This window comes from Pseudopipra pipra, chromosome 7 (assembly GCF_036250125.1).
Source record: "Pseudopipra pipra isolate bDixPip1 chromosome 7, bDixPip1.hap1, whole genome shotgun sequence".
In the NCBI taxonomy this organism is placed as follows: domain Eukaryota; kingdom Metazoa; phylum Chordata; class Aves; order Passeriformes; family Pipridae; genus Pseudopipra; species Pseudopipra pipra.
Window position 1 is genome coordinate 33354503 of NC_087555.1, and position 123124 is coordinate 33477626.

Below are 123124 nucleotides of genomic sequence, written 5' to 3' on the forward strand. Positions count from 1 at the left end.
CAGGCTGTTACCTAAAGGTATCTTTATTACCTGAAAGCATCTTTGCTGGAAATGTCCAGTGAGTTTGGCTCTACAGAAAATGGTGCAGTTATGCAACTACCTTGTCTTAAACATTCTTTTTCTCAGTAAAAGATTTATAACTTCTAAGAATTTTTCTGAGCAGGATAACTTTACAGCTTATTTTAACTAGATGTAGTTGAAATTTCAGCCACGTCCTTCCTGGAGATGTGCTTTATGAGCTTACAACTGCCTTCCAGCATTCAAGGGGTGAGGAGAGACAGCGAAAAAAATCACCACGAGAAAGAACTGTATTTATTTAAAGTAACAGTAAAGAAAGCCAGGTAAGCAGTCCAAAGGAACCAGCAATCTTGTTAAGGAAAATGTGACGGTAGCATTTCCCAGAAACTACCTTTGATGACATAATTGGTAATATCTAGTGTTCCTTATCATAAATAAAATTTTAATACAAGCTGGTTTAAGTAAAAACAGAATTCAACTGCCATCAGTTCTAAATGCCAGAGTCCTGTAAGTCAGGCTCAGTGCAGTAAGGTTCCATGCAGAAATTTAGCTTTAAACCACAGGGTCATAAAAACATGACCATAATCAAGTACCTTGGATGCTCTCTGACTATCAGTGTTACAAACGATTCCTTGGTTTTAATTCCATATTTTCTCCTCTCTACCAGCAGCATTGATGGGCGACAGAGATTCCTGTTAAATCAGCACATGAGGAAAACTATATAACTGTATTGGATTTAGTGTTACATTATACCTGAAGGGATTTTGCATTTTACATTTTCACAAAAAACTTGGTGATGTCACAGCCGTACTTTGTAGCCAAAGACCTTCTCTTCAGTTGGCTTCTTTCCTTGGCCTGCTTGGCAGTTCTCTGCAAAAGAGAGACACGGGTCTGTTCAGTGAGTGTTGAGACTTGGCAACTCTGCCCAGGGACAGCATTAGCCCACAGTTGAACTCCAGTCTGATTTTGCAGTACACAGCATAATAAAATGCAGATATTTATTAAGGTGGCATTTTCCCAAATCCTGAGAAAACTGTCATAATAGTTTAATGCTGCATTTCCACCTTTGCTGTGTGGGAGGGGGAGGCTGAGGGCACAGGGGTTCTGCACGGCTGAGGAGAAGCCTGACTTCAGGCTCCTGCTGCTTTTCCAGGGGAGAGGGCCAGGATTCCTGGCCCCAGACACTGACCTCCCTGTGGCAGGCTGTGCACAGAGTCTGCAGGTTGTCCAGGGAGCACTGTCCTCCTCCGCTGTACACGGGCTGGATGTGATCCACCTGCCAGAACTGCCCCTCCGTGGGGCTCCGGATCATCTCGTTCAGCTGCAGCAAACACAGGACAGGGCACGGGATGTGTGAGACACTCCTCCTGAGCTACATGTGCACGCTACCATCAGAACAAGGACATTCAGGGGAGCAGCTATTTATAGTTCTCATCAGGATAAACAAAGGCAGCCTTAGCATTTTTTAGCTACTCCCACCGGCCAAGCAAAGAAGTGTAAGCAGTTGGCATGTTTTCGCCCAGCCTGAACTGTACAACCAGCCCTGGTATTTACATTCACCCCTACAGAGTCAGAGCTTTGATGCCTGTGCCTTTTAGAGATGAAAAATCTGTTAAAAGACAGTGGGATAGAAAAATCAAGAAGTCAAAGGCATTTAGTTTGATTGTTTTAAAGGACTTGTTTTCTTGTTCTGTTGTTGATGCTGTGTTAACTTTCTATCTTAAATCCGTAAGAACATCTTTGGGTTTCTCTCAACTGTCTGTAGCCAGATCAGCTGTAACTGCACACAATTACCTGCCCCAGTGGGAGGTGGGACATCCAGGAGTTCTCCAGCAGTTCCTTGCGCCGACTCCTGGGGGCGTCTCTGACGCTGAGATAAAGCTCCTGCGCGTTTTGGTGACAGAACTGGCAAACCCCGTGTTCTACTTCAAACACTTTGGTCCTGAGGTAGCTCTGGCTGGAGCGGATGGAGAAATCCTCCTGGCAGGCGTGGGAGCAGAACCGCGTGTCCCAGGCGTGGCTGCCGGGCGGGAGCTGTGCCGTGGGCTGCTGACAGCTCAGGCACAGCGGGGTCCCCTGGCTGTCCAGGGCTTGCAAATACCCTTTGGGCAGGGGGGAGCCTTCACCCTGCTCGCCATGAAGGGCTGAGGGACCTCCTCCAGTGTCTGAAAGCAACCTGTTGGCAGAGAACAAAGCCCAGCTGTTGATAAAGGAGGGATTCAGCCCCACGGTTCAGTGGGGTTTTATGCACTGTGACTCTCCATCACATATCTTCTGTGCTCTGAAATTTTAGCTGAAATAATACCTTGCTCAGACTGACACCTGCACACTGCAAACCCTCCACTTGGTTTACATCTCCACTTAGACAACATTTGACAATATAACAAGGCAGATTTTTCTTCTGCATATCTCACTACATTTACACATGTACTCTGGTATTATGCTGTATTCATAAAGAAAGGGTGGGTTTTATCAGGCACATACACATATAAAGGTAAAATGTTCCAGCCCCCTCTTTAATAGAAGTAAAAAAAGTCAAAGGAAACATCCTGGTTTCTCTTTGCAATCTCCATGGCTGCCTATTGATTTCCTGCTCCAAACAAGGCAGGATACACACTGCTTGTTAAATAAAATTTTTTAAAAGGGTAATTTCTGTCTAGAATTTTTATACTAGTTTCTCTTCTTCTAAATTTTGAGGCCAAATAGAAGAAAATTTGGTGTGCCCAATTTGCTGTTGACCTCACAAGGAGGCTGAGCTAACATTTTTTTTTTCTTTAGCTGAATCATTGTTCTGTTTTCATCAGCCTCAGTTAATTAGCAGCTATGTCTGCAGACATCAGATATTATCTAAATTGTTATAAAAACAAAGCACAGCTTATTAGCACTACAGCAAGTTTCTCATGTAACTACTGCACTTCAGCAAGGCAGACACTCAGCAAATAATTTTACTGTGGAAAAAGAGCTTAATCACCTTATTGCATTAATAAACTTACTTTGTGGATTGTTCAACAGGAGCATTTTCTTTCTTGGGACAAACCCCACTTTCCCTGGAGATGAGGCGGACGCTGCCCCCGGTGCTGGCGGCTTTGGAGAGTGAGGCTGCTGCCACATCCTCCCTGGTCACATACCTGGGAATGACAAACACTGTCACAAAGGGAGCCATCTCCCTCAAAGAGTGTTCACTCTTGGCTGCTGCAAGATTGGTACAGCATATTCTCTCGAAACATTCCTCATTTTCTGGAGGAAAAAATGAATAAAGTTTGGGAGAGCGTACTTCACCGTACTTCTGAATTAAATATCTTTTCCTAAACCCAAATTCTAACCAGGAAACAGCTAACTTGTTTTGTCTGTAACAATTAAAAATGACAGCAATTTGATATTGTCCTTTAAAAATGACAGGCACTTTGTTCCAGTTAGGTGAAGTCTCAGTGACACTCTGGATAATCCCGGAATCTTTACAAGCTCTGGAGGACTCTTTGCTCTGTTAGCTATGTTTGAACTCACTCCTTCATTTCCAAGTGAAACCACACAAAACACAACTGCTCTTAAGTAAAACCTTTTAAATCACTTCACTCTCATCATTATTCCAGAAACCACTACGCAGACAACTCCTCCTGAGTCCCTCTCTGTACTACACATGTGCCAGGCCCTACACCCACCTCAGAAGGCTGCTGTAGGTCCTGGTAGGTTTTCTAACACCCTTCACAGATTTTTCCTACATTTTATGGAAGGAGACAATCAAGAGGTGAAGAAACACTTGGACAATTTAATGAACTTCCTGCAGCATTTAGTTAGCAGAATTAAAACTAAACCCCACATACCTTTTTGTGCTGCTGCCAACAGACTGCTTTTTAGACAACTCCTCTGCAGCATGAATAGGACTGTAAAATATCTGACCACTTTTTCTGACAATCTTCTGCTTCATTGCTGTCAGCTGAGTCCATTCTTTCACAAACCTCAGGATCTGGCAGAGAACATGATTGTCAGCAGCATGACAGGCATTACACAGACATAATTCCACTGAAGAGTGCTGGGATTAATGTGTTCAGCAGTGGCTGAAAACAGCTGGCATAGTCAGAGAAGGTCCCTGCAAGTCATTCTTCATACAAACTGCAACCCTCTCCCTCACCTGCTGAAACAGTCAAAGGGCAACAGTTTGAGCAGTTTGAGCAATTTAACCTGCCCTTCATCTTTCACAGAAATCTCAAATTGACACGACCACGATCCTGAGGAAAAACTGATGAACTGCTTAACAAAGTATTTCAGAATGACTGGAGCATGATATTGGTCCCCTTTCCTTGTTCTGCATTTAGAATTTGAAAGTATAATAAAATAAAGGGGCTCAGAGGAACTTCATTTCTGGTACTGAATCAAATAGTTTTCTTGCAGGCTGGGAAACCACAAAAAGCCCCCAAACCTCGGAAACTGTAAACTGGCAGGACTGGAATGACTGATTAATGGATTTCCTCAATAATCACAGAACAGTGAGGGACTGAGTGGAAAACTGCCCTACATAGGAATTTAGAATTTCTAACGTGGCTGTTTGCTGTAGAGTGCATGTACAGGAAAAATGAATTAATCCCATTCTCATTTCTACAATACAAAATAAATGGGAGTAACAATATGACAAGTGAACAAGTGGTTTGGTAGGTTTTTTCCCTTTCCATTTTTCCACTCTGTTCCCCACTGAGGTGCAACTGCCTACCACAGTCAGGGTCAGGCTGTTTGTGAACACAACTATGGGAAGAATAAATACATTGGGCAGTATGGACTTAGTTGTGACTCCAGCTACACCCAGGAACAAACTTCCATATTTCAAGATGACAACGATTTTCTTTTTCTCCTTGGAGTATTTTTCCATGGCAAATGTAAAAGTGCACAGAAGACTCTCAGTTCCTCAGAGCTGGAGCAGCAACAACGAAGTCAATGGAACAGCAGGACACCATGGAAACAGAAACAGGAAAGTATTTCCTTGATTCTTTTTAGGAACATTTACTCATATGGATTTTCTAATCTAGAGCAGAAGGCTGAGGGACAGGAAGATCCATAAGTGCCACCCACTGCCCCTGGAATTCTTACCCCATGTTTTTAGTCTAACAAATGGCTTTGAAATCCCTTGGCAACATTTGTGTATCCCACTCATTTGCTGCCTCACAGAACAGCTGGTTTAATCAGCCACGTGTCCCTTTGACAAATTTAAGTTCCAACCTTGTTGGAGAACCTGTTTGTTCCTACACAACAGAATCTGATTTTCCAAACAGGAAACTAAGTGAAGCAGATAATATTTCACATCCAGTTTCAATCTGGATTTCCTTCCTTGAGTACTGGGGTTTGCAGTGTTCTCCTCAAACCCCATCATCAATGAGATCTTTAGTCTGGATTTACCTGAATGTGTCAGTGGAGCTGGGCCTGACACTGCTTTGGGAATTGTTATAGACCAAAGGAAGGTGAGAGTGGAGCCTGCTCAGAACTGCATCCCTGGGACAATCTAGAACATTCTTGTTCCTAGTGTACTCCAATCAGAACCTTTATAAAGCTGTTTTGTCGAGTTTTGAATGTTGGTTACTAATCCTGTAAAGGAGAAATTAGATTCCCTGGTTGATTCCCAATATGACATGTGAACAGGAGGCAGGATAATTTGCCAGAGTACCAGACTGCATAATTAATATTCACATCAGCATCCCTAAGATCTGCTTGCTGGGATGAAACTGTGCCTTGATCCCAAGGCCTGGAAGTGTTCTGCATTTATTTTTTAAGAAGTCAGTCAAATTCCTCTGTATTAAATATGATATTGCTGTGCCAGTGGAACTTGTTCTTACCAGTGCACGATTTTTTTTATGCTGGAAAGTCTCTGGTAAATCTTCCCAGTTATCCAGCTGAATGTCCAATGGAATGAAGTTATGATTCAGGGGCTCCCCATCCTAGACAAGCAAACAGTTTTGTTTACAGATGCAATGTAGCACAATCTAGGAGAAAAATAATCTGTTTCAAGTGAATTATCCTCCCTTCCTACTAAATTTAGTGCCTCAAGGTCAAAACAAACAATAAGGCACAGAGGAATGATAACAGCACAAATGCAAGAAATATGATGCACATCAACATACCTAAAAGTAAAAGGGCTGAAAAATTTAATTTTTAATATATCTGACTTTTTTCTTTGCAAACAGTTCAGACACACGACTTGCCTTACACTAAGAAACTGAAATTACAATCCTCTTGACTGAATTTACAAGGGAAATGAATGATTGTAGACTGAAAATGTCACTTCATTACAATTTAAAATCAGGATTTTCAGGCATTGTTTATTATATTTAACTTTTTTTCTTTTTAATGTCTGAAAAAGTTCTCCACTTAATTTTTAAAGCAATAAGTTGTATCAGCCTAATAAAAACGTGTTTTCTCAGAGCCTTGCCCTCAGTTATCTGGGCTGCTTTGCAGTTGCACCTGAACACACTGACTCACTCTGTAATTTGAAGAAATCTTCCCAGTGAACTTTAGTATCACAAAATAGAAGGAATTGGAAAGTCCTGAGTCTCCCTTGAATAATGACCTGGAAAATTCCCGACTGCTGGTTTCTGTGTTCCCATCACCACTGCAAATTAATGAGAATGTGCTTTATTCAGGGAGTTACTGACTTACAGCACCAATGCTGAGCTTTCTGAAAATGTGGTGACAGTATTTTATTTACTTGGTCTGTCAGGGTTCACTGTAATTTTTATTTTAACTCTTGAATGGTATTCTATTAAAATTATTTTGTGATAAGACACTAATAATAAAACAGGAAACCTAAACAACTATCAGTGGCATTTCTAACAATGATCTAATGTATTAGCCCAATTCTGTAAGACAAGTGTTAGAAGTTATGTATCTGGGAAATTATTACTTAATTAATAATAATAATTACTTAATTCCATTCAGAAAAAGAACTGAAATGATAAACTACCTCATTTTTGTACACTTCAGCTAATGCAAAAATATTGATCTTTTTACATCAAATGTAACAAATAAAAGTATACAGGCACATTTCAGTGGACAGCATTTCACTTTGTAATTTTAAAATGACAATAAACATGCATATTGCAGGTTTACCTTTGTATACAGGTGGATTCTGTCAGTATTCCTACTTGCACAAAACAAAAGGCCATCATATATTTGGAATGTGTCTGATTTATCTTCATTCCCTGTAAAGAGAAAAAATGTTGACATTAAAAAGTTTTTTCTTCATTTCATTCATTTTACTCAGACACTAAAACTAATATTACACATGTACCTAATTCCAGAACAACAGAAGATGCACAGCTCAAGCAGCAAGGAATTAAGGTATTTGTGCATTTTGTTTTTCTGTTTCTCCTGGATTACCTATTATCTGTTCTGCCTGTGCTGTCCAGAGCACAAGGAAATGCCCTCAGTTCCAATAAAACTACACAGGTTCAGGGTTGATAGTTTGGCACAGTTCTTAAGCAGCCAGAGCTGTGTTGCTCCAGGATGTGTATGGAAAGGCTGGGTTCATCCACCATCAAAATCCAATAAATGTCCCAGGCTACACCAAGACAGTCCTGTGGCAGTGTCTGTCCTTCTGTCTGTGTTTCAGAGGTGTAAGTTTTATTTAAAAGCTGTCTTTGATGCCACAGGCATTTAATTCAGTTTCACAGCAGGACACAACCAGTCTTTCACAGGAGCCCCACTTTACCTTCTCCACACTTTTTTTCACTTTCTCCATTCTCCACTTCCCCCAAACCTTCTCTCCCATCCTCAGCACTGCACTCTGCTCTCTCCTCACTTCTCCTGGGGCTCTCTGACACATCTTCCTCAGTTTGGCTCGTGGGAGCTTCACGGATTCTCTCAACTAAAGATGAAGAAACCAGAAAAGTGAGGATTTATGTTGCCTGTACAGGTACCTCATCAACACCCCTCTGGAGACAGGATCATGTCACTGAAATACAAAGAAATGGCATTTTATTCTCTAATATTACTGTGGTGCAACCACAAAAACTGGAGATAACTTTAGTACTAAGGAAGTAAACACATGGAACAAAGCTTTTCATTTCTCAATCTCACACCCCCAACTTAATGTCAAAATACATATAATAAATAATCCAAACAGCAATTCTATATTATATACAGCCATTGTATACCACAAACACACAAAGCAGTTTTCCAGGCATTGATTTATACCTGGGAAATTCAGAAGCTGTCCTTACTTGAACAAGTACAAAGATTTAAATGTAACAAATAAATAAGTAAAAAGAACCTTACTCCGTCATTTACAACTGAAATGACAAATATGGGCATGGACTTATAAAAATGTTCCATCAATTTTCCAGATAGCTTCAAAAAAAATTTAGTACAAGTAATCTACTGTCACCTGTTGGAGAATGAAAAGCCATATTTTGCAGATAATGTCTCTCATGACAAATATACAGTAATAAAGTTAATAAAACACTGATACCATGTTGCTAAGTTTTGAAAGGTAAAGAAAAAGTTTGCCTCTTAATTGTATTCAGAATACTCAAAAACCTCGAGGAAAAGGAGAGCTCCATTTTCTGCAAAGAAAACTGAGCTTATACTCTTCCTCATGGAATTTATATCCTGTTAACATTTATGTGAATTTTCCACTTGTTTCAAATTGGACTCATAAAAGATCCCTGGGAAAGGCAAGATTAGGAAGGATCACTGGGCAGGTATCTGTTCATGTAAAGGCACAATTTTTCATATTTTGCCTGGACTTCTAAACAGCCACATGCTCAAAAGGTCTGTATTTTCCCAGATGAATCACATCTGGAATGAGAAGTGCCTGGTTTTCTGTGCCCCCATCACTCACCACTGCTGCTCTGAGGGCACCCGCACATCTCACAGTAAGGCAGCAGGTCGTGGTTGGTGTAAGTGCAAACCCTGCAGTGCCAAACCTGGTTTACAGCTGTGCTTTTGCTGGAAGTATTTAAGCCACAAGGAGAGAGTTCACTGTTTTTTTCTGAAAACAAGGAGGGCTTTTCTCCAGTCAGAGATGTTTTCTTTTTACCACTGCAGCTGCCTGGGGTAGATCCACTTGTGCTTCTGGCTCTTTTGGCTTCATGTTCACAGGTGCTTTCAGGGCAAACTGGATCCCCAGCATCTACTGGTGTGGAATCCAGGTTTTCATCCTCTTCTTTTGTGACTTCAGAAGATTCTGTATCATTCTTTAACAATTCACTGCCAGAAAATCTTTTGCGTTTCTTCTCCATGGAGGATTTTGGGGAAAAGAAGGAACGAATGTCGTGCTGCTTTTCCTTCTCAAACTAGGAAAGAAATAGAATCATGTAGGTTTGGAAAAGACCTCTTAACCCCACTTGTGACTGCACCAGATGGTGTTAAAATTATTAGTTTTGTCCATTAATATTACCCTCTAATACAAATAGCTGTTTTTGCTTTGAGGACAGAAACAAAAGATCAAACTGTGAGCAGAAAAAGCAATTCAACGTTTCTCTCCTGTTCTGTGAAAAGTATTTTCATAATTCTCAGGAAAATTCTGAAATAGCATTACCACAGGACTGGTATATTATATATACTGTGTATATATATATATGCCTTTTGGAAGGTGCCCATTACAAGGCAAGGCACTGTTTTAAATAACAGTCAATTAAATTCAGAACAGGTAATAAAGATGTAATTTAAACAGAAATTATTTGGTGGGTCTGTCATCTAAACATAACACAAGGACCCCTCAGAAGCCTGTAGCTGACATTTATTCCCAGCAGAGCACTTTTCCCAACTTCACAAAAGTTCTTAAATGGAATTTACATTACTTTCTCCTACTTATTTAGTGTTTCTCTCTTAGTAAGTCTGAAGTGCACAGAAAGCTCAAGCAAACAAGAGTTAGAAATTTTAAAAATGAAATGAAACAGAAGAACATAATTTCCAAGTCTTACATGTGTAAATAAAAGTTCATTTTTGGGATCTTCTAGACTTTCATTTGGGGTCCAAGTCTCAGCAAAACTCAAAAAATCCCATTTCTCCTTATCCCCTTCTTCAGCCTGCATCTTCTCTTTCCTGCCATTCAAGGTGCTGCCTGTGACTTTGGCCTGCAGAAAGACAACTGCAGAAAGTTTCCAAGGAATTCATGTGTTGGGGAAAATTTATTGACCTATAACCACTCAATTTGCTTCCCTTGCAAACCTAATTCAGCATTTGCAATGGGATAAACTGCTGTAATTAAAAATAAGTGATTAAACCTATTCTTTCAGCATCCATTTCTGCAAGAGTAATGCCAAATCCTGTATTTGGCATACTATGAGTAGTATGTTGTACACAAAATGTCAGTGTTTATTAACTTCAAAGAGAATATATGGTTGTGTACATCTCTAACAGTCTTATTATTGTTCTGCTTGGCACATGGAGACAAACAAAGGCAGAATTAATTGAAAGCAGCAGTTCAGTGACAGAACTTGCAAGGTAAATTGCTGTTGAATTACTGAGACCCATCTGTGCCATGTTTAAAGAGACTCATAATGCACCAGATTGACAGATTTTTTCAGAGGTACCTCCAAGAAGTAGAACACAGAATTTCATACCCCAACTGAATGTCAAGTACAGTTTGCAGTACCTGGATTCTTTAAGCAGTGGTTATTTTTCTGAAGAAGAGGTATATACTGGCAAACAAATGGGTACCAGTGGAGAACAAACCAGCAGAACCACTGCAATACAGGGGCAGCCAAAGGCAGGACCCACAACCAGGAGCTGACATTTGCATCAGAATAAACCCTGTGTAATCACAGACCCAAATGATTCTGAGACCTGGTGCTTAAAAGGCAGTTCCTTCCACAGTGACACTTGGGGCAGTGTCAGAGCACAAGAGCTCACAGAACACAGAGCACTGACACACCTCAGTTACCAAGACAAGAAACTAATGAGTGGTACCAAAGGTCACAAAAGGTCACAGAAGCAAAACAGTCAAATTATTTTTCTTAGTCCTGTGAACTGTCCAAGATCTTCCCAGTAAGGAAAAAAAAGCAGACTGGAACTATCCTAGCTTTAAGCTGACAGAGGGAAGGGTTAGATGGGATATTAGGAAGAAATTCTTCCCTGTGAGGGTGGAGAGGCTCTGGCACAGGTTACTCAGAGAAGCTGTGGCTGCCCCATCCCTGGAAGTGTCCAAGGCCAGGCTGGATGGAGCTCTGAGCAACATGGTCTAAAGAAAGGTGTCCCTGCCCATGGCAGGGGGTGGAACAGGAGGAGCTTTAAGGTCCCTTCCAACCCAAATCATTCTATAGTTCTAAGGTTCCTAACAACCACTGGGTAATACCAGTGGAAAATGGCAACAGAGGATAAGATCAGTGTAATCTTGGCACAACACTCATTCAGTTAAAAGAAAAACCATAACAAATTCCAGCTGTTATGAGTGAGCAGAACACTGTAAAATTGCAAACTGAACAACCAGACCAACAAAAGGCTGGAAGATAAAACCACCATCTCCTGTAGATGTGAACCATCCCATTCACCTTGGCAAAGTGCTCCCTGAACCACAGGGAGTTCCTGATCCCTTGGCTCCACCCCACACCCACCTTGCGGTTCAGCATTGCCCACATGAGGGTGTCCATGGTTCCCTTGGCAATGAGGAAGTGGATGTTCACAGAGCTGCTCTGCCCAATCCTGTGTGCTCTGTCCTCTGCTTGTTTTATGTGGCCTGGATCCCAGTACAGTTCAGCAAACACCACGTGAGTGGCAGCAGTGAAGGTTAAACCCTAGGCAAAATAGGTAGATGCATCTTAGAAAAAAGGTTCCACACACAAACAACTGAAGGAAAAGAAAGCTAAAGGTTGTACAGGACATTTTTATATGGAAGGAAGAGGGGCCACCTCGATAGCAGATGAGCTTGTTATACTGATTTCTACCTTGGGCCTCAGATAGGGATAAGTAAGATAAAAAAAATACTTCAAAGACTGCATATTGTTTTTCATTATAGAAGTAACACTTATTTCTTATTAATCTGGCATTTTTAGTGAAATAGAGTTTTTCCTGATTATTCAAGAATGAGATGCTGCTGCTTATCATCATTTTTCCCAAGTAATTTCAATAGCAGCTTAAAACAGTGAATGTGATTAGTGCAAAGAAATGAATACCTGAGTCTGCAAAAGACAAATTGCACGAAGATAAATTGCCTTCATTAAATCACTTCAGACACCAATGACTTCAGCACCTATAACCCTCAAGTACATTATTCACCATATTTTCTTTTTTGTCCTACCTGCCCAGCTGCCTGAATACTCAAAATAGCAACCCTGGTTTCAGGATCCTTCTGGAACTGATTGACAAGGTGAATCCTCTCTGCAGAGGGGACACTCCCATCTATCCGAATGTAGCGAACCTGTAACATCAGAGCAGACACAAAATGACACTGTCAGGGTCTGGTTTGGACCCAACCCCCCTCTGTCCCCCCAGAAAAACATGAGAACAACTGTTCTATTCCTGGGATACATCTACACTCATTTGCCCTTGGAGTTACAATTAAGCCTCCATCTAGAGAAGTGTAGGCTTAGTGTTCCCTTGTTACAAAAGCAGAAGACAGAACAAATGAGAGATCTTAACATGGAATATTCCACAGAAGAAACTGGAATTGCCCTGACACGCTTTATTAAAGTTCCAAGCATTTAAAAAATAATAACAATATAAAACAGCAAAGTTAGCCACCATTGCTAGCAATAGCTGAGAGTCCATGATCAGAGAAATGTGACAGTTGTCTGCCAACAGTTTTACTGCTTTGAATGAAACACTCAGGTGAGATGACAATGTGCTGTTAAAACCCCAAAAAAGTAGACAGAGGCACTTTGGTAGAAGAGGTTGGAAAACAACTGCCTACAGCATTGATTTAATAATAATAAAGTATCATACCAGAGTGTGTTTACATTAAACCACATGATCCCTTTTAACCAAGTGGCACTGAACTGTATATGTGTAAAATCCTAAACTCCTGTAGTCATGTGCAGTTCTCGAGTTCAAACACAGCTCACATGTATTTGTACATCTGAAGTTAAATCTGTGAGCACAGTTGTTCACTCCTTACCTTGTTTTCTATGACAGCCTCTGTGCAGGCCTGCAGCATGCTCAGGTGGTGGGCAAAGACAAGGAACTTCAGCTTGTCATTCTCAAGCATCATTTTGATGTAATCCTTCACTGCTCCTGCCTGGAGTAAGAGAGTATATTTCATTTGAACATTATTATGTTCAAATAGACAGTTTATTTTAAGGTCTTTTGATCCCTTGTAATAGAAAAAAGTAAATTTCCATACCTTTTGTTATCCATGTTAAGATTTTATCAAACTCTAATGTTGCTAAGTATAAAGTAATTCAGATTTAAAAAAATGCCATCACTTGGTGCCTTTGAGAAACCCAACTCATTCCTTCAGAGAGGAAAAAATTATCCTGGAAATATCACATAATTACATGGCATGTCTTCTGACTAAGATGTAGATAAACCCCTTTTTAATTATATTTATCTGATGTTTAAATCCATATTTGGAAAAAACCAAACATATTTCAAAGGGACAAGGTAATGTTTAATCAGAACTTCTGCATCTGCACCCACATAAAACCATACATCAAAACTGAAAGAATAATTCTGATACTTTCATGATACCATAATCATAAAACATTGCTCTATTTAAGCATTCATAGACTTCTATTGTGTCAAATGCAATTTTCAATATCTTTTACAAAAACTATTAAAGTAGTGCTGACAGTAAATAACGAAACTTATCAGTGATCAGTTAATGCAATACCCACTGCAGCAGCCTTCAGATTTCCCTTTTTCCATTAGAATGGGGTTCTGCCTGTTCCATAACCATGCAGGGCAAACCAAAGTGTTTCTTTTATTAAGAAAAGCCTTCCACGCTCACCTTGGCAATGGCTGTTTCTTTGTACATCCGTGTGATTAGATTCATGACCTGAGAGAAGTGGCTTTCAGTGGCATCTGGATTCAGGTTTCTCATTAACTTCTCCCACTCTGCAAAAGTGGCATTCAAATTCTAGTAGGCAGAAGAAACCAGTGGTTACACACACAGTACAAAGCACATTCTACCTCAACATGTACATTCCAAGTATGAAATGTTTGGGAACTGAGTGCTTTTGAGAACTCTGTCAAATTTGGCTAAAAGTAACTGTAGGATTCAAAATCTATGGGAAGACAGAAAAAAGGATTGTACTAAAATGAGGACAAATTTTATCTCTGATGCAAAAAAAATTGCTTTGTAACGTTCTTTGTGTAATATTTTAAAGGGAATAACAGACACATCATGCTTTATAGTCACTCAGTCTTTGTAACTGCACATAATAACACACATGCACACATATAAATGCAGATGGATACACAGATATTCCTTCCTAACAAATGTGTTTGTAGCAAAAGTGTGGCAAAAATGTAGCAAAAATGTACCTTTGCTGCGGCCTGAGGGAGGTCAAAGGGAATCCGCTGCCTGACTTTGGGAGGCAGCTGAGTTAGAACATCATTCTTCAGTCTTCTGATCATTATTGCACTTAAAAGTTGATGTAGTTCTTCTAAATTTGAAGCCCCTCTACAGTCCCATTGAGCTCTTTTCCCAAAAAACCTGGAAATGAAAAAAATCAACACTAGACCTTCCATATTCAGTGGAAAACTTCAGTATGTAATTAATTTTAAGACAGGCTATTAGATATGAAAGCATGGTGGGTAACAACCCCTGGAGCTCCTGTTTGTGCCAGAGAGGTGATTGTTTTCTCTCTGATTCCTTCCAGTGCTGAAGTCAGAGCTGCTTCAACTTCCCAACAGACCCCACTGCCAGCAGGAATTACCATCCATCAGCTGCACACAATCCTCTGCCTAATCCCACTGCACTGCCGTGTCCACAGGAAGCAGAAGTTTCAGGTATGATTTTGGAACTCTTGCTTCATAAGAAGAATGTACTACCGTGAGAATATTCTTTATTACATTATAGGCAGGAAAGTCATCACAAAAACTGAAAGTATCACCATTAATATCCCTTTGTTTCTCTCCCTGAGAATTCCTTCTTAGTTACTGTCAGAGGATTTAAAGCTTAAGGTACTGTCTTTACATGTAATACTATTTAACAAGCATGGTTACAAGAGGAAGTAGGTTTAATGTTAAAAAGCTAAAGGTTGAAAAGAGAAAGACTTTATTAACTCAGTTTTCCTTATTCTTTCTTTGCTGTTTTTAAGGAAGGGTTGCAGCAGGAACAGCAGCTTTGCACTGTCAACATTGCCAAGAGGTAATGAAATAATGAAAATGAGAGATTTTGGTGCCTTTGGAGAAGAGCCCAGCTAGCATTTTCCAGAGCCAGGGGAGTATGTTGCAAGCATGTAATTTTTATTTTAAAAAATCAAAAAAAATAAATAAAAATTAGATAATTTGAAGTCTTACTGAGCTTATCACCAGTGTTCTAATTGACTACAGTCACTTGGGAAAGTGGCTGAGGGAATCACTTCTCACTGGTGAAGTATTGGCACAACACACTGGGAATGCTGCAACACCTCCTGCTCATATATCCCTTATTTTCTGTTTGTATGGCTGTCCTCGTAAAGGTCTCCTCCCTCCATCTTCACTGGGGATATAACAGAAATGGATGCAAATCCTCCCAGGAATAGTTTGGACCTCACTTTTCAAACAGGTGTCTATGGACACCTCAGTGAAAACCACCCACAACATAAAATATATGCACAAAATAAATCTATGCAGTTTATTATCACAGGATATTTTGTTTCAGCCAAGTCATGAAGAAAAAGTTATTCCTCTGAAGCCTGCCAAACCCTGAGCTTCACTTTTATTACATTTATGGTATTCCAAAAATAAGTTAATCATCTCTGATTGAGTAGCTACACCAGGCTGTGCCCACACACACTTGTGGTGTGAAAATTACAGATGCATTCAGTCAAAACACCATGGAAAAAATAGCATTTTTCCGTCTGAAAATTAGACAGTGTTCTTCCATGGTATTTCAAATTAAATACTGATAAAATGTGTATGATGGAGGGAGAAAAACAAGTTTTATGAAAATGAAACTATGTCATTATTACTGTAAAAATTAAACCTAACTGCCAGCTAATTTACTTGACAAAAATCTGTTATTTTGAATACATGCAAAGTTGGAGATATGAAATTTTTTAGCTAAGAAATTTTTTAAAGGTTCTTCCCTTCTTGTAACTTCTCACATTCCAGATTGTAACATGGAGTCAGATGGGTAAAAGCAAGCATTTTAAATTGGAGCTGCTTCTATCCCCTCTGCTTTAGATCATAGCTAGAGAAACCATCATTAAAATAAAGCTGAGGGAGGCAAGTCAGAGGGAAATGAATCCTCCTTAAATTAATAACTCAAAGCACATGAAACATATAAACTCATGAAAGATGCAAGAGAGAAAAATGGGTTAAAATTCATGAGTTACATGTGGGGAAAAGTGTGTAATGAGCAATGTCACTACACAAATTGGAGGCAGAGGGGTGGGCAGGAATTGCAGTGGCTACATTGGATCCCTCAAACAGAATTACAAACACTACTGTGCTTTGGGGAGTTTTATTCACTTACTTTTATTCAGTAAAGCTGTAAAATAAAGAGACAAGTATTGGACTTTTTTTTTCCACTCAGGTATGGGGGGATAACAAAAAACCTGGATCCCACAACAAAGGGAGATATAAATTATTATATGAATGTGAGCATAAGACCAAGAGTCAAAAACTCCAGGTCTAAAAGTAAAACCTACACACTTCACACTAACAAAAGTAAAGGTGTAAATAATTTTACTTAAAAGAATGCTGGCACTTAAACTGTATTTCAAACTTTAACAGCTTTTACTTTTATTTAATAAAAGTGAAATTTATCAATTTAATAAATGTAATCCTTTTTCCGATCCTCTTAGATGGAGGAGATGGTACCTGACCCTGGGTTTCCAAGCAGGATGGTGTGTTACAGCAGTAGAGGTACTATCTACTGATTATCTCACTTCACATGGCAAGAAAAATCACAGAAATAATAATCAAAGAGATAAGAAAATAAATAAGCAGTTCTAGTAATACCTGACACGAGCATTGCAGTATTTTTTAGCATATTCACTCCAAGTTCCAAATCTTCTTGGAAATAGTGCCTCAATCTGCATGAAAAGCTGTATTAAAAAAAAAATAGCAATGGTGAAAAATTAAAACTTGCCTGCAAATGTAAGACTATTCAGAAATAATTACTAACTGATTATTGTGTTAAGGCTACATTCTATAGCTGCACAAAAAAACACAGCTTGGCCCACGAGCACAATTCCATGGGAGTACATGTGCCTTCAGACAGGACAGTTGTGGGAAATCCTCAGAGAATAGAGCACCCTGAGCACCATAACACAGCACTGATGGCTTGGGAAAGGTTTATATTGAGCAAGAAAACATGAATGCTAAGATGTTATTCCTGGAAATACAGCTTTTATCATTTGCCAGGTACATGGGCTTCTGCAAAACTTCAGTGCAGGTACTGCTTGAGTAGTCTGCTTCTTAAAATATGTGAAAAACCTACTCATTCTTAAATTTTACTTCAAAAAACCCAATCATTGAACTATATAAAGGTATTACACATTCTAACTTCAGTTCTCCGTCCAGGGTTGGGTCAATGTCTTCGGTACCTGTGCAGGAAGTTTCATAATTATCCACACCCGGAGATACAAATATTTGTTTTCAAATTTTAAGCAAACATTCATGATATAACAAGCCCTTTCCCATACAGTGGATATCTTTCTCCAGTTATAAGCTTGCCGAACAAATTAAATTATTAAAGGGTCTTGGCCTAAGTTCTACTTACACAGCAAGAAACTCTAAAATGTAAAGTAGTATTTATATAACTCTTATAGGTTCTCTGGATACAAATCAGCTCTTCTATTTGATTTATTTCTACACTTGATAAAAAAAGGCAGTTTTCTTGGGTTCAGTAAAAAACCCAAGTGTTTTCTGGTTTCCTCTCTGCTCCTCCCTAACTCCATAAACTGAACTTCCTTCAAGAGAAAATTTGTCTTTCTGGACTGCAACAAGCACAGGATATATTTTTGCCACTTATATGAACACCAGGAATATTCAGCGAAAAACCAAGGACTTCCTACATCAGATGATGAAGTAGAAGATCCAATACAAGTTCTTGTCTACCAAAGACTCTCCCACCCAGAGGAAACAAACAGTTCTTTACTCAGGGTCTTTATTTTCTATTTCCCCCAACAATCTGTTACCTGTGAGATTAATTTCTTACAAGAAGTACTGTCTCAAGTCACCTGTGCACAAGCTTGAAATAACTTTGTAAAACCAACTGAAACAAAAATACATTGGTTTAGTTTCTTGTCCTTGTGCCTCTCAACGCAGCCAGTGCACTTCTGGATGTCACGATGCACGTAATTGTCTATACTCAAGAAAACTACAGAACTCTTCATTTATTACTGACACCACCCTTATAAAAGCCCCAAAACACAACACAGGACATCAAATACCTCTTCAGGTCTTCCCAGAGCAGGAGTCCCAGTAAGAAGCACAGCTCTCAGAGCTTTCTGCACAATTGGCAGTAAGATCTTGCTGCGGGTGGCGTTTCTGGATTTCATGTAGTGGGACTCATCAACCACAACCACCTTGAAGTTCTGCCTGTACAAAGTGTCTATCAAAGTCTGTGCATCAGAAGTTAACAGGCCATACCCCAGAATCGTTACTTTGCTGGTTGATATTCCCCTAAAAGAGAAAATCCACAAGCTTTCTTGGTAAATTTTCATTGTAGGAAAAGCAATACGGCAAAGAAATGATAAAAAATTAATTTAGGAAGGTATGTATGTCTCTTTTTGGATTGATTGACTAGTGGGCTGTCAGGCAAACAATTAACTTTGGTTTTTGTGTTTAAAATGTCTCACACTTTTCACACACACATTTCACCATCATTTTCAGAAGCCATAAATTGCATTTAAAAGAACTTTCATGTATCTGGCTGTATTGCTTCAACCTGTGCCCACAGTATCACATGGGACACATCCACTTTCTGGATAACAAGTTACACACAGTATCAGCACCTGAAGAAACAATGTCTCTGTGCAAGCCCTCTACTGCTCTGGGTACAGCATCCTAAGATGACTGTCTAGACTGTCCCTGAGTATCTGGGCACTGTAAAAGTACAGTCTGGCCTGAACCTCAACCATGTGGAGAAAACATTCCTGCCAGAGCTCTCTATCCAGCGTTTTTGCTCAAACAGAACATGAAGAAAACAAAAAACCTGGAAGCAGGGAACCAACAAGGCACAAGATGGAAAAATTAGTATTTAATTGGAAATGAACTCATCATAATAAATGCAGGGATGTATATAGGTCCACAAACTGATTTTAAAATCACTAGAGAGCACTGTGGCCCTTCAGGAGCCTTTGAGCAGCACAGGAACTGAAAGCTGTTTGACAGAAATCATCAGAACGAGGGTCAGAGCTGGTGTACCCATCTGTCAGGCACCACTGCTCTGCTGGCATGATTTTTGTCTTTTCTTCAGTAGCAAGAGATCAAAAAACCGAGTTGAAGTTTCCTTGAGCATTTAAGAGGAAGGGAGTATGTGCATGTGCACACTGATGCTGCTGGCTATGGAAGAGGCAATGGCTGGAGCACTGTGGTCACTGCAGCACAGACTCTGGCTGTTCTGTACTGAGAAATGGAGCAACCAGGAAAACAAGAATATCCTCTATCCCTTTGTGAAGTGTGTATAAAAATTTACAAACAAATCTATTTATTCTTAGTGGAACCAATTTATTCAAGAAACATCCAATTTCAAATTTAGCTAGAAATTACAAGAACCTTAATTGACGCCTAAGTATATTTTAACCCATTTAAATCACAAAGTCAAACAACACTCGAACAGTAAATTTACTTGCTGAAGTTTTGAAGAAAAGCAAAGGATTGAACTGAGAGAAATCAAAGCTGAACATATGGAAGCAGAATGGAACAAAATGCTAAACCAAGTTTGGCAGTTGTATTTTTGCATTTTCTTGCAAATGCATAAAACACTTACTAATGTTAAAATATTAATTAGTTCAACACAACCTCACTTGTGGCTAGGAAGCCTCAGGGGAATTAAGTTCAAAAAAGTAGAAACCCAAGTTTTCATCTTTCCTTGTTGTTGAATAAAAGTGATAATGGTTAAGGTGTTCTCATTGAAAAAACTCTTAAAATATAAAACGAACAGGATTTTGTTTGCCATTTAATTTTGCCATCATTTTTCTTACTCCACATTTCCCCTTTCTACATTCAGTACTGTAATCATTAAGTGCCTTTTAGTTACATAGCTTAAAAAAAGGCTCATTTTAGTTCTCATATTCCAATGATAAACTTAAATCTTGACTATCAGCAGCAATTAAGCTCCAACCTCTTTTCATTTGGATTTCTGTGGTTCCCACAAGGAAGGTTCCAAGTGGCACGTCCTGGTGGTCAAGTCACTTTCTGATGCTCCCCAGACCACAAGAAGATCAGTCTCCCTCATACTGAAGTTTTAGAACAACACCCAAACATTACCATGAAACCACCCAAGTCATTTACAGTAAAGCAGACTAAAAAACCCTTGTAATTCAGGGTTACAGGGGAGTTATTCTACCAACACACCACACGTAGTCTCTCTGATGAATTCATGCTGTTAAGTCTAAAGATAGAAAGCCTAGGTCACGATGACCTTTTCAGTTATGTAGGGATTACTTATTCTAATTTACAGATTTTCTCAGTGCACTAAACAGAATTTTAACAGTAATTACCTCCTCGTTTTGTAATGTAACCAGAAGTTTTCAAAAAATGTTTTACAGAAGCTAATGAATTCATCAGAGTTCAATCTGAGACACACTGAAGGCATCTAATTTTCAGCAGACGAGCACTTGCTACTTTGCAAGAAACCAGATCTCTCAACTTCAAAGACAATGAGTAACTAGCATAAAAAAATTACACAAAACTGGGAGGAGTGGCTGATATCCCAAAGGGTATATCTGATATTCCAGGGGGTTTATCTGACATCCCAGAGGGTGGCCCTCCTTGAGCAGGGGGTAGAGAACAAGGCTTTCCAGAGAAGAATAACCAATTTTACTCACCCGACATCAGTTTTGTTCTGGATGATGGTAATGTCGTCTGGAGAGAGCTCTGGAATCCACTTCTCCATCTCATCGACCCAAGGGTATCTCAGAGAGGAAGGCACCACAATCAGGAGAGGCCATTCATTTTTGTAGTAATATGAAATGGCAATTGCTTGAATGGTTTTACCCAGCCCCATCTGGGAAAAGAAAAGAACAAGATTACACACAGAAGTCTCAGCTCAGAAAGCATCTTCCACTCAGAAGAGCTAAAAAGAATTTGCAAAGACAGAGCCAGCTAAAGGAAACCAAGTCAAAGAGCTCAGCACATAGTTTAATTAATCACCTGTTTAATTATCACTTGCTACCACAGATCATCCTTCATGAAACAAGATGTTTCTGTTAAAATGGATTAATACATTTGTTATATCTGGTTTGCTCATTAAAGCCAAGAGAAGCATTTCCATTCTTTTCAGAAGATTTTCAGTTCAGGTTCTTAATAGTATAGACCAAAAAAGATCAAACTCTTTAACATGTTAAGGTACAAACCCCGTTTTTTTAAAGATTATGCAAAGGAAAGAAGAATATAGGATGCCTTTGTAACATAAAAACAACTTTGTTCTTAGTTGCAGAGGCAACTGGAGAACAAACAAGGGTCTGTGTGAACAACTCTGGTTTTGAACCAGTAGGTCAACAAAAAGGAACGACTGCTCTCGTTCACCAGAGCTAATGGGTTCTCTTTGGTCTGGAACACAGAGTGGGAAGGCCACATAGTCAGAATTCACATTTACAGACAAGGTGAAGGGTAATGATTCAATATATGTACATAACAAGAAAGTACTTGGTTCATACTGTCACGGTAGGAACACTGTCCATGAGTTATGACCACAGACAGCAACAGATGAATATAATATCCAGAATTTAGGGGTTTGTTCACATGGCAAGAGATAGTTACAGACTCCTGTTAAACACCAAAGCAGAGACTGGCCTTAAAATACTCTGTGCAGGTTTTCCACGGAGTCCAGTGGATATTGGAATTCATTTGCTCCTGTCCAACTGCTCACAGCAGAGATACAAAACAACTCTCATCTCCAGTATTGAATTTAAGTGGATTGATGTAATGATATAATGGAGGGATTTCCAGGGTATAGAAGAAAACATAACGAATCTTTCTACTATTACTAGAAATAAAAATAATCAGAGCTGCTATGATACTAAGTTTTTGTTCAAAATTGCCAAGTTTTCATTAAAATTTTCCTGAAAGCTCCCCTTGTGTCACCAGGAGTTCTCAGGCCAGCTGAAAACAAATCCTAGTGAAAGAAAAAAACCCAACAAAATAACATTTATTTGTAGTTGTTGCCACAGTTGTGTCCCTAACTCAGACTGCCCAGCCCCTGGTGATGATCCAGACAACTGAGCTGAAAGGAGCAAGGAGTAAAAGCAGGGCTCTTGGCATCAGTGCACCCATGACCATAGATTATGGCCTTGTTTTTTGACTTAAACTTATCTTTCTCCATCATGGAAATGGATGACACAAAAAAAGCTGAAATTTTGAGGGAAAAACATCTGTCCTCACTGCAGGGAAGAATGGAAATGTATTTTTAGAATACCTCTCAAAAACACTCTTATTATATTACTTTAACCTTTACATAGTTACACAATGCAGGTATATGTACAGTAATTCTAAGATCTCCAGTTTTCATACATAGCTTCTCTTTGTATACAAACTCACAATACTGATATTTTCCTTCCCCAACATTCTCTTATTTTAGAGATAGTCAAAAAGCTCAGGATATCCCACTGCTCAATACCTCCTCCAGTGCCAGACCTATTGTCATTACAAAATATACATTATTTATTTTGCAATAAATATATCTTGCAGGACTTTTTATTGCTCACATAATTACACAGAGCTCATTTTCTCATAAAAGGAGGGAAATAAGAATTTTTTTTTTAATAAACAAATATACTGCTGGTATTTTGATTTTTCCCAAGCTTCCCTTTTCTCTTCCCCTGAATACTTTTGTATTCTTCACGGTTTGCAGAAATTTCACATTCTATGCCAGTTTATCTCCAGTTGTAATGAGATTTTTCTAGTATGAGGAGATGCTTAAATCCCAGTAATCCATCTCTCTCTCCCTCCTGGTGTGCCAAGAAAACCCAAATTAGAATAGGGAGACTATATCAATCCCCAAATATTACCACTCTTTCAGAAAGGTTTTACACTGACGACACAGCAAGAGCATTATTACAGAAATGTTTTATCTGTGGGAAGAAATGCTGGACTCAGATTTCCCTACTACAGAATACAATGTGAATTTTCAAATGTATGGAAGCAATGAATTTCACTATCACCACTTGATCAGTGAGTTTAAGAAAATTCATCTTTGGAAACCATATCTGTTAAAAATCTCTTTGGACCAAGAATGTCCACTAGTCCATTAAGAATGCAATTATAAACTGCTTAAAAGAAATCACCTGAATCAAAGTTTTTAAGATTTAAGAATTCAAGAGATTTAACCCACCTAAATGCAGCTAAAAGGAACTTTCCAAGTTTTCTCAAACATTCTTTTAAACTCATGTCAGGATTCAATTTTTTCCTCAGTTAGGTATTTCCAGAATATCTGCTGACTATCACAGGAATTAGGCTGCTTTCATTACCAGCCTTTCTGCCCACATCTCTCAAACACAAAAAGTCACCTCTGCATGAAGAACATTAACACAAAATGGTGTTAGAGGAACAGGAACATCACTTACCTCATCAGCAATCATACACCTGAAAAAGAAATGAAAAGAGAGGGGGGAAAGCAGAAATTAATACTAAATACAACAAATAAAACAATACTTACAAATGGATTACTGTAAATTTAAGTTGTGGATTTGCAGAACCAATGAAAGGAAAAAAGGTGACTTCACTCCTCCAGGTGTCAACTAAAAAAAGTGAATTTGGTCTGAATTTGAAAGGATGCCAATTGTTCTAGAAATGTACATTCAATTTGTGAGCATTACTGGAGAACTTGCAATTGCTGCTTAGGTCTAATGATACATTAATTGTAATCTTAGGAGACATTTTCAAGGCAGGAAGTGCATCTTCAGGGTTGTTTTGTCTTTCAGAAACAACAGTGCTTTTGCTGCTTCATGATTAAGGATTATTTATATGTCAGACTGATTTTAAAAATCTGCTTTCCAGAGCTGTCACATTTGTTTGAAAATAGAAGCAGACACTCCCTCTCCCCCACCAATTGTACCAGCTAAAGTATTAGAAAATGAATTTGATTTTTTGCCCATTTTGGAGTCACTTGGTAACTACTCCACGCAAAGACAATGACAATTCCAAGTCTCCAGCCTAAACTGGTAAATTCTGTAAATTTACATTTTCTAAACATTAAATGCCATCTTTGATATGAATTTCTCAAAAGGTGCTTTAAGTTATTTAGTTTATTATGTACATTTTTAACTCAAAGAGGCTCTAGGGACCTTAAATGTTTCCAGCCCATGAAAGCTTCTTCATCATCCTGGAACTTGATGATCTTTGAGGTCCCTCCCAATCCAAACCATTCTGTGATTCTATGTGTACCCTCTGTCTGCCAGTGTAAATTCCAGTGTCTACCCATTTCCCCAGTTTCTTTCAACTGAGGTAAAAAAATGAATTAAAAATTAATTCTTCTACAACTCAATTCTTTATAAATAACAAACTATGTATTTGCAATTGCTTTGCAACCCTCTCCCCCCAGCTGTTGGGGATGGAGCAATGAAAACAAAGGAAGAAAACACAACAAGAAAAAGCCCCCAAGTCTGCAGATTTCCAAAGGGAAAAAAAGCAGGAAGAGAACTATTTTTAGGGGCAACTCCTGAGTCTGGGGCGTTAATGCCTGTGATTTGCAGCTGGGCAAAGACATTCACTTGCAGACAACTAAGACACAATTCTAATTTTAAAGTGGCAGGTTTTGCTCCGACTGATTTTTTTTCCATTAAATACTCACTGTTAATTGCTTAAGCTGAAGTTTACAAAACAAGTCTTTCTTTCTGCAGATTCTTTGAGGCCAACAACATTAATGTGCTTTCAGTACATTAATCATGTTTTTTAAAAACAGTTTGAGGCCTGAAGTCAATTGGAATTCACAATAACCTACTGTTGCAGTTGTACTTCTTACACAAACGCAGAAAATGAGTGAGACTACAACAGTTAGACACAGAGCAGAGGCACCTCAAGAATAAACCACAGAACTTCTTCAATAAAAATTATTTAATATAAGGATATCAGGGCAAAAGTATGAATATAGCAATAACCAAGTAGCATCTGTTGTAAGGAAATGTGGAAAAGAGGACAGGAACACAAATGTTCCTTGCCAACTTGTGCTGACAAATACAGGATTTCTCAGCACATCAACTTAAATTTCAGAATTGCATAAATAATGTAATGTTAATTATGCCAGTTCAGACACACAAATCGAAGTGAGAATACATAAGATCCTATTGCACTGTTCTTTGGCACATGGGGAATTATTTGGACCCTCCTTTTTCAATTTCAGGATAACAGGCTACAATGAAGAAATTCAGAGCGATTTACAAATCACTCTGACAATTAGAAGCTGAATAGCAAATAAAACCAAAAGCTTTAGAATTAGGTCAACCACAGGCACAGATTTTTTTTTCCATAAAACTAGATATTTTCATTAGGGTGATCTGTAGCCACTTAAGCTTTGATGACTTGAGTATCTGCTGATGACTAAGAAATTGTTCTGGTTTTCTTTCTGCCCTCATTTTCAGACTGCACCTATAAAACCTTTGGTGCTACAGAGTATCTTCTGTCTTCATGGTTATTAACTTCCACTTAATATGTCTGAAGTGAAACTTATGTAGCAGCAGCAAAACTTTTTAAAGCTCCAGTTAAAGTATCTGAAGGTGTCAAGCCCTCTGTTATGATACACTTAGCAACATGAATCATTGCTTTGATCAACACTTCACACTCGAATTCCTGAAGTGCTACGGTTTTAAACTGCTAATTTATGCCAATTAATTAACATTATTGACACTCACACTTGATAAAATTTTGACATGGCACACCAGGTTGAGTTTATGATACAGCTAGAAGTTAATAAAACTAATGTAAGTGGAAATTGAAATGGAGGATATTTGATTTATTTTATGACATAATGCATTTTAGAGCATTCATCTTGTGTAGCTTTCACAGCTCAAAAATAAGAATCCCAAAGATGCTTAATGTAGTTACAAAAGCTAAGTCCAGATTTTTTCCATTCGATTCTAGGGCAATGACAAACAGCTTATATTACCACGAGGGAAATCATCAAGTGTTCCCAGTTTATAATCACAACAATCAGATTTGAAATGTAAAGAACTCGCCCATCATCAGAGCCCACATCTCACAGAACTCACAAGGTGTCTAATAATTGCATTAAGCTGTTAAAAAGCAATATTTTACATAATCTTAGAAATATGCAGCCTCTATTTAAACCAACCCTCAGTACAATCTATATTATTGCAGTCAGACAAGCTGCCAGCAGGGACAGAAAGGTTCCGTGCTGTCAAAGCAGAAGAAACAGACCTTCAGCTACACTGAAGGGACAAATATGTATTTTTGTTTCACATATTTTGACTGCAGGAAGACAGACTTCTTGTTCTCTGAAGTTCAATTAGTCATTTCCTCTCAACTGGTAGTTACCCAATCTGAGCTTCATCATTCATGTCCCATCTGTTCATATGACACCTTAATAATAGCTCCATCCAAGAATATAAATCAGAGCTATGATACACACATTCATATCCTGTTATAAGCTCAGCCCACATGGGCAAAAGTTTCAGAAAAGCATGGAAAAAAAGCATTTTAGATGTCTCAGTTGCACTTACTCTCAGCAGCAAAGCCCAACCCTGCAAAAAGCACCACAGTCAATGGCAAATTCTTTCAGATTCGTTCCCATTTCATTTTCAAAGGTTTCCCTTCTTCAGAGCGAATCCTGTGGCTTTTACTTGAATCTCTGTCCATTCATCAAGGAAATCTACTATTTTTTTCCTAGCAGAAAGCACCAGGATCTCATTGGGATGCACTGCTTCCTACTATTCACAACCCTTCTGCAGTTGTAGGGTCAGCAATGGACACAGGACACATTTGGACACAGGAGTATCTTGCATAAACAGAAGTTTGGTCTCTACTAGGATTTAATAGTCCTTTCATTTTGAGATGTATTATCTCCAAAATAAAACTACATTTTCCTTTAAAATGCAAACTCAAAGAGCCACAGGCAGTATGCTGGTGAGCAAACACACATGCAGAGAGCGAGGTCTATGTGCTGGTTCACCTCAGGGGCACAGAGCTCCAAAACCCTGCTGCTGATCCCCACCTGAACAGAACAAATGCAAGTGCCTGAGGTTACACACAAAACCCATCACTGTGTGTGAAGATTTCTTTTAAATGTAGAGAATCCCTTAATTTAAGGGACCACACAAAGCTGGATGAGTCAGAACCAGATTGTCACAGAACAGTCTTGTAAAGGTATCGAGCACCAAGCAAAGGTGCACTTACAGATTTTTACTGCCAAACCCTGGAGAGAAACCAGAAGTAACCATAAAACAGGTGAAGGAACTAAGAAAGAAACCCAAACCTGAGCCCTCTGAAAGCTCTCATCAGTAAAGTTCTGTTTCTGGAAGGACAAAAAGAGTAATTTCTCAAACCTCAAAGAGCCCAGGAAAAGCTCCTGGTTGTGTTGATGTCAAGAAGATTGGAATCAACTTTGCAAAGCAGAAGGAGAAACAGATCTTGAAAATTTTATGCAGATGAGCTCATTGGAGAAGCAGGAGGAAACTGAGGTTAAGCTCCTGTGGCATATGCCATATAGGCACACAAAAATAGACTGCATCAGAGAGAGGGGAACGCTCAAAGAGTTTCATAAAATGAGTTTCAGGGAAGAACAAATGTTTAAATGAAAGTCATTTCTATTTCTGTGCGTCTGGGTTACATTCAGGTCACTCTTTTTGAAATGTCAGCACTATTAACCAAGCAAAGAATACAGGCAAAGTCTCTTATATTAATTATGGCTACTTCAGCAAGGGATCTTCGTAAAGAGAAAGAATCTCATTTTGAACTTTGCTCTTGAAGGAATATCGACTAACACCACACTAGCACAAGTATAAGGTCTGTATAACCAAGGATCCCACTAAATCATACAGTTGGTGATAAAGGTTTCTTGCAACTACAGGAATCTTTTGCACTCATCCTTTCTAAACTAGACAGTTGTGCTTCCTCATATGGAGGACTAAAAGCCAAAGGGGCACAGCAATCCAATACACCTATTGCCTGCATGTGGGGATAATTTAACTTCTTGACTGATTTTCAACACCTATTTATCCAGAAAAAACAGTAGTTAGAACTGCAGGTAGCTTTGTCAGAACAAACTCCTTCCTTTTAAACGCATTTTCCAAGGCAAACACTCCAAGCAGTAGCACTTAATTTTTTAAAACACTGAAAAATTTTGTTACTACTGAAGCCAATGAAAGCTGTTTTTTGTTAATGCAGGCTTTGGAACATGTTGTACAGAGGAAGCTCACGTCTTTCTTTCACCAGTGTGGGTGTCCTGATATTCTTGGGATTCTCACCTACTCATGTGAGTCAGTTTTATATAACGCTACAACATATAATTTGCCTCCTACTCACAGGCCAACACTTTAACACTAACATCTTATCCCAGGGTTATTTAAGGAATCTGAACTTAGAACATTTTTATATAAAACTGCGCAAGCAGGCGTTCCATTTGTGTGTCAGTAATCACAGCACAGCCCCAAAACTGCAACCAAGAGCTGACTTCCTTGCAGAAATCATCAAGGTTCTTTCACCAAAAATAGTGCTCCAGGAGATGTAAGATAGGCTGTACCCTTGCTACTGAACTACACTATTTTAAAAATCCCTAAACAATAAAGAAATGACCTTTTATTTAACATAAGATGCACTAAATTGCCACATCTGCAGTGCTGGTGGTTCTCAAAAGGAGTGTAGAAGAGAATGGTTGTGCTTGTCTTGTGCTTTCCTCTAACACTCCTCAACATGTGACTGAAAAACCCACCCAAAATGCTTTATTAACATTTGAAAGCTCTCAGACCACATATTCTAGTATTTTAGGTTTGACAGAGATGTGTGGAATAGCACATATCAGAGTGGTCAACTTGAAGGTTAAGCTCAGAGACATCAAGAAGTTTTTAGGTTATATTAGCTGAACTGTTAACGGAGGAAAACTCCAGTCAAGGAGACACCAAACAGTGACAGTGAAAACTCTTCACCTATTCAGTCCCTGGCTGCAGAGCCAAATTGGTTCTCCAGCTGACTCGGTGCAAGGAAAACTGGCTTCACTTAATTGGAACAGTTGGAATAACATCAATGAATTTCAACTCCTGATAATCCAGGCTGCAAACTTAACCTTGCTGTTAACCTGGCATGACTGAAATACCTGTGAGCAGCAGGTCTTCTCTAGTATGCAGACTTTCCATGAAATTCAGGTACTTCTCATGATTTTCCCAATGACCTCTGCATTCCCAAGTGACTCTCCCTCTGCATTTATCTACACTGGAAGAGCTGCAGGAGTACTCTCTTCACATCTTTCTCCTGTAAACTCAGCTGAATCACACAATAGGGAAAAGAATTATCTAGAAAAATCTCATCACTAGTCTCTCACAGTTCCCAGAGTCAGTGTCTTTTTTTTCTCCAGTACCCCAAGCTCTTAAGACCAGTGTTTTCTCCTACACTTGGTTCCTCCTCCATAGCAATCCTTCAAATTACTTTTATACATTCCAAATACTTCAAAACAACTATCCATTCAGCTGTTGACAGAATATCCCACTTCTTTTCTGACATATATCTCTGAACTAAGCAGTTCTGCTGATCAACTGATAAATCAGTTGATTTATCTCCTCTACTCTAACTTGTCCCCCCATCAACACAACCCAAAGCCATCAGAGAACATGTGGAATTAAATTGCTTACCCAGTCACCCTTGGGGTAGTTTTTCTTTCTGCTTATGTTATTCCTCTTCTTCCAACTTCCATTAAGTCAGTCAGAAGTGACTCATACTTGTTTAAGACTTTACTTCTTCTCACTTGCATTAAAGCCACTTGTCTCACATACTCCAACCTGATCACTCCCATTCTTCCCTCTCCCTGATGCTTTTAGTTGACCACTCTGACCTTTCCTCGTGGATTCTCACTCTGCAAACTTCCAGTGCACACAACTAACAGGAAATTCATCTCCCCTTCCCCCTCTCTCCATCACTGCTGGCACCCTATTACCCGCACTTGTCTCTATCTCACTTGGTTCTCCTCTTCCATTCTAACAAATTGTGCCCTGTATTTTGAAAATCTGTATTTTCTGCTCTACTCCTGCTGCTACAAGTCCACATTTAAGCCCAGGCAAATACTTAGATTACTACCATTGCTTTTTCTATGTTCTTAAGTCCTATTTTTTTAACCCCACGCAGTTCCTCTCCTGAATTATATTCTACATTCACTTACTGACAATGCATTTTTTGTCCCATCTGAATTGCTTCCCCAGTTCCTCCAGCATCACTTCCAAACAAGCTTCCCTGGCTATGAGAGCTCTGCAGAACTTGGCTCAGTCTCTCATTCATACTTCCTGCATCTGAACCTCATTCTGTGAGCCAGCAGCTTCACTTAATCATCTCTCTCTTCTTTAGCACTTCTCAGATGTGAAATGTTCTCTGAAACATTACAAACCTCTTAAAGAAAAAGAGACATCTTTCGTTAAAAACACAGGACACTCAGAGCTGGAATATATCAACTGTTTGATCCTCTACAAATTCAATAAACAGCCATTCCGTTCTCTTTCCCCAGGGGTTACTTCTGTGTCTTGTTTTCTAATACTGGAAACAACCGCTCACCTGTTATTATGCAGGGTTCAAGGACTCATTTATCACAAAATTAAAATAGTTTTATATATCTAGGTTGCTGAATATATTGGAATAAAAGAAGATTTCTTTCTTATTCTAGCAAAGACCTGTGCCTTGTTTCAAATCTCTCTCTCAGGCTATCTAACCACAATTTACTAGAACTAGAGACAGAAATCACACAAAGTTACAATTTTATTTTTATTCCCAGTTCTCTCTGACCTGAAGATCTTCGAATAATGGAGACACTTGTTGATGGCACTTGATGCTGCAAGCTACCAAGTACAAATTAAAATAAAAACAAAACATTCAAAGAAATATTCCTAGACATGACTAAAAAATACCTCAAATGTGAGGGGAATTTCATTTTCTAACATGCAAATTTAATTAATTTGGCTTCCGTCTACACCAGTATGACAAAACCAAAAAGAATACGTAGATTTTCCAAAAGAAAAGATGATTAACTTCATCTTGTCTGTGAATTTATCTTCTTCCTGCTGAACTCTGAGTTCTCCATCTTAAGATCAAATTGGTCATGAGTTTAATAACAAGAATTCAAATTAACTCCAGTCTCCCCAACAATGACACCACAAAGTTTGGAGTCATTGAAGGATGTTCTGTTTGGTACTGACACCAGTCCTACATCCTTCCCTGCAGCATGTAAGAATGATCAATACTCACTGTCATGTGCTATTAAGGAAATAGCCAGAACGCTCACTAAGATTTTCAGCAACTTATTGAGCACAAAATGGCCCAATATGAATAAAAGTTGAAGAAAAATTCTTCTTCTTATATATATATACTATATATATAAGTGTTCTCCCTAAATACTGGTAATTATCAGTATAAATACTGGTAATTATCAGTATAAATACTGTTATCAGTATAAATAGTGATAATACACTGAGAATTATCAAACACCTACAGCTCCATTAAATACTAACTCTCTGTGCCAACCATTTCTGTTACATTTTTCTTTGTTTAGAAATTGATGGGTAATGTTTTCACTGTATAAATGAAATTGTGTGCTTCTTGTTTAAATTAAACTAGGACATTTAAGTAAACTAATAGAAACTAGTGTTGTGAGGACTTATAATAGGTGAAAACAGTAAAGTAAAATTCCACTGAAAATAACTATGACATGTCTCCCAGGAGAGAAATACTAATAAATAACACTGGGGAAAAATTCAACAGTAGCCTGTAGCCTATAAAAATAAAATATTTTTAGAGGTGTTCCTTTAAACCATGTAGCTGATTCTAAAGAAACCAAAAAGAAATTGAGATAATGGTAAAAAGCAGCTGCTCTTGCATTTAATCACAACATCGACTTGCAGCAACCTGTGACCTTTCAAACAAAGGACAGAAAAATCAGACAGTAACAGATACATGGACATGGAACTGGGCTTAGTGCTTCAAAATGAAAATGGAAGACAAATCTATTTTCTTATTCATACCTACTATCGAAGAAAAGAAACTGAAGAAAAGAAACACACTGAAAAAGCAAAACAATCAGTAATCTCGGATCGAAAATGGTAAAGATAAAAGCAAAGTGAAACAAAAGCCTTGGTAACTTAAAAGGGCAACACAAGACAGAAAGCAACAATGGCATTGTACAGAAGGACAAAGAAAGATTAATAGACAACATAAAAATCAGAAGCAAACTCTGTAATAATGACAAAAATAACAGTGAAAGTGAAAAATAGTTAAATAAAAGTGTAAGACAAAAGGCCCCACTGCTCCAGCACAAACTAAAATGTGCATGGAAGTGCAGGGACTGAATGTATTTTCTCTTCCTGTATCAGTTCCCAAAATCTATGACTCCCTTAGACACCCAACTCAAGTGGAAATTAAACCTTTCATACTACTCAATGACTAATACACCCTAGAAAGCTGAAGAAATTTGTGTAGAAATTCACCCAAGAATTTAAATATCACATATCAGAAATTCCTGGCCCTACAATGGGCTGTGCCTGGGAATTCCAAACATTTCTATTTGCTTCCTGCCCAAGAGCTACATTTCTATGGTTCAACTACTAAAACCTCAGCAGACTATGTGTGCCCTACATTAGCAGTGAAGAACCTTCCTGTATTCATAAGGTTTGAGGAAATTTTGATTTGAACCTCTGGTTTTTTCTGGTCTACTCTGAGGGTGGGAGGGGGGAATTAATTTCTACAAAGACTGATAAAGTCTTTGAAGTAAAAGTCTGTTCTAATTAACAAAGAACTAACTATGTGTTTCTCCTGTGTAGCCTGCTAGAGATCAGAGACACTCACTGGGAAAAAATGTACTATTTTGAAGTGCAGGCAACTGATTCGATATTTTAATAGAGGACACTGACACTCCATTCTCTAATCAGCTCACTGTCACAATGGTCCTCTGTACCCTACTACCAAAAGCAATATGAAACACTACACAACTTTTTCTTACTCTAGAAAGGGACAGCCTAACAAAACCAATATCCTTTCATTAAAACCCTTTCATTAAAACTTAATGCCAGATACAAACTCTGCATATCCTGATACTGCCAGCCATGGTCATTTACCTTTTTTACTGTGTCTGTACTCAATAAGCAACATTGAGCCAGCATGTATGGGAAACTAAAAATCACTCTCCAGAATATATGTTAATGTAGTACCTCTAAAACTTAAAGAGGAAACAAGATTACCCCAGTAAAACAGTTTGAGCACACAGTTACAATTGAAAAGCTCATTTTCGTGGCTGGTAAATATCTCCAAATCCTCTTTTGCATCCACAAGCAAGACAGCTTAAACAAATTGTTCTGCCAGCATGTCTAGGAGGAAAGATATCTGTGTGTCTGAAGGCATCTTTTGCAGATACCATCAACTAGGCAAGCAATACTAAATAATGATGTTTGCAGATGCCACGCTGACAGCTTTTATGACGAAGCCTGATAAGGCATTTAGTGATATGGTGAACACATGCCACCCAGGAGCACAAGCACTAACTTCCAAACAGCACACCTCTGACTTTTATAGTGCAGTCAGGAGAACAAACTGTTTGTATTACGAGACAGATGTCCCACACTTCTGTAAAGAGAGGATACAAAACAAGAAAACATGGTAAAAAGAGATTGTGAGTCTCCAAGTGCTACATTAGTGAACAGCAGCAGTGAATCAATAGTATTCAAAGAGAGATGTGGGCTCAAAGGAGATTGAATACAATCCTTATCAGTGCTAGCAATCATTTGCCCACAGATCTCTGTAACTTGGGGATTTTGCCCAAGCTTCTACCACTTTCCCAGAGTACTGTGCTCGGACACTGCCACCTCCTCTTCACCAACACGTGCTGACTCCTCAGGATTTCCCAAGCCCATTGCTAAGAGTTTATGTTCCTAGAAGGGACAAGTTTGCTGGTTTTTTTTATTTAAGAGACAGTTTAAAGCACATAGAAATAAATAAATACATATTATTGCTGGTTTTAAAAGTAACTTAGATCTTTACTGAACAAAAATAATAGAAATAAAATAGTCTTCAAGGACATAATTTGTGTGCACCCATCTTTTCTGCACATTAATGTCTGAGGTTATAAATAAAGACTGTATGTTGTATCCACCCCTAAGTAGCCATTCCCAAGTGCATTTCTGAAGAATAAACTCTAGGAAGGAGTAAGTAGCCCTGCAGTTATTTACCTTTATGGCATGTTTGTGAGGTAAAAGGTATCTTAGCATATGTTGAACCATTCACTGCCTTGTTGGCTCTAGAATTATCAGTTCCTAGAAGAGGGTTGGGCAGTGTCTGTCAGTCCAGATGATGCCCCTGGAGCATCTACTGGAAAAGCCTTTGATTCATTTACTAATGAAGCAAAAGCACAAACCACAACAGTATATTTATTTCATACCCTGGGAACAGATAAGGGAATTAATAGTTCACTCCCAGCCTCTTTCATGTAAGAAATAAAAGTTTGTTCCAATAATAAGTTCCTTTTTCAGGCTGGGTGCTTGTCTAACCTAAGATAAGATTAATTAATTGAATCTCTTCAGCCTACAGGAGAGCACTTGCTCTACACCAGTTTCCTTCCACTCCAGCAAAGCCTGGATTAAGTGATGACTGCAAGGAGGGCATAGCCTGGGGGACAGAAGAGAGATGAGCTGAGATGCACATATTGCTGACTTCAAAGACCTGTGTTTATATATTTTTTAAAACTAGAAAAGACACTTCTACAGGAAAGCACCAGACCCTGCTAAAATATACCCCTGGGGATACTGAAAAAAGATTTAAATCATTATGGAGTACACAAAAGGGAAAGACTTGGGTGAGCCAAGGGCTCACAAACTAATGAGAAAATTCAGCTGCAAGCACCACAGGCTTTTGTTCTCTGTTTTGGGACAGAAAGAGAAATAGATCTGCATGAGCAAGGGACAGATTGAAAAACACTCCTTGGGAAAGTTTGACTTAATACATTTTAATTCTGATAGAAGCTGACTGAGAGTGGGCACACAATGCCCCAGTTTGACCCAGCTAAAACACAGGATTTGGTGTGCCAAGGAAAGAGGTTTCTTGCAATCATGATGAACATATTTCCATATGCAGGCCACATCAAAACCATCAGGGCCATATTATGCAAAAGTCTTGTTAATGAAGGGCTTCAAGAAAAAAAGAAAACAAACTTATTGCAGGCAATTGTTACTTCTTCAACAAAGAGAATAAAGAAATATCTGATTAAAATGGATCCAGTCCTACAGTTAAGCTGCTTCCTGAGGAACCTCTGCATTATATAATAGGCTGCAAAAGATAATGCCCCTTTCAAACACATCCACTAGCCTATGCTAATTAAATGGGTATAGTTTCTTCAATGTTAATGGCTTCTGTTATTTCACTATTTGTATATGCAAATGTACCTCAACTGCATATTCTATAAACTTCACTTCCCTTTATTAAAATCAGATCAACTGAGACATGGTAGCCAAGGGCTTTCCATTTATTATATTCAAATTTAGGCCCTAGGCCTCTTGCCCTAAGTGAGATGATAAAATGATCAGAAATTAACTTCATCCATCTTTACAACCACTTCCATTGTAATTCCCCTTGTACCAGACCTCTCAAACACCATTACTTTCCAAAAGAACAGCACACAGTAGTTTCATGGCTTTAGGTTGCAATTGCCTGCGTTCCCTAAATTTCATAAATGTGGAAGTAGCACTTCCCTCCCTCCTCTTTACTGTATAACTCAGTAACTGGCTCTTACTCAGCAAAATATTTCCAGCCTGTGCTGCACAAACCATTTTTTTGGATTTATCAGGTACTTAACTGTTGAATGCCTCTCCTATCAGCTGCTGCACTTGCTGAGCTCTCTGCAGGGCTCCTTCTGCTCTGCTGCTGCAGCTCAGGGAGCTCCAGAACACCCTGGTTAAGTGCCAGAATGGTACCAAGTTTAAAATAGAATTAACACACAGATGCATCAGGATCTGTTAGTCACTCCCTTAACAGCTCTACCACGCCATTAAGAACTGAAGAATCAAATGTGAATTAACTTATTTTAAGAATTCTCTATTAACATAACAAAAATTGTGGTCCTGCTGACATCAACCTCCTTTTACATGAGGAGGTTGATATCACTTTGGTACTACAATTCTCTTTTGCAGAATGCATTATTAAACATTTTTCATCCTCTGTGGAAAAAACCCCCACAACTCCTCATTTTAAATCAGGTTATCTTCTAGTTTATGAAAGATTTCTGTAATATCTCAGCTAAGAGCTGCTGGTATTGAATAAATAAAAATTAATTTCTTTACCTAAAATGATTATTTTTAGCATGTGATACAAAAAGGATTTTACCTGCCACTTCTTTGAAGTGCAAATACGATGCCTTTTTCCTGAAAAGGAAGCAGCTTCTTTCTCAGTCTTTCAGGTAGAAAGGACAGCTTAGCATCAACATTTTCTGAATGAGAAGCTTCAAGTGTAGGTGTTTCCTGGAGTGCACTCATGTTGAACCTGAGGGAAACGAAAACAAAAAAAAAAAGATGCTTTACCTGCAGGACAGGTCTGCAATGCATTTAAAAATAAAGCTTCGTGGAACAATACTAATCATTTCAGCTCAAAATATTCAATATCTACACAACTTTTCTCGAGAATTCTTGAGAATTCTCTCTGGAAAGCACAAAATAATGCACATGCTGGAGGAAGAGTCCACCACCTCAGTACCAATAAAATACTCTAAGATGAAGAGGTCAGGATGTATCACTTCCTTTAAAATATGAAATCATTATGTAAGGAAGTTTCCTGTTCATGAATGAAAGTTACTGGCCATTCAAATAGCGCTTGCTCATGGGCATTGAAATGGAACTCTTTTAGCAAATATTTTTCAGAAGAGTTCTAGGAAAAAAAATAGGCTATTTAACCTTCTGAGGATGGAACTAATAGTCCTTTAAAATTTTTAATTCTAATAATCAAATCAGAAAAAAGAGGAAAATACACCCACTTTGAGGGAAGGGGGGGAAAAAGAATAAAAAATAATAATAATTAAAAAAAAACAGTAAGGAATTTTATTTCCCTCAGAAAGAAACAACATCGAACCACATAACTAATCAACAAAAATTCTCATAGTGTGCTTCAGATTGAAAATGTAGATTCTTCATTCATTTTTGTCCAAGGGACAGGGGTAGAAAAGAAATATTTTTAACTCTCTTTTAATTTCAGTAGACTTTAAACAACCAACCAAAAGGTTATAAAGCTCAGCAGCAGTGCACTGACCGAACATGAAGAAAGTGGCAAACCTTTACATCAAAACATTACCTAATTATTTTGGATTCAAAGCCTGTGTGAGGAGCTGGATTACCATAGGAACAAGGAACATCAGCCAAAATACAGTTCCTACACTGTTAACAGTATTTCCAGGTTTGAGAGCAAAATCCTGAACATGGTATAATTGGGGTTTTTGATCCTGACTTATTTCTGAAGCAACTCGAAAGAAATCAGAAAAAATGTGTGGGATGAGCCATCACATTCACAGGCAGAAACGTGCTGAGCTAAATGATCATTCTCTTCAAGGACCTGCAGGACTAAGGAACCTGCTGTTTCACACTCCTTACAGGGTAAGACAGACCTGGGGACACTGCAAATGGCTGTTCTATCACAACTCTATTTCCCAACGCTCCATCTCCCACATTAGACCAAAATTGAGAAATAATTTCCACTGGGATGAGCACAGGGGTTGCTACTGGACATTTTCCAAGATCAGTGGGAGATCCCAGTCCCTGAGAGACCCCTCTCCACAGAGCTTCTCCCAGTGGCAGCTTGCTCATAGCACGTGGAGCCCCTACCTGTGGTGTGGAGAGGAGATTCCAGAGTGGGATTCACTGACCCCCTGCTCTGCACCTCCCATGTGGCCCAGTAAGCCAGGTCCTGTCTTGTTAGACACTTAATATAGTCTTAAAATCAGGGAGATACAAATTAAAAGGGAATGAACAGACCACAGCAAATATAAGTTGTGGGGAATTTGCCACATCTGGAGAAAAATAAAAAGGAACTCCCACTACTGTTGACAACAGTGGGAAAAGGGAGAAGGATAGGGAAAAGAACAGGACCTGAATGTTCTGGAAGTCCACTAACTGTTGCAGAAACATCGAAAAATGAGAATTTTGAAAGATCTGTCACCAGCATTGCCAGTCAGACTAATGACATTCATGCAGACAGAAAATGAATAAGTGCTTTTTTTCTGGTTATAGGATGAATTACAGGCATGTCTATCAAGATATGCATTACAGACAGTCAGGGGAATGTGAAGAAAGTGCTGTGCATGAGCCTACAGGCAAGTTCCATGACACTGTCATTGTGAAAGAATTGAACTGGAGAACTTCCAGTTCATTCCTGCATTCCTTCTTGGGCATCTATTACCACTTCTGCAATGAAGGGGTGTGTAACCACAGCTGCTTGGATGTACCATTCTGCTGGGCAGTGAGGGAACAGAGTGAATTCAAATTTAAATACTGATCAACACTCAAATTTGAGGCATAAGGGCTGTATTTACCATTGCTGTGGATTCTGTTCTATTTTGTGTTAAATTACTTAGCTGCTAGATAATTTTTTCTAAGAAGCATATTCTTGAAGAGGTATCCTTTGTCCCACATACAAAGCCCTAGGAATGTTATTGCTCACGTATGAAAGCAACAATCCTACCTGGAATCACAGCTAGGGGGGTGTGTGTATGCACACACTGCAGGACTTCTGTATAAACATGGTCACAGCACTGCTCTCAGAAACATGGACCTCATGGGTCTGAGCACCTGCTGCTCCTCACCAGATGAGTGCAAGCGATTCACAGAGCAGGAAGAACTCCAGGGCTGGAGAGAGGCTGATGTTGTGCTTCCAACAGCAGGATCAAGGTACAGAAAGCCCAGTTCTCACCTAAGTCTGGTACTATCAGCAGAAAGGCAGGACCTTTCTTCCCTAGACTCCTATCAGGAGTGCCCTCGAGGTGCTAAACTACTGAGACAAGCCCAGTGCTGCTCCACATACTCCTGATGCAGAGCTCTGACTGCAGACCTGGAACATAACCTGTCCAAAGACAAACGGTGACTATTTGATGAGTCACCTTCTGAATGTCAATGACATAACCAGTTACAGAGAAAGGAAAGCCAGACTTCTTTCGCAAACCAGGCATTCTGTGCCATCTGGTTGGAACTGCATTATTGACTATGGCAATTATTCCTCCCCATTTTTACAAGTGGAATCTTTCATGTATCTTTAAAGAAACAATATTCTTGTACCCTGGGCCTCTGGAGCGTTCAGCAGCAGATACAAGTACTGTAATCAGCACCAAGGCTCTCTGATGCATGTCCACCACTGAACTTTTTTAAAAGGAGATGGAAAGCCTCTGGCTTGCCCAAGAGATGCATTTCACAGAACTCATAAAGCTCCAGCAAACACCCACTTTAGCTCTCAGTTGAGCAAACAGAAATGTTTCAGCTCTAACTGTTGGGAAAGCAACCATAATCCCTACAATAGTTCTATCACAATATTTTCCACAGAGTATTTAATTCTTTTAAAAGTTGATTAAGGTACTTCAAGACTGGTGGTGAAAAAACAAACACCAAACATTTCTGGAGAGCCGAGCTTGAACACGAACACTGCAGGATTGGCGGACCCAACAAACCTGTTCAACGCTCAGTTCTGTGATTCACCTCCAAAGGAAATTTGTGACTCATTTTCTGTGATAATTTTCTGTTCTATAAAAGCAGAGATAATGATACACCTTTTGATCAGCTTTGCTCCATAGCTTGTTGTGAGTGACAATATGAGAATGAAACGGTAACACAATTAACTTGCTGTTGAACGAGCTCACGACAAGATTCTTTCACTGAGACACTGAATAGGAACAATGCAGCTTTAGAAGCATAAATCTGAATTAGAGGAGGCACATATTAGTCATCAGTACACAGCAGTACTACCAGGAAAAATGTTTCTCTATCAGTCATTAACAAGGTTAAAACTGACTTTGGAGATCCATCTTGAAAGGCAGCAACACAGCAAGCACTAGCTACCAGATATGCATAAAATTTTGTTTAGTTTATTACTGGGTGACTAATTATAGACCAGGTGATTAATTAGAGAACTCCATGCGGTGAACAATGACTATTATAAAAACATACACAATGACTTTGGCAGTGGTGGTCATTTATGGTTTGTTTGGAGACAGTCAATTACAGACAGCACTGTGGTAATGTTAAAAAATAAAAATAACCTTTTTAAAAAAAATCTAGTCAGTGTAGCAGAAGACCAGTTTGTATCTGTTGTTGTTCTACCCATCGCAGTCTCAGAAGATCTCAGAGGAGAGAGTAAGACTAGTGCATATATTCTTTAACTACAATATTTCATTTGTTTCTGTGTCCCTAATTTGTTGTAACACCCATCCTATCACCCTTCTCATTCCTCTAGATCACAAGCTCTGGAACTCGCATTTTTCCAGACGAAATAGACCTAAAAGGTTTGGTGTGGAGACCCAGCTTTTCACTCAGAGAGTTCATTCAACTGCACAGGTTTCATGAGTTAAAAAACCCCAAACTGTATTGTATTTATTCTAGTGTTTTAAAGGAAATCAAGGATGAAACAGCTGAATTGATAAACCCAATAACTATTTATCTAAAATTGCTTACATATCTCAGCACTAGCTAGTGGTAAATGATCCCAGCTTCTAAAAGCAGGAATGAGGAAGACTCATGGACCTACAACATGATTCATTCATAGGGCATAAAAACCAGTAAAAATTATGAACTGGAGGGTTTGTGAACACCAGGATAAATGCAAGTATTTGATGAGTCACTGTGTGTTTTGTAAAGGTGAGTCTTACCTTTCCAGTCTGCTGAAGTTCTTTTGAAGGGGCTCTACAACAATGTACCTATAGACTATTTGATGCAGTCCAGTTCACACCATTTTTCAATACTAAATTAAAAGAGACTAGGTTTTATAGACATATTTGTGCAGTAATTGTAATTTCCAAGAAAACTTTTGAGAATGTCCCTCGAACTTTTAAGGAAACCTGAAACATGTTTTTATTTTAAATTCAAGCAAGTAGACTGTTCATACGTGAGAGAAACAACTTCAGCAATATTTCCAAGTAATGTGCTCCAACTTATATTATGTTCAAAGAATCATAACTGATCTGGAAAAGTAAGTAACTACTGAGGGATAAGGGCAGTGCAAATACTAGTAAAATAAAATAAAATTTGAAAAAAAACCCCAACCTTGGAAATCTTTCTGTCACTGCTGCTGCTACGCTGCATTTCACCATAGACTATCATCCTTCTGGAGGTAGCAACTGAAACCCAGCTTGTTGAGGATATTACCCCAGGTGACATGTTTCTGTGTTGGAAAGTTGGGTGCAAGACTGATGACAACTTCAAGGACTATTTTAAGTTTTCCAATAGCTGTTTGTCAACACAAGCTGATTACATAATATAAGCCCACTGCTTTTTTTCTTTTATAGGTCACTAAGTATAGCCTTCTAATGCAGCTCAGCAGCAGATGCTTAAAACAAACAAGTCTTTCCATTAAGGGTTTTGCTTCATAAATTTCCACTTGATGGCCTTAACTGCTCCGTGACTGTGTGTTCAGTAAAAGTTAATAGGGAATTCCAGGCTCAAAGAACATCATGGGACCTTGGCTGATTGATTAATCAACGATTTTACAGAATCATAGAATTGTCAGGGTTGGAAGGGACTTTTGGAGATCATTCAGTCAAACTTCCCTGCCAAGGCAGGGTCACCTGGAGCAGGTGACACAGGAACACATCCAGGTCGGTTTGGAATGTCTCCAGACAGGGAGACTCCACAACCTCCCAGTGCTCTGCCAATGTCAAGAAGTTCTTCCTCATGTTGAGGTGAAACTTCTTGTTTTAGTTTATGGCCATTGCTCCTCATCCTGTCACTGGGCTCCACTGAAGAGTCTGGCATTGTTCTCTTGGCATCCACGTTTGGGATATTTATATGTGTTAATGACATCGTCTCTCGGCCTTCTCTTCTGCAGACTAAACAGACCCAGCTCCCGCACTCTCTCCTCATAAGAGAGATGCTCCAGACCCCTCATCATCTTCGTGGCCTCTGCTGGACCCTCTCCAGCAGCTCCTTGTCTTTCTTGTCCTGAGGAGCCACCAGCGGGATAATAAAGAGCCAATAGAACACAGCATTAAAAAGCAAATCAGGCAGAGCACAGAACAGTTTTTCCACAGGCCGGCGTGTCGGGCTTGAGGAAAACAGACACCTCAGCACCTGCCTGGAGGCGAGTTTTTTGATTTTACTTACGCAACTCCCCGCAGCTGCAATCGCAGAACTATCTGCGATGAGCCGGCACCGGCAGCACCAGAACACAACCGGAGGGATCTCCTGGCACAGGCACGGGCTGGAACAGGAGTCAGCGGGCAGCTCGTCCCTGGCTGGCGACACCGACGGAGCCGCCCCGTCCCCCCTCACCTCGCGGGCTCCGCGCTCGAACGGCCGCCGGGAAGTGACGCACGGCCGGGGGGTCACGGACGGGAAGCGTTTTGGGGCCCGGGAACCGCTTTTCCTTATTTTTTTCTGCCCTCCCCATCCCTTCTCCCCTTCCCCCGCCCCGCTTCCCCGCGAGCGAGTTAAAAATCGTACTCCCGCCCGGCGTTGCCTCGCCCCGGCCGCTGTCCCGCCGGGATTGGAGGAGCGCGGGCGGGCTGAGGGAGCGGGGTGGCGGGAAGGGGGAGCGGGGATGGCGCTGAGGGCCGGGCTGGACGGGGCTCACCCCGCCAGCTCTCGGCGTAGGTAAGAGTGGTGAGAGCCGGGGCGAGGCGCCAGCAGGGCGAGAAGGGGAGAGGGCAAGACCCGACTACAGCTCCCAGCCTGCCCCGCCGCGGTGCGGGAGGGCTGGCGGGGGCACCTGGCGGGGTCAGGGCGCTGCTGCTCAGAACGCACAGCACACCCGGCGAGAGGGGAAGGACGCGGGTGAAGGGGGAGCGGCCGGGGCCGGAGGGCGCGAGGAGCACAAGGACCCCACGCCGCCACAGCGGCGGGATCGCCCCGTCCGGCCGCGGCCATCAGCGGCGCGCAGCGGGCGGGCCTTGCGGTGCCGGTGCGCGCTTCTCATTGGTTTTCGTGACTGTCCGTCAAAGCGGCAGAGCCCTTCCATTGGTCATTGCGCTCCGGGTGGGCTCTCCCTCGCGTCAGCGCCGAGCGGCACCACTCCGCGGCAGGGCCGGGGGAGGGCGGCGCGCCGCTCATTGGTCCGCGCCGCTGCCCATCATCGGCGTTCCACGCGGCCATTGGCGGCGGCTGCCGCCGGGGGCGGGGTCCCTCTCCCCGCCGCGGCAGCAGCGGCAGCAGCAGGAGGAACCCGGGCGGCGCTCGGCGCTGCGATCGGCGCCCCGCGTGTGTGAGGAGAGGAGCCGCCCGCCGGGCGCCGCGGCCCGGGAGGGAGCAGGGAAGGGGCCGGGAAAGGAGCGCTCCGGCCCGGTGAGGAGCCCGCGGGGCCGCCGGAGAAGGCGCTGCCGCGGGCGGGGGTCGCGGTGCGCGGAGGGAGGGAGCGAGGGCGGGGGGGCCGCGGCCGCAGTGCGCAGAGCGGGGGCAGCGCTGAGGGAGCGGGGGCGCGGCCCGGGCGGGGGTCGCGGTCCGGCGGGGCCAGCCCGGCCCTTCCCCTGCCCTAATATAGCCAGGGCTGGCCGGGGAGCGGCACACGGCGCTGGTCGTGCATTATGGATTTATTATTTTATTTATTTATTAATTTTTTTTTATTTCTGCTGCATGTTGGGCAATGCTGCGTGTGGATGTATCTACCATGTTATAATCCAAAGTGTGAGTGGACTCGGGAGCAAACTACGTCACAGGCTGGGTTTTTGCCATCTCTTAATAACGTTTTTAAAATGAGTTTTCAGCACTGGATGGTTTCGCTTTATGAGGAAGACGGGCTGAGACAGAAAAAGGAGCGAGGCATCGCTGTTTCTTGCATGGAGCCTAAGAATTATTCAGATTATTCACCTTAAGAGATTTGCACACAACCTACATGTTGGTGGATTTGTGTGATGTCTGTAGAAAGCTGGATTAGGAAGGTGATGGAAAAAAAACCCTCAAAAGAGTGGTGCACACTTTGCTTAGGGGGCATGGCGAGATGGTCTAACCTACCATAGTGTTTGGGTTTTTGGGGTGGGTTTGTTAATTGTCTTAATTCTTAATTTTGGTGCCTCTTTCTCGTTAACCTGAAGCTGGAGAGAGCTTGTGTGCCCCGTTGCAGAACAGGGAATGTGTCGGGTTTTTTTCCCTTGCAGTGTCTTACATTGGCCTTTTTGCATTGAGATATTAACCTGCAGATTTTAACGGCGTTGCTTTTTCATGTCTTGTCTTCTACAGGGACTAATGTCTTTGAGACCTTGCTTTTTTTGCCTGAACATTAAGGAGCAATCTTACAGGGCAGCGTGTCTTGTGAATGTTAGATTAGGAGTATGTATTTACTATCGAAGTGAAAGCAACAATGAAGTTCTGAAATTATTTTTCAAAATATTCAAACAATTTGCTATTCAGGAGAAACAAATGGCAATGGAAACGTGATTTTTTTTTGGCAGTCTTCCGTTGGCTTGCTAGAAATTATAACATTGGCATGCACTTAAAATTAAGCATTTGTTCCACAGCAAGTAATGTGATGTCAAGTGGTTGAGTTTTTTCTAGGAATTTATAGATTGTACTCCTCAATTTAGAGAAGTCCCAGTGGTAAAGATAATGTCAACACTCGTGTCTTTAAATCTTGGAAGGTGAAAAATGTAGTACTTGTGACTGCATTGCTCAGTCATTTTTTATTTTACAGACTGTATTTTGCTATCAAGATCAACCACCACTTTTCTTAGGATTGACTAAATACCAGCATTATTGAGGGGTGTGCAGTGTACTGGGTTAGGTTTGGTAGCAGTTTTCCAGAAAATATTTGTTGGAGATTTGGGAAGGTTCAGTCACTCTAATCTGTTGCAGTGGTCCTCTGTTTATATTTTAAATTTTGTGTCTCTGTTAAGAGGAATAAAGGAAAATTTGAGGAGACTGCTACTACTACTTTGCTCTTTCTCCTCTTAAGCATAATTCTGTCTATGTCTTTTTTTCTTCTTTTAGGTTATGTTAAGTTTTTGGTTTTCATTTCTTGTCAAGTTTCAATATATTTGCCTTACATCGTAGTCTTACTTATTTTATATTTCTTGCTTAAAGGCTGTCTGTGAAACTGCTTCACACCGTTCCTAGGGCAGGTGCTTTAGGCACAGCTCTGAGTATAACACACAAATTCCACAGTTTTGGGTTCTTTCAGTTGAAAGGTGCTATCACTTTGCTGCAGCAGCCTCTTTTAATTCAAGTCCATGTCTTTGTATCACCATTTTCCCACATTTACTTCTCCTCAGAGTTAATTTGACTTTAAGAGATGTAGCGCCGTATTTTTTTAAATACAATTCTATGTTTAAAGTTTCAGGTTGCTGTATTCCAGGCTTTTAAAAGTAGTTGATACAGTTGCATTTCCAGGGACTCTGGGGAAAATGGGCCTTCTGACACCGTGTTCCAGCGAGTGAGTTGTCAGGTAATGGGATCAGTATAAACTTTGACTTGGCTGCAATGTAGCATGCAGTGCATTCTTATAAACATCTTTTAATATATATTGACAGCACGGCTCAGTTTTGGTGAGCTGAACAACTCAGTGCTCTAACTTTTACCATCTGCATAAAAATAGCGACAGCTTTGGATGCCCTGATTAGCTGAAGTGTATTAGTTCTGAAATTTTTCGGCACACTCGAGTTCTTATTTCACAGGTACGAGCAGAGTTAAGAAGCAGCCGGTAAATACAAAGTGCTGTAATTCAGGGGTGTGACAGCTGAGGAGCTTTCCATAGGAGTGGGAGAGTATCCTGTAATCCTGGCACCGCTGGGCTCAGGGACTGCAGAAGTGTTGGGAGCCCGGTCAGGCTCTTAGTGGCAGCTTTCCCGGGTCCATCCCACCTGCTAATGGCCAGATAGGAGTGACCCAGGGGCTTTTGTTGACGGCTGCATTCCAAACTGCGCCTTTTAGTGATGGAAAGATGAGTCGTTTGGTGGGGCAAGACCTGGATAATAAGGTCATTCACATCGTATTCTTTAGGCAAGAAGGATCTCTGGGAATGCCTTAATGTGGTGCTCACTCTGGATGATGGGAAGCATCTTTGCAAGCCCATTAAAGTAGGTTTTATGTGTTTCTTTCTGTTTCTTTGTTGACTTTTCTTTAAGGTGATGGACTGATGTGCTGTGCGACAATGTTAAGAGATTTTTGAAGGTGGTGTTGGGAAGCTCTATTTCTAGGAGATCGTAAGTCAGCAACAGATTATGATTGACTGCTGTTGGGAAAACGTCACTTTGGGCCTGCCTATAATCTCATTTTGATTTCGTAACTTTTTGAAGGAGTGCTTTAGAGGAAAGAATGTCTGAAACCAGATTTATGGAAGTGCAGCAGCCTTAATTACAGAACAGCCTGCACTGCTACTCTTGTGCATAAATGAGTCTCCTGCAGTTCAGTGTATGTATTATGAGAATCCTGTCAACGTGTCATTTTATGATATGCACTCTTCTTCAATATATAGAATTAAATTTCCAAGAATATTAAATTTGATTATTGTATGTTCCTATCCAGACTGCTGCAGCAAAGTGGGATGGCTGGGGAATGCTTATTCCAGGGTTTCTTTTCTACTCTTTATCTTGGATCTCTGGAAGGGAATGGGCCATTATCTCATAGGGCCATTATTTCTTAGCAGCCACTGATTTCTCCTTAAACATGCTACATTGTTCATCTCTCTTTTTTCATCTGCTGCTAAGTTGCCGTTATTTCTCTCCTTCCCAACATCAATTCTTTTTATTCTTTAATCTGTAACTCAAATTTGTGTGTAAAATGGAATTCTGTCCTTTGTTTAACGCTCATCTCTCTCCTCTCCCCCCTCCCCAGGTTTGTTATCCAGTTTGCAATGTGTGAAAACTCTTTGTCCCGTAGTGGATAAAATGGTCTGAAGGCTGAAGCTTGTCAGGGCAAGTGTCCCAAATATCATTAAAACTATGGCTAAACAGCATAGCATAGTTGTTCCTTCATTTTGAAAGCAAAGTTTTGGATAACTTGCCTTACTGGGTCAAAAAATAACCTCTAAAAGGTGTAAATGCAGAAGGTGTTGTTGGATTTGGTTTAACAAAAGTCTGGTGCTGAGTTTTGTGTTTTTTGGTACAAGGGCTGAGGTGTGACAGCTCTCTGTAGGTGTCCAGCTAAAGCATTTTAGTTTACATTACTCTGAAGCAGGACATAAACAGATGCACTCCTGGCAAATACCTGCCCTTGTGAAAGAGGCCATCCCTGTGTCACAGCCTTGGCTTTTTGTTCGTGCCCTCTGTCACCTCCTCTCCTCTGTTAAATGAGCTGTTATTGGGACGAATTTCCCAACTTTTAAGCAGTGTAAGATGTAGGTCTCTTAGTCTGTCAAATTGAAACATGTATTGGGAGACTTGGAGGAGCAGTTTTAACTGGCAGATGGAGGAGATGGTGACTGGAAGTGAGATCAGTGAGTTCTTTAGCACAGCTGAATCTGGAAGAGGCTGTTGGTTGTGCAGCTGGGGAGTGAAGTTCAAACCAGTTGGAGTGTTCCTGCCAACAGCAGATTGGGGAGTGGGCTCACAGTGCTTCCCCATGGCAAAGCTTTGGGCACAAAAGCCTCCTGCTGGTGGTGAGTATTCGGAAGCAGTTGCAGCATTGACCAATGCTGGATCCCTGAGCAGATTTCCATCTGTTTTCATGTTCTAAGCGAGCTCAGAAGAATTCTGGATGTTCTTGTGGAGATACTGTAGGAGTTCTGAGAGGCATTGGAAAATTACTGGCCCTTATAACTTAGGCTTTGATCAAAAATTCAGGTTTTGTACCCAAATGCTGCAGTAGCAAAATGAGTAAATCAGTTTGTGGGGAATTCTTGTCTGTGTTATCACAGCAGGATTTGGAACATTTCAACAGCAGGTACAGAAAAAAGCCTTTTTCCTTTAAAGCATTGTTAATCTCTCAATCTTTTGGATGAAGAGCTACATTTCAGGTTCAATGTGCTCTGTAGCTGTTTGAAGAATAAAATTTGCTGCAAGGATTAGATTCTTTTTCTCCCTTTCTTTTATAATCCATTCCATAACTTTGAGCAAGAACCAAACCCTCGCCAGTTTGTGTCTTCCCTCAGAAGTAGCTCCATTGATTAGCAAAGCTACACACAAGGTCAGTACTGTGACTCAAAATAAGACCTGGCTTGCCTTTTTGAGTTGATGGATCCTTATCTTTGTCCACTGGGGAAGTCAGACTATACCTGAACAAAAACTTTTGCCTGATGGCTTTCCAAGGGAAAGCCAAGGGAAACCGATAGATTTTCTTGTGTTAGTGACAACTGGATACTGTGTGTCTGCTCACAGTAGTTTTACTGTTAGAATTGACTGTAACAAGTCCTTGATTTTTACTCAAAATGAAGATTACAGATTATTAGTCTCCTAGTTTGGATGTTGTGGTTTCTTCTTTTTAAGTTTTAAGCACATCAAAGTGATCTTTAGTGTATTTTCATGGCAGTAATCTCTCAGATGGATTCTAGGTGTGTTTGGTTGCACACTGCTTTAGTATCATGGAAAAATAAACTACTCTTTCCAGGGCTTGTAGTTGTACCACAAACTAGTGCCAGTGTTGGTTGAGGTGTCATCCTTGTGGTATGTCCAGGACTAGAAAGCCATTCAGTTACTTTATGGAAGCTGCCATAGGAATGCCTTCTGCCTAGACTTGTGCTCTAACAAGTGGGATATGAATCTTTCACACAAACCGTTGTGTTAATTTATAAGAATGTTATGATTTTCATCCTAATACTTTGTGTGGTAGTGTTTTGTTTCCCTCTGACTTTGAATATTGGTTTCTGGAGAGGAACACCTGTATTTATGTGGTCATCCTTGCTGCTGGGAAAAGCAACTGAGTCCACACTGAGCTTATCTAGTAATGGTTTAAATACAGAAGAGCCTTCCTCCAGGGTAATAAGCAATACCGTGTTTTGAGGAAGATGTCTGAGCTCCAAATGGTACCATTAGACCAAATTCTTAGGACAGTGGTATGAAAAGAATAAATGATGTTGCTGGACTAATGCAGTTATTGCAGTGTCTGATATTCCAGCAGTTGGCTGTCCATCATTGGTGTGATGACATCCCAGAGCTGCTCCTCAGGTTTGTGTTTACTGACACTGCAAAGTTTGATTGGAAAAGCACAAAGAGCGGGAGTCCTTATTAAGACTTCCATATCCAAACAGTAGTGGAAGCTGTCCCAGCTCAGAACACAATCAGCTTTTTATCTGGCCAGTGTTAAAACAGGATTTGTGTGTCTTCCTTGGTCATAGCAATGCGAAGGCTTAAAATTTCTGTGTTCCATAAAGATCAGGAAATGTAAATGTGTAGGTATTTGAGTTTTGTTTTTTGTTTATCTGTTTGTTTGTTTAATGTTAATTTTTAATCCTGTTTTTCAGTATGCAATGAAAAATAGGCTAATTTTAAGGAGGAAACAGTTTAGTCCATTTTTAACACACGGAATGATTGGGAATGGGAGACCTTGATGAGATTTTTCAACTCTGGTCAGACAATGTGTGAATTCAGCCATGTTTGAGGTCAGTGGTGACAATGTTGACTGAGATCAGAGTGGATCTGATGAGTTCTTAGTTATTTTGTGTCTCCCTGCTCCAGAAAGGCAGCAGAGTGTCCTGCAGATCATTCCTGCCCTGGCTGGGTGTCTGTATCTGATGAACCGAGTGGCTCCTGATAGGACAAGGCAGAAAGTCCCCGTGTGTGACGTTACCAGGCTTTCAGCTGTAATGCTGCTCTTAACTTATTAACCTTGGGACTCTGGTGTTTGCAGCACCAGGAGTTGTTCTCTGGATCCATATTTTATTCATGTCTACATATGCTGCAGTTACATGTTCTAATGGCAGTGATTCTAAGACTTTTGGACTCAGAGTGCCTGTGGACTACATATAGGTTAAGTGTAGGCATGACTTCCATAAGGAAGATGGATTCTCACATATGTCTGATAAGACAGACTCCCATATAAAATCTAGGAGGACATAAAATCGGTTTTAAGTTATTCTTTGAAATTTTTGGAAATAAAGTACAGGTAAGTGGACTTGCTCCAGTTTCTTTTGATTCTAAGGCAAAATTCTTGCTGATGCTGAGAAGGCTTTGTAACAGGCTGATTGAACAAAAAGATTTTCAGTTGGTTACCGCTGACTCTGGGCCATCCAGGTACCTTGGTACTAAATAGCAGTAATTATCAGTAAAATAATGGAATGCTTGTGGACAAGGATGCAGCTGAATGCACTGTGCACTGCATGGATGTGCCTGAAGACTGAAAGGAGAGACTCTGTGGGTCATTTAGTTCAGTCCCCGCTTGTTACAGGAAATCATGCTTTTATAACTGTGTCATGCTCCATCTTAATGTTAATTAAATTGCCAGCTATCTTCTTTCCTGCTGAACAGCAGTTGTAAAATCTGGTTCTGTGATATCTACTGGCCTTCAGCCTGGCTGACTGTGGAAAACTTAGAGACACATGGTTTTGTGGCAACATTTTCCTCTAGATTAAGTAGCTCTTCTACCCATCTGTTATCTGCTACAGCCACAAGAAATGATGTTTTCCATGCAAGTTTGTACTAGTGCAAATGCCATCTTCCATATAAGGTCTCACCAGGGCTTTATTAGAATGGCATTTATACTTCTGTAGCTTTTCTGAGAATAAATGGAATGGTAGTTACATCTGTAAAATTTAAAGTTTGTTAATCTCCATTTTGTTAATCTCCATCTACTTTATCCATTTCCTTTGTAATGCTACCTATAATTCAAATAGATTAGGCCTACTCCATTTATTTTTTCTAGGAACTATTACTTTGTTAAGTAGAGCAGTTTGGCACAATCCCTGCTACACATGTTTTTCTGTCATTTTCCATTGACTTTGGTGCCTTTGATTCATCCTTTCCTTTAAAATTCGTTCAAAAGTCAGGCATACAGTTATTTTTTTTCCATATATTTAGTTCTGTGCTTTTCATTCTAACTTCAAATGATCCATCATGCATTTTGTACTGTTGAAAAAAAAATCTCTACTTTGGGGTTTCTGATCTGATGAGAGATTTCTAGTTTTCTGCAGTTAGTGGGTATGGTGTCTTCAGCACTTTGTGATTCTTATTTTTCCTTTGAATGCACTCTTTCAGATTCATTTTCAGATGTACTATAGTGGTTTTCCTGTGTACTTTTTCTGTTTCTATGGATAATGAACTTTTTCTTAGCACATTCTGACTCGGAGTGGTAACTTTTGTTTCTGATTTCCCAGGCTTACCTTGTGGTTGATCAGTGTATTTTGGGGTGGGGTTTATTTTCGGTTTTGTTTGTTTGTCAGTTGTTGTTTGGTTGGGATTTTTCCCCCCTTCCTCTGCATTTATTCTTCCAGCTGAATTTGTGGTTATTCCTTTTAGAGGGCTTTCATTCCCTTCCAGCCTCTTCTCCCTGTCTCTTGGTGAGGGAAGTTCCATGGTTATTTTAGAGAAGATTCCTTACGCACATAACATCATTAAATCCTGCTTAACATTCAGCAACTTATTTTAATATATATTAATATAACTATATTGTATGTCTGTATAAGGAAGTGATACATCAAGGACAGCCTGATTATCTTCAATCCCTGGATTGTTGTGGCCTAAGACTATGTCAAAGTCCCTGTCCTGAATTGCCTGTAGAGTAAAGCCTTCTGCTCAGAGAAGTGCAGGATTCTAATACTTATTAATGGATATTTCATTAATTATTAATAAGCCTGTGCTTGAATATTCTGACTACATGAATAATACTCCTAAGGATCCACTTGTTCAGTGGTAGAAGAGAGTTAAAACTTGCTGTCTCTTCAAACCATCCCCTTTCCTTTCCCACATTTGGTACCACAGGGAATGACTGCGGCACTGGCCTTCTGCTCTGCTCACACTTCCAGGATATGTTGGGCAAAACTTAATACAGGTTGTAAATGAACACCCTTCAAATGTGAAAAATCTGATTTTTCAGAAAGGTTTTTCTTTCCTGTTCTTTTAAGCTCTCAAAACCTTTGTGCCCCCAGAGCTGGGTGTGCTCAGCTGGGGAGTGGAGCATTTGGTAGGTGTATTTTGAAGGTGGTTTTTTTTTCTCCTGTCAAATTTGCAATGGCTTTGCAATCTTTGAGGTATTTTTTAAGAAAACAATGGTGCTTATTTTTAATTTCCCTCATGCCTTTATACTTGTCCATAAGGTAGTTTTCCAGAAACTTTTCAAATAAATCCAGTAAGTTCTAAGGCACTGCACTAGTTTCTCATCTGAACACTGAGTTACAGAGATGCTTCAGAATATAAGCTTCCTGGTGGCAGTATTTGTCCTGTGTTTATACTTTTTTTTAAATTAAGTTCTTCATTAAGTGTAGTTTTCCTTTTCCCCTCCCCTCCAAAGAGAGAGGCAGCATTTGATTTGGGTAAGTTTCTTAAATGCAGAGCCTCTTTTTTCAGTGATTATACCCTCACAAAAGGTTGGTACTTGGTGTAAATGTTGGCATTGCTTCCTTGACTGACCCCTCTGCTGCTTAAGAAGGTGAAGTATCTTTACAGGGTGTGAGCACCAAAGTGATGCTGTGAAGTTTTTTCTGTTGGGGAAAGGAGGAATCAGCTCCCAGTGTCCCTTGTGCCTTGTTCCAGGCAATGAAGCTGCTGTTCTGCTGATGATCACGTGTTTTCAGAAGTGTTCAAAAGGATGCTCCTTTTGCTCTGGTTTGCCTTGTTGCCAGGATCTCCAGTTCTGAGCTATGGATCCTGGTTAAACAGCTGTTCCATGAAGCCATCCTGTGAGTGAGGTAGATTGTCTTCTTACCTCCCTCTGACCAGAGGGAGGAACAAAGGGATTTACAGGATTCAGCTGCAATGCAGGGAACTGCTCAGCACTGGGTGTTAAACCTGTTTAGACTGAAGCTGCTGCAGAGGACAGAAGCTCATTTATAAACAATGCAGGAAGACCAGCTGTAAGAACTGGATACTTTAATCCTCTGTGAGTTAGACTGTTCCACTGAACAATTATGGATTCCACAGAAAACTGCTTTAGCTATAACCTGATTCAGGAAGCTTCGCCGACGTGGAAGACTTTGATGGTAAAACTTGGCCAGATGTCAAATTTCTATTGTGAGATTTCCCTGGGTGAACTTCAGTTTAAACCCAGTTGTGTCTGGCTGTCTGGGGGCTGTTCACATCTGTCCAGCTGTCACACGTCGTGACAAGACAATTTAATGTGTAACTTATTCCAGGGCTTGTCCTCAAATCAGATCCATGAAACAATTGCGTGTAGTAAAAAATAGAATCATGGAATTGTTTTGATTGGAAAAGACCTCTGAGATCATGGAGTCCAACCATTCCTCCAGCACTGCCAAGGCCACCACTAACCCATGTCCCCAGGTGCCACATCTGCATGTCTTTTAAATCCCTCCAGGGATGGTGGCTCCACCAACTTTCCTGGGCAGCTGTGCCAGGGTTTCACAACCGTTTCCCTGAAGAAAAGTTTTCCTAAATCTCCCCTGGTGCACCATGAGGCCATTTCCTCTTGTCCTGTTGCTTGTCACTTGGGAGCAGAGCCCAGACTTCCACCTTTCTACACCCTCCTGTCAGGGAGTTGTAGAGTAAAAAGGTCCCTCCTTTTCTCCAGGCTGAGCCCCCTCAGCTGCTCCTCACAGGACTTGTGCTCCAGACCCTTCCCTTCTCTGGACACGCTGCAGCCCCTTGATGTCTTTCTTCTAGTGTGGGGCATCATGGAGAATTAAAGAGTAGTTATCAAAATGATATCAAATAATGAGATTATCCATCTTTCACTGTGTTTCGGGAACTTATATTGGTAATGTCAGCTGTTTGTAAAACAGCTCTGTAGTTTGTACTTACAAATATGAATGCACAGTTGTCTGATGGCATGTGAATTTATATCTCAATACATAGACCATGTTAATCTTGAAAAACTGGGAACTTTGCTTAAAATAACTACAAATCTTACTATTTTGTTGGTATTTGAAACAGAGATCTGTGACAAAAAGCCCCAAAGGTGGGGCAGGTTTTTTTCATATCTTACAGTGTCTCAGGGAACTCACAGGGAGAAACAGTTCAGTCCTAGAATAAGGCAAAATAGTTATTTTCTGTCAAAAAGAAGAATGTCCCAGCTGGCCTTGTCCAGATACTCAAACCATTGCTGATCAGCTGATCAGAGACTTGGTTGGAAAGCCAGGTGATGGAATTTATGTTAGTTAGTATATTGACTTCTCAGTTAAAAGTTTTAAATTAACAAGAATCTTGCCACATGTTGCTGCCATTGCTCTTGAAATGCAATAATAGACTATCTCTTGACTGTCCATATAAAATATCCCCCCCTAGCATTTTATATCTGGCAAAATCCCTGCTGTGGATGTGTGTGATGGGTAAAGCGTGTCCAGTTCTTCTCAGTTAGTCTGATCCTTACTTTGTAATTGCCAGGATTTGTTCCTGTCCTTCTGGAATTGCTATTGAATCTGTACAAGGAGAATCCTGGATAGAAAATTAGATTTAGCTTTGGCTTAGAAAAACTATTTTATTAGATTGTGTAACAGTATTTTATGCAAAATAACTTTATGCCTCTTTAGGTAGAGGTGTGAGCCTTTGTGTTCAGACCAGTGATCTTGCTTTACATCTCATGTTAAAACAATAAAAAGCAGTGCATGTTTAGAACTCTCATAAATATTCTAGACTAGGTAAGTAGTATTTCCATTTGTGGTGGAATAAGGCTATTGCTTTCCTAAATCTCACCATTCAGGATTACATATAAATAATTCAGTCAGGAGTCGAAGATCTTTGTATATTGCCACCTGCTCATTATTCAGAAATTCTTGTTACAGTCTGCTGTTGCCCTGGCAACATTCTGAAAATTAGTGTTGCATCTATGAAAAAGCTTTTGTTTGTCTAGCAAAGCCCACTATCCAATCTGGATTATTACAGGCTGCATCTCCAGTGACGACTCCAGGTCCCAGCCCTGGCTGTTTAAAAAATAATGATTTCCTTTTATGTAACATTAATTGAAAATTATTATCTTTTTTTTTTTTCTAACTAGTCATAGATGATTAAATATGATGCTGATTTTGCTTAAAGTCCCTTTAGGGTTTGCTGATGCCATTGCATTATCTGACTGGAGATGCTTGGCTGTGCAGATATGCAAGAACCTAAACCAAAATCACACGTTGACTCCTGGTGTTCTTTGGGACCCCTCTCTGTCTCTCCTCCCTCCTTTCTCCTTCCCCCTGTTGACTTTACATGAAAAGTCAGATCTTGTTTAACCTTAAACACTTTGGGATTTAAAAAGATCTTCCTTTGTGCTTATGAAGTTGACCTGAGACAAATTTGGGGCAGGAGGTAACAAAGTCCTTGAAGCTGCTCGTGCCACAGCTCCCAGAAGTCTCAACTGCAGCGCTCACTTGCTTTAGCTGGGACATGTTTATCTCAGAAGATTTACTTTTAGAACAAAACCGAGGAGTAAAACTGCTGGTAAGCTGGATTTTATTTTTCCAAGAGAGAAAAATTCATTGAAAAACAACATTAAAAATACCCTGCTTTCCAAACCCTCTCTGTTGTCCTGAAGCAGGGGAAAAGCTCCAACCCCTTCCCTACCCCTCTGACCTGTGTGGTTCAGATCCTCCTTCTGGGTCGTGCTGCCTTTTGTTTGACTCAACCCTAGGGCTCCTCTCATTCCTTTCTGTGTGGGTGGAAGGTAAAACATAACCTGCTGTGAGAAAATTTGCTACTGTTGTCTTATTTGACCTGTTGATTTTCATATTATGGGTTCTAGAGAGTAATAAAGACCTCTGGTACATCAACAAGCTGGAGCCAAACTTCACTCTAGGAACATACAGATTTGTTCAGACTCTTACATCTCCCCTGGTCTAAACTAATGTGCTCCTTAGTCTTTTGCCTCTGAGGTACTTGAGTGTTGAAATTAATTAATGAGAAGTTTTGTGATTTCTGAGGGGGTTTCTTTGTGCCTGCAAATTCCAGGCTTTCCAGATGACTGGGGTAATATTGTTATTTTCAAGAACTGGCTACTTTGGGTTTGTAGTGATCTAAAGGGTATTTAATCCTGGCAACTGCTAACTAGTGACATAGTAAATGTTAAGTTGTGGGGAAGGACAAGGAACAACTGAAGGAAGGGAAAAATGTGGGATTACAACTGAATTGCTCATCGTGATTCTACTCAAAACCCCTTCTCTTCTCTTTTCTTGCTTTTGGGCACCTGCCACTGAAGGGCTGTTCCCATGCTCTAGTTTAGAATTTTTGGAATGATAACACAGTTTGTTGTGCTACCAAAGCACAGAATTTTGCAAACATGAGTTAAATATTATTGTTTGGGTTTTTGTTATTTTGGTGGTAGACTTTATATTATTTGGGAACCTGTACTTCAGCTGTCTCTTTGCAGAAAATAACCCTGGCTTCGTATAAACAGTTTCTTACAGTTCTCTATTCTCATTTTTGTGTTCTCAGAACTACTGGTCATTGTGACTTTTCGCTGGAATAGACAAAACCTTGGCTTTTTTGGTTGCTTGATAGTGTCTGTACCAAAAATTCCCATCCCCTGCCAGGTGTGACAGCTCCATGTGAATTGCTCCTGGGTGTTGGACAGCATGGCTTCAAAATCAGGACATTCTAAAGAATCAATATTTGCATATCCTAACCCTTGTGGAGACCATAAAGTTTGGCTTATGGGGAAAAAAATTATTTGGAGAAAAATGGAAAAATATATCCAGGTAGACAACACAAGTTTGTTCTGAGTGTTGGTTCTCATGCAATGGTTTTAAAGGTTTTCTGTTCAGCAGGTGGGACCTGCATGTGCCTGGCCTGCTGTGTCAGTCCCCTCACTGGATCACCTGTGGAGGAGCCCAGAGAAAATTTGTCAGGGGTGTTATTTTGTGTTCAGACAGTTGCTTTTTCATTAAAAACCAAAGCACAATGATCCTTGTGTGGGTGAGAGGATATTGCACATTCTGCTTTCAGGCACTGGGGATGACCTTAAGCTCCAACCTGTCAGTAGCTTAATTTTCTGCTTATCTAATGCTTGGCATTTAGATGACACTGTATAAAACAATGTCTAGAACAGTCTGAATTTAAACTGCAGTTTAGGAAAAAGTTAATATCAAGATATGAATGCAGAACCAGACATGCTGTGTTCTTTAGGTTTGCATGAATTTATGGTCTTGAGACTAAATTTAAGTATCTTCATTTTCTTTTATTTTTGTTAATAATGAAGTAGGTTGGATTGTGGAGAAAATGTGAAAGTCTTGAAAGGGTCATACACTCAGTTTTTAGAAGTGAGTTTAGGAGTGAATGAGAATGCTCAGTAATAGGAACAGCTGGGGGTGGAAGGACAGAAATTACAGTGATAAAACATCTGACGAACCGGAGTGACTGATCTTTAGTCTTGCTTTGTGATATATTCACTCCCTGGTTTAGCAAGAGACATTCCTCAGTTGTTTGCTTGGACTGCAGAAGCAAAGCCTTGTTTCATTTATTAAGCAGCAATGGTTTCTGTAGATCTCAAAAATCAGGCAGTGGTTGAATGTAATCTGAGTGGTTCTTGTTCCAGACTGTGGAGATAGGCCAGAGCTTCTACTGGTGGTATGTCTTTTCCCTTTCTTGTGTAGCACAATTATCTAGTGCTCAGAAAATTAGAAATATGGCCTTTTAAAATGTGTTCTACTGTGCTTTCTAGAGGAAAAGGTTTGGTGGTTTGAGGTTTTTTTGCTTCACTGACCATGACTGTAAGGACCATAATAAAGAAGTGAATGGCTACTTCAGTACTGTAGGATCATTTTCTACTAGAATGTGCTTTCTCTTAAGTCTTCTTCACTCCTTGAAGAAAATAAGAGATTAGAGTTGCCTTGTTCAAGAGGTGAAGAACTGGACAGAATGTATCTTCTGGCTTCTTTACCTGGTCCCAAAAACATCCCTTCCACATTCTTAGTAATAGCTTTTATGAACTTTGAGAGATGCCAAGTGTTTGGTTGGTTGTTTTTCCTTCCCAAAGTCTGGTCATGTGAATGTTTTGCACCTCTTTAATTATTTAGAATTTCTGTACTCCAGGTAACACCAAAAGTTTACTTATACCCAGAGGTACATTTGATATTTTTCTAGTAGATTGCTGTAATGAGTACTTGTAAAGAGATCCTTAATCTGGAATTCTGTGAATCCTAGAAGTATATTTTTCAGCTTGCTTTTGTACTGTTAGTCCAGACTTTTTAATTAACAGTAAGTTAATCATCATCCACCGCCTACAAATGGACCCATCAGGCAGACACTTGTTCACTTGATGTCCATTGTCCAGAATGTATTTGCATTTAGTCTTTAAGGCTACTTTGCACAGTCAGTGTTTTGGGATTGTTTAAGTTCCAGGCTTTAGCTTCAGGTCTACTGTATTTAAACCTGGACAACACTTTATAGTAACCATGGCTAAATGGTGACTAGTTTCTAGGCAGCAATGAAATTGTTTCATTTACACTGGTAAGAGTGAGGATATATTTAATTTCTTAGAACAAAAATAAAAGCACCAGAGAAAGCTGTTTATTTTAGCTTCATCACTATATACTGTCTAAACTGAGTTTATGGCTCAGAGGAATGAAATTGCAGTGCTGGAGCATTTCTGTCTTCTTGGAATTGAGAGATTTTTATGTGGATATGAACTAAATACAGAATAAGCATTCATGACCAATCTGGAATTACATCATTTCTTTAAGGGGAGAGATAAATATATTTCTCTTCAATCAAATGTTTAAGACTTAGGAGCAGTTCAGATAAGAGCAGTCTTGATCAGTCAAGTGGATGGAACTTGGTGTAGTCAGCAGGTGGCTTCATGTAGTACATTGTTATAAGACAGACACTTTTTAGATGTCTTTCTTTCTCACATCACTGAGAAAAGCTGCTCTATTTCCTTTAGGTTTATAGATAAAGTTCATTTTGGAATTGTGAGAAATAGTTAAAGTATCCCATTCTAGTATTTTTAAAGCTCTTTGTGTCTTAAACTTTTTCTTAAATGTCTTGTGGTTGGTCCAGAGGCTTTTCAGCTTGTTCTCTATGGATCTTCAAAGAACTGATTTTCTTTGTCATCTCTTTTTCCCTCTTCTGAAAGGATAGGCTGTTGTTAGTTAGAACATTTCAGTTTGTGGGCTGTGAGTGTCCTCCTCCAGGAGTTTGTGTCCTGTCCTTTCTGTCCTGAAAATGAACAAGCCCATAAATCTTGCTGTGAGTTACTTGTGCCTGAAGAGATTGGATATTGCAGAGCCAGTAGCACCTGCTTCCCAATATACCCTGGCTCACAGAGCAGGCTTTTTATCAGGTTGGATTTCTGTCCCTGTGTCAATACTCCTTTTCAAGTTCTAAAGAGAATTTCCTTTAGGACAGTCCAGTCTCCTCTACTCTGAGTCAGATACTGGTTTGGAGACAATTGATGGTGCACTTTTGCCACTTAATGAGTGGTGGAAGTTTGTTATGAGTTAAAAAGAAAAGAAAGAAAGGTAAGAAGCATTTCCATGATCACTTATTCCTGCTGCAGCTTTCAGTACAACTATCAGAGGGGATTGTTTTTCAGGAAAATGGTTTTGAAGACGTGGTGTTGCATATCTTCACTTTTTTTTTTTTCTCAAGCCTAGAATCCTTCCTCCCTTAGCAAGCATCTGATTGCTCTCTAGACAGCTTTTTGCTTATCTCTTGAGTGTCTGTCTTGCATGTTTGATGTGTGCTATTGCTTTCAAATTTAAATTGAATCGAAAATTTTTATTTGCTTACCTATTGCTGAGCTTACACGATGCCTGTTCTGTTAGATGGTATTTCAGCAAAGGGAACTGTGTGTGTTTGATAGCAGAGACAATTTATGTGTGTTTTGAGTTGAAGATCCACTAAGTCAGGGTTACTCATGCAATTGTAAACCAGCCCTGAGTGCTCCAGCTCCTGTTTCCGGAATATAAGGTTTTTTTGCTCTTAAGCATACTAATAATTAAAATAATATAATAACATTATAAAATGAAATAATAATTTAAGAGATACATCAAGGCATTATTATTACGATATTCAGTTCAAATGGTTGTCCTGTTTCACACATGTTATTACCATGTTCATTTGCACACAGTTGCTTTTGGCATTATCTTTGTATAAAGGCATTCCCAGAGCTGAGGCCACAGCGTCAGATGGACGTTTACAGAGTGCATTTCTGATGCAGGAACATTTCTGGTAACAAGAGCTATTCCCATTTACAATCCATCAGTCAGAGCAGACCGATACATTTGTGGAGGGGGGAAAAAGGTTTTGCTAATGAGAAAGTAAACCCAGACCAATCTCTTCTCTCCTGTAGGATGAGTCTCCAGGACAGGAGTTACAGAAGCTCATAAAAGCCCAACTCTTTATAATGTGTGAGTTTTAGAAGAATAAACAAAATTTTTCTAAGGGGCAGTACAGGGTATAACAGTAGTTCATTGCTCAGTCCTATTTCTCTGGGTAGTACTTTATTTCCTATTTGGGTTTAGCTGCATCTTGTTGCTGATCTTAGTGATTAAAAAGATGCTCCTGGGTGCTGTGGGGTGTGTGAGTACAAATCTGATTATAACAGGCAGAACACGCACACACACACGTTTGCCTGGTGTCGTGTGAGGGGACTGCTGAACAGATTATTCTGATATTAATGTCACCTGTGTGACGTGTCCAGAAATTAGAAACCCTTCTCTTTGGCAGCAGAGCACAGGCCCTGCAATGAGTGGCTTGTGCACATAGGTGTTCACTGCATGATTAAAACAATAAGAGTAATTTTCTTTCCTAAAATCCTGCTAAAGGAAGCTTTTCCATGACAAATAATGCTCCTGTTGCAGACCAGCTGAAAGAGAAGAGGTGAAACCTCTCTGAGAATATCAAGGGCCTCCCAGAACTGTGCCTTTTGTGTGTATTTCCTTGGAGCTGTTACAGACTTGGGGAGATAATGGGGTGTGTGGATGGGGCAACATGTGGGACTGGATCTCAATCAAAAGAGCTGCCATCTGCATCCCTGAAGCCATGGCTTGGGATGGAACAAGCCATGCCTTCTGTGCTGAGGGAGGGAGGAACTGTGGTGTAGAGGACAGGCACAGCCAGCAGTTACATTGAACTCCCCATGCACAAGAAAAGTACCTGGTATTCCCAGAGCTGCCATCTTCAGCTAAAAGAAAAAAATGTCCTTTTTTTCATAAAAGATCAAGGATTGATCCTTTTTGAAAAGGTCAAGGATGACAGCCAAGATGTGTTGAGTGTCAGTGTGCCACTGTTGTGTGTGGGCACAAAGAGTGGAGGCTTTAAAGATGGAGCACAGAGGTGGCAGAAGAGGGGAATGGCAAGAATAGAAAGATTTAGATCTGTTCCAGGCTACAGCAGTCTCAGTACCAAAAGATATTTTTATATATATTTATAAAAATCTATTTTGGTATTGAGACTGCTGCAGTCTGTGACAGGTCTAAAACTTCCTATGGTTGTTTTTGATTTATTGTTTTCCGTTTGTTATATTACAGAAATGAGTGTGTATATACATAGGTGTATATATATATATATAAATATAAAGAATTTTTTAGTCTTGTCAAATATATAGGATCCTGATTCCTGTTTGTGAGGAATTACAGCCTCCCAAGATTGTATCTCCCCTCTTTGGAGCCCCCAGATTAAAAATCCTGCCCCATTTGCCTTCCAGCCTCCCTTGATGTGCAGGATCCTTCAGAGAAGTACAACAAGGGCTCTCCTTGTGCTGCTGAGCGCTGTGGGGATGCTGCAGGTGGGGCAGGGAGAGCAGTTTCTCACAAGCAAGAAAGTTGTAGACCCCTGGTCTGGATACAGATTTTGGAAGTATGATAATTAACATATAACTGGAGGGTTTTTTTTCTACTCCTCTGTTTATAAAACATTTTTCTTCCTTATTTGGGTTCTGATGGTTATGTGCCAGTCCAGAAAATTACCATGGCATTCATAGTGCTGGTGACAACGACATTTGTCTGCTGGCACTGGGAAGTGACTGTGCTGGCTTTTTGAGTCATGTTCACAATGCCAAACTGAAGAAGTAAAACTGTCTAGGAAGGAAATTAATATCTTTAATGTGTGAATGCTTTTGCCCTACTTCTGTGTCACTGCAGAATTTCTCGGGGTGTGGTACAAACTTTCATTTTGAGAGAGGTCTGGCTGTGAATGGGGGCAGCGATTAAATCTGTACAGCCATTTTCCGGCACAGGAGGGCTGGGACTCGCTAAGGAGGCACTCCCTGGGTGGCTGTGCAGTGCAGGGGCAGCCGTGGTGCCCCCCTGGGTGACAGTGGCAGTGACAGCATCACTCCCTGGGTGGCTGTGCAGTGCAGGGACAGCCGTGGTGCCTCTCTGGGTGACAGTGGCAGTGACAGCATCACTCCCTGGGTGGCTGTGCAGTGCAGGGACAGCCGTGGTGCCTCTCTGGGTGACAGTGGCAGTGACAGCATCACTCCCTGGGTGGCTGTGCAGTGCAGGGACAGCCGTGGTGCCTCTCTGGGTGACAGTGGCAGTGACAGCATCACTCCCTGGGTGGCTGTGCAGTGCAGGGACAGCCGTGGTGCCCCCCTGGGTGACAGTGGCAGTGACAGCATCACTCCCTGGGTGGCTGTGCAGTGCAGGGACAGCCGTGGTGCCTCTCTGGGTGACAGTGACAGCGGTGCCCAGCTGTGGCTTTGCCATTGTCCCCGAGGCTCCGGCAGTGCCTGGGATGGGGCTCCAGCAGCACAGGCAGAGCCCCGGCTGAGCGAGGATGGAAAGCGCATCCTCAGGGATGGCACAGTGGAGCACACAATGGAGTGGTGCCAGTGCCAGGCAGGTCTGTGGGTGCTGCACTGGGGTGTTCCAGCACTGACCGAGAGGAGCAGAAAATGTCCGTAGGCAAATTGCAGTTTGCATTTGGTTTCTCTTTTCCCACAAAAGGCATTTTAGGCCTAATCAATCAACAGAGGTCATTAGCATCCCTAAATCTCTTCTTTCTTTAATCACTGACTTGAAAAAGGTTTTTTCTTATATCCTTTGTATTCTGTTTGTACAGGGCTTGGGAAACCATTCTGAATATCTCTGCTAAAACAAGACAATTTCCCAAGGCAGCCGAAATGGGAAATAAGACTTAATTTTTTTTTTTTAAGTGTTGCTGTTATCTCCATTCCATTGAGGAAGTACAAGCAAGATTAATTTTTTTTTATAAAGATAAGTTTTGAACTGAAAAATAGGTTTCAAATCAAAACAGCAGCAGTATTTACAGGAGGCTACATGAAAATTATTTTTTCCTATGCAGGATGTTGGTGACTGTCTTATGTTGTGGAGCAAATATCTTTTTGTTGAGATAACAACTAGTTTTTGATGACTGTTAAAAATGATGACACTTGATTCCATGAAGATTAGTCATTTAATTTTTACCAAGTTTCTGCACTATCAAAGCATATCTTAGGGCCCTGAACACAGTCTTTAATCTGTCCTGGTGACACCAGGAGTCTGTTCCTACCACTGTGGAAATTTGTGTGTCAGTTCTGGAGACACTTTCCCCTGTTGTTATTGATGGAAATACAATGGAAAAATGTTAACTTACATATTCTAAGAATAAAACCTGAATTATGCCTAGAAAAATTTTAGCTGTTGTGTGCAGCTCTGGGTGGCTCTTTGCTAAATGAAATGGAAATTGGTGTCTTTTTAAGAAAGCTGCTCTTTGAAGGGTATCCACTGAAAATAGTCACAGGCAACGTTTCAGTTTATTTACTTAAAATAACTGGGGAAAAAAATCAATCTTTGACTATTTTGAGGTTTTAAATTTACTGCTGTATCATGAGGACATGCAGATTGCATGGACTTTATTTGATGTTATGTGTTTTCTGCTTGTAGTGGTTGTCGTGCTTTCTGTGAAGTGTTTTAAGTAGCAAGATGATTTTTTACTGTATCTGAAATGAAAATATTTATGTACTACTACTTCTGTCCTGTTTCTAATATAGGAAAATTAATCAGTGCTGAGCTGAAAAGACTTGAAGATACCTTTGGTTAGCTTACAGCTTGGTAATATTTAAAAAGTTTTTAATCTTTCTTATTTACTTGTTTTTAAAGCAGCTCAGGCTATACTTTATCGTACCATAAACCCTCTGACATTTAATAAGCATCAATAACCTCATAAAAGGGAAAACCAGTTATTTTTTCCCAAAATATTTGTTTCCAATTGCCACAGAAAAAACATATTGTTACTCTTCTCCAGTTCCATTTTAAGGCCTTAACACTAGAAATGAAGCTTCAGGGAATGATCTATTAACAGCTGATTCTTCTCCCCTTTTTAAGAGCTGTTTTTAATAGGACAACTGACTATTTGATATTTGAAAACAGGTAGATGCTTCAGTTTTGAGTCCTTCACCTGACTGACTTTGTGACTTAAAGGTATTAGATAGATACATAGAGATAAATGTGAAACAGATTATGTGGTGATTTATGCAGAGTTTTGTGCTGTGTGGTATTACAGAGTGTGTTTCCTGGAATTGTTGGGAGCTTTCTAAATATAGAGTTGAAAATGAAAAAATTGTGGGGGAAAAAATATGCAAGATGACAAAAGGAGCTGATAAAGGATGATGGGTGAGCATGGAATATAAACAACACGAGGATAGAAAGGGCAGGTTTGGGGGTTGCTTGACAGATGAAATGGCTGGAAGCTGTGGGAGGTGCTGGTGTGGGCACAGGGACACGGAGCTGGGTGAGGATCAGCCACAGAGCTCCCAGAGTGGAAACTCAAGAGCCAGGAGGAGTTTTTGTGCTGTCAGTCGGGTTCCTCTGAATCATGAAAGCCAAGCCAACAAAGTCTTCGTCAGCACAGTTGTTTCTGCAGAGCTTTTGCTGCTACAGCAATGTCATGTGAGGAGGGCATTCATTTTTCGCCTCCCAGGCCAACAGAACTGTGCTGGCAAGAACTAAAGACACATCATGTTGGATTTCATGAGCTTTTGAAATAGTTTGTCCCTCATGCCTTTGGACAGGCACATCCTCTGGGGGGGAGAGGCTGAGCCACTCAACAGATGTGTTTTGGGCTAACCTAAATCAGCTCTCTCTGAGGGCTGGCATTTGGGAAAGGTTAATGCTGCAGTAGTGTTCAGGCTTTTGTCTGCCAACGTACATCTGCCCTGTGCAGATGCTCTCCAGGAGGCAATTATATAAAAAATTGCGTTTAGGGAACTGTTTTAAAGTCTGTTTCGGAAATTATTTTTTCCCCCCTCTCTCCCTAAAGCTTAAAAAAAAAAAGTGAGAACAGATCCTAATGGAGCTACAACTTTAAATAGTGTATAAACCATTTGAGATTATTATAGTTACCTTAATGAGAGTGGCCTGGCCACAGAGCTGGGCTTTGTAATAACAATATGCAAATGCAAGCCAAGTTGGTTTCCATCCACCACAGATTGTTCAATGCTGGGACTGTAATTTCATCAGAAACCCTGCATTTGTTGGAACTCGGACTCCTGTTGTTCTTCATGTGTCTTTCACATGTCCCCTTGTGAAAACAAGGATTGTGGTGGGATTTTTTTTCCCTAGGGGGTATCCTGGAATGCCAATCCTTTCCTTTCCTAAATTGTTAAAAGGAAAATACCTGAAGCCTACCAGATTTAATAGTGAGCTGGAAGCACCTGAGCATAACCCCTTTGCCATGTTCTGTTGTAGCAGGAATTACATCCAGGGGAGGGGACTGTTTGATTTTCCACAAGGAAACCTTTAATTCCTATGATGTACTCAGCTCTGATTGTTCATATCCTAAAAGTCCACATTAAAGTGCAGGAAGGGAATTCACAGGGCAGTGACAGTGCTTTGTGCAGAGTGGAATAGCCAACCCTCCTGAGGACCAGATTCCTCTGAAGAAGTGTTTTACAGTGGCAGAGTTTATTCAGTGTACATTTCAAGCTTTATTTTTTTGAGTTTGTGAATAAAAAATTACAACAAACTCTACATAAGTACTTGAATGCTACAGTTTCCTATCAATATGTAGAATAAAAGACTGCTCTAGTCTTGCTGGTTGTTAAATTCGTATTCTCATTTATGCAGCTACGTTCCTGAAGGAATTATCTTGTTATTTTTTGTCACTGTCAGCTAAGCATTCCTACTGCATTCAGGAGTGAACTCACAGGAGAAGGTGAGGCAGGATTACAGAGCCTTAGATTCTTGCTCAGAATTTTAAATATAAAGGGAGGGGGAGGGATAGTTACTAATAATACACCTTGGCTTCTCACATGCCTATTCCTGGGAAAGGTGTCCTCTTTAAAAGCCTGTCAGCCATCCTGTGAACAGTGGTAGTGTTCTGTCTTAGGCCCCAGGTGTGACAGAGAAGGGCACTGTATTCTTTAAAAGTATTGCAGAGGTTGTAGCATGAAAATGTGTCAGTAAAGAAAAGGAGTGTTTAAGTGATGAACTGCAAGGCCAAGGGCAAGTTTCACTTTTTCTTTCTGATATGCAGCATTATTGTTGTACAAATAATAACCTGCACACCAGAGTGTGCTTAGGGCTGAAATGGGTGTTTGACAGGTTTGTTCTGGTGCTTTAAGTCTGTCCTTCCTTACAGAGCAGTCCTGTGAGAGCCTTTTATTGGGTTCACAATTGTGGGATTTTCTGTCCTAATTGGAGGGATTTTTCTCAAGAAAGTCTGCAAATGTCTTCTGCTAAATTTGGTGCTATTTCTGTCCAGTTAATTTTTAAATGATGCCTACACTTGGTAGTAGGACATCACTTGCCCAGACAGCAGGATACATTCAGTCCTTAATTAATTTTGAAGGAGGTAGAGTAACTGCACATTATGTGTTTCTATTCTAATCTATCATTGTACTGCTTCTTTGAAAATCTGATTATTAAATAGCTTGGTAAATTGAATCAAATAAGAAGTATGTTCTAATGCTAATGCAATAAATAGCATTCAGTTGTTAAGTGATTAATGTAGAACTTCCAAACCTGGGTAAATAGCAGCATTGGAAAAGTATAAATCTCTGATTTAAGTGTATTTAAATCAATACAGCCTGGATTCTCTCGTACAGCATTTTCTAGTACATATATCTAAACAACATTAGTGAATCTTTTTGATTCATGCTTCAAAAGTGGATCAATTTCTCATTTATTTGTTATTAATAATTGTATAATTAAGAGCAGACCTGCACAATATCACAGTGCAGTAGGCAGGCCAGGACTCTTGTCTTCCTAGTGAGTCATTTAATGGGTCTCAAACTTTAGACATAAGATAACATGCAGAAAACAGGTGTTGCCTTCTCTGGAAAAAGGGAACAGCTGCCTCTGCATAATTCCAGCTTCTATTTCTCATAATTGTACAAATCTGCTTTGAATTTTCTGTGAAATGACTGGCAATCTTAAAATCAGCTGCTCCGTTTTATAGATCCTGTGTGGTAGATTTTTAACAACCTGGGCCACAGAAGCACTAGTTGAGAGAGGGAGAGCAAAATTCTGTTTTCAGCCCCTGGCTTATGGCTCTTGGAGCATCTGTGAGCACAGCCTGGGCTGTTTGTGGCAGCAGAGTTGTTGCTCCCTCTGGAATCCTCCCTTGCTCTCCAAGTCAGGATTTTCAGGGGTGGGATGGAGGTTTGTTTTGGTTTTTTCTTCTCCTTTCCTCTCCTTTGTCACCTCAGGCAGTTTTCCTCCAGTCCTTTTCCCACCTCTCCCCAAAGGAAAGTTTCCCAGGAGGAACTAATCTGTTCCAAATATAGGTGTTGGTCATGTTGTCCATCTTTTGCCTCAGGACTCATCTGCAGGTTCTCAGATAATGGTGAGTTAGTTCTCTCTTGGTCTGGGTGTCTGACTTGCCAAAGTTAGTTGTTCCCAAGAACTGTGTGTGGATTGTGGTCCTCAAGAACTGAGCAGTAGCTGGATGCAGTAATTCTCTTTTAGTTATACCCATAGCTTGTGTTAATGTAATGGTAAGATAATTTTGATTGACATCTTTCTGCTTAAGGCGTAAACATTCTCCCCTTTCATCCTAACAAAGGAACATCTGTAGCTTTATGAGTGTTTTTGGTTGGTGGGGAGAGTCGGTGTTTGTTCTAATCACAGGAGCCCTGAGTTTATGGTGCTCATATAAATATGTTTGTATACTTGAGGTGAAAAACAGCTGGAAAAAGCTCTTGCTGCGGCAAGGGTTTTGTTTGAGTCTTCACAGTTGTGGTTTTCTAGGAAATGTCCTGACTTCTCTCAGAAAAAAAACAAAGCACTCCACATCCCAGGAAAGTTTGCCTCACCGTTATTCCAGGGGTAAGGCAGGACTGTCCTACAGACTGTTGTGTTCATCAGTCTGTTCCTCCCCTTGAGCCCGGGGGGGGGGGGAGTCGCTCCATAAGCAGCTGTGCCAGAGTTGGTTTGTGTTTTTTTTCTTGCAGCTCCTTCTGTAATAGATTTTTTTTGAAATAACATGAGCCTTAGACAAAACTTGGGTCTCCCAAACGAAAAAAACAAGTGGATTTGTAGGTTCCCTTTACGTAGATAGTGCTGCTTTTGAGGAGGATATTACTAGTCTAGCCTTTTTGTAGTAATGGTAATTGTTTAATGCAGAGCTGCTTTTATGCATTTTTCCCCTTCCTGATATTTCCTCTCTCTAGGGAGGATTATCCCTATAATCAGTTTAATGGAATATGTGATAAATAGCAGAGAAAATATCCTGCTGCTGTGCTTCCTCTGGGTGTATGTACAGGCATAAAGGGGAGTTTTCACATCAAGTTAAAGCAGCTTCTGAGGAGAAGTGGAGCTTTGCTTGGAACTAGATGTTGGGAGTTAAACCAAGGTACAGCCTGGAGATTTTGGAATGACTTGCAACAAACCACTGAGAATTCAGCACGAAATTTTGACTGCCAGGTTAGAGGTAAACTCATAGTAAAAATAAGGTGGATCTTGTCCACAGCCATGGATACTCTTAAGGCCTGTGCAGGAATTCTGTTGAGGAATTGGTGAACAGAAGCTTGTTTAAGAAATAATTTTTCATTTTACCTCTCCACTGACAGTGTGTCCACTTTGTGTGTTGAACGTGGATTTTTTAACCCCCACCCTTCTAATCCAATTTCTTGCCCTTATTTTGATATCATTTATTTTAACAGCTGTTCCTGGGGTCTTTTACAACAATTATATTAATAGTAACTTTAGCACAGAACAAAAAAATCACCTTCTGTCTTTTACCTTCTTTTTAAAAGAAAAAGACTGGATTTCTTCCATCATGGGCAGAGCAAAACTTCCTATCTCCATCTACACCACCCACAAGAAGGAGATGGAACTCTTGATGCCTATTAGAGAAATTGGATTGAGTAGATCCTGTTCCCAGAAATATCTCTACTCATTACAGGTCAATTGAGTGGGTTTCCATATGATGATTTTCAAGTCAGAACCTGACACAAAGGACCCGATGGTTTTCCATGTGTCAGGATTCAGGAGGCTGCCATCATGAAACTCAGGAATGGCTTTGCTGGATGAGTTGTTTTATTTCTGTCTTGTCACAGGTTGTGCAAAAGAAAGCAGTAAGAGCACAGCACTGACCTTTTTATGATGTGCTGACTGACAAGCACATGCCTATGCAGTGCTAGACTTCACTCACAGCTCATAATTACGATTTGCCCTCTGAAATGGGGAGAATAGTTGCACAGACAAAGTGGTTACAACTTTTCAGAAAGAGAATTACTGGACTTTTAAGATGAGTGGTGGGTGTATAGTGTTACTAATCTGATGAACAAGAGGAAAAACATACATTTCAGCACTAAGTGCTCAGATGGGGACAGCAGCCCTGAGGGTGAAGAAGCTAAGTGTGGCATATTATCCTCCACTTCTACATGCAAGTCCTTGTACTTCCTCTCTATGCCTATTTTTGTCACCTCTAAAATATGGTAAGATTGAAAGGCTTTTTTCACAAGATCTGTTGTGAGCTGTTTGAACTTTTAATATTATAAGTAATACTCAGTCCTCTCACTGTTCAGATAATTTTAGGGCAGAGGTATCATGTCCCTTTTATTAAAATCTGCAGATTTTATGTTGGTCAGTATTGCAGTCCAGTCTAGGGCCAGTGCTGGGATTTGGTGTCAGTCAATCACTTTGCTGACTAGAACCAATTTCCTCCCCAGAGAGCAGAGCAGCTCCTAAGGAGCCTTCCTGCTTTTCTTCTCCTTTTTTCTGTCCTTCACAGGACACAGTAAATTAACATCCAACTGTCTGGGGAGGTAAAAGAGCTGAGATTTATAAGGATGGTCTGTGATTTGCCCCCCCGCTCAGATTGAAGCACATAAAATTCCTGAAGTCTTTTTTAATCCAATCTCTGCCATTTTAGAAACTAGAACCAGATTATCTCAGCTATGAAAATTGTCTGGATTAGAGGAAACTTCAGGGACTATTACCCAAGTATTTATAACTCACAGTTGTGTGTCACGAACACCAGGTTGCATTATCAATTACAGTGCATCTGTGGCTGTTATTATTTAAAAAATCAGGTAAGCAAAGATTCATTTTTCTATTAAGTGTGTTTTGGTCTTAATCTGAAGCATTTACTCGTGGATGCACATATGGTGATTCCAGTTGACTCAAAATAGCCACATTCTGTGAACCCAAAAACTAGATATTTACATGTGAATTGAAACTATACAGCTTTTCCTCAGCTCTCTCCCTTTCCCTATAGGTTACATAGCACCAAATCTGCAGCTTTAAATCTGTCTGCAAGGAAAAATCTGTCCAGAACAAGTTCTAAGTTGATTTGCAGTTAGGTTGGTGTAGGAAATATAAGGACATTTTTCCTGTGCATCAGTTTTCTGGATTGACATAGGCAGGCAATGTGTTTGCAGCAGGAGTTTAGTAACTGAGGGTGCTGAGACCGTTTGAAAATGGTGTTGCAAAAGGACAGGAGCCCTTAGTGAATTTGATGGGATTAAAGGAAAAACTTCAAGGTGTTCATTGCAGTTACTATGTTTGTGACTTGTGTAGGGAGTAGCAATTAAATTACTCTTATTTTCCAATATTATAATTGCAACTGGACGTACACGTTTTGAGTTTTGATGATTATTTTTTTTCTGTCTTCAGCATGTAATATTTTTGAACACTTATCTAAATATAGTACAAATCATATATCAGGCAACAAAATCAAACAGCATCTCTCTTCAAGTTCTGCTTACAGTGAAGGTTGTTAACCTAAACTTCTTCATAAATCTTAGTATCTGCATCTGGATTGTCTGGGAAAACCACCTTGGAATTACTTTTGCTTTGCCATGAGAGGTGTGCCCTTGCCTTCCACCTCAAACGCTGCCTTGGGGGTGGTGGGGTTACTTCTTTCTCAGAGAAGCAAATCTGAAAAAGAGGGGAGATGGAACATTATCAGTTTTGTAAAACTGTGTAAATCCTCATCCGATGGCATTTATTTTGCTGAATAAAATAAAACTGTCTTCTGTAATTCAAGTTGCCTAAAATATGGATTATGTAGATTATTAACTACAACAAAGAGAAAATCGCTGTTACACTGACAGGGGTTTGGGAGCTTCCATGGCCTGTCACTCCCCCACACCCGCTGGGCTGCGGATTTCTGCCTCTTTGGGAAGATACCTGCTTGTTTATAGGAACAGTGTCACCAGGAATGCCAGCAAAATGTTTATTATGATTAGTGTTAACTCTATAATGTCTGGAGTTCTAAGGAAAACTGTCACTGCTGCTCGATAGGACAAGTAAAATGGGTGTGACAAAAGCTGATTTCTTCTATGGCTTCTGATTTTTTATTTTCTTCCTTAAAATGACTATTTAAGCTTTTGGGTGTCACCGAATTCCCTCTCCCCTCCCACACCGAGTATAATGTATTTCCTTTGTCGGTTTTCAGGCACTCAAAAGGGATGTTCCTGCTGATTCAAGACCACATAGTTCTGTCCAGGACTCTACACTGGGGATAGGGACATGGGACTCCTCCTGCCAGATTCCAGATGGTTCATTCCAGCTGACATCCTGGTTGACAACTGTGAAAAGGAACTTCGGATTATTCTATTTTATCTTCGTGGAAGACCTCAATCCCCAAACTGTAGGACATATCAGGTACTAAACCAGATAGTAAGACTTCTCTACAATATTCTTTGATTGTTAGTTGTTTCCTATGAATGATTTTAAGCATTCAGATCTTACTCTTTATTTCTTTGAAGAAATGGGAAATTCTTGGTTTTACTTGCTCTGTAGCTGAGTAATGACAAGAATTTGTGTTTCTTGTTTTCTAGGGAAAATTTGAGGTGATTCTGTTACAACATTTAGTCATATTTTATAGAGTTTTAAAAATTATTATTATTATAAAATATAATTTTTGATGATGGTTATTATTATTTTAATTACCAAATCTGTCTCTTTCTTTGTTGCTTTTGAGAAAATGCTTAATTTTATTAAGACTAATTTTACTGTATTTAGTACATAAGATACCAACTGCACAAGTTCTGAATGCAGGAAATATCTGGCAACAATAAAACTTAAAAGTTTTAATGAAATTTATGATTTTTTGCACACTTGGGAAATTATGATTCATCTAATTACTTTCAACCCTCTTAAAATAAATCTATATGTAATTCTCTTCTCCTCTCAGAAAATCTTCCCTTGTTTCTGTTGGAACCTAGTTTATTTTTAAAATAGAGAAAGAAAAATCTGTGAGTGCTATCCAATAGTGCAGCCCTTAGTTCTTGTTTGTAGAGATGTTTGCTCTTAAAGCCTCTTGATAAAAGTGGTTAAAAAGAAATCACTTCCTCTAATACAAGACAGGAAAAAGATCCTTTTTGCAACAAAATCGTGTTTATTTTGGGCAGCTGTTTAGGTATGGGTGGGGTTTTTTGATTCATTTTAAATGACTCAATGATCCACTTTTTCTTTGTCCTAAAGGTTCCATATTTCTTGTAGAATTTTAAAATAACCTTTTCTAATGAGGATGTCTGATATTCTCACTGTAAAAGATGAAACTGATGCAATGAAGGGTTCAGAAGCTGAATTTAAAGACACAGACCCAGTTGAAAACCTTCTAAAATCAGGAAGTCAGGAGCAGATTCCAGCAGAGAAGGATGAGAATTGTCCTGATAACAAGAACAGTATGCCGGTAAGGAGCTCTCCACTTCATTTTTCACTAGTGTATCATGTTAAATCAATCTGTCTCTTGTTCTTCTCCATTCTCTTCATCCTCTAAGGTGTTTCTTTAGTACAGGGTAGGAAAACCTGGCTGGTGTTAGGGAAGCAAGTGGGATGATTATTGCTTCCTCTCCCCTCCTGTAAAGATGAGTCAGACATTTTTAAGAATACCTTCTCTTTTCCTCTGTTCTTCACTGCTCGACAGCTTTAGTACATGACTTTTAAGTAGGAAAGACAGTCCTCATGATTCATATAAAGAATGGCCTTTGCAGGTGGGAGATGGACTTGTAAAGAAGTCATGGTAGCACATTTCAAGTGAGAAGGAGCTGAGGCAAATAGTGTGAAAACACCTTGTGTAATGGAGAGCACCCTGATGAGGGTGGATCGGGAATTTGTGGCAGCAGATTTGATCCCTCTGAGGTTTAGTTGAGTGTTTATGCTCCTGAGTCCTGGGAGATGGGTCTCTTTCCCGTGGGACAAGGTAGCTCACTCCTGGCTGAGGCTCCCACCTGCTCCCTGAGGACTGTAAGCAGCTCAGATGAGGAGGAGTTCAGGAAAGCAGCTAAAAATTTCTGACACAACCTAGAAAATGGACCAGATTTCTAAAAGAAAGCACAGAAGTTTGTGTTTTACAAAAATCTAGTTGTCTATAGGAATTTTGTGTCTGTGGGTTAAGACTGAACAATTTTCTGTTAAAAATCCTGACTGGGATATAGGAGATTCTCTTGTGGGTTGCAAAACCAGGACAGCACTTATTAGATTTTTGTTATTGAGAATTGAGTAAAAGGTTCTTTGGGGAGTAGTTTTGTTCAAGACTAACAATTCAATACTCCACTGAGTGAAGTAAACTTTATCTGTATGTTATATTGCTTCCAAATAAATCTTGTAGATCCCTGAAATAACAATAGTTTTACACTTTAATGTCTGCTGGCTTTATTAAGGCTGACATCAGTGTAAATAGATAACTTTATGGAAAAAAATAAATCCTTGAAATGAAATAGTTCTCCTGAAACATAAGAAATAACTGCTACTGAAAAGCTGGTGGCATTATGGCTGAGCTGGTATTTCCTTTAATCAATGCAATATCTCAGTAGCAAGCCTTAAAAATTAATTTAAGGTTTATTTATTTTCATACAGTTCAGTAATATGGAAAGATCCCTTTCACGTTTCCTCATTTAACAAATCCCATTCAACAAATTGTGGTGTGGAAACTTGTATGAGACTCAAGTGGCAGATAAGAGATAAACCCCCCAGTCAGAGAGTCCAGAGGAATGAACCTGTTAGAGCTGCCAGGGGTGTGGGTTTGGCAGGGGGATGATTGCTTGGGGTGCTGCCCAGGATTGAGGGCTGGTGACTGGAACAATTCTCTCCATGCCCAAAAGGAACTGAGTAACTGTGCTGGAGGCTGTTTGGTGGCCACAGCTTCACTGGCATCTGTGCTCAGTGCTGTCCTCAGTGTGGTGTCCAGGAGTCTCCACTGGAATTGGAACGTTCCTGTTACCTCAGCAGTGTCATTAAAACAGAGTTTGGAGGCTGAGGGTGCAGATTTCCAGAGTGGAAGACAGGCAGTTACCAGTGGAACCTTGCTAATGTGAGCAAGCCCTTTGCAACAGGGGAAATCAGTAGAAGCTAATGTCACTCGTACTGTGGTAGCCTCTGGTGCAAATATGTGTCATATATTTGAGGAGTTCTCATTGAAAGCATGTTTTATAGTAAAATACAAACATTTTGGATTGTCCGTAGTAAAAAATCCTTGTGGAACAGTGGAGCAGTCAGCAAGATTTACCTAATGGATGATTAAATAGTTTGATGAAGTTTCACAGAACACACTACTTGTCATTAAGTGCAGGTTATAAAGTATTTGCTGAGAAATGTTAGAGAACATTATCAGAAGCTTATTGGAATTTGTTGTGTTCTTCTGTTTGCTAGTTGAGAGGATGGGTTGGGGGTGGGAGTTGGATGGGATTTGGGTTTGGCTTTCCTCCCTAGCATTAATACCTATTGGCAAACTACAGTAATACTCCTGAGTACAGTTATCACTTGATTACTGACTCTTCACAGCCAAGGAAGAAACAGGTTGTGATTTTTCCTCTGTCTAAACTTAACGTGGTTTGAGTTCAGGTGTGTTTCTGGATCTTCACGGTTCAGAAACTGGTGATTATGTTTTGAAATGTAACTGTGGTTCTAAATTCCAGATTATTTTGAGGGGTTGTGCATTAGTAACTGATTTGCTATTGTGGATGCTGCTGGAGGTACAATGTGAATGAGAAAAGTATCTAATCAGAGGACGTGGCCAACACTCCCAATTCCTTTAAGTAGTGCAAAAGTAGTATAACTGATACAGAGATTTCTGAATTGTCATATCTGAATTGAGGTTCAAGTGTCATTTAAATGACACTGGAAACAAGAGGCACATGAACATGCACAGCAGCACTGTGGTAGTTTTTGGAATCAGGAAGGTTTTGGTTCACCAATCACTGTTGTCTCCCACATGTTAATCTTATCCAGGTCAAGTGACAACACACTAATTTGGAATTAGCTGGAATACAGGGTCTGAAGTGTGTTGCCTTTGTCCTTGGGTGGTGGGGACAGGCAATACTGTAAGGGCTGTCAGGAAATATTTACGACACATTAAAGATCTGAATTTATCTTGCAAGATAGTCCCTTATGGTTCTTCTTATTAGGAACATTTCTTTTATTAAACCATAAAAGCCTTGTGGAAGGATGGAGGCTGGAGCATGAATACAGAGTTGTGTGCATCTCCTGTATGAGACAGGCAAGGCAAATGTTGTATTAAGGAGTGTAATTCTGATTTTGTTTTATGCTAATTACACAGATATCTCTGTCCTTTGGGGGAATTAGGTTAATTTTTTTACTTGGCAACTTGACATCTCTCTTTCTACGAGTTTCTTCCCTCCCTACTGGCGCCAACCTTGAGTGCTCTCTCTCTTTCACAGCTTGAGTTCTCTGAAGCTTTTCTTTGCCTCCTCCCCAGCTGTTTTGGCCTTGGCAGGATTTACCTTTCTTTGTCTCCAAAATACGTGACATAATCCTTTTAAATAGATAAATGATCAGGTAGATTCTCTACTTTTGAACTGCCTCCATGTCCAATGGTGAAGCTATTTTTCCATCAGTCACCCTCTGCTGTGCCATGGAAAATTGCTGTCACTGCTCACTGATGGAGGACAGCAAGTAGCCAGAGCCCACACTGTTCCTTCCTTCAGTGGTACAGATCTGTCTGTGGTGCTCAGGACTGTAGTCCTTAAGTGGACTTAAAATTGAGACCTGATTGAGCAGAAAGGTGAAAAGCTGAGTGTCCTCAGAACACCCTTTGTTCAGATCTGTTGTGTCGTGCCTGTCCTCAGAAATGTCCAAATGGTACTTCAGAAATAGGGCTCCTTCACAAAGCCTTTCACACGTCTGAGTTTGCCATCTTGTGCCTGCCCTGCTTTTATGCAACTTGTTTAGACAGCACGGGGATGATGGAGGAGGATCTGTAACAGCTCCACATCTTTCCTTTGCATTTAATATGTGTGATCTGGTGAGGTCATTAGGGCAAAAATAAAGTAGGCAAATACTCCTACTGAAAGCCTGGATGTATATGATTACATGTGTTTGGTAAATGCTATCTTATTTCCCTTTTTATCGCGCAGTTGGAAATGTAGCATAATAGTTGGTCTTAAAAGTGGTTGTGTTTTTGTGGTTTTTTTTAAAAGACAAGAACCTAATCATTATTTTCATTATGCAATTATTTGGAATACTTGCTTTTAAACACTGTCTTGAAATCATGCCCATAATGACTATAAATAGGGCTTTCATTAACACAGTGTTTTCTCAAGGCAGTAGAAGTCTTTGAGAGCTGCAAATATGAAGAAATTGCTTAATTTGCACTCACCAAGGATTGCATGTTCTAAATTAGCTATAAATTCTTTTTCACAAGTGGGGAACATAAAGATGCTCTGTAGGAGCAAAACCTAGTAAATGCAGAGAAATTAGGACAGAACTAAAATTCATGGGCCTGAAAAGAGAGAAAATGTTCATTAGCAGCTACGATGTGCGTTGGCTGCCTGTTGTCCTGGAATTCCGGTGGAAATGGTGTCATCCTCTGTCCAAGAAAGGCATCACTGGATTGTGCCCAGTTATCTTCATGTTTTGAGAGTGCACTGACGGGACTTTGGGGTTTGTACCTTCAGGCTCAGGCCTCACAACAGCAGCCTGTTCCCTGTGAGCTGTCCCAGCACTCCGGCCATTTATTGTTCCAGTGCTTCTTACCCAACAAGTGTGTGGTGCTCATTGCTCACAGTTACAGCTGGATGTGGAGGCTTGTATTTTGTGTTTTGGCATCCTGAAAGTCACACAGGAAAGCCAGGAATCCAGACCTGGCACAGGAGTGTTGGACAAGTTTGGATATGATGGGTGGGGTGAAACTTGTCTCATATGGAACCTTGAAGTTTGAGTCATATCAGTCAAGGGAGAATCTCCCTCCTACAGTGACCCCCCGGTGTTGTTAGTATTGGTTTAGTCCCTAAAAATTGTCAGGTGCTCATGAAACTGAGCACCAGAGTATTCCAGTACCTTAGTTTACTGCCCTGAATATCCTATATTGCCGTATTCTCCAGAGATTGCAAACACCTGTCATTAAAAAATTGACAGTGTCAGTGTTGGCTTTCCAACCTGGAAACACAACTGTAATTCCCCAAGGAAAGCAGAAGATAAGACACAACATATGTAAAACATTTTAAGGAATGTACAACCAAACTTGTCCTATTGTCATTGAAATATAAAACCCACATTAATTTAAAATGTTCTTACGAAGAATTCAGATTTGATATCAGATCATTTCAATATCTCGATTAAATTTTGAGGCATTTGCTTCACTTTATCTGGTGTGAAACTGAAGTTTTGGCTGCAGTGGATTCCTGAGACTTTACTGAGGTAAAGTGAGGAGAAATCTGTGCTTTGTACAGATCTTGACTGAATTTAATTACAATATGGTTTCTCCTTTCCAGCAACAATCTCTTCTCTGCTGTTTTTTTTAATCACTCTTAAAAATAACTGAAATGTGTGACTTATCTAATTAGCGAGCAGTAGCTTGTGTGTCAAGTTCTGGTTAACAGTACTGGGAATTCTGTTTGGCTGGTTTAAAGTGTCTGATGCCCTGTAGAACTAAATTGGTTTCTCTCCTCTGTGCCCCCTCAAATGTTGGATCTGGGGTGTTTGCTTCCATATATTCTTTTGGTTTATATACTGGCTTCAAATCTTCCACAATTTTGCAAAAGATAAACAGTTGTCCAAGTGTGGATTCCTTTGCTTCTGGACAGTGAACTGAGGACCCTGCTGGTAGTCCTGATGTGATTTTGAGTTTACACTGCTGGATTTGAATGCACCTCAGCTAATCGAGGCTGGAGTAATCCACAGGAAGTTGGGAAATCATCCGGTTCTGGAAAGTTCAGTAGCTTGGTGTAACAGGAACTCTGTGAGGGATGTGCAGAGTGCCAGCTTTCAGGGTTCAGGGAAGGCTTTCAGCTGGGATGATGGAAAGGAAAAAAGTATTTTGCAGGTAACAGCAAAACTCCAAGCCTCTATATGGTCCCAGGTATGGAAACAGCAAAACTCAGAGTCTGACTGGTTCCAGGTCTGGAAGCATTTGGACTGTCTCTGCTGCTCAAAATCCCAGCAAGCTTCCTTTGAAAAGCTGCTGATGAGTTCAGTTAGTTTTCAGTGCAGCTATTTAAAATGCTGTTACACAGTGAAATGAGCTCCCCTTCTGCTGCTCCTCAGCTGAGCTGCTGCAACACCCAAAATAGACATTTGGGACTTGAGGAAAATGAGGGGAAAAGCGGCTCTGCCTTACGAGCAGAGCTCTCTGCTGGAGGCCAGGTGTGCTTTTTAAGCAACATGTACATCCTGCTAAGAGGCTCAGGCACTTGATAGGCATCTCCTGAGGAGGGCTGGCTTCAGGGAGCTTTCCAATAGACTTTCTGTTTAGTTTCCTTCTGAAAGGATGAAATATTGTCCGTTAAACAACATTTGAAATTATATTACCAAGATTCCTTTCTCCTTAAAAATATTAGGCCTGTGTTCTCTAAAACGAGTTCTATTAAAGGCTTCTCTATACCTGAGTTTTAGTTCTCCAGGGAAACCAGTACTTAAATTATGTGATGCCACTCTAAATGCTTCTATTCCTGTGTCACTGGCACAGAGGGTTGGGTTAGTTTTAACTGTGCAGCTAACAGATTGTTAAATGCTTTTGTTGGTTCAAATGTACCCTTCAATCATACATCCTGTAGTAAAAGTCTGGTAATCTTTTCTTTTTTAAGGAACAGTAGTAATAGAAGAAGGGCTCTGGGAGGAAAAAGAGCAAATTAATGCATAATAAGGTACTAAAATGGCTCCAGGAGGAGAAAAAGCATATTAATGCATAGTAACTTATTAAATGAAAGGCAAAAAATGACCAGTGGCTCATTTCAAAATATACTTTTATAGGTCCCAAGATAAAAGATGAAAACCCAATGTGTTTTAAGCTGCTTACAGTGGGTCATCAGCTGGTACCTGTTCCCTGGTAGAGGCAAGGCTTTTTTTTTTTTTTTTTTTTTTTTTAATGATCATTTCTCCAGGTAGGTTTCAGGAATAGAAAGAAAATTTATTAAAAGCATGTGATGTTGCCAAGGAAATTAGGACACAAGAATTTAAAATGTGGGAGCAGGCTGAGAGAGCAAACTGCTTGGATTCTGCTGAAGCAGAGTGATGCTTCCTTCCTGCTGTAGTCCTGATCAATGGAGAAGGGAAATCAAGGACGGGCCCGAAGAAAGTGGGAGAGGGTATAATCCTGCAGCCCAAAGCACCTGCTGTTCCTGTCACAGAATTCTCAGTGATAACTGTCAAAGCTTTCTCTTGTACAGACTTTTGTTACCACACCTGTACGTTGAGTTTAACCCACCCTTCTCTATTGTGTTGTCCAGCGGCCCCTGCAGTCCTTTGGACAGGCAGCAAAGAGGTCCAAGGTACAGTAGCCCTGTGTTGGCATGCAGAGGGAGCCCTTCATGCTTGGGGAGCTTTGTTACTTTGTGGAAAGTGCCTTTAGTTTTATTTTCTGGCATCGTAGCTTTGTTTTATTCTGTTGGGTTTTTGTCGTGCCTAGTTGTCTGCTTTTGTGATTTGCCTTCATATTTTTAGTGGCTTTTTATTGTTATGGAGAGAAACACTTTTCCCAAACACTTTTATTTACTTTTCATTAGATGTGCTCTATTGTGCTGGTAGTGCCTTCAAAAGCTGCAATTGCTTGGGTGTTTTCATCCTAAAAGAATTATTTATTCTATTGAAAACATTAAAAACGCAGTTTTCAGCCATTTTGTTTTACATAAAATGAATGGAAAAGTAATGGCTTATGGTGTATTTATATAACTTTTTATGAGCCATAGTTTTTAATTTTACATACTTTCCTTCAGTCAAACACAAAGTTAAAGTTAGTTCGGAGCCTTGCTGTATGTGAAGAGTATCCACCACCTCCCACAGCTGAAATATCACAGGACCTCCAGGTAAAAACCACATTACTGAAGTTTCTGAAACAATTTCAAGTAACTTGTTCAAAAGAAAATCTTTTGGGTATTCTTTAAATATGTGGGCACTGCCTGGTTTTAATTTCTTTTTCGTACAGCTCTCATAGAGGTGATCATGTCAGATGAAGAATTTGCTGCTTTTATGTTTTGCTGACTCTGCTGGTTGATGTCTGGGGACAGGAAGAGGGGATTTGTTAGTTTAACTTTTTAGTCTTACGGTGCATTTGAAGGGCTCTTACCCTGCTCAAGTGCTGTCTGCAATCAGTAAGCCAGAAACATTGTGATTAGTATGGAGCACAATTTATCAGCTTTTTGTATTTAGGAAATGGAAACAGTTGTAAGTTCTGGTGTTGTAGCTGAATTCCTGCATGTCAGCCACAGTTGCTGGTGGCTGTGTAACACCTACCTGGGTGTGTCTGAAGGCTAATGTATTAGGGTGATGTAACACACCTAAAGTTCTTACATGCTGAACAAAATATGTAAAAATACTTGAGAGAATTTAAACAAAATCCAATTTACCTGACTTTACCTTTATACCAGTCTGGATCTTCAGAGCAAAATCCTATTACTGGCTGTAGGTTGTATGTATGAATGAGGCCATCAAAGTGCTGCTGTTTTTTCACACCTGTCAAAACTGAAATGATCCTTTGCTGCTATTGAGAAGCTTCTAAACTCTCTTTTTGTGAAAACTCACTTTTGTTAAGAAGGAACCAGTAGAATAGCAGGTGTGAAGGGGTTTTGCTGGGGGAGTGGTTAATTCACTTCTGGGAAAGGACAGGCATTGAGAACTCATGTAGGTTTTGTCAAGGTAGTTAAAATTCTTTTAGGATTGAAGCACAGAGTATCCAGGTTTGGGGTTTCTTTCCTTGGGGAAAATGAAAAAACAGTATTTTTGTAGGCCTTCAGAAATATACCACAATTTGAAGAGTTGAATAGGGAAATTCAGAAACCAGGCCTGCTAATTTGATGAAAATCTAAGTCATAGATTGGAACAGGCTGCAGAGCAAGAGATTAAAAGCCAGCAGAAAAGCTAATGCTATTTACAATGACTTACATCCCTGTTGCAATGTTTTGTGTAAGATAATAGGCTGAGGGATGTAGCTGAGGCTGAATTGTTTAGTCTGAAGCAGTGAGGTTTAACTTTTCCAGTCACAGTAGCCAATTACAAGAAGACAGAACCCTGATTTGGTGGATGGTTCATGCAGGGTGTATTTCAAACATGAGGCATTAGGCTTTTCCAGCCTCCAGCACTATGCAGGACTATGCATTGAGTGGTTTAAAATCAGATATTTGTAATAAGTGTTCTCTGCAGATGGCATTTGTCACCATGTCCTCTGGGAATCTGTCCTTGGCTATGCACTGCCAGGTGGTTGTGGAAAGGAATTATTGTGGTAGTAGGAGGGAGGTAAAGGCCTGTTCCACAGAATGAATTGAATTGTGATAATGTAAGATGGTACAAAAGGAATCCATAAAGCAAATTGCCTGTTCAGAAACGGAATTAGATCTAGCTGTGAGTTTTCTTTGGAAGCAGTAATCTGGAAGAAATGAATCCCAATAGCTGTGCAAGTGATTGTGAGAACAAATTTAGTTCTTCTCTACAGAGTGGAGGAATGCTTGTTGGAGGGTTAGAATGGGAATTTGTTACAAGTTCTGATGCTGGAGTGCACATCCTGTGGGACACAAGTCTTGCATGCCCTCTGTAACAGCTCAGGCAATTTCTTCACCCATTTTGCCTTGTTTCCCAAACAATCTTCGGGAAGGCATGGAAGAGTCCTTCCATAACCACCAGTTGGCTGCTGGCTGCCTCAGGCCCCCCAGTCTGAAGCATTAATTGTGCTTGGGACGTGTGGGGGATGCAGTGGCTCAGAGAAGGGAGACAGCCCTCCCTGGCAGCAGGGAAGTCACCTCTGTGACACTTCCCCTTGCTGGAAGAGTCACTGCTCTGTTGTTATCAGAGATTGCAACTGAAAAGTGGCTCCCAGCTTTGTGTTAATACTTAAAATGGATTTTAAGACACAGGAAAAAAATCATGTTGATGTTGCTGATGATAGTTGAAGAATCCCAATTTTTTATTATTAGAAAGTGTAGCCTTGATAGGATGAAAAATGCATATACTCAACTAGGAACTCATGTGAGTTTTGGGATAACTTTGTAGTTGTGCCTGTGACTGTCCACCAGTCAGCCCTTCCACCCCAGTGTGTGCAGCAGCTCCAGCAGGGTGAAGTTCTAATACAGGTGTGTGTAGAAGTCACTTCAGCAAGTCCCTGCTGCCATTGCTGGCTGCTCCTCTTTTAAGGCTGTGATGGGAGATGGAGCAAAGAAACTCTCTGGAGCAGATCAATCTGTTTTCTGATACAGGAGTTTCTATTTTCCTGAGTAATTGCAACAGGAAACAAGATACTGTTCCTCACTGAGAAACCCAGGTAAGAGCCTCACAAGTTGTTAATCCTTGTTAAAAAGCACTGGCAGTCCTTTAGTAAAAGGTGCTGTGAAAGTGCTACCTTATACAAACTGATACATTTGATCTTTTATCTCTGTAAATACAGTATCTATTCTCTTGCCATCCCTTGCCTTAATGTTGGGTTGTTCTGACTGTGCACTCCAATAGGAAGTACAAGCACTAGCAAAGGATGATCCGTTTCAGTCCTTTTTAAGGAAGAGCTGTTTTCATATGAATTACAGTTATTAATGTGTGTTACAAGTAAGTAAATCTTTAAATGAGTGACCTTTTTTTATTTAGAAAAAAAGACAACCCAAAGGAGGGTGTGTGGGAGGAGAAGACAAGGGTGTTAGTTTCCATTGACTTGTGTAAATTCAGGTTGGTGTTGGCTTTGGAGATTGCTGGTAAAAAGCCAAGACCCTGGAACACAGGGCTTTGAGAAATATTCCATAATGTTTCCTGATTCTCACCTTTTTTCTCAGATGTGTTAAGCTGGAAGATTTTATCAGGTTTTCATGGTTGTGGGGGGGTGTGCTTTGCTTTTACTTGTTTAATCAAAATTTGGTGACAGTATCCTCTGCTACAGGGAAGGCTTGGGATGGGTGATCTGATTCTGTTCAGTCCCAATGCCAGCAGGGACCTGCTGCAAGCAGGATGGGATTAGGAGAGTTTTATAGGGGAAGAGAAGTTAAAAGATTTCTCGGCAGCTTTGCTGTCAAGTAGGTCATATTTAATTAGATGCTACAGTTTTTATAGCATGAAATCACAAGAAAGTGCCCTTTGGTGCACAGTTCTGGTGTATCACACTTTGAAGTAGAACTGGTGTAGTAGCAGAACTGGCTGTTCAGATGGTGATTCCTTTTTTAGCTCCTGTTGGGGAAAGAAGTATGAAAATGATTACTTGCTGAGATCCTTTGACTGAACCATTGCTGTGTGCATTGACTGGAGATGAGTTTAGAACATGCACTCAATCAGTTTTCTGGTGAAGGAACATCAGACTATGAAAATTTCCCTAATTTACTGGTAGTTTTGTAGAGTATTATTGTAAAAGGGAGGATAACACATAGATGGATGGTCAAGAATAATTTCTTAATAAGACAGAAACATGTTTGTTCTTCAAATAACAGTTACACAGCTCCTGGGTGAACAGTGAATGTAATGTACTTTGGAGTGACAATAAACTGCTCATTTGAATTATATTCAGGTTTATGAGTTAAGGAATGCTCAAGACTAGGAAAGAATTCCACAAGAGAGTTCCTTGCTAGTGCCTGTGATGGTATTTATCAGGTATGGTTATACAGGATCTCACAAGCTGAGAAGTCTTCACACTGTGGTGCTGTGTTGGGGTGTTCATGAATTCCTAAGTTTAATTAGAACATTTAGTGTGGGGGAAAATCTCTCAAAGGGAGAGGTGGTAAAACTGTCAGTGAATGTTTTTTCCTCATTGGAAGAAGTTGTTGCTCCAAAACTGCAGATGGAAAGTGCTGTTTGACCCCCATGGGATCCGTGCAGGGTTCCCATTGTGCTGCACAGGCAGGAGTGGCTCAGGGTGGACATGTGGAACAGGCTCCAGCCTTGGAGAATCCGGACTATATTTAACTCTGGCAAGATTCCAGGGCTGAGGTCAGGCCTGTGCCATGACACAAGAGGAGAGAAGCTCAGAGCAAGTGCCTGGATGTGGGTGAGAAAGGGTTTGAAGGAAGAGCGAGATCTGCGTGGGAAAGGAGCAGGTGCAGGGCCGGAGAGGGATGGGCAAGAATGGACGAGGGGCAGGATCTTTGGGTTGGGAAGGGTCAGATGTCCTCGAGATGGGAAGGTGACAGCATCCACTCAGCTGGCATCTGGGGGAGCAGAACTGACATTTGAGGGAGTTCAGAGGTAACAGGGCTCTGACAGGACTTTGCCAGTCCTGGTCTTGGAGTCACTCAGACACGGAGTCTCCATCACTCCAGACCTCCCCTGGCTTTGCTGTCTGAAGGACATCAGCCCTTCACTGACAATCCTGGGAAGGAGTAGAGCAGGAAAAACAAACTGCAGTCTTTCACTACTTGGGGAACCATTATGTCACTAATTTCAAAGGGAAACTCTTTTTGCTGTGTTTGAGAGACGAGTTTTATGATCGGTCACCTGCTTGTATAAAACCAGGGATTTTGAGATGATTGCACACAAAGCTCCTCTGTCAAAATACACAGGTAGTTAAGGATCTAAGCCTTGATGACAGGTTTGCAAATTTTGCCTTGATATATTTTACAGGAAATATTTCCCCCATTTTTTGTGGATCTGTAAATGCTGGTCTGTCTTAGATTGAAACTTTTTTTTTCCTTCTTAGTATAAACCAAATTGAAACTTGAAACAAGCTTTCACAGTAAAAAACAATGATGAGGGTAAAAAGCATTTTGAATGATGCATTACTAAAACATAGAGGCTGTATAAAATTTATACACCTGAAAAACTGGTATCTTTTCTTATGTCTATGAATTAAGGTAGTTTATATTCATTTTGCAATAGCATTCCTGGAAGTGTGTGTAAATCTAAAATGTGTGTGGTCCTTTCTCTGCCTTTTCTGTACTTTTTGATTTACTAATAAGTAATTTCATTGTATGGTGACACAGAGCACATGTGGGATTAAAAAGAATATGAAGACAATTTTTTTTTCTTCATTGTTCTGCAGGTAATATAGTACAGAACAGTTCTTCTTCAGGTATTGCATGAAATGATTTGTGTGGTGACTGGTTTTTACTTTTGACAGGAGAAAATTCAGATCCAGTTGTCACAGTCCTTTGAAAAAGAAGAAAAACCTGCAAAAGATGAATCAGAAAAGGAAAAATCCAGTGATAAACTGTCCAGAAAAATGTTATCAAGAGGTTTGCTATCTGTCATTGTCCTTTTAAATGTACTGTGTGGCTAAAGAACATATGGAAATGCAGTTCTGCTTCCAGGTCTGCATTGCAGAAACATAGCTGCTTTTTTTTTTTTTTTTTTTTTTGTGAAAATGAAGCAAATAGACCTCCCTTTGAGCTGGAGAAGGGAGTTGGTCCCAGAGGACACAGTGCTTTCAAGGCTCCATCAAACACAAGCAATCCAGCAAATGCTTTCCCTTTCTCTCCTGCCTGGCTGTGCAGACCAGCAGCAAAGCTGTTGTGTTGCCTCACTTGTGTCCAAGTGTTCCTTGGAAAACTGACTTTACCAGTCAGTGCAAGCTCCTGTCTCACTCCTAGACTTTGTTACAGGACTTGTGAAACCTAAGTGAGAATGGCACAGCCACCTTTGTACTGTTTCTGAGCTTTATTCAAAAGAAGTCCATGTTCTCATTTGTTTATTTTACTTCTGAGAGTATCAGAATTTTTTTTTACAAAGTTTTGGAGTGAGAGTGGAACTACATAAATAAAAAGGACAAGTATTGTGTTTCCACTTAGATATTATTGCATTCTGCATTGAAGATCTAGTCTATCTGCTGGAAATCTTTAGGTTTTAGTCTGAAAGAGAGCTAAATATCTTAGATCACTGTATCTCAGATCACACAGTGTAAAGGAAATAGCTTTAAAGACAGACTTCTCTTTGGGACAGGGGGCACTTGTCCCCCTTGTGTCCTGCAATTCCACATGGCCTTCCTCATGTGGCATTTCAGTGCAGCTTGTCCCAGCTGGCAGCCAGGTATTCCTGAAATAAAAAGCACTGGAATGGAGAACTTTACTTGCATTTATAAATCTCAGTCTTTGAAATGATGCCTTAAAAAACCCACAAATACCCCCCAGGTAATGATGAGGAGTTGAGAGCAAAGTGACAAAATGCCTGTGGTAGAGCTGTTCTAAATTCAACCAGTATCTCCTCTGGAGGTTCATTACTTCCCAATATAGGATGTGCTAAAATAGAAAATTATGGAATTTAAGCATCAGTCTTCTAGTAATTATAACTAAATCAGTGCTCAATTGCAAATTGAGAAAATTAAATAATCATTGAATCTCAAAGTTATTTTACCAGGCATAGCATTTTTTTTTTCCTTCACCTCCTCAGAATCAGGAGTGATCCCAAACCATAAATGCTCAGACTGGGACCTAAGCATAAGTTTGAGTTGTGCCTAACTAAGCTGAGACTAGGTTAACACATAAGTAGTTCTTGGAAGAAATCTAGTTCCAAAAATACTGTTAAAATATGTGTTGGTTTGAATTCTAGAACCTGGCACTTGAAGGTGCTCATGTAAGGGAAGATTTGGTGTTAAATCATTTCTTCCAGGGCCAGATTTTAGAGGATAATGTGTAACTTTCAATACTTTCTGTCAGTGAAACCTGAAAGGAGAGGAAGGTTGTGAGATTTCTTTTTGAAAACATCTAAACATGACATTGAGAAAACAAAGCCCAGCGGAACAAGGGTTTTTAGTGATATGAAACAACATTTTGTGAAGGTTCAAGTGTCACATTCTGAATTACAATATTTCTTTGGGCAACATCCAGTAGTTCTGTAGATTGGCTGCTGCTGGTCCACAGGTGTGAACACACCAGGACAATGTAGGATACTGGAGGAATGTGGAAGGCTGGTGGAAATCAGGTGTCTCAAGGTGATCTACTGCAATCTACAGCCAGTTGTTAAGAGATTGGTGGTGTCACTGAAGCTTTTCCTTCCCTATTACACTGGAATCAGGGGATGGTGGGTGGATGGTTTAATTTTGGGAATAATGAGCTTAACAGTTACATAGTATTGATCCAAATATATATTATGTTCAGCAATAATTGGAAAAAAATAGTATTAGTGTTTCTCCAGAGTGTAATTTTGCTTTCTTCCCCCTCACCCTTAGATTCCAGCCAAGAATATACAGATTCCACTGGTATAGATCTTCACGAGTTTTTAGTAAATACATTAAAAAACAATCCCAGGTAAGAATCAGTAATGTCAACTTTCTTCATGTTTTTCTTTCTTCTTGTTGCCTGAGGTGTCACACTACCTGATTTTTGTTTGTGGTTTTATTTTTTCCCCTCTCACATGTCTAACACCACATGTCAGTTCTTCAGGAAGAGGTTTTGTTGTACAGGCCATCTCAAACACCAATCCACTGTAATTGGGGTGTTTTTTGAGCACAGGTTCAGGACACTGAAATATTATTTTTATGTTTAATATGCAAATAATGTGTTCAGTCTGTGTGTGGTTCTCTCCCTGAAGGGACTCTAATGCAGTGTCTCTGGAACTTGTACTCTCTAAGCACCTGCTTGTTTGAGACCAGACTGCCTTCTCTGACTCTACTCTGTCTTGCACTGAATTTGTAGATAAAGGCATTGTTTTTAAGCTGTAGTGTATAACTATAGTTAAGAGATCTTCACTCTGCACATCAGAAACCAAATCTGACCTCATCCAAGTCCACCATTTGTTAGCAACAGAGTTTACCTGGCTCTGTGTTGAGGTTTGCAGTGTGTCACAGGCTGCCTTGGTTGTCCTTCCCCTCAGTGGGGTTTTGTCCTGGGTTTGTGGCTGTACAAGGCCAGAGGTTAACTGGGTGCAATTGTGTTCTGTCACAAAAGCTGTTTCACTGCTCTTCGTTATTCATTCATATTATAGTTAGGAATTCCAATGCAATAATTTATTGGGATTCCATTTTATTGGCAAAAATTTTTAAAATGAGCCATAATAGTGGGCCAAAGCCATAGTCCTGTAAAATTAGAAAGACAGACTTCTGTGAGACTCTTAGGTGGTTCCTATTTGAAGTCATAAAACATCCCTTAAAGTGGAAATAAGGAGTTGTAGGTGTAGATCTCCATAGGTTAACATGCAGAGTAACTGGGAAGCTTAGTTCTGTGATGTGCAGAAATTGTGAACTGTGCAGCAGTGAATTCCATTGCCTGTTGATGGTTCAGGAGAACCAGCATAAGCAGTTCCAAGAACAGTGTTCATTTCTACCACCTTTGCATTTTCAATTCCTCATCGCATTGCTCCATGTGCCACCTTTAACCCCCTGGTTGTTGGTGTTATGCCTCCCGTTCCCAGAGCCCTGTCACTGTGTCTGTGATCCCAGGATGTGCTCCCAGTCCAAGGGCCAGCTGAGACCTCTGCAAATCTCACTGCCCACACAAACCAGCCTCAGCACTGCTTTTCCTCCTGGAGCCTGTTTTCTCAAGGACTGTGCTCTCTGTTGAGCCTCCTGGGCAGAGACTTCTTGGAAGGTCTTTGTGCTCTGATTTCTGAGCTGAGAACAGCACGTTTCACTAGGCAGGCCCAAGTCAATATAGCTTAGCAAAAAAAGAATACTTTGTCCTAAAAATGCTGCATTTGACACCTGGTGGTCCTGTTTACAGTCTGCCATCACCCCTTGATCACAGCTCTGATCTGTGTATTCCTAAGATGAGTACAACCACAGTTATTGGAGTGTCTCATATGTGAGTTGCTGTGTTTTTATTTTCAGGGACAGAATGATGCTGCTGAAATTAGAACAGGAAATTTTAGATTTCATTGGTAATAATGAGTAAGTACTGTACTCTCATAGGAAAAAAGAATTCAAGAGTGTTCCTGTTTGTTTAATAAAGCTACTATTCCTTTCTTCCAGAGTTCCAAGAAAAAAGTTTCCCCCAATGACATCTTACCATAGAATGCTGTTGCACAGGGTAGCTGCTTACTTTGGATTAGAGCACAACGTGGACCAGAGTGGGAAGTCAGTCATAGTAAATAAAACTAGCAATACAAGAATGTAAGTGTAAAAGTCTTGAAAAAACCATTTTGATGCATAGATCTGACACCTGGGATATCTGATGCAGTGGTGCTGTAGCAGGTGGGGTCTGTCTCCTCACTGGGAACAGGCATCAAGGAGAGGTGGTTGTAAGATCTTTGCTGTTCACGTTCCAGTGCTGTGTAATCATGTCATCTGTTTCATGTTTAACTCTTCTGGGGAACGAGGGATGTTACCTCTAAGTTAGGAATTTTTGTTGCTTTTCTGGCAGAGGTGCATTGCTAGCTTTATTCCTGTGAGATACGAATTTATGTCAAGTGTTTATTTATTTAAAGATTTACACCAGTGAAGTGTACAAAGTACATTCTTTGTTTCTTTTGGAAAGCAGAACCAGCCTTATCTTAGAATGGGTGAAGGGAGAGGATAAGACTTGCACAACTTTGGCTTTTGTACTGTAAAATTCTACAGGGAAAATTCAGGTGTTGAAGTTCTTTATCAGCTGGAATAAAGTTGCTTATGGATCTCACATGTCCTTACAAATAAACACAGCAGGGAGGACAGGCAGCAGTGGAAGTGTCAACCAGGTTAACAAGCCATGGTGCTTTACTGTGAGGGCTGGGGTGTTCTTGGAAAACCCCCGGGAAAACCCATATTGCAAAAAAAGGGGAGCACTGGGGCCACAGCAACCCCAAAACCCGGTGGAATTGAGGTTTTCATTCAAAGGAGCCACCTGTTCTCTCTGTTCTCTGCACTTGCCCTGTCTTCTCATTCTCTCTCAGAAAGACAAAAGTCTAATGTGTTGACATATTTATGCCACCTAGTTTCTACTTTTAACTTAAAGAATTTGCCTGACACCGTTTTTTTTGTGGTTTTGAACATGAAAACAGGAATTGACAGTGCCTGCATCCTAATCCCAGTCTCTTTGTACACTCTCTGTAGCTTTGGGAGAAAAAAATCTAATTATCCAGCCTAGTTTTAGAGTCAGTAGAACTGAAATGATATGCCACAATGAAATTTCACTTAAGTAGACAATTTCTCCTCAGAAGTTTTTAGAAAAATATATAGAGCCTAAATATATGATGAATACTTACATTACTTATGTATGTGTTTGCTTTGGCTGTACGTTCTATATCTAAACTGACTTAGAAAGCCAGGCATTTGCATCTACTAGCATCTCTAGACTGAAGCTTCAATTGTGGAATAAGAACTAATAAAAGATTATTTCACTTTTATGGCTTTTAGTCCGTATTTAAATAGCTGACTGCCTCTGAAAGCCCCTGTAGGTGTAGTTACTAATTAGCAGGCATTTCATCTAACCTGCAGACATAAGGATTCTTGATGTTTTCAACATTCTTATTTTAAATCTCTTTGGATATAAAATAAGAATTTAGCAAGAAAACCTGGGAGATGTGCTCCACGTGGAATAAAGCCCAACTTACCTTTTCCTCATAGGCAGGTCCCGGCTCCATCGCCGCTCAGTGATGTTTCTGACATCAACCACCCAGTGCTCACTGGGACGACTCAGTGGAGTGGGAGTTGGTGATTGCAGGGCAGTAAATTCAGAGACCTTTAAAAGAAAGAGGTAAGACAGTCTAAAGGTTCTCTGAAATGCCTGCTAATTATGCCTGGGCAGCCAGTAACTAGTAGTTAGGGCTGGCTGTTCTGTAGAAAAGCTTTCCTCGCTCTACCCAGGTGTCCTTGGTAATGAATAAATAACAGAAACAGAGAAGAGTGTACATTTGTTTTGTCTTCTGTTGGGCAAATATTTCCTGATTGTCTGAGCTCTTCTCTTATGACAGCAGAAATTTTATTGTCCAGGAACTTGGCATCTCTTTTTAATAACAGGAGTTTGCAAAATAATCACTTTTTCTTTCACAAAGTAGATAAAATACCAAAGCAATATCTATAATCTGTTGCTTCACCCTCTCCCTATGATCATGTGAAGCTCTTGCTTGCCTGCATTGTACTGTTCTTCTCTTACTTATTTCTACTTAATTGTATTTTAGAAATTTCTGAGTTTCAGTGCTCTCTCCTCTATCTTGTCTTCTGTTTTCCCTTGCAATGAACTTTGAGGTATTGCAGCTCTAGCAGCAAACACTTGTCTGCACTTCCATGCATGCCCAATATCCATTGCATGGCACCAGTTGGGATTCCAGAGCACTTCTGATTCCCCAAGGGCATGTGGTTTGCTTGCCACCTTAACTGGAAATTGCAGAAAAAGCTTTGAAGGAGGAAGAGGTTTTTAAAAGCAGGTTTGTTATGCCTCAGGAACAGGACTTGTCAGGGGTGCACCTCATCTTTTCCATTGCCTGGACAGCCCAAATCTGTGACTTCAGTTAGAATATTAAGTATATTTAACATTATTCTTGAGCATATTTCGGTTTGCTCCACTTTGTCCAGTATATGTTTACAAAACCAGACATCTTTTCTTTGTGACACCTTTTCCCAGACCTGACCAAAAGTTTTGTGAGCACATAAAGGACGAGAAGAGCGATGACTTCCAGAAGCGGTACATCCTTAAAAGAGATAACTCGAGTTTAGACAAAGATGACAACCAGGTAAAAGGCACAGCTTATTTCCTTCCCCTTGCTGCATTTGACTGTATCCATACTATTTTCCTGTAGAAGTTGACACTGTATCACTTACTTCAGATGAGGATACGATTAAAAGATGACAGAAGAAGTAAATCCATAGAAGAACGTGAAGAGGAATATCAGAGAGCTAGAGAAAGAATATTTGCACAAGATGTATGTATCAAAGAAAACCTTTCACTGTGTTCTGTGAGTACTTCACACACATACGTGCACATGTGGGTTTGTTAAAGGATACTTCTTTCCAGGAAACTTTCTGTTTCCAAAGGGGACTGAGCAGATAAGAATCATTAGTGTGCTCTAAGTGAGTTTTAAATTACATTGAAGTTACTGAGAAATCTTGTTTTCTCTAATCACTGCTGTGTGAAACCCAAGAGACCTTCAAGAACTATTTTGATGTGTTCTCTGGCACCACCTCCTTCAATGCACTTCCCCCTTTTGCATTGTTTTGCCCCCTTACTGCAATTTAAATTCCAGAGTTCTGGTACTGCAATCAGTTCAGTTGTTCCTCAGAGCAATAATTAGAGAAGGAAAAAAAACAAGCAAAAAAACCCAAACCCTTTTCTCACTTATATCTATAGCAATCCCATTTTAAGTGGTCACAGTAAAACCATTTCAGGCCCCGTGTGTGAAATTGCAGTCAGGAATCTCCAGTCTAATCCCTGACTAGAGATACCCAGCAGGAAACCTTATAAGCTGCGATTCAATTGCAAGGAGTGATTATATTGATTCAAACAGTACAAATATGTCTTAAAAAATGTGTTACTTTTAATAATCCACATTTTCTGACATTTATCTGTAGCTCTTGCACATCCAAACCCACATTCTTGTTCTGAAGGGAGAACAATGAGCTCTGAGAGCCTATTTTATTTCTTTTTGTTCACCTTAGCTACAAACAAAAAGAGTGGGCTTTTGGATATAAAATTACCTTTTCCTTAGGCATATTAATTTACCATGTATATATAATTTACCATTTACCATAGGAGGGGTTCTAGATGCCATTCATATTAATTTCTGCGCTTCTTTGCCCCTCAGTCCCTGTGTTCCCAAGAGAATTATTTCACTGACAAAAGGTAAGAAAATTTGCCGTTTAATTCTATTTTGTTTTCCTATTTTCTTAATAAATATTAAGCTGTCTTATTAAAATGTCAACAGAATCCAGGAGGAAGAAGCTAATAGTACACAGCAAAGACGACAGATACTTAGGTATTTGATGCTTTCTTTAAACCCATAACCCCCCAGTGTTCTGCATGCGTTTCACCTTTTCGTTCTTGGTTTTCTTTCTTTTTTTTTTTATTTTCCCTTATTTTGCAACTGGTGCTAAAAGCTGGGTTTATAAATTGCAGGATCAATAAGGAGACATCAGGGAGATCAGCCAACAGCCACCAGAGCAGCACTGAGAACGAGCTGAAGTGCTGCGAGCCCCGGCCCTGGAGCAGCACCGACTCCGACAGCTCCCTGCGCAACCTGAAGCCGGCGGTGACCAAAGCCAGCAGCTTCAGTGGCATCTCAGTGCTCACCAGGGGAGACAGCTCTGGGAGCAGCAAGAGCACGGGCAGGCTGTCCAAGACAGGTACAACAAAGTCTGTACAAATCCATGGCTCCATGGGGGTTTGATGCACTTGGGAAGCAGAGTTTTCAAGTGCGTTGTAGGTGGCTCAAAGCAGAGTGCATTTTGTCTCGTGCAAAGGGCTGGAGAACGTTGATAACCCTAAATTTCGGTGTATAAAATACTTGGAGTTCAACTCCCCAGTTCCAGTGTGGCAAACCTGCACTGTGCAGCCTTAGGAAACTGCACAGCTGTACTGCTAGCTCAGATAAAACAGCACTGAAGCCTAGGGATTGGTAGTTATATTTCTTGTGTTATCTTTCTTCTGTTAAATTGCATTGCATATGGCTAAAATGCTCTTTCAGTTTTTAGGTTGCTGAGAAATGAGGTCAGTGGAACAAAGTGTACTGTTAAATTTTAAGGTTCGAAAAAGTGAGGCAAAAAAACTCCTAAGAGTCTGGGTTTCAGAGATCTGTTAACTTGCAATTAATGTGAAAACAAAGTCTCAGAAGATATGGATATGAATCTTCTGTGGGTCAAAAATGAAAAGTAGTAAATATTTGTATTCCAAATGCCAACATAATTTGATCTGATCTCTAATCTGGTTGTGGAGAATTTTAAGGTTTGTAATACGTGGATGGGTTACTGATGGACTGCTTCAGAATTTGAAGTAGAACTGTAAAAAAATCAGAATATAATTGTATGCCTTAATAATGTTGGCTTTGATCTTATTTATAAAACTTGTTTCTAGTAAGGATCGGTTCAAATTTTTTTGCTTTCCCTTAAACCACCACTGTTTTTTAGGTATATTGCCACACTGCTCTATCTTAATGCAGTAAAACAGTTACAAATTAATCCATTGTATGCTTGTATAAAAATATTAGATTTCAAGTTATCTCTGCATGTGCTGTAAAACTGTGCCATCACATGGAGTTATTTCATTTAGCAGTGCAGTAATGCTATTTGGCACAGCTTGAAAAGAAACTGCAACCTGACAATGTAGATATAAAATACATTCTTAGAAATATTTGTTGCCTAAATTTCAAGAACATAAATGCAATTTTTAAAAATTTGCTGGAAACTTTATTTTGGCATTCTGAGAACATTCCAGGTTTGGAATGCCCACCTGCATGGTTGTTGCTTCACTGCAGTTCCAGGTTGTGGTGATTTGGCACGTGTTGAGCTTGGGTTGGTTTGTTCATTTGGATCAAGGATGTCATTGCCTTTGGTTCCAATGGCTTCAGCCTGACTTCTCTACATAATCTAGAAGGGGATACACTTGGAAACTAATCCAATCAAAGTAACTCTGGTCAGGGGAAGATGGTTTGACAGAGCTGGGATGTGCTCTTTTGCCCAGTTTACAATTAATACCTTTGATTTTCGCTTCGTTCAGCAATAGAAAGAGGCCAAGAGCATCAGCCAATGCTTCAAGCTGTGCTCTCTTCATCAGCCCAAGTAGAGGGGTTACAATTTTATGAAGGACTGCAAAGTAATTTCAAACTGTAGAGAAATTCCATCAGAGTGTTTTCAGTCTTCCTTTCTCTTCTAGATTGTATAGAGGCTGCTAATGAGGAGTTCTTTAATTTAAACAACTTTATTGTGTTTGCAAGTACTGCAAGTATCATACAGTTCTTATGAAGACTTTGCTAAACTGTATACCTTGAGCTCTAGATGTACAGTGACCTGGGAACAGCAGTTCCACAGACCTGTCCATATTGGACTTTTGGAATATTGCTTTTAGCTGCATATGTTGGCTTTCAGGAAGCTCAGGGTCTTGTTCTCCACTGCCTTGCAATGTTTATAGTCATTCACAGCTGTAAAATGATTATTGCTTTCAATTGGCTATTTGATACTCCTTTGGAAATTTGATTTTTTTTTTCATAAAGCCAGGCTAAAACTTCCATATTACACTATTTTTTCTAGATGTATTTGTGATTTCAGTCTCAAAGTTGTCAGAGGAGGAAAAAAATAGTTTTGTGTTTTTTAGTGTTCTGCAAATTGTCCAAAGGTGAGTCAGAGAAGATCTCTGATGCCAGTAGTAAAAAGCAGCTGGTCCTTGCTTACCTACATGTTCTGTGTGTGCAGAGCATGTGGATTTAGCCAATGTATCCACAGGGACCCGCTGGATCTGCATTGCCCCTGATTGCACAGGTGCAGCAGCTGTATGTCCATCTCCTTGATGTATCCCATCCACATACGTGCATCCATCATTCTGGAGTAGTGACCAATTCCTTAGAGGAACTCTGGATGTACAGACATGTATTTGCTGACCACAAAACCACTTCTAGATATGAAAGCTCCCTTTGCAGTGCAAAGCAGTGCTGAACTGACCCTTGGGGCACAGAAGGGACGTTGTAATGTGTTTCAGGGGAGATGAAGGGGGAGTTCATTGAAAGGGTGCTGTTGAATCATGTGCTTAATGCTGAGCTTGTAAGTGCTCACCCTTATAGTGTATATTTTAAGTGAGCATGATGTTTCTGTCTGTAGGTAAAACCCTTTCTCGTTACTCCTTTCCCAGGTTCAGAGTCTTCTAGTAGTGTAGGGTCCTCCACGGGTTCTCTTTCCCACACCCAGCAGCCTGTCCCCGTGCCAGCTCTAAGCCAGCCCTCTCCTGGCACTCCTGCCGTCTATCCAGCTGCCAGCACTAGTAACTCTCTTTCCTTTGATGGTGGCATGAGTGGCCAAGTGGCACCTGCTGGCAGTAGCTTCTTTCTGCTTCCCTTGGAAGCGGCGGGCATCCCGCCGGGCAGCGTGCTGGTCAACCCCCAAACAGGTTGGTAGCGCTCGGGGGGTCTGTCACACTGACAACTGGGGACATGCACGAGTGTTTGCAAAGACTCACCCTCAGTGTTGTCCTGTGTCCTTTCTTTTCCTCTTCATTTTTTTTCCTGTGGTTGTGTTTGTTCAGTGCACTTGATTTACCAAGAAAGCATGACTGTGGGATCAAAGGGATAAGGAAACTCCCGTGATTTTCTCTGGGAGACTTTTAACTTGTATGTGACATTTTAATGAGTGACTTGCACAAAATGTGGAAATCCTATGATTTATTATCCAGAACACAGAATAACTTAAATTATTGTTTCGGATCTTTTCAGGAGAGGGAAAAGTCTGTTTCAGTGAGGGGATAGAGCCTGAGAAAGGATTCACATTGACTGGCAAGGATTTATCATCCTTCATTTCTTTTGTTGCTGCATATTCTTGTGTCCCTGTGTTCATGGCTCTAATTTAATACAAGTGAGAGAGAGAACCATGAGCTGACCTGCTATTTCTAAACTTGTGTTGTCGGTTTAAAACAGGATTAAATCAATGTTGGTGTAATTGGCCAATCCTGATATCTTTAGTAAGCAGTGGGAAATGGATACTCTGTAATGTAGGTGCAAGGAGATATGTGACTACTTGTCTGGATGAAATAAGGAGCTGGAATTCTCTGGGCAAACTTCTACTTTATTGTAGAAATTAAGAAAAGCTTGAAAAATTTAATTTACCTTCTATGTAAAACACCATAATTTTTGGACATTATTATATTTTAATTTTAGTTTAATGATTTGTTTTTATGGCAGAAAAGAAAATGCCTCAGGATATGTTTACCATCATCCTGTAGATGGACTTTATTATGTTTGAATGTAACTGCACATGATGTTTTAAACTAAATGTTTCTGATTGGGGTTGTTAAGATGAGCAGTTAATAAATAACTTCTATAACTAGAAGATTTAACAAAGAAATAGATAAATTTCTCTTTCTCCTTAATATGAATCAATTTCTTGAAATTTGGTTACAAATGAGTTGCTATAGGACCTAATTTTCATAGATAACCATTGAATTTGTCATCCCAGAGCTGGGTTCATTAGTAGTCTTTTATAATTATGTTAGTGTCTAATGAGTGTCTAATAGAAGGTAAAGTGCACTTTTAAAACAAGGAATGTTTATCCAGATAAACTTGGATTTATGATGTACTGGAGTCATCATATTCTGTAGTTGTTCCTTGGCTTTAATGTTTCAAATGGCAGCTGGAGTTCAACAAACACAGTCTGGTTTCTCAGCATTTCTGACAGAGCATCCCATGGCCTGGGTCAGCAGAGTCACTCTGCTCATGAGTTGCAGAGGGTAATTAGGAAAAGACAGCTCGTACTGAGCGGCTCCAAGGAACAAGTGAAGCTCTGGTGGTGAGCAGAAAGTGAGAGCAGGAAACAGGCAAATCTGCCTCCCTGTTTCTGTGAAAGTTCCCGATCCCTGGGTGTTACAGAGACACCTGTTAAGCTGAATTGAATCTCCCCTAATCACCTGCAGTCCAACTGCATGATGTGTAGCTTGTTTTTGTGAGCCTGTTCATGCTCCCTGTCTGTCTCTTCCCTTAATTCTTCAATCCTTTTTTCAGTAACTGTTACATTTTATGTTGGCCAGTTGCATTTAAATATAATGGGACCAAGCAGTCTGGAGGAGTGCTAGTCTGCTTGGACAGGACCATGGCTAGGGGGCACAGGCTTTATTTTATCTTAGTTTATACGTTTCTGGAAAGAATCTCAGACAAGAAAATATTTATATCAGAGGAGAGAAAAATCCACATCAGTATTTGGCCTTAAGCATCAAAATAAGCCAATGCAGGATGTGTCATGAAGCAGGAAGACACAGGTCCTCACAGCCAGTCTGTCATTCCTTTCATTTATTTGGGTTTTTTCCCAACCTAGGCACAAAAATAAATCACTGTTTGTCTATAATTTACTTTTAAGGAGTTAATTTTTCAGTTCTTTTTTTTTAGTCCACTGCTGTAGTACTGAAGTTGAAATAGGAGACTAATACTACATTATTTATTTTGAAAGCTAAAAGCCAATTCATCTAAGAATAGGGGAAGAGAGTCCTTTAACAATAATCTCATTAGCAGTCATGGGAATACCAGGGCAGCTATTGCTTTATATATTTTTTAAAAAATATTTGCCTTTAAGCTCTCCTGTGTTCTGATTATTGTTCATATTGATTAAAGAAAATTAATTTTTAAAAGGTCCTTAAAATAGTATTTTTTAGTAGGGTTTTTCATTATTACTCCTGTCCTTTTCAATCCACTTGATTAAAAATCAGGTTTCAAGACAAGCAGGATACAGCAAATATTTATGTGTTCACTAAGTAAAGACTGGGGTATCTTTGTTTAGCTTAAATGTTTTGGTTTTTCACTGCATGTAGTCATTACTATTATAAATGTGGTTGTGGGGATTTGGCATAAACCTGTCATATAAAACAGCATGACTTCACTTATTCTTAATAAAATTCTATTATTTCATCCATTTTGTAAATATATTTGTGTGTTTTCTCCAAGCTCAGATGGTGCAACTGGTTGTTTGTTCTCTTCCCCCTTTCCCAGGGCAGCCATTCCTGAATCCAGATGGCACTCCAGTTGTGTACAATCCTCCTATGCCTCAGCAGCCTGTTAGGACCCAAGTGCCTGGACCTCCACAACAGCCACCTCTTCCCACCCCGGCTCAGCAACAGCCCCCGGCAAACCCCGTCCTCTCGCAGGTGACGTGGCACATCCCTGGGGTGGGGATGGAAAGGGACCAGGAGCAGGGCTCTGCCTCCACTCCCTGTGTCTGGGCAGGAAAAGGGAAGGTTCTCTTCCTTTCCACAGCAGCTATTTCAGGCACCAAGCTACTGCCCATAGTCTCCTGTGATATTATCAGATGATTTTCAAATATTATCTAAAAGTTATTTATAGAACTTAATCTAAACCTTTACCTTTGTTCATTTTCCCTGTTTAAAACTTCTGTCCAGATACCTGTGCATCCTTTTGAAAAAGGCTCATTTGTACTCTTTCTAGTTCACAGAAGCGAATCTGTGGTATTTGCTGTTGTCTTCACAAATCCTTTACTAATTCTCTCATTGCCTTCTCAATGGATGCTGGAGTTGAAGCTGCCTGAAGTACTATCAACAAGGATACTCCTTCAAATACCACAATCTAGAGAAAATATTTAAGTGCTGTTGAATAAACAAAAGTAATATGTTTGAATCTGTGGTTAGCACTAAATTCATTCTGCCTTTAGATGCTTTGAAAGAGCTTGTGTTTAAAATGCATGTGTAGTTTTTAATCTATAATGTAAAAAAAAATATCTCTCTAAAGGAAACAGTAAGTGTTAAATAGAAGCAATTTGCTGACATAGCTAATATAATGTATAGCAAATAAATCACATGTATTTTTTCTGGGAGACTGAAATATTCAAAGTTACTTTTAGTTTAATTCTATGCAGTCTAGAGCTTTAAAAAAAAAGTACTATCCATTCTGTTTCTAGTAGAGGAGTGTGTTTCTTTTCTGAAGCATAGTTGCTTCTTCTGTTACAAGAGACTTGTTTTCACTTCTGTTTCTCTGCTGTTAACCTTGTTTGTAAACCTGTTATCTCTGCAGCCTCTGCGGGCTCTGCAGCCTTCCCAGCCTGTCCAGTACTCCGCAGTGTCCTTCCCACCCCCGCTCCTGCCAGCCTCCTCCACACAGCAATACTCTGTGGTACTGCATCTTCTCTTCTCTGCTCCCTGCTTAGGTTAATCTTTAGTGGCTGCTCACCTCGGCTTGGGTGTTTGTGAGGGGGGGTGATACCAGGTAGTGACTGGCTTCCCAACCACAGTGACGTGGGACCAGCGATCCCCACGTGTGAACAGTTCAAGTTCAGCAGCAATATCTGTAATTGATATATCTGTAATTGCTGTATCTATTTATCTCTGTATTTAGAGATATATTATTTGCCTTTATAAAGGAAGTTTTTCAATGCTTTGTTAGCCAGTCAGTACCTTTTTATGTCTCTGGATTAACCCCTTTGCGTTGTTTCTTGTTGTGTCTTTGTCTGCTCTCTCTTCTGCCAAACCTTGATACATTTTGAGGGATCAGCTGCCCTGGTTTTTTGAGGTTATCTTTTTGTAGCCTTTTTGCCAGAACTCTGAACGCTCCCACTTCACTAGTATCCCTTGTTTAATAAGTAGAAGCTGGAAATTAAATATCTTAGTCTAAAAAAAAAAAGGGTGATAAAAAAAAACCCCACACAAATTGAAACTGAAACTTAATAAAGGAGAGTTGTTATCCAAGGCAGAATCTGAACTAGAGTCCAGGTTAAAAATTACAGCTTCCCAACTCCTCAGACTGCTCTGAAACTCTGTGTACATGTTTGTGTTGGGTTTATGTGGCAAGAATTTGGTAGCAGGTGATGCAGGGGTGGCTTCTGTGAGAAGGGACCAGGAGCTGCCCCCAGGTGGGATAGACCCAATTCCTGAAGGACTGCAACCTGTGGGAAGAACCCACATTGAAGACATTACAGTGTCCCGTGGGAGGGATCCCACACTAGAGCAGGGGAAGAGTGTGAAGGAGGAGCAGTAGAGACATGGTTGGGAACCAGTCAGAAGCCCCATTCCCCCATCCCTGTGGTACTCAGAGGAGGAGGTAGAAGATCTGGAAGTGAAGCTGAGCCTGGGAAGACACAGAAGGTTTTGGGAAACTGATTTTAGTTCTAATTTCTCACTTTCCTACTCTATTATTAATTGGCATAAATGAAATGAATCTTCCCCAAGTTGGGTCTGGTTTGCCTGTCATGGTAATTGGTGAAGAATCTCCCTCCTTTTCTTGATCCATAAGCTTTTCATCTGATTTTCTTCTCCTGTATTGCTGAGGATGAGAGAGAGGAATGATAGAGTGCCTTGGGTGGGCACCAAGGAGCCAGCCAGGGTTAGCTCACCCCAGTGTTGTACAGTAGCTAATTTAGTATGTATTCAGAGCTTTTGTTATTATTGTCAACATGAACCAGAAATGTCTTTAATAGTAAGTACAGATTTAGCTGAATTCAATAGCCTGCATACAATTAAAACTATTGTAGCCATTAGCAGCACATTAGTAATACAATTCTAAAAGGAATTGCTCTTGATGGAGGGCAATTTGCTAATTCTGTAATTAGCAATGTTGTTCCTGAAGTTACTTTCCAGTTTGAATAGTGTTAAAGCAGAGAAGGAAACTCCTTCCAGGTTTATAATAATTTCAGAGCATTTCACATTCAGGAAATGGGTTCAAATACAAAGTGTGCTGGGAGGTTCAAAAATGTGTTCCTGCTGATGGTAACTTAAATCACATAGTGAAAAGGATTGATGGTCTTGGGTCATAATCCCGATGGAACAGACCTGTAGCTGGCACCAGGAGAGTCTGTCCATGTGTTGGGAATGCCATGTTTCAGTGGTTAATCATGGTTATACCACACATGTCACCAGGACAAATGGAGCAGGTCAGGATTTACTGACATTATTATAGTGTCACAAATCAATGTGTTTTCCTTCGGTTTGTCCTTGGACATATTTAGGATTAATATAAACTCACATTCGGTATCTCCTCTCTAAACTCAGTGTTCTGAAAAGCAGAGTGTAAAGTCCAATGTAGAAAAGTGTTATAGCTGTTTTAATAGGCACCATTAAGGAATGAAATGCCACAGTCAGATTATTGATCTAATGAAAATAGGGCTTTTAAGCTCTAAAGGTATTCTAAATTAAGTTTTAGGTGCAAATCTATATTTCCGGTGGTAATTAAGAATATCTTTAGCCTGGAAACAAGAAAAATTCATCATAAATTGTGAATGTAGCTAATCAGTAAAAGATGGAGCTTGCACTTTTTCCTGATTAATTCCTATCTAAGGATGATCTAAGAGAAGATCAAGTGGTCTTAAAATAGTTTTAATGTTCCTGCATGTTTGCAGAGTCCACTTTTGAAGTAGGAACAAAATCTTCCTGTTTAGCATAAAAAGTGCAGTACTAGTTAGTGAGCACTTCTAATTTCCAGGATTTTGCTAACTTGATGCTGAGTTGCTTGTAAAGAATGGGAGCTTGGGGTTACAGTAATGGAAGTTTCAGGTTGCCTGGGACTCCTGCAGTGCTCGGTGGTGTCATCATTTCAGATGTCAATGACATACAGAGAGAGGGCAGCCACTGGGACACAGATTTTGCAGTTGTTACTTGATTTCAGATGAAAAAATAATTAATCTTTGCATGTAGAATAATACCAAGTTAGAAGAATGTGCCTTGTAACTCAGGATTAGAGGCTCATTATCTTAAGCTCTTAAACCCAAAAATTACTTCAGCAATACTAATGCCTTCTGCTATTTTAACTGGGGTTGGATGTTTTCACTCAAGCTTTGGAGTCCAGTCAGAAAATGTTAGTGACACAAATTCTGACTTTATTTTTGACAACTGAGTTCTCACAATAAGTAGGTAGAGGCAGATGTGATCCAAAAGTTGAATGTTTGCTGCGAAGAGTGAAATCTCTGAACATGGATGTTGTCTCCTCCTGTCAGCCCTGGAGATAATTCCCTACTGAGTTCCTTTCCTGTTGTCCCTTGGCTGCTGTTGCTAATGCACAGTAATCTGAGACATTGCTGCCTGAAACTTGCTGAGGCATTTGGCTGTTTTATTCTTTTTTTCTTGAATGTTCATTTGCAAATGGAGCTTTTCCTGTTTCTTCCCCAATCCAGCAAGACAACCTGGGATCCCAGTTCAGCCACCTGAGCCTGTCCCGGCAGCCCCCGGCCGAGGCAGCGGAGCCTCCCAGTGCCCTGTTCCAGTCCACCGTGGTGCTCCAGCCCCCCCAGCAGCCCGGATACATCCTCACTGCTGCTCCACCCCCTCCTCCCTCTGCCCAGCCCGTGTCTGCTCCGGGATACTCGGCATCCAGCCACCCAGTCACCCAGCCCGTGCTCCAGCAGCAGGGATATGTGCAGCAACCTGTGCCACAGGTACAATGGCTGTCCATCCTGAAAAACTGATGGTGCTGTTCCGTTCCTGAGCTTCTCACACGGTGTGGGGCTCCCTGTTAAACTGCAGCTCTGTACATTGAGTCTGGGGTTGGGTTTTTTCTGCCTTATGTGCTTTGAAATGACTGCCTTTAGTTTACTTGAGAAGCAGCAATCACACAGGTTTGCCTAATTATCCATAGCTGGTAAAACTCATTTTCTCCATGGTTTTCTTGTGTCTCAGAGGTCGCTTTATGGAGACTGGGAGATTGTTCCTTCTACATTGGAAGTAAAAGAAATGGGCTGTTAAAGAGGCAATTTATTATAAGTTTTTCATCTTTTTTATGATGGTGATGGTTTTGCATGTAGATTGTGCCTTCTGTCAGTGATCCCCCCCTGTTGATTTCCAGATGCCAGCCTGTTACTGTGCCCCTGGCCAGTACCCTCACTCCAGCCCCCAGTACCGGCCTGTGTCCGTGCACTACAACGCGCAGCAGAACCAGCCCCTGGCACAGCCCCCCCAGCAGACAGGTTTGTGGAACTCTTCCTGCATTTCATTGGAATGCCGTGTGTGGTTTTTCTCCTGGTTTTTCATTTTAAACTTTGCTGTAAAATTTCAAATGAAGTAGGAGTTCAGGTATGGAATACAAAGTGCAGCTAACCTAAGGTGGCAAAATTTGGGTCGGTTGTGCATGAAACTTGAGATTTAAGCCATTCCTATGAGTAACTTTGATAGGATTTTACTTTTTTATAAGTTTAGAGCTGAATAATTTAAAAAATGTTTAACTAATTCTTGAGTAAGTTGCAAAGATGAATTAGTACCTTTAAATGATGTAACATGGCAGAGATTGTGCCCTAACTGAAAGCTTTAAACAAAACATACTAATTTTAGATACTGTGGCATGAACACAGTACTGTGCAGAAGGTACTGGTGATACTATTTTACTTTGTCTTTCTGGCCTATGATTAAAGGTATCAGGGTATTGAATGGAATATATAGTGAGACTTAAGGGGTTAGAATTAGTTTTTTGCTCCTCCTATTTTTAGTAAAGACCTTTCAACTGTTCGAGTTACCTTTCTATGATCACAAGCTTGTATTTTCATCTCCTTTCTTTCTTATTGTCTTTTTTTCCTTACCAATTTTAACTGTAGCTACCATTGTTCTGATAACCCGTACTTCAAAAGATTGTTATGACTTGATTCCTGAAACAAATTTATTCTCAGTAATATCTTGATGCATGATCAAAACTTTCAGAAGTAATTGGTAATGTTTGGAGGCAGAGATCCTTAAAGATCCTTTTATACTATCTCTTAGTTGAATACGTTAGACTTGGTGTCCTTTTGAGTTTCCTTCAGGAAGGATTTTTTTTAATTCCTGCTCCCAGCTATCTGTTGCTCTACAGAAGCAGGATGAAAGATCAGCTTTTACAAATACTAACTGGATTTCTTTATAGCTGTTGTATGTAGTAGCCTGTAGAAGGGATGGCTCCTCTTCTGCAGTTCTTCTAGGAAGTGCTCCAATAGTTGTAACACTTCAGTTGTTATTCAGGGTTCAGTTCACAAACTTACAGAGGATTATTTCATTGCAGAATCATCAAGATTTCATGCCCACTTATGGTAGAGTTGTCAGATTGTTTTAAAATACTGTAGTAGGTACCTGCTTACTGTAAAACAGATCACCACCTTCCAGTCTTTGGAAGTGAAAGTATATTGAGATTTTTTTCAAAGGAAAACAAGTTACTTGGATTTGCAACTTGTTTTATCCAGTGGTGTTAAAGATGTGTTACCCAACTGTATTACACAACCTGCTTTCCTTCCTCAGAATTTTTAATACCTAGACTACTTAATAGCAAAAAGTCTGAGGCTCAGCTGGGATTACTCCCCACTGGGGACACCCCGTGTGAACAGCACACAAGGGCCCCAGCTCAGAGCTCAGGGTATGTGTAGCTACACAAGCCAGTCTGAGAGGGGAAGCACGGGGGGAGGAGATGCAAAGGGCTGAGCTGGTTGCTCTTGGGTAAGTAAGTCTCTTTCTCGTATGTTTTTAGCCCTTTACATTTAACTGAACTTCAGTGCCTGTGGGTGAAAAGTGTCAGCAGATCAACTCCCTCTCTCTGTCCTGAAGAAATACAATGAACAAGCTGAGCTGAGAGCAACTTCACTGCTTTGATGTGTGCCTTGTACTCCTGACATCAGGATATGAGGTTGCAGTAGTTAAGGGGTAGTCCAGTCTATAACTATATTCAGTGTTTGGTTATTTGGTGTTCACTGGCACTAATGGGAGACAGGAGGATCTTACCAGCAATGCCCTAATTAGTATTGAACTGAAACTCTCCAAACTGCTGTCCAGCCATTGCTGGTTCTCATTTACTGCATTATAGGCAAATTTGAATCAGCATTCTATGCTGATTCTATGCCATTCCATGGCATGCTTTCTGTTCTGAAAACTGCTCATGAGATGGTGTATTTGAAAGTTCACTTCTGTAATTTATTTTAAACCATTAATGTTGGTATTAATTTGACATGAAGCTGCACCTGAAGTTGTTGATGCTTATTAGCAGTGGCTGTTTTGGAGCCAAAGGGCAGCACGTTCCTTGGCTCACACAGCAACGTGCCTGGTCAAAAAGGAGAGTTACAGACCTTGTATTACAAAAAAGCTGTGGGGTTTATTCATCTCATAAAGTGGTTACTGACTGTGAAATGGCTTTGCAAACACAAATTCAGATAAAAGGTGACAGCTTCGGAGAGCTTGGCAACTGGAGCCACTTCTGGTCTAATGTGGAGTGGCCTGACTTTGCTGATGAGCTGCTGGATTCGGGGCCGTAACACTGTCTGAGAGGTTTACATTTCTCACAGTGAACCGGTCTCTTTTTCAGCTGCTTCCTGCCTTCCTTTTTAAAGGGGCTTCAGGGGAAACATTTGGGGGGGTTCACTTTTAGTAAAAATGCTTTGGTTGCCCAAAAGATGTTGGGAGAAGAAAACTCTCTTTAAGAAAAAGGCATTTCTGATTGCCATGATCATGCGAGCCCAGTTACCGTGAGACCTGACTACAGGGGGTTTAAAAAATCAGCCTGAACTCCAATTCCTGTAGGAACATCACCTGAACTTCAACTGGCTTATGCCTCTCAAGGCTCAAGGATAAAACTATTTGAGTTGTAACAGGAGCTGTAGTTGTAACAGTTGTAAGCAAGCTCATGAACTCCCAGCTTGTTAACCAAGTGGTTGTACTGGCTCCTCTGTTCTTGAATAAAGGCTGTTTCTCACTCTTGGTGTGTTTGTCACAAAATGTATATTCTGTAAATTAACTGTTCTTATATTAACAGTTGTTTTTAAAATCATGTAAATATTAAGCAGCATGCTTTTTTTTTTTACCTGCAGTTTCAGGGTATTTCTGTGCCATGGGACAAACTGCTCTGGCAGGTGTGAGGTTTGTGCTGAGAGCTGCATTTCTGTCAGCCCATCTCTGCAGAGGTGAAATTGTGAGGCTAAAAATAGAGCGTTCTTTGGAATGCTCTGGGGAGGCTCCGTGGCAGTCAATTTGTGTGGTTCCAGTTCTCTCTGCTTGCAAAATTGATCGTGTCTGTCTCTGGAAGTGCCAGAAAAAGCTGAAAAACTACTCCCAGCTCCATGGCAATTTCTGGGACATGAGGGGTTTAGGCTGCAGGTGTATTGATTGGGTCTGTCACACACCACAACTTCCCATTCTCCTGCTTTTAGGGACCATTTTGGAACAAAGCATATTTAAACATTTTGTTTATTACAGATATGAAGGGGATTTTGTGCACAGTTCAAACTTAAGAGTTATTAAAAATTCTAATTACTAATCCTCCTTCAAGCATGCATTGTTCTGAAGTTTTGTCTAGTCCTCTGCAAATATTTATAGTGTTGTGTGTTTCTAGTGAATAGCTGTCTTGGTTTTAACAAACTCAACCTTCTTCCCTTTAATTTTCTGAAGCAATATTTGATTCTATTAACAGTCTTCTTTTAGTGTTCCTTGTTGCAATTTCTGTAGAGACAGCGAGCTGAGGCTGTTAGTGCACAGTGTTCATTGTACCCTGGGTGGGTGTCCTCAATGAACACTGGTGGGTGTTGTTCACAAAAAGGTGTTTTGTGGGAACTGAATTACTTCCAGAATAGACCATCCCATTCTTTTAACACAGTTTAAAGACAAACCGAGTGAGTTTTTGCAGCTAAATTTGCTTTATTATAGTTCTGTGCCAAGGTAGGGAGCATGGGGGATGTCGAGGTCAGTAGACTGTGAACGTGTCCAACTCAAACACAGACTCTTCTGGCCGTCAGTGCATCTTGACAAGCCCAGTTTTGTTAGTCTGGAGCGATAACTGGTTTGTCTCAGAAACACTGACAGTGTTTTGCTGACAGGGTAAGTAGTGCACACCTGTATGATAGAACATGACAGCAAGGACTGTGTTCTGCATGTGTTTGCTCATGGGAGCAGTTACCTGTATATGCTTTGTTAAAAAAGAACAAAGTGGGAGCTCAGGTTGGATTTAATAAATGCACAGATTTGGCACTCATGCTTGGGGGGTTTTGGTTTGGGTTTTAAGGGATGGGATTTTTTTAGGCATTTTTCGAAGGATACAGTTTAAGCAATACTAAACTGTTGTAGAGACACTATAGAGGGGTGATTTTGAAAATCTTTCTTTTTATCCCTAAGATAACTTTGAGTATGGAGGTCTTCCACTGTACATCAGTGTGGCTTCCACCTGGAAGATTTTTCTCAGCTCCCAGTTGGTTTCAGCATCACGGATTGCAGTAGAAATTGCCCCTTTGAAAAAGATTTGCACACATGCCTTACACAAATATTCCTGAAGTCGGATTCAGTTTTGAATCGCAGCCAAGATGTTCTGACCCCTGGGCACCTGAGGCACCAGCTGAACTTGGCACAGCTGGAATTTCAAAACTGATGTGCCTGGAATGGCCTTGTTTGTAATAGACAATGGATTGGGTTGATATTGTCTAGCATGCTTTGTTCAAGTGCTTTGGAGGTGTTAATGCATGTAACTCCAGTGCAAATAAATCCTGCACGCATGTGGGAGCAGCACTGCCAACAGTATTATAGGATTTCATGCTGAATCCAAGTGAATAAATTATTAATTTTAATGTTGGCTTCTTTTATATGCATGAGAAGTTCAACTGTTATGAAGTTACTGGATTTAACAAGCCATTGGAAAATGCTACACATATTTTCACATAGACAACTGTATATAAAATGTGTTCATTATTTCAAAGTAAGATTTAAATGTATAATTTCAGGTTACCAGATTTTGCCCAACCAGCAGCAAAACTACCAGGGTTTAGTTGGAGTTCAGCAGTCTCAGAATCAAAATCTAGTCAGTGGCCAACACAACAACGTTGGGAATCAAATTCAAGGTGTGATTGTTCCATATCCTTCAGTGCCATCTTATCAGGTGGGTGATGCAATCATGACTTTCCAGTCACTCTACCGTGTGTTTGAGTGTTTATGTTTCTCTAGAGCTTTGTTTTGTAAATGGCAGAAAGCTGCAAGCAGGGGACAGAAATTAAACAACACAAACCCACAACTGAAGTGAGAAAAACGTCTGTCACAAGATACAAGTTCTAGTCCTGTTTAAAGCCAAGTGCTGTGATAGTTGCTGTTAAATTCAGAGGGTGGGGAAGAAAATCTTATAAGATTTCCTTCCCCACTACCCCACTTGCTTTTGTAGAGAAAATCTCATGTTAATTGATGGAGTCCCTTGGAGCCAACATTTCAATTTTTGGAGAAGAAGGGTTTTTTTTTTAAATAAACCACTGTTATTTCAACTACTGTTGTCACTAGTCTTCTGGATTTAGAGAATTCCAGAAGTCCTTTCAGTTTCTGGGTTTGTGGTTTTTTAAATTCTTGTATCAGCTAGGATGGTCAGGAGGCAGAAAGGAACCTTGTCTGCAGGAGATCTGAGTGTGTTTCCCGTTGCAGGTTTCGGTGCCTCAAGGTTCCCAAGCAGTGCCCCAGCAGACATATCAGCAGCCTGTCATAATTCCCAGTCAGTCCAATCAAGGATTGCCCACCACAGGAATGCCAGTTTACTACAGTGTCATTCCATCAGGTCAACAGAATAATTTAAGGTGAGTTGAACTGATACTGGATTTCTCAATAACCAGGTTTAAAGGCTTTGTAGCACTGCCAGGATCTGCTTTTAGTCCTCCAGATATCAAAACGTGTTTTAAAGGCAGACTTAGACACTCTGCCTATTGATTTTTGCTCTTATGCAATTAACTGAAACAACCAGTAGTGCTGTAATTGTGACAGACTTGCAGGACTGGAAAACATTGTCTCTGTATCACTTTCAGCAATACTTCACTGCAGTTCCACCTCTTGAATTTTCTGCATTCCTTCTCTTCCCCCTGAAGCCCCTCGTGCTCAGCAGCGATGCCTTTTGCAGTTAACATTTGACTGTCCATATTCACTGGGTTAGTCAAGGACACTACTTTAATAATGTGTAGAGAAAAAAGAATTTGAATCCCAGAATGAAACAAGTATAGAAACTTTTCCCTATGCTTGGCTTTTGTTTGACAAATAACCTTTTTTCTTTTTTTTTTACCTCCACGTACAGCCCTCCCTGTATATCCATGTTTGTTCCCAACACAGTCTGAGTGTGTGAGAACAGACAGGCATGGACCTAAAAGAATTAATTAGGCTTTGTGCTTGTTACAAATTTTTCTTTCTCTAGTTTTTTGAACTTAGAAATGTGCAGCATTTAAAAATACCTGGCAGCTTTTAAACAAGCAGCAGCAGTGTGGAGCTTGTTTCATCTTTTTGTGAGTGCAGAGACTTCATTAGTATTTGTGTCATTGCCTCATGCCTTCAGCTACTGAAATCTGAATTCTCTTTCCTTCTATCTGAAGGGTTTTAATCCTTTTCTGTATTTCTATTTGAGGTTCAGTGAAGTCACAGGTAGGCATAACCCCACACTTTTTTGAAGTAAGTTTTGTTGCTTGATCTTTTGTGTCAGTTAGAATGTCCCTCTCTTTTGAACAGGGAAACATTTATTAGGAATTCAGAGCAGACAAGCAATTAATGACAGCATCCTGCTTTCCTCAGAAGAGTTCTGCTGCAGCACTGACAAGGAAAGCAGGATGCTGTTCTGCTAGAGCTGAAAGTGCCAAACCTACAGGCCACTACTGAAAAATAGGATCAATAAGCAGATGAGAAGCTGTGTTAGTTTCAGTGGGTCTTGTCTGCTTTAATGGAAGGGCATCCTTAAATTAATATTATATAGTTGAACTGTGGGACAAAGGATGGGACAAACTTGTGAAAATGGAGGTAAAAATGGTAAGCCCAAGAGGATTAAACCTACTTTTTTCCCAGAATTCGAAGGAATTTTTTTTTCTCAGAAAGTTTATCTGTTAGTACAGGATTCTATAGGCACCATTCTGACTGTAGTCCACAAACCTGATGTTCTGGCTGAGCAGTCTGTGGTATGATAGAATCTCACTATGTCTGTTAATTACCTGTTTTTCGTGATTACTCTGAAAAAAATTGTGACATAAATAAACTGTTAAAGTTATCCCTGTTATCCCTGTCCTACATGTTACAAACAACTGAATGGTTGTTTATCCCTTTGAGTCATCTTCTTTTTCCCACACCCTGTTCAGAAAAGCCATGGAAAGACAATCCCTTCTCTGGGCTGTGTGGATTGGTTGCTGATCAGCTGCCTCAGCTCTGTGGGGCCATCCTGCAGCTGGGAGACTGCATCCCAAATTCTGGTTAACTGAGGAACAAGTTGTCTTTTTATTATTCTTCTCCATGTCTTTTTGCTGATCTAGTGCTATGGACACAAAAATAGTGTATCAAAACAGGTGAATTAGTACAGCTTCTCAGTGTAGGCAGGGCATGTGTTTTTCCCAAGGAGCAGGAGTGAAACTTCAGTCTTCTGAAGAATGAGCAGATTCGGGGGTAGGTGGAAATATTGATTTAAAATTAACAAATCTCAGTGACTTGCAGTACGTGGAGACAGCAGATGCAGCAGTCGTGATTAAATAAATGAGTGGGGCATAAATGCCTGTTAGTCATGTTCTTTTTTTATTATTACAGTTCATCAGTAGGATATTTGCAGCCTCCTGGATCGGAGCAGATACAGTTTCCTAGAACAACATCACCGTGCAACTCCCAGCAGCTCCAAGGACAGCAGTGTGCAGGTTGGGGGAATAAAGCTTAAAACAATGTCTGTTATTACTGTGCTGTGTGATTAGATATTTGCTATTTAGGGTTTAATTTACAATTAACTGCTCTATTCTGTTACCTCCTTTCCTCCATATCTGAATTTATTTTCCATTTTTAACCTGAGGCAGGTTGATTTGACATCTCGACTTGTTTATGATTGAAATCTCTCAAGGCACATCACAGTGCCTTGTATGGCCACTTGTGAGTTGGGACAGACCTGGGAACTGAACTGCATGGCAGCAGAATGACTTTCATCCTTTCCTGAATAGCCAGACAGGTCTGAGAATTCTGAGGTTTGGGTTTGCATTTGACAGAAGGAGCAAGGTCCATTTGGGCAGCACTGCAGTTACTCAGCTCTTCTACTCAAGCACATTCTAGATTTCACTAACAAAGCAGGAGTAGTGATTTTCTTAAGAGGTCCTGAGGAGAGTTTGCAAACTGTGTTCTGGGTTTGGATAGAGGAGAGGTCGCTTTTTGACCTGCTGAAAAGCTAAAAGTACTTGGAAGCTGTGTGGGGTGTTCTGTTTTTATGGTAGCCTTATTTACTGCTTTTACTTCCATAGTTTATAGCAACCACTCAAGTCAGAAGCCATCACCTCCTACATTATTGCCACCTTCATCCAAGTCAAAGCCACAACAGGCTGCTTCCCTTGTGCACTACAGCATAGTGTCTCCACCCTCATCATGTAAAAGTTCACCCACTGCTCTGTCCATCATGCAGCCAAAAAAAGGTATATTTTATTGGGATTTTCATCTAAGCCATTCTGTCTAGAACCTGCTGTAAATGATCAGATTTCATGGCTAACTGCTAGAACTGCTGCAACAACTGCAACTCCAGGGCCAGCTCTGAAGTTTTTTGTAATTCTTCATCTGAATTGCTATTATTGTAACTTCTAAAATGACAACTTGGAACTAAAATGAAACAATAGCCAGCCTGGAGCAGCCTTCAGCAGGTAAATGTCACTTAGCAAAGCACTTAAAACAAGTTCAGAAGGTTTGGATCTACAAATAACTTGGGTAATCTCTAGAAGGGGTGTAAGTAGCAGCCTCAATGTGTTTGAAAACACTGGTGACATAGAACTTGTCAATCCATGAAACCTTTATAATTGTTAATGTCCAAACACTGAAGACTCTGAAGTTCCAAGCATAACATTGATGAACTGGTCAGGAAGGTAGGAGCACTAGGGTTAGTCTGAGCCTCCAGACAAGAGATTCTAGAACAATCCTGTGATCACAGTGGCACTGTCTTTATCTTGCCAGGAGGAAATTTGATACATTACTGGCTTGGTAAAAAAGAGATAATCTCAAATAGTGCTATGTCAGGATTTTGCAAGCAAGCAATAGATGAAACCACCCTAGGTCAGTCACCCAGATTCTGCTACAGATGTGGTGTGTCCTACAAACATTATCTTTTAAGATATTTTTAGAACCTGTTTATGAGTAAATAGATAACATGCAGTTAAGTGGCAAGATAGCTGGATTAGCAGTGTATTATATAGTTCATGGGCAGCTTCAATTTTGTTTCCATTTTGCTTCAGGTTTGTTTGGCTTTAATTCTGGAATGTTGTAATTTCAGAATATCCAAAGTGGGCCTTGCACTAGTTTGTTTTTTTTCTGCCCTCCTAATCTATCCTGGAAGTGCAGGTTTTGTGCAGTTGTGATGGCCTGGTTCAGACCTGTTAAACTGTGATTTAAAGAAGTTTGAGGAAAGGGAAAGCCATCTATGGGGGAGGGAGAATAGATTCTGAGAGAATAAAGAAAAACATGCTTTTCAGTGACATTGAGGTGCTGAATCAAGGCCACTGAGGGAGGGACACTGAGGAGGTACAGACAAGGAGCAGAGTTGTGTTACAGAGGACCAGGCTGTAAATCTGGCAAGGCTTTGAAGGATTTCTTCTGGGTTTCCCTTCCCGTGGGATTTGACGGGTGCTAAAGCATCTACAAACTGATTTACTTGTTGTATGACACTTCATGTTGTCAGGATGCCTGTTTAGGAAAAGAATTCCATTTATTTCCACTTACTGAAAGGCTGTGGAACTACAAGCAGTAGAAAGAACAAGATTTTCTGGATACATGAGGTTTTCTTTTGCAGTTTAAATTGCATTTCAGATTGTGACACATTTTTAGAAATGGTGCTCTAGAAATGGAAAGGGTTTCAAAAGACAGGAGCATTTTTGTGGGGTGTTCCATTCTCACAGAACAAAATCAAAAGAGTGTGCTGGAATGCTGCAGAATAAAATACTGTACTATAAACCAGTAAGATGGAAATAACTATCATTTATAGTATTTATAAATATATGCATAGAATATTAAAATGAGTGCCATTTTTGTGTGTTAAATGTAGTGTGTGTATATAGGTTGTTTGGTACATCTCAGGTTTATGTATAAGGACTACATAAGTCTGTGGCTTTGCCACTTGGAAGCTGTTGTTATATATTATTCTGATTATGTAGTAGTCATAAACAGAGCTGTATTTTATTCTGCTGTGCAACAAAATAGAAATACTCACAATGCACTCACTCTTGCAGGGACTCCTAAATTTATATCCTCTGCTAAAGGTGGCCAAGTATCTGGTGCTTCCATTGCAATCTGTAACATGTGGGTAGAACTTCTGGCCTTTAAAGAGAAAGTATAGATGTGAAAACACTAATAGTTCATTTACCAATTTAATAAATATTTCTGAATACAATTTACAAAAGCTGGTGCAGTTTTAATGCTATGAGTTCATTATTCTACATTGTTTGGTTTGGTTTTTGAAGAAGTCTGTTTTTATGGAGCCCAGGGGTAGTGAAAACAATAGGCCATTTTAAAAAATGCCAGCTGAATGCATTTTATCATCTGTATCTGGCTGTTCTAACTGATGAGGTGACAGTGGTGTTACATTGAGAAGATTCCAGACTCCTGCTTTAAAGATGGGTGATTAAATGATGGTTAAACCCTGTGTTTTAACCGTGGTTTCAGAGAAATGCTGTGAGCAGTGGGGAGAGCAGAGAAGGAAACTGCAAACAACCATTTACAAGTAAAAGAAACATTCTATAAATTACCTGGGGCACAGCCAGGCCAGAGGGGGAAGATGGTTTCTCTTGGGCAGGCTTTTGTCACAGTTCCTGGTGGGAAGCCTCATGGAACTGTGTTGGATGTTCAGGTGTTCTCCCCTGACTCTACCATTGCTGTAGCTCCCACAGTACCCGAGTGGTGCAGGATGTGGGATCCATTTGCAGCATCTGCCCAGGAAAGTGTTCCTATAGAGAACTTGTAAGGGTGGGTAAGCTTGCTGAGAGCCCAGGCTAAAGGTTGATCCCAGATCTTTCTGATAGATGCCGTCCTAGCAGAGAAACCATTTGTAGTCTGCATTGCTGTGCATCATGTAAAACTAACCAGGAAACTTCTAATTTTAAATGAAGCTTGGTTTTGCATAATATCACATCCTGCAACACATTGCTCTGACAGAAACTGCAGTGAACGTTGAATACTTCCAACTACTATTGAATAGAGTGATTGCTTTCTAAAATATCCTCAGCAATGAGTTTGTGGCTCCACTCTCTTCTTGTTCTGGGAAGCCCTCTCTAAGTTACTATTGCAGATGTGTCTGATAGTGGAAATGTAATTGTACAGGAGGTACCGCTCTAGTTTTCTGGGACTGAGCAGCTTATTTAGCCAAACATTCCTGATGTTACTTCCCAGTTTTGTGAATTGCTGCCTGCTGTGGGATGTGTGATGAGTAACTGCACCCTCTGGCTCCCTGTCTTGCAGCAGTAGCACCCCCTCCAGGCGGGGGGGTGGTGATGATGCAGCTCAACATCCCCAGCAATGCCCAGCCCCGGAACCCGTCCCCTCCGCAGAGGAAACACAGCAAGTACTACTGTGACCATCCCCGGGGGCACAAGGCCACAGAACTCAGCACTTTAGACGGTGCTGCTCAGGTGGGAGCTGGTGCCCGGTCTGCATGAACTGCACCTTTGCACGGTTTTTCAAAAGTTCTTTTTGGAGAATTAAAATCTCCTCAGAATACATTTAATAAGAAAGTAAACCTATTTTAACTTCACTTCAGCCTTTGAAGGCTGTAGGTGCTGTTTAGCTTGTTCAAGTAGGTACTTTTTAGAACACTAATGTGGTGTTTGTTCAGTTGCAGCACAGTCCTCAACTAGGTAGTCCTGTCACCTCACCGGCGCAGTCACCAGCACCAGCTCAGCTGTCGAACATGAAGAACATCCGTCCCACCTTAACACCTCTTTCTATTGTGTCCCAGTTTTCTAGACCTTTTGTCCCTGCACAAGGTATATTTTCAGTCAACTACAATGTGTCTCTGTTTTCTATCTGAATGTTTTAAAATACAGGTTCTATGGGGATTTTCTGCTCTCTTCAGCAGTATTGCTATTGAAGCAGGATTGCCAAAATTATTCACTCAGGCATCATGGAAAACTTCACCGACACTGTCCCCCACATTCTCAAAGGCGTTTGATCTCCTTGTTAGTGTGAGAGCTTCTGTAACACACTGGCTTTCACATACTGTGAAATTCCCCATTTCAGCATTGAAAATGTTAATAAAATGTTTGCTAGAATTCAGCTTCAAGGTTTAACCATAAATCACAAGCTGAGATCAAACCACTGCCTAAGCAAGCATTCATTCTTCATTGCTCTGTAGAACAACAGGATGGGATCAGAGCCTCCAGAGACTCTAGTACTGTTGCTGCTTCTGTTAGTATTTCAGACATTACCACCCAAAGACAGAAACAATTCCTTGTAGAAGAACTTCAGTCCTCGGGTGCCATGTTAACAGAAAAACATAAAACATCCCATTGACATGGGATAGTTGGTAATGTTTAAAAAACAAATGGTAAAAAACCACTTTGTCATGAGCAAAAACTTCCCAAACTCAAAATTAATGGGTCTGTTTTACACAAAGATTTACTTTTAAAACAAAAGTTAGAGAAAATTCTGTGTGTCTTCCTCACTGATAAAGAAACCCTTGTTTTCTTGTCTGTCTTTGTCTTATCTGCTGCATAATCTTTATGTGATTGCTTTGTATTCAGATGTTGTAGAAATTCCACGAGGCCTGTTCCAAGCACACCTCTCAGATCCTTAATCTGCTGGGATTACTAAAAACTCCTGTTGCATTGTCTTTGTGGATCCTTGCAACAAATAGGAATGTGAAAATTTACTTGGTTCTAATCAGGCATATAACCACAAAAATGACTAAATTAGCATGCTGAGGGGAGCTTTGGACTTATTAAGCTCATTTTGAAATGAGAGGACTTAGATAAGACTGCAATGAAGCAAAACTTTCAGTGTAATCCTTAAATACTAGAAAGCTGGTACCTTTTCATCTTGGGACTAGTCTGTGACTGACTGACACTGATTTGTGCCAGGTGTGGGTTTGTGAGCCCAGCCAAACACAACTTTGTGCACAGTTACTCTGCTTTCTCTTCTGTGTAACACAAACATCATAAGAGGAACTTGGAGGAAGATTTCATATATAACAGAAAAACCCTTCTAATTACCTTTCTCTTTAAGGAGATGCCAGATACCCATTGCTTGGCCAACCCCTGCAATACAATCCATCTTTATTACGAGGACAAGTAACGAGCCAACAGGTATTAAAGAGAACAATCTCCTGCCAACAATGAAAAAATTTAGGACAACCATTATAACCACCCTGAACAGGGGAATGTGTTATTGCACTAGCAAAGCAACTGAGTGGAAGGTGCTTGCTTTCCAATCATTTTTTATTCTGTGTCAATACTTCCCGTTGTTCTTGTTCGTTGTATTAAAAAAAAAAAGTGGAAACATTTGTCTGAAGTTTGGCTTTTAGGCACAGTGTAGATTATGGATTTTTTTGATGTTAAGCAATTCACTGGCTAATTCCAAAAATCTAAAGGACCCTTTGCTAAAAGGATTCTCTTTTATTCAAATAACAATTTAAAATATAATAAAAAATACATGTGGGCACTTCTAAACAAAGAGTGGGTTTGTTTCTTGTAAGAACAACCCCAAAATATTAGTGTTAGCAAAGTTGAAAAGTCTTGCCATTTATTTGATTTTTAAGACACACAGCCCCCCTGCCTCTGCCTTGCTCAGTTCTGCCCAATGTCAGCTCAGGATGTGGTGGCTGGGGCAGGGGTTCTTCTTCCCAGAAGATTTAAGGGGATTTTTTTATCCTATCCCTTTCTTCTGGAGCCAAGGATTGAATGTGCCCAACTGCGGGATTACAAAACTAAAATTGGACATGGAAATCTTTTCTGTACCGTGGTAGTGCAGGTCATTTTCCAGACATTCCTGGCACTGCTTTTCCCTGAGCTGACTAGAAATGTTAAGATACTGATGCATTGTCACTAAAGAACATCATTTGTGTCAATCTTTCCAGTGTCAACCTGGGAACAGACATGGGAACAGGGGAAAGAAACCAGCAAAGAAGGCTGCTTCAACAGATCTTGGGGCAGGAGAACCAGGTACAGAATTGCTGACTGACACAGTCCTGCAGAAAAATGAATTGTGGTCATGGGCTGGGAAGGTACAAGAAAAGCACAGGAGAGAAAAATTGGACAGAAATGGACATGGCAAAGACTGGAAACGTAAGGATGGAGAGGAAGACATGATTTGAAGAGAGGGGAAAAGGGAGATTAAATGAGAAAAGTGTAGTTTTGAAGGCTGAAGAAAAGACCAGAGAAGTTCAGGATTGGGGAGTGCTAAAAGGAAAAGCAAGTTTGTCAGTTTACTGGATGTAAGTTCTATTGTATTGTTACATTAAATATTAATTATTGGTACCTCTGCTTCCTTTTACTGGCATAGGAACTGAAATCAGATGTAAACTACAAATTATTTGTGCTATTTCTTTTTTAATTTTCCCCCTTCTAATATAAATAATCCCATGGATCTGGGGGACATGGTAGGAGATCTACAGGTTAGCTCCTTGGAGTTGGTAAAGACACATCCAAATAAAACCTGGCAGCATCTTCATACCTTTACTGCAAAGAATTTTTGCTGGGGGTGTTACCTCCCATCAACTCTTAGTTAGTAAAAAATGATTTCTCTGTAACATTCTGCAATTTACTGGAGAGGATTTTTTTGAGAGAAGACAGACTAGTTTCTTTGGCATGATGATGTGTGAAGGGTTACCAGGCAAAGCCAGTGAGATGCTCTAGTGAGTTCTGAAACCTGCTGTAAAATGAGTTGGTGATGATTTTATTATCTTTCCCTCTCTGTTCTGAGGACCCTCTTTGTATTCTCAGCTTCTATTTGTACACCTGTATTTGTAAGCAGTGCTAAGTGTGAAAGCAAAAGGCTCTCTGGAGTATCAGGAATGGGAAGCCTGTGCCTTTGGTATCAGCCAAGTGGAGATACAAGCATGAAATAACTCATTTCCCACTGTGTGTGTTGTCTCATTAAGTACAACGACCAACTCAGATTCATTTGCTTTTCTCCTTCCAGCTGTGGGGAAAGTCCTAGAAATTACTGAGCTGCCAGAGGGCATCACCCGGCTGGAGGCAGAGAAGCTCTTTGGGGAACTGTTCAAAGTGGGAGCGAAGATCCGGTGGGTGCGGGACGCGCAGTGCCTGCACTCGCAGCAGCGCCGCTCCGGCGGGGACGGCAGTGGGAGCACGGAGCCATCCAAGCCCAGTGACTTGGCCTCCACCTACACGGTCCTGGCCGCCTTCCCCACCATGTCGGCGGCGCAGAACGCGCTGAAGAAGCAAAGCAGTACCTCAGTGGGCAAGTTCAGGCTGAGAACCAGCAAGAAGCACTACGACCTCCACGGCCTGGAGAGGGCCAGTTCTCAGTAGCAGTTCCACCACGGACACTCAGCCTTGACTACTTCCATGTTCCCCCCTCCTGGGTTGGTTTGATGTCACGGGGTTTCTGTTCTCTGCATGGAGACTCCTGGGATGTCTTGTCACACGACATTTGCCATTGAAGAATAAATAACCCGGTGAATCCAGCAAGATGAAGAAGAAAAGTTCCAGAGTTAATCCCAGACAATAGCAAGGAATCACCTTGGCGACAGGCAGTTTTCCATGAGGAATGCTGTGGAAATGCCCCCTACTTTTATAGTAGTTTTGTTTTATATTTTTGAAATCTTGTATCAGATCCAAAGTTCTATTGTACAGCAGATGTTCATAAAAATCCATATGCAGATTTGTATTTTATAATCCCTTTTCACAGCCAGCACACAGCTGTCCATTCCAAGGCAGGAACCTGAGGATTGGTGGAGGGGAAAAGAGAACCATTTTCAAGGAATTACATTCATTTTCTAGCAAACTACCCCAAATCTTCAAGTTAACCTGTTCTTTGTCCCTTTTGGTTTCGTTTTTTCTTTTTCTTTGAGTTTTTTTTTAAGGAAAAAAAAATCATTTTAGTAACTAACTCCTTAGGTGGTCATTTTCCTTTGCAATTCACTCAGACAATGTCAAAAGAAATTACAAGGTTGTACCCTCAAAGGATTTGCTTCTGATCCAGCAAGTTTAATAATTATTTAAAGGGGAATATGAACGGGTTACAAAGAATGTTCACTGAATCACATTTTAATATTATTTTTTTTTAGCGAAAATGTGAAGAAACTCAAATGTATCTTCACAAGTGACAAAATGTTTGCACTTTAATTGTGTCCCCACCAGTATGGCTCTCTCTCTCTCTTCCTTTTCACGCTAAGATAATTGTGTTTGATAAGTGCTGGAAACCTTTTTAATGGTTTAAGTTTTCATCATTTGCAGATGCTCACTGGACATTAAAGATTCATTGCACATAAATGAAACAAACCTTTTTTCAATCTGTGTAATTTGCAAGTCTGTACAATGTGTGCTGATGCAAGCCTTTTTCAGTTCAAGAGAATAAATGTTTACAAACACAAACCTTCCCAGTGCACTTGTTTAAACTTCTGGAGTCTTCTGAAACCGGGATGAACTCACATCAGTGCTTAGGATCCCTTGAAATGTGAGAAAAGAACTTAAAAATACTAGAACCTTTTAAAGAACCACTGTTGCTGTTCCTCCTCTTGAGTCTATGTTATCCTGCCCTCCGTCACTTTTAAATGTTTCCCTACATAAGTAAAAAAGAGAAATTATTCAGATGCCCTAAGGGACTGCTCCTGGTTTTATTTTTAGCTCAGGCACTGGTTTGTTGCTATAACTACTTCTTCACTTCCTAAGGCTATTGCTTTGTAAAAGGTGCATTTGTAACTTCTGAAAGTGGAGACTCAAGGTAAACGTTGTGTTTGAAAACATTTTATAGAGCAAAAGTAAAAAATTAAGGTGCGTTAATTTTCATCTTTTATACAAAAAAATTCTATCCCCGAGCAACCAATCGTTAAGTGGCAAGGACAGTCCTCTGCATGTTCAACTCTTGAGTCCCTCATGTGATGAAGTACTTGGAAGAAAGCTAAGAAATCTGACCTGTCTGGGAATGATGCAGCCTCACAAACTGGGTTTATGAGACTTAATTCTGGGAAATGCTGGAATAACAGGTATTGACGTGACTAAAGGTGAATTACACTCAATAGTCCCCTAAAACGGAGAGGGAAATGTTGAGCTTCAAGCCCCTGGCCAAAAGGTGAATCTGCTTAGCCCTGGCTGCTTTCCTAAAGGGATGGGACTTGGCATTTGAGTTCCTGTGCTGCTGAGGGATTTGTTTCTTCCTGCTGGACTGCTGTAGTTCACTGCACCCACAGCCAAAGATGGGAAGAGCCCCAGCTTGTGCAGTTTTCCTGCTCCTCTGAACAGCAGAGGGAACATGACTAACGCCCACATTCTGTAACTCCCTCTTGCTGATTGCCAGGGCCAGTTTCAGATTATGTTTTAATCCTGTAAAAGTAGCTCACAGGTTACAGGTCTGCAGTGACAGGTGTCCCAGCCCGGCAAGGCAGCTTCTCCCGTAGTTATCACATTCCACAAGATTTTTCCTAGCTGTAGAAGGGTAGTCAGTGGCTGTGAGAGCTCCCATCTATTCTCAACAGCCCAAGAACTATATCTTGCATCAAATGGAACTGTTTCTGAGTGTTGCTTGACTTACTTCATTGCATAAACTTTCCCTATAACAACCAGAGAAGAAAAGGTAATGCAAGGGAAGCATGGAAATGCAATCCAAACAGTGGGAGGGGAGGGATACACTGATTAGGAACAAGGCCCAGGGAATACTTCATTTTTATCAAGTAAGTTGTAAACTTGAATGCAAATTGCCTTAGAAGAAAAAATTAGAGCATTTAATAAGCCAGTTGTACTCTAATGCAGAACGTGATCCCTTCCAATCCCTACGAGCTGCTCACCCTTTCTGTGTTTTCCCCGCGTTACACAGGGACAGTTACTTTTTGGGGTTTGATCTGGCTGTGCTCTACAAGCCACATACATACAATTAACAGAAGTGTCAGAGGCTTCTGCTGTGTGCACAGAATTCACATATTCCCACTTTACAGTCTTGTTTATTCCTGATTTTGTGCTGTCTCTAGTAAGTGAGCAGGATGTTTGTACCTTCCTGGCTTTTACACTTGTGCCCCTTCTGGTCTCTTAAGCCACACAAGCCTAGGTTGGGACTATGTGCAAAACCTCTGGAACTACATTTGTTCCCCTAAATCTCCGTTCGCGAAGCCCAGCCATGATGATGATGATATTTGTTCCATAGATTTGGATCATGGTCTAGAAAGCAAATAAAAGCACTTTATGGCATGGATTTGTCATATGTAAAGCATTCCCAAGTGTTCCCAGCAACTCCTCTGGTGCTGTGGTGTATTTGAGCTGCCTGTCATTTAACATCAAAGCCATTTTTAAAGCAAATAGTGGCAA

General features: G+C 40.3%; 2 protein-coding genes across 13 annotated transcripts; one reads left to right on the forward strand and one right to left on the reverse strand.

The window, feature by feature from the left end:
- Positions 1-290: 290 nt before the first annotated feature.
- On the reverse strand, positions 291-43473 carry ZRANB3 (zinc finger RANBP2-type containing 3). Of its 2 annotated transcripts, none has more exons than XM_064661588.1 (21): positions 42726-43473; positions 36766-36921; positions 23823-23841; positions 21087-21265; positions 18486-18717; positions 17050-17135; positions 14422-14593; positions 13886-14014; positions 13055-13174; positions 12239-12358; positions 11556-11735; positions 9924-10076; positions 8840-9293; positions 7709-7864; positions 7108-7199; positions 5838-5939; positions 3840-3982; positions 3012-3146; positions 1813-2194; positions 1208-1339; positions 291-888 (listed from the first exon to the last, which is right to left on the reverse strand). In XM_064661588.1, exons 2-21 carry the CDS (start codon positions 36912-36914, stop codon positions 790-792), a joined length of 3234 nt encoding a protein of 1077 aa, XP_064517658.1. In that variant the 5' UTR covers positions 36915-36921; positions 42726-43473; the 3' UTR covers positions 291-789. The 2 variants fall into 2 exon arrangements, with proteins under 2 accessions (XP_064517658.1, XP_064517659.1); XM_064661589.1 differs by lacking the exons at positions 36766-36921; positions 42726-43473 and adding exons at positions 29522-29688; positions 30578-31219.
- Positions 43474-72433: 28960 nt separating this feature from the next.
- Positions 72434-121201, forward strand: R3HDM1 (R3H domain containing 1). Of its 11 annotated transcripts, XM_064661576.1 has the most exons (27): positions 72434-72567; positions 73390-73600; positions 80592-80633; positions 81078-81167; positions 86378-86492; positions 88421-88499; positions 90017-90076; positions 90158-90298; positions 92727-92835; positions 92929-93024; positions 93904-93941; positions 94024-94074; positions 94215-94441; positions 96936-97190; positions 99772-99926; positions 100807-100905; positions 103895-104155; positions 104563-104683; positions 109427-109581; positions 110109-110257; positions 112227-112330; positions 112919-113086; positions 116109-116278; positions 116482-116632; positions 117870-117949; positions 118720-118804; positions 119784-121201. In XM_064661576.1, exons 2-27 carry the CDS (start codon positions 73430-73432, stop codon positions 120134-120136), a joined length of 3525 nt encoding a protein of 1174 aa, XP_064517646.1. In that variant the 5' UTR covers positions 72434-72567; positions 73390-73429; the 3' UTR covers positions 120137-121201. The 11 variants fall into 11 exon arrangements, with proteins under 11 accessions (XP_064517646.1, XP_064517654.1, XP_064517650.1 ...); XM_064661584.1 differs by lacking the exon at positions 117870-117949; XM_064661580.1 differs by lacking the exon at positions 112919-113086.
- The last annotated feature ends 1923 nt before the right edge of the window (positions 121202-123124 follow it).

What these genes read in the sequence shown, in the direction of transcription:
- R3HDM1 (XM_064661576.1), top strand. Translation starts at nt 73,430, where the DNA reads ATGAGGATGTCTGATATTCTCACTGTAAAAGATGAAACTGATGCAATG. An exon ending in GCTGGTCAACCCCCAAACAG is followed by an intron (nt 97,191 to 99,771) that starts GTTGGTAGCGCT and finishes CCCCTTTCCCAG; the next exon opens with GGCAGCCATTCCTGAATCCA. An exon ending in CCACACAGCAATACTCTGTG is followed by an intron (nt 100,906 to 103,894) that starts GTACTGCATCTT and finishes TCCCCAATCCAG; the next exon opens with CAAGACAACCTGGGATCCCA.
- ZRANB3 (XM_064661588.1), bottom strand. Translation starts at nt 36,914, where the DNA reads ATGAGTGCACTCCAGGAAACACCTACACTTGAAGCTTCTCATTCAGAA. An exon ending in CAGAACAAAACTGATGTCGG is followed by an intron (nt 18,718 to 21,086) that starts GTGAGTAAAATT and finishes TTTCTCTTTTAG; the next exon opens with GGGAATATCAACCAGCAAAG. An exon ending in GAATCCACCTGTATACAAAG is followed by an intron (nt 5,940 to 7,107) that starts GTAAACCTGCAA and finishes TTGCTTGTCTAG; the next exon opens with GATGGGGAGCCCCTGAATCA.